At 39.3% G+C, this 121896-nt stretch overlaps 2 protein-coding genes, 1 long non-coding RNA gene and 2 pseudogenes across 3 annotated transcripts; 2 read left to right on the top strand and 3 right to left on the bottom strand.

The window, feature by feature from the left end:
• Window positions 1–35520: 35520 nt before the first annotated feature.
• On the bottom strand, window positions 35521–66063 carry LOC116582143. The gene is made up of 3 exons (XR_004282397.1): window positions 65983–66063; window positions 62368–62462; window positions 35521–36744 (listed from the first exon to the last, which is right to left on the bottom strand). It is a non-coding gene; the product is annotated as an uncharacterized LOC116582143 (long non-coding RNA).
• LOC116582090 (40S ribosomal protein S4-like) lies at window positions 57463–59976 on the top strand. The gene is made up of 2 exons (XM_032329477.1): window positions 57463–57466; window positions 59090–59976. Exon 2 carries the CDS (start codon window positions 59113–59115, stop codon window positions 59902–59904), a length of 792 nt encoding a protein of 263 aa, XP_032185368.1. The 5' UTR covers window positions 57463–57466; window positions 59090–59112; the 3' UTR covers window positions 59905–59976.
• Window positions 66064–69378: 3315 nt separating the features above from the next.
• NR1D2 (nuclear receptor subfamily 1 group D member 2) lies at window positions 69379–99106 on the bottom strand. The gene is made up of 8 exons (XM_032329661.1): window positions 98999–99106; window positions 90048–90314; window positions 89095–89183; window positions 86820–86964; window positions 83762–84381; window positions 81867–82052; window positions 79688–79898; window positions 69379–72750 (listed from the first exon to the last, which is right to left on the bottom strand). Exons 1-8 carry the CDS (start codon window positions 99012–99014, stop codon window positions 72554–72556), a joined length of 1731 nt encoding a protein of 576 aa, XP_032185552.1. The 5' UTR covers window positions 99015–99106; the 3' UTR covers window positions 69379–72553.
• An 8067-nt stretch (window positions 99107–107173) lies between these two features.
• On the bottom strand, window positions 107174–107451 carry LOC116582258 (annotated as a pseudogene).
• Window positions 107452–114162: 6711 nt separating this feature from the next.
• On the top strand, window positions 114163–114343 carry LOC116581087 (annotated as a pseudogene).
• The last annotated feature ends 7553 nt before the right edge of the window (window positions 114344–121896 follow it).

Below are 121896 nucleotides of genomic sequence, written 5' to 3' on the forward strand. Positions count from 1 at the left end.
AGTTTTGACTAAGGCTCTGAACTGTAAGAGACATCAGATGCCAAAGGGAGATGTGTGAGATAGAATGGCCATATACAACATATAAATTTTCCTTTTGGGGGGGGGGGGGGTTGAACTCATGACCCTGAGATCAAGACCTGAGCTAAGATCAAAAGTTGGAAACTTAATCAACTAAGCCCGTAACTACATACAAATTTGCAAAGAAAGTGCTTAAAAATCAGTTTCAAGCTTGGGGATCCTCATTCAAATCAAGAATATAAGACTCGAGAGCATGGAAATTTGAGAATTTGTGGGGATTTACTTGGAATAAACTCAGCTATGAATAACAACAAACATATATCTAAGGGAAGGAATAAGAGGTATTTCCCTTCATCCTAAGCCCAGTGAGAAGGGCTTCAAGGGCATCACTCAGTCTGGCATGTGTTCCTGGCAGGTAAAATTCACAAGGCACAGAGTTTGGCCTCGGTCTGAGAAAATTCAACCGTCCTATGGCTATAGAGTAGAGTTGTAGCTGGGTAGTGACTGAACTTCTTCAGATTAAAAAATAATAATAATACATGAATTCTGGGGACCACAGCAGGAACATGAGCCTAGAGTCATTATAAAAGAGATCTTGACATAGAGGATGGCTTCCAGACCAAAGGAGCCCAACAATAGTAGGCTGGAGAATGTATATTAAGGCAGAAGCCAAGAGGAGATCAGCAGCTGCCAGTTGATAGAGAGGCACCATTCACATCACAGGGTAACAGGACCAGAATGGGATTTGCAAGAGCCCACAAAAATGCCCACAAAAAAATAACCAAATTTAAACATCTGCCTCCCCGCAAAACACAGAAAGCATGTGGTTATCTCATGGCAATGCCTATTAAGTAACAACAGTAACTCCTTTCCAGTCTCCTTGAATTCTGGTAGATTGAGGAAAAGCAGCTAGAGAGATTAGGAGAAGATAACAAAACAGAAGAAGCTGATGAAAACCCCTTCCTACACCCAGGAAAAGAAATGCTTGAGTGAAAACTGACGTGTCCATAAAGAGATACACTAATTTCTGTATCAAATGGTGTTTTGTAACTTAGGGCTTTCTATTATCTAAGAATGCATAGAAGACTTATCAACTTCCCTTACCTCCTGGAAGAAGATGAACCACCCCTTCAAAAGCAGATGAAAGGAACAGTAAGTGATGAAAATAAGCCTCAGGTTTATACTCTACAAATGCTGTCCATTCAACACATCAGTTAACAAACTGGGATGTAAGGGGAAGTAGATGGTTTGGTGGCAAAAAAAGAAAAATGATGGTAAACATGGGTTGGCATCTCAGAAACAAAACTGAGGCCAATAACAAATTTAAGGGTAATCTGCTTAGAAGTACTAGTTGATGCTGCAGAGTCATAGGCACTGGAGAGAGAATGTTGAAAAAGGTCAAGACAAAGTTTTAAATGATAACTGGAAAAATCAGAAAAAGTTTGTAAAAGCCACTGGGGATAATGCAACATGACATCAAGAAGATGTTACAGCAAGCTCCCCTAAGCACAGAAAGTAAACACTTATGGTGCAGCCCATCTGTATGTCTCATACCTTTTTCCAGCAAAGCCAGCAATGGAGGGACCCAGAACTGGGCACTGCGTCCTCAGTGAAATGGCTGACTTGGTATGGTGGTAGGAAAGATAATGGTCTAATAAAGCAGGGAAGATCCAAAGATAAAGAAATGACAATAAGGATGCAAACAAAAGCCAGTAGAACTGAAGGAAGTGAAAAGTAAGCCATGGCTAAGAAAAAAAATGTCAAGTTTTAGATCCTAGGAGTGAATCCATTTCAAGTGATGATGAGATTGGCCTTCAGAGTATAGGGATAGAGGTCATAGATTTGAGGCTTCATGGTAAAAATGGTCATCAAAAAGAATACCCAAATCACCAAAGTTTACGTCAGGAAGTTGGGCAAGGAGAAAGATTATTTTTGGTTCATAAACTGACGCCTGTATTCAGAAAGCAAGGAGAGACAAAACAAAGAGGCAAGCCAATTCACCTTGGTAGGTGGCAGATTTAATAAGCAAGGAAAGTTACATACAATACTTGTCTTGGGCAGCTGTAAGATAAGTAGATCTCCACACCTACTTGCTAGAATCTTAAAAGTTTACACTGAAGCCGTAACTGGTTTTGGTCATGTATACTATTTAGATGGTCTCAATAACACCTTACTCTCTCAAGACTGCATCCTTGAAACAGCTCCCACTGTGGGAATGGTGGGTAGAATGTACGTTCCAAGGATGGGGCGGGGGACAAGGAACCTCTCATAGTCTAGATCACAAATGGTCACATCCTCTTGGTGACCTCCCCAAACAAGCATGAACTTCTTTGATCTAAAGTCAACCAATTTGCCTGATACTTCATTCATTCTGCTTAAGAAGGCATATTTTTTTAAGATTTTTATTTCTTTAAAGTGTTTACATTTCAATCAGAGGCATTAAAAGGATTAAGCTTCCATCATCTGCTAAACTAATGCTTCCTCCACTTCCTGGATGATATTGGATAATATAAGCATTACTGGAAATTTAACCCATTTTTTTAAAAATCATCATTTAAAAATTTACAGATGATCTCAGATAAAATATGAACAAATCAAAACTCTAAGCATCTCTGATCATGGCAAATTAAAACCACTGAAAGCACAACCTGATCCTATACTGGCTTCACATTTCAGATGATCTTTAGTGATCTGTAATCGCTCATCCCAGAGGCTAAAATTGTTTATTGAGCTCTTACTATGTGCCAGGAATTGTGGATATAAACAAGAGTAAACCTTAAGAAGAAAGAGTTTAGCTACTCAGGTCCCACAGGGATTTAAGTCTAGGCTGAGGTTGCCAGGGTTAGCAAATAAAAATACAGGATGCCCAGTTAAATTTGAACTCAGATAAACAAAGAAAAAATTTTTAGTATACGTATGTCCCAAATATTGCATGGAACATTTATACTAAAAAAAGTATTCATTGTTTGTCTGAAATTTAAATTTAACTGGCCATCCTGTATTTTATCTGGCAACCCTAATTCCAGTTTTTCATTTTGTTTTTCCTTTTTTTTTTTTTTGGTCTCTAAGAAAAGGGCTTTAGCAAGAGGACATCTTTAAGGCAAACAGGAAAAGAAATAATTACAAACTATGTTCTGCTTATTCTGCTGACTCTTTTTATTTGTTTCCATTAGAGAACAGAAACTGCTCATCCTAACTAACCCTTAATCTAGTAGCCTTCTTTGTTATATGCTTATATAGCACACTATACTTTTTTAAAATTAATTTTATTTTTTAGAGCAGTTTTAGGTTCACACCAAAATTGAACAGAAGTTAGAAGGATTTCCCATATATCTTCTGCTCCCACATATATTATCTCTTTTACTATCAACATTCTCCACCAAAGTTGTACCTTTGTTATAACTGATCAACCTATATTGACATTATCATTATCACCCAGAGTTTATAGTATACATTATGGTTCATTCTTGGTGTTATAACTACTCTTGATTTAAACAAATGTCTAATGATATATATCTCTCATTATAATATCTTACAAAATAGTTTCACTGCCCTTAAAATCCACCATCTATTTATTCCTCCACTTATCTTTTTGCTGTCACCACAGTTTTGCCTTTTCCAGCATGTCTTATAGGTGGAATGTTACCTATTGGTATGATTCAATCATAGGCTTTTCAGATTGGCTTCTTTCACTTAGTAATATGCATTTAAATTTCCTTCATGTCTTTTCATGGCTTGATAACTCATTTCTTTTTAGCACTGAAGACTATTCCGTTGTCTGAATATGCCATGATTTATCTATTTACCTACTAAAGGACATCTTGGTTGCTTCCAAGTTTTGGCAATTATGTATAAAGCTGCTATAAACATCTGTAGACAGGTTTGCGTGTGGACATAAGTTTTCAGCTCCTTTGCATAAATACCAAAACATGATTGCTGGATCATATGGTAAAAAGTAATTTAGTTTTATAAGAAACCACCAAATTATCTTCCAAAGAGGTTGTACCATTTTTCATTCCCACCAGCAATGAATAGGAATTCCTATTGCACAAAATTCTCGCCAGCATTTGGTGTTGTCAGTGTTCTGGGCTTTGGCCATTCTAATAGATGTGTAGTGGTATCTCACTGTTGTTTCACACTATACTTTGTCATATGAGTACTGCTGTATTAGCTTAGGGTAAAAGTTTATCTGTCATAATAACAATAGAGGGGAAAAAACTGGCAAGGTTATCCTTTATGGATAACTTCCATCTCTAAGTCCAAGGTACTACTCAGATTGTTACCATTCACCTGCCAGTGGGCCAACAGAAGGAGGGGAAGAAAGGTATAGGGTAACAAAATTTCATTTCAAGGATGAGACATGGAAGTGACATCCATCATTTTTATTAACATGAACTGACATCCAGTTCTTGCTTTGCCACTCGTAACTGCAAGGGAGGATGGGAAATGTAGTTTATAGCACCATGCATGCTTCCACTCCAGGAGACTCCGTTACTAAAAAGAAGAGGAGAATAGATGGGGAGGGGACAATTAGAAATCTCTGCCAAAACTTATTCTATGGTAATTAGGTAATTATTTGTCTAATTATTAATTTAATGGCTCTGCCTCACCCATCTAGTCTGTAAGCTTCATGAGGACAAAGATGTCCAGCTAGTTCATCACTCTTATCTCTGGAGTCTAGGACACCATATCAAGTATTCCATAATAGAAGGGACTGAAGAAGAATGGAGAGTTACTCCCCCAAGGTCTCTGCCCTCCAGCCTCCATGTTTCTTCCCCTAACCAAATGCTCTGTGGGGCCCTCCTCACTCATGTCCACTGACTGTCCTCCTCTGAGGATCTGGCTCTGCTCTCCTTTCTTCTCTGCCTGGGCCCATCTATCTCTGAGTTCTGCAGAACAGCATCTGCCCTCAGCCATGTAGCCCCCAGAAATATCTTCTGTGGTTCCATCTGTCCACTTGGCATATCTGTTCATCTGTCCACATGGGTACTTGGCATAGCTCAAACTGAACAGGCCAACGACCGGTCTACACCTTTGCTATAGGGTCCTCCTCCTAAAATGATCACATCTTTATCACATTTGCTCACACAGACTCAGAGGAGTCACAATAACTCCCACCCTCCTCCCAGTACCATACAGGATTCTAATTTTGTCTTGGGCTATCTGAGTAATAAAGTTCAGATTCCCATCTCCAGATAAGGGGCTGAACCCTTGCCAAAGAACACTGCCCTACCTAAGGACAAAGGATCATATCCTCAAATGAATGCTTCTTGTTTTAAAGAGATTGACCATATACCTAAAGTGACACTTCACGTGCTAACATTCCAGAATGGGTAGAACTATCCAGTTGCCTAGAACATCTGCAATGGTTGAGATTTGAAGTAAAGTTTGACTTTAAAACACTGTGCAACTTACCAGAGACACAAGACACTTAAAGACAGACAGTTTAGGTTCACTTCCCATCTCAGACACTTACTAGCTGTGTGATCTAGGGCAAATGACTTACCTCCCTGAACCTAGATTTCCATACCTGTAAAACATGAATAATAATAGTACCTACTTCATAGGGGTTTTGTAAGGATTACAATATATATTTAATGTCTCATATTTTGTAAGTGTGATGGGTTGTTGTTTCTTTGTTAATGGCCTCAAATTCCTTCCGACTACTCCTACCAAGAATTGAAATACGTGTCCTCGTCCACTGAGTTTGGGTGGACTTGTGACTGCTTTGACCAATAGAGTTCGGTGGACAAGATCTCCACGGCTAAGCCAGGAAAAGCCATATATGTGTTGCCTGGTTCTCTTGGGGTGTTTGCTCTGGGAAAGGTTAGCTCCCATGTAAGAAGTCTGACTAGCCTAAGTTCATCATGATGGAGAGGTAGCAGCATCAGCTGAGCTCCCCCTGGACAGCTAACAAACTGCTAACCACATGAGTGAGCCAGCAAGGACATCTAGCCCAGTAAAACCTCCAGATAAAGAACATTTGACTTTAACCTACACAAGAGCCACCAGCTGAGCCCTTTCCAGATTCCTGACCCACAAAACCAAGAGCAAAATAAAAGTTTATACTATGACATATTCGGGTTGTTTGTTATACAACAATCATAACCAGAACAAAGAACAATAGTAAATGGTAGCAGATATTAATATTAGTGCTGCTTCTCAGTACATAAGCCCTAGAACAGGGCCTCTTGTTTCCAACGTGTGAATACCAAGGGGTTTCACAGCTCAGACTCCTTCTGCCTACACTTAGAGTTCCCTCTCTTCAGAGCTTGGTTTCTTTCCATTTTCTGCTAGGTTTCTGTCTAACTTCTAGATCAAGAAAGTCTGGATAAACTTCGGATAAACACTTTAAAATTATTTCCTGGAAACTCACCAAACTGAACATGTGAATCCTCCCCAGTCTGCACAACTGAAAACAAGTTATATAATTTCTGTTTCTCGGGGCGGAAAGGGCTGTGCAAGACAGAGAACACTGGGACTGTTGCCTGTCGTCTGGAATCACATTTTAAATAAATAGACAAAGTGAACTGCACAGAAATGATGAATAATGAAATGGTAGAAATAGAAATTAGAGAGCAGTGGGGACTACAGAAGCTATTTCTGTCTCTCACTGAGAATTCCTAATGGCTTAGGTTAGGTGTTTATTTCTAAGGGAGTAGATTATTTTTAATGTCTTTGAACATCACGCCTCCATGACATCCATTATTTCCAAATGACTGCAATGTACTTCTCAGATGTAAACATCACCAAAGGATTGAGGAACAGCTTGAGGTTTATACTGAATGTGTATGTTTTTCCTTCAGCTATTGAAAATGTTCCATTGGTTATCTCAATTATTTATGAAATTCATTCTCTGATTAGGAAGTGATTTTCTGTAGAGACTGGAATTATTTTAAGTGAATGTTTTACTCCTTTCTGCTTTTTTCACTGGTCAACACTCTCCAGTCCATCCATTTAGGATGGTATCATCTGGGATAGCATTAGAATCTTCCTGAAGATGGAAAATAAGTGGAGATCAAATTTGAACTGTATAGATACTACATTCATGGCTGCATCTTCTCCCCCTACTCCATACTTTCAGGATGTCCTGTGGCATGTTTTAGAAACAAATGCAAATGTGCAACTATTTTTAAAACGTTCAGGATTCTGGAATCATTATGGCAATCATTATTTTTCTAAAATTCATGTAAATATCTAGAAGATTTCAATTATATTGTTGGTGCCAGGGTGTTTTGTTCCCCCAAACTTGCCTGATCATCAAAACCACCAAGGGATTTTGTAAAAATGCAGATTACTGGATTTTGCCTCAGAAAAAAATTGGAGTCAGAGTCTCTTTAAAAAGGGACTCAAGAAATCATGTGTATATAATAATCTTTCTGGTGATTTGATGGGCTGCCAGCTTTGATAGTCTCAGCCCAACTGTATCCACACCCCACTAGAAAGCATCAAGAGAAAGGAACTGTAAGCAAGAAGGTAACACGTGAGCAATAGGAGGAAGCTTCATCCAGAAACTTCCCAGGCCAGAAGAGGACAAAGAAAACTCCCTTCCAGTTTCTCAATTAACAAGTAAACATCTTTTAAGGATCAAGTATGAATAAATGATGAGATGGAAGGAAACTGAAGAATATCACTTATTCTCTATCATCAAGAAACTCAGAACTATTCATTCTTTCATTCATTTATTCAACAAATATTTATTGAGCACCGGCCGTGTGATAGGTAATATTCCAAACACTGGTGATACAGTGCCAAACAGACATAGTTCCTGTCTTCATGAATATGGTATTGAACATTACATTACTTTTTTAGGAAGGTAAGCAAGTAACATATGAACTTGGCTCTGACAATTGCATCAGGCAGTTCACTAGGCAGCAGTAGTAAAACACTTATCAAACCCCAGAATCTCTTTACATTCTGCACCCCAGATACTCCATTTGCCTCACTCTAGTCCCAATCATGAGGTTCGGAGGTATTCTAGATGGGTTCAGTGTATGTGTAAAGGCAAGAAAATGCCAAAGATTATTCAGAAAATGATGAATAATCTAGTGTGGCTTAAGTACAGAATACACAGGTAGGGAGAAGGGTTGGAGATTTTGCTGTGGATGAGATAAGACTTCCTACCTGCTATCAACAAACACTTTAGAAGTTCCATAAATGCCAAATGTTTCTACTCTGTCTGTATAAAAATCATATTCTCCATTTTATTTTTTTGAAAGTTCACTCTGATGGTAGGATAAAAATAAAAAGGGGGGAAAGTCTTGGAGACCAAGAAACAAAGTCGCTATTATAGTAGTGCCAGAAAAAGGTAATAAATATTTGAATTGAAGCAATGGCCTAAGTGGAAAGGAAGTTTTGGTAGTCAGGGCTATAGGGAAGTAGACAAGAGAGGAAAATTCTAGGGCCACCCAAGCTGAAGAGTCTAACTATGCACTTCAGAGGAAGAGTAAATGAAACATAAACAAAAAGAAGAATGTAAACTTGCCTCTTCCATCCTTAGCACTGCCCAAAAGGGCAAGGTATTTGTTTTGTTTTGTTTTTAATTTTTTAAATCCACTACCACAGAACAGCTCTCACATAGGTTTGTGGTCCAAATTCATGACAACTACATGATAAATACACATACACACACACCCTCAAGTATAGAATTTAATTTAAAGATAGGCCTGGGTTAGAAATATGCCAAGGTAAATGGCAGAAGCAAACAAAAATCCTCATTGGAGTAATACCATCATCCGAGGCCTCAGAAAATTTTCATAGATAAAGTTCGAAGGGCAACAAACTGTTCACAGTATAAAAGTACAAAACACAGAGAATCAATGTATGCTGAGTGAGAGCCAGGAAAACAATAGACTATATAGTCAATCCCACAAAGACTTCAGATACTGGAACTGTACAATACAAAATGAAAAATAGCCATGTTCTACGTGTTTAAGGGAAAAGACAACTTTGAAAATATGACCCAGAATGTATCCCAGAGAGGCAAAGAAACAGAAAATAGAATAGAAGTTTGAAGGCATAGAGAATAATGTAAGAGAGTCCAAGTTGTGTCCAAATGGAATTTAGAAGGAAACAATAAAGGAAGAAGGAAGAGGCACTCTTCAAAAAAACCATGGCTGATAATTTCCCACAATTGGTGAAAGATAGCAATCTTCATATCAAGACGATTTCCTTAAGAAATTCTCCCTAAGACCAATTAGGAAACCTTCAGAACACAAAAGAAAAAGAGAAAATCATGAAAAGGGAGAAACAAGATCATCTTTATAGAAATGACAATTACAGCTGAAATCAAAGAAGCAAAAATGAGAGTCAAAAGACTGAGGCAATATCTATAATGTTCATAAAGAAAATAACTGTCATCTTAGATGTGTATATCCAAAGAAACTTCTTTCAAGAACAATGAATAATTAAAGTCAATTTCTTGAAAGAATTAAAGTAAAAAAATTGAACGAATTTTCCACCAATAAACCTCTGATAAAGTAAATTCTAACGGATATACTTCAGAAATAAAGGAAAATAACCAGGATAAAAGGTCTAGATTCAAGAAAGGTAGGGGTCAAAGATATTAGTAAATATATGAGGAAATCTAAGCAAATAGCAACTGTTTAAAACAATAATTAGTGGTTGAAGAGTCCAAGATGGTGGAGGAGTAGGAGACTTTTGTTTCATCTGATGGTGGAGGAGTAGGAGACTTTTGTTTCATCTGGTCCCAGGAATTCACCTGGGACTAGATGAGAGCTATCAAATCATTCTGAACACCTGTGAACACAACCAGAGATCAAAGAAAAGAATAGCTGCAACTCTACAAATAGAAAAGTGACCACTTTCTGCAACGTAGGCAGTGCAGAGAAGTGAATCTGAAGAAATAAAAAGGGAAGATAAACCACGGGGGAGCCTCCATAAGCTGGCTACAGATAAGTAATATAGCAGTGGAGTGCAGAATAGGAACTTTAAGAAGTCTGCTCTGGTGAGGCACCAGCCAACCTGAAAGGTGCTCCGGTTGCTAAGTGGGGGCAGAACTCTAGGTGGGACAGGGTGGTCTCAGGATCCCCGGGGTCACAGGAAGACAGGGGGTGCCTGAGTGTGGCAGAGCTCCCAGGCATCAACCCCAAGGAAGCCAGCTACAAACAGTGTATCCAGGAATGAGCGCTCATCTAGGGACAGCCAGAAACTGTGAACCACAGCACAGTCAGGTAACTGCTCTATGAGCAGGAGCCCAACAAGTGGAAGAACCAGAAGACCCACTCCTCCAGGGTTTTGAGACTCCAAATGGGAGCTCAGTCACAGGCCAGGCCAAGTGAGCGCAGAGTCTGACTGGACACCAGAGAGACAGAGTGATTGACTGTTTTTCCCTGAGGACACACTGAGGAGTTGGGGGGTGAGAGCTTTCAGGTTCCCAGCTGGATATTGGGAGGCCACCATTTTGATTCTCATCCTCTAAAGCTGTGCCTTCAGGGAACAAAAGATACAAAGAGCAAACCAGAGCAGAAGACTTAGCCTAGCCCCCTGGCAAGGGCAGTGCAATTCTGCCTGGAGCAGAGACACTTGAGAATCAATGCAATATGCCCCTCCCCCAGAAGATCAGCAAGAACATCCAGCCAAGACCAAGTTTATCCATCAAAGAGAACTACAAAACTCCAGCACTTAGGAAACACAGCATGTAGAATTCATGGCTTTTTCCCCATGATTCTTTAGTCTTTCAACTTTAAATTTTTTTTAATTTTTTTCTCTTTCCTTTTTCAACCAACTTATTTTATCAACTCTTTTCTTAAATCAGTTTTTTAAAAGATTTTATTTATTTATTTGACAGAGATATAGAGAACACAAATAGGCAGAGCAGCAGGCAAAGGGAGACAATAGCAGGCTCTCAGCTGAGGAGGGAGCCCAATGCTGGGCTTGATCTCAGGACCCTGGAGTCATGACCTGAGCCAAAGGCAGCCGCTTAATCAACTGAACAACCCAGGCACCCTATTTTAAATCATTTTTCATTTTCATTTTTACAGTTACATTCTACCCCCCTTCTTGTATTTAATTTCATTTTTGTATATATATCTATATATATATAGATATATATATATATTTCTTTACAATTTTGGGTCTTCTAAAAGACCAAAATACACCCAAAACTTAGTGTATGGCTGTGTGATCATAGTCTTTTTTTGTTTTTTTCTTTTTTTATTCTTCCTTTTTTTGTGGGGGGGGAGGTTTGCTTTGTTTTGTTAAAGTCTTCTTTAATTTTCATCTTTACACTTATATTATCCTTTCAATGTATTTAATTTTATTTTTGTATTTACAAATTTTTCTTTCTTTACAATTTTGAGATGTATTTTCACAAACTGAGCAAAATACACTCAGGAGATAGTGTATTGCTCTGTTCTGATCACCTGTCTGTTCATATGCCTTCCTATCTGGTTGTTGTTTTTTCCTCTTTTGTTTTTTCTTGTCTTCTAATTTTCATTTTTACAGTCACATTCTATCCTTCCACTGTATTTAATTTTATTTTTGTATATATAGAAGTTTTTGCTTTCTTTACAGTTTTGGGATGCAATTTTCTAAAAAACAGACCAAAATACACACAGAATCCCATGTATTGCTCTGTTTTGTTCACCTGTCTGATTATATTATTTTTTTACTTTTTTAACTTTTTTTCATTTTTAGGTCTCTTTTAATTTAAGTGTCTATTTCTCTAGGTTCATTACTGCCATATTAGTATTTTGTTCTCTCATTCATCTATTCTTCTCTGGACAGAATGACAAGATGGAAAAACTCAAAAAAGAGAACAAGAGGTAGTACAGACTGCCACAAACCTAATCAGTATGGGTATAAGTAAGATGTTGGAACTAGAGTTCAGAATAATGATTATAAAGCACTGGCTGGGCTTGAAAAAAGCATTGAAGACACTAGAGAATCCCCTTCTGGAGAAATAAAAGAACAAAAATCAAACCAATTGAAATCAAAAAGGCTATGAATGAGATGCAATAAAAAATGGAGGCTCTAGAGCACATATGGAACCTTCTTCAGAATAGAATACACACTGGGTCACAAATCAAGTCTCAACTGGTACCAAAAAATTGGGATCGTTCCCTGCATATTTTCAGACCACAGTGCTTTGAAACTATAACTCAACCACAAGAGGAAATTTGGAAAGAACTAAAACACATGGAGGCTAAAGAGCATCCTATTAAAGAATGAATGGATCAACAAGAAAATTGACGAAGAATTTAAAAAATTCATGAAAACAAATGAAAATGAAAACACAACTACTCAAAATCTTTGAGATGTAGCAAAGGTGGTCCTAAGAAGAAAGTATATACCAATACAAGCCTTTCTCAAGAAACCAGAAAGTTCTCAAATATACAACCTAATCTTATACCTAAAGGAACTGGAGAAATAACAGCAAACAAATCCTAAACCAGCAGGAGAAGAGAACTGATAAAGATTAGAGATAAATGAAATAGAAACCAAAAGAATAGTACAACAGATCAATGAAACCAGAAGCCAGTTCTTTGAAAGAATTAATAAGATTGATAAACCCCCAGCAAGACTTATCAAAAAGAAAAGAAAAAGGACCTAAATTAATAAAATCATGAATGAAAGAGGAGAGATCACAACCAACACCAAAAAAATACAACTATAAGAACATATTATGAGCAACTATATGCCAACAAATTAGCCAATCTGGAAGAAATGGATGCATTCCTAGAGACATATCAACTACCAAAACTGAAACAGGAAGAAATAAAAAACCTGAACAGACCCATAACCAGCAAGGAAATTAAAGCAGTCATCAAAAAATCTTCCAAAAAACAAGAGTCTAGGGCTGGATGGCTTCCCATGGTAATTCTACCAAACATTTAAAGAATTAATACCTATTTTTCTGAAGCTCTTTCAAAAAAATAGAAATGGAAGGAAAACTTCCAAACTCATTCTATGAGGCAAGCATTACCTTGATCCCAAAACCAGACAAAGACCCCATCAAAAAGGAGAATTACAGACCAATATCCCTAAAGAACATTTTCACCATAATACTAGCCAATAGGACCCAACAGTACCTTAAAAGGATTATTCACCATGACCAAGTGGGATTTATTCCTGGGCTTCAAAGGTGGTTCAACATCCGCAAATCAATCAATGTGATACACAACATTAATAAAAGAAAGGACAAGAACCATATGATCCTCTCATTCAATACAGAAAAAAAACATTTGACAAAGTACAGCATCCTTTCTTGTTCAAAAATATTCACACTGTAGGGATAGAAGGAACATACCTCAATATCATAAAAGCCATATACAAAAAGCCCACAATGATTATCATTCTCACTGGTGAAAAACTAAGAACTTTTCCCCTAAGGTCAGGAACATGGCAGGAATGTCCACTATCATCACTGTTGTTCAACATAGTACTAGAAGTCCAGCTTCAGCAATCAGACAACAAAAAGAAATAAAATGCATCCAAATTGGCAAAGAAGTAGTCAAACTCTCACTCTTTGCAGATGATATGATTCTCTATGTGGAAAACCCATAAGACTTTACCCCAAAATTGCTAGAACTCCAGCAGGTATTCAGCAATATGGCAGGATATAAAATCAATGCACAGAAATCAGTTGCATTTCTACATACTAAAAATGAGACAGAAGAAAGAGAAATTAAGAAGTTGATCCCATTTATAATGTACCAAAACCAGAAGATCCCTAGGGAAAAAAACCTAACCAAAGAGGAAAGGATCTGTACTCAGAAAACTATAGAATACTTATGAAAGAAACTGAGGAAGACACAAAGAAATGGAAAAAAGTTCCATGCTCATGGATTAGAAGAACAAATATTGTGAAAATGTCTATGCTATGTGGAACAATCTACACATACAATGCAATCCCTATCAAAATTCCATCAACTTTTTTCATAAAGCAAGAACAAATAATCCCAAAATTTGTATGGAATCAGAAAAGATCCTGAAGCCAAAAAAATGTTTAAAAAGAAAATCAGAACTAGTAGCATCACAATTCCATACTTCAAGCTCTATTACAAAGCTGTAATCATCAAATAAGCATGGTACTGGCACAAAAACAGACACACAGATCAATGGAACACAATAGAGAACCCACAAAGGGACCTTCAACTCTATGGTCAACTACTCTTCGACAAAGCAGGAAAGAATATCCGATGGAAAAAACAGTCTCTTCAACAAATGATTTTGGGAAAATTGGACAGCCACATGCAGAAGAATGAAACTGGACTATTTCCTTACACCATACACAAAAATAGACTCAAAATGGATCAAAGACATCAAAATTCTGGAAGGGGATATAGGCATCAACCTCTGTGACCTCGGCCACAGAAACTTCCTGCTATACAATTCTCCAAAAGCAAGGGAAATATACAACCTAACCTTATACCTAAAGGAACTGGAGAAATAACAGCAAACAAATCCTAAACCAACAGGAGAAGAGAACTGACAAAGATTAGAGATAAATGAAATAGAAACCAAAAGAATAGTACAACAGATCAATGAAACTAGAATCCAGTTCTTTGAAAGAATTAATAAGATTGATAAAGGCAAAAATGAACTATTGGGACTTTATCAAGATAAAAAGCTTTTGCACAGCAAAAGAAACAGCAAAAGAAACAAAACCAAAAGATAACTGACAGAATGGCAGAAGATATTGACAAATGACTTATCAGATAAAGGACTAATACCCAAAATCTATAAAGAACTTATCAACTCAACATCCAAAGAACAAATAATCCAATCAAGAAATGGGCAAAAGAGAGGTGCCTGGGGGGCTCAGTGGGTTAAAGCCTCTGCCTCTGAGCTCAGGTCATGATCCCAGTGTCCTGGGATCGAGCCCCACATCGGGCTCTCTGCTCGGGGAGCCTGCTTCCTCCTCTCTCTCTCTCTCTCTCTCTCTCTGCCTGCCTCTCTGCCTACTTGTGATCTCTGTCTGTCAAGTAAGTAAATTAAAAAAAGAAAATCTTAAAAAAAAAATGAAATGGGCAGAAGACATAAACAGACATTTCTCCAAAGACATCCAAATGGCCAAAAGAAACAGGAAAAAATGCTCCACATCATTTGGCATCCTAGAACTACAAATCAAAACCACAATGAGGGACCACCTCACATAAGTCAGAATGGCTAAAATTAACAAGCCAGGAAACGACAGATGTTGGCAAGGATACAGAGAAAGGGGAACCCTCCTACACTGTTGGTGGGAATTTCAGCTGGAGCAGCCACTCTGGAAAACAGTATGGAGGTTCCTCAAAAAGTTGAAAAATAGAGCCATCCTACAAACCAGCAATTGCACTACTGGGTATTTACCCCAAAAATACAACTGTAGTGATCCAAAGGGACACCACCTGCACCCCAATGTTTATAGCAGCAGTGTCCACAATAGCCAATGATGGAAAGAGCCCAGATGTCCATCAATAAAGTAATGGATAAAGAAGATGTAATACACACACACACACACACACACACACACTGGAATATTACAAAGCCATCAAAAAAATGAACTCTTGTCATTTACAATGACATGGATGGAACTACAGTATTATGCCAAGTGAAATAACTCAATCAGAGAAAGATAATTATCATAGGATCACACTATATGTAAAATTTAAGAAACAAAACAGGATCATAGTGGACAAGAGGAAAAAATAAAATAAGACAAAACTAGAGAGGGAGACAAACCATAAGAGACTCTTATTTTTTTAAGATTTTATTTATTTATTTGACAGAGAGAAAGATAGAGAGACAGTGAGAGAGGGAATACAAGCAGGAAGAGCGGGAGAGGGAGAAACAGGCCCTCCCACTGAGCAGGGAGTCTGATGCAGGGCTCAATCCCAGAACCCTGGGACCATGACCCAAGCCAAAGGCAGATGCTTAACAACTGAGCCACCCAGCCACCAGAGACTCTTAATCATAGGAGACAAACTAAGGGTTGCTGGAGGAGTGGAGGTGAGGGGATGGGGTAAATGGATGATGGACATTAAGGAGGGCATGTGATGGTATGAACACTCGGTATTCTATAAGACTGATGAATCACTGACCTTTACCTCTGAAAACAATAATACATTGTATGCTAATTAATTAAATTTAAATTTTAAATAATATAAAAAACAAAAAAGAAAGAAAGGAAGGAAGAAGAAAACAATAATAAGTAATGGGAGGAAAGTCAGGATAGAACTAAAATACAAAAAAACAGTAACATAAAATAAGAGAGGATGGTCAGAAGTATAATAGTCTATGGTCAAAGTACTGTTAGGAAGGAAGCCGAACATATGTATAAACTTTAGACTTTGTTAAACAGACATGTTAAAATATAAATGAGAGCCACCAAAATAACAGATATATAATACAGGACCTCTAAACAGAGGGTAGGTTAGTTTTGATAAGAGCTAGAAACCCTAGAAGATTCCCCAATAAACCTATTTTTTAAAATTTCCTATTAAGAAAATATCAGACAAATTCTTATATTTTAAGGAACAGGTCACTGAAATCTTAGGTAAACTATTGAAGAAAGGAGAAAAAGAGGAAGTTCTCCACAACCCATTTTTCAGAGACATGTATATCCTTGATACAGAAATCTGATAAGGACCAAAAAAAGAAAAAAACTGTTGAAATAGATACTAAAATCGTACATGAAATATTAATAATTTAAATTCAACAGGGTACAAGAAAGATAATTTACAATGACTGAATTGAATATATCCCAGGATGCAAAGTTGGTTTAACATTAGAAAATCAAATTAAGGGGCACCTGGGTGGCTCAGTCATTAAGCATCTGCCTTGGGCTCAGGTCCTGATCCCAGGGTCCTCAGATGGAGCCCCACATGGGCTTCTCCAAGGGAAGCCTGCTTCTCCTTCTCCCACTCCCCCTGCTTGTGTTCCTCTCTTGCTCTTTCTTTGTCAAATAAAGAAATAAAATCTTTTAAAAAAAGAAAATCAAATTAACAGAACTTGCCATGCTACAATATAAAAGAAGAAAAACTACATGCTTGTCTCAATAGAGGCATAAAAAACATACGAAATCATCCAGTGAAATTTGACTTCCATCTACTTCTAAACTGTTCAAATTATAATAGCAAATAGGCATTACCTAAAGTCAGTGTAATAGAAAATGTGTATGGTTTTTATCCCTGGTGGAACAGAAGGAAGACTACAAATAGACACATGCAGGTCAGTGGATAAAGAATGAATTATTCTAGTTCCATCCATGTTGTCGCAAATGGCAAGATTTCATTTCTTTTGATGGCTGCATAGTATTCTAATAAATGTTGCTGGAAATAAATTCAAATAAACAAAGTGAAATCGGGTCACTAACTCACAATGTACATAAAAATCAATTCTAGTTCAATTAAAGAGTTTAGTGATAAAAACAACACTATAAAACGTAAAGAAGACACATGGAAAAATAAGCTTACAACTTCAGATACAGAAAGATATCTTAAATAAGACACAAAATCTGCTAACTGTACTGGATAAATTTTATAAATTTGACTATAAAAATTAAGAATTTCTGTGTTTAGGATTTGCACTGATTTTCTCCAAAACCTCCAGAGCACTAAAGATGTGTGTCGACACATCTCAACACACAACACATGTCTACTGCTTTCCAAAACTGACTCTTCGAGCAGCCTACCAGATTCCATTCCCTAAGTTACCTTGCTCCAATTCCTACCTTCAGGCTCTATTTCCAATGGCTTCTTTCCAATGTTGAGTCATTTCCCCTCTGTTACAAGATAACCTTCCCTTAACCTTGGGACCCTCAGCTACTGATTTGTTTCTCTTCAAAAAGTAATTTAGGATTACAGTCTCCATCCATGTCCACTGCTGAACTCCCTGAAGCCTGGCTTCTGTAAAAATTAATAATAAAATAAACCCTTGCGTACCCAAAACCCAGCTTAAAAAAATAAAATATTAAGGATATTCTGTGTATACCACCCTGATTCAATGACCCTCCCTCCTGCTCCATACCTCCCCTGATTAGGGTCTACCAGTTAGGGCCTACCATTCAGAATTTCTTTGTTTCTCCTATTTTCACCACTTACGTATTCCTAAACAAAGCATCCTTGTTTTTTAGCTTCACAAGTCCACAGATAGAGAAGGAAACAAAATTGCCACTGACCAAGCATCTAATATGTAGGTACTACCATAAGGAAAAAGGGACTGGGAAGGGGTAAGAAAAGGAACTCTGAATTTACCACCTTTACATCTGAAATGTCAGAGAAATCACTTCAGTGTTTGAGAAAAGAAAAACTGGTGAATCTCAAGTTTGGTGAGACAGACGCTCAAAGTTGAGATAAAATTGAGTTTTTTTTAAATGTTGCTTATTTTCACTTTCCTGAGTACATGGCTAAATATTTGTTAACTGCTAAAACTATATCATTAATTTCCTTACATGTCAATAAATATAGATTTGCAATAATTATGTGATTTATTATTTTTTATTATGTTACATAAGTATTTCATTTGTTTTTGAAATAGTGTTCCAAGATTCGTTGCTTATGTTAAGACCCAGTGCTCCCTGCAATACGTATCCTCCTTAATACCCATCACTGGGCCAACCCATCCTCCCACCCTCTCCCCTCTCAAACCCTCGGTTTGTTTCTTGGAGTCCCCAGTCTCTCATGGTTCATCTTCCCCTCTGATTTCCACCCCCTCATCTTTCCCTTCCTTCTCTTAATGTCCTCCATGCTATTCCTTAGGTTCCACAAGTAAGTAAAACCATATGATAACTGACTTTCTCTGCCTGACTTATTTCACTCAGCATAATCTCCTCCAGTCCCATTCATGTTGATGTAAAAGTTGGGGTTTCATCATTTCTGATGCCTGAGTAATATTCCATTATTTATATAGACCACATCTTCTTTATCCATTTGTCTGTGGAAGGGCATCTTGGCTCTTTCCACAGTTTGGCTATTGTGGACATTGCTTCTATGAACATTGGGGTACATATTGTCCTTCTTTTGACTACATCTGTATCTTTGGGGTAAATACCCAGTAGTGTAATTGGCAGGTCATAGAGTAGCTCTATTTTTAATTTTTTGAGGAAACTTAACATTGTTTTCCAAAGTGACTGCACCACCTTGTATTCCCACCAACAGTATAAAAGTGTTTCCCTTTCTCCACATCCTCTCCATCATAATATTATTATGTTGTTTCTTGCCTTGTTAATTTTTGCCATTCTAACCGGTGTAAATGTGGTTTTGATTTGACACAGGTAGAAGCAGTTATCCTGGGACAGTTTACTCTATTTGAAAAGCATTTTTGAGAAGCAGATGAAACTACAGTTTAAAACAAAAGCTGTATTCTACAAATACAGTAAAAATTCACAATTTGCACATCTGAAGCAACTTTTGGGACCCAAGGCTGATTCAATAACCTTGCTGCTATATTGGTTTTATATGGGTTTATCTCCAAAATCACACATTGGAAAACAGCTGTTTCAACAAAAATAAATATATATATTAAAAGAAAAGTGAGATTTTTAAAAAAATAAGTGAGGAAAGCTCCGAAAAGAGTAATAAGGTATGATTTGAATTTCCCTGATGGCTAATGATGATGAACACTTTTTCATGTGTCTGTTAGCCACTTATATGTCTTCTTTGGAGAAGTGTCTGTTCATGTCTTCTGCCCATTTTTTGACTTAATTATTTGGTTTTGGTGCCTTGAGTTTCAGAAGTTCTTTCTAGATCTTGGATATCAGCTCTTTCTCTATAGTGTTATCTGCAAATATATTTTCCCATTCCGTAGGTTGTTTCTTTGTTTTCTTGACTGTTTCCATTGCTATGCAGAAGCTTTTTATCTTGATGAAGTCCCAAAAGTTCATTTTCGCTTTTGTTTCCTTTGCCTTTGGAGATGTGTCTTGAAAGAAGTCAGTGTGGCCGATGTGGAAGAAGTTACTGCCTATGTTCTCCTCTAGGATTTTAATGGATTCCTGTCTCTCATTGAGGTCTTTCATTCATTTTAGTTTATCTTTGTGTATGGTGTAAAAGAATGGTCGAATTTCATTCTTCTGTATATAGCTGTCCAGTTTTCCCAGGACAATTTATTGAAGAGACTGTCTTTTTTCCATTGGATATTTTTTCCTACTTTGTCAAAGATTATTTGACCACAGAGTTGAGGGTCCATATCTTGGCTCTCTACTCTGTTCCATTGGTCTATGTGTCTGTTTTTGTGCCAGTACCATGCTGTCTTGGTGATCACAACTTTGTACTAAAGCATGAAATCAGACCACATGATGCCTCTAGCTTTTTCTTTTTCAACATTTCCTTGGTGATTCAGGGTCTTTTCTGGTTCCATACAAATTTTAGGATTGTTTGTTCCAGCACTTTGAAAAATGCCGGTAGTATTTTGATTGGAATGGCATTGAAAGTACAGATTGCTCTGTGTAGCATCGACATTTTAACAATGTTTATTCTTATGATCCATGAGCATGAGTATGAGCATGAGTATAGATCCTTTATGTCTTTAGTTAGGCTTATGCAATAACATTTAAATGTTGTCCTGTACCCTATTATAATGAGACAAGTATAATATATTGAAGTAATCTTAGCTTGTTAAAAATTTACTTTGTTCCCATTCTTCTATCATTGTAAACATACATATGTACTTACATATATCTTTGTATCTTTTTGCACTTATTTAAATACTTAGGAGAAATTTCTAAAGGTGGAATACTGGACTAAAAGGGATGTACATATTAATACAAAGCTGATCTCCAGAAAGTGTTATCATGAAGTACATTTCTATATGCAGGGTATTAAAGAGTCTATTTCTCCACATCTTCACCAATGCTGTTCTCATTATTTTTTTATTTCAAACCATCATCTCATAACAGACACTCAGTTCAAGATTCTATTCCCCTCATGAATCCTGTTCACTAATCAGAAGTAGAAGAGCTTCTGGGACCTCCACCTGGTCTTTCCCAGCAGCCTCCTCAGGTCATGGTCAGGAAGAGAATCAGAAGCCACAGAGAACAGTGTCCAGGAGGAGTCACTCTTCTAAAAGAGTTCCCCATCTGACCATGACTGCTCTACCTTCTCTCACATAAACGCCTGCAGACAGACTTGTTGCCTCCATAAACAGAGATACACACATTTTCACTCCCAAAAGCAGTATGATTTGATCATAACTGGTAATTCATAGACTCTTAAAATTTGACATTGGATGGGATGTCTGAAATCACCTGAGAGTGGAAGGGACTCACCTAACCTAACTCAACAGTTTTCATTCTAGGCCAAATGTGTACCCAGACTCTGGTACCTACAGAGGTTTTTTTTTTCCCCCTTTTAGAGACATAACATATTGAAAAAAACACTGAAAATTTTTTTAAAATACCACCTCACGCCTGTCAGAATGGCTAAAATTAACACACAGGAAACAACAGACGTTGGTGACAATGCAAAGAAAGGGGGACCCTCTTACACTGTTGGTGGGAATGCAAACTGGTACAGCCACTCTGGAAAATAGTATGGAGTTTCCACAAAAAGGTTTAAATAGAACTATCCTACAACTCAACAGTTGCACTACTTAGGTATTTACCCAAAGGATACAAAAATATAGATTTGAAGGGCCACGTGTACCCCAACATTTATAACAGCATCATCAACAATAGTCAAATTATGAAAAGAGCCTAAATGCCCTTCAACTGATGAATGGATGAACAAGATGTGGCACATATATACAATGGAATATTACTCACCCATCAAAAAATGAAACCTTGCTATTTGCTACAACGTGGATGCAACTAGAGGGTGTTATGCTGTGTGAAGTAAGTCAGTCAAAGAAAGATAAATACCATATGATTTCACTCATATGTGGAATTTTGGAAACAAAACAGAAGAACATTTGGGAAGCAGGGAAAAAAGAGAGTGAAACAAACCATAAGAGATTCTTAATGATAGAAAACTGAGGGTTGATGGAGGTAGAAGGATAGGGGATGGGCTAAATGAGTGGAGGATTTTAAGAAGGGCACCTGTTATGATGAGCACTAGATGCTATATGTAAGTGATTAATCACTAAATTCTACTCCCAAAACCAATATAATGCTATGTATTGGCTAACTAAAATTTAAATAAAAATTTGAAATAAAGGAAAAATTTTTGAAAAAAATAGTACAGAAATAGAAAAATAAAGGCAATCCTAATGACTTCTACCATATATTTAGTGCAAACTCTGCTCCAGGCATCATACAAGGAGCTTGACTTCCATTAATTCTAATCTTTAAAAAAGACTTCAAGCTTAACCAAATAGGTTAAAGACCCATACTCTGAAAACTATAAAACATTGATTAAAAAAAATTAAGATTACACAAAGGAATAGAAAGATATTCCATGCCCATGAATAGGAAGAACAAATATTGCTAAAATGTCTATACTACCCAAAGCAATCTACACATTTAATGCAATCCCTATCAAAATATAAGCAACACTTTTCACAGAACTGGAACAAACAATCTTAAAATTTGTATGGAACCATAACAGACGCCAAATAGCCAAAAACTATCCTGGAAAAAAAAAAAAAAAAAACCAGAAGTATCACAACTGCAGACTTCAAGTTATATTACAGAGCTCTAGTAATTAAAATACTATGGTACTGGCACAAAAATAGACACACAGATCCACAGAACAGAATAGAAAGTCCAGAAATAAACCCACAGTTATATGCTCAATTAATATTCAACAACGGAGTCAAGAACATGCAAGGGGGAAAAACAGTCTTTCCAAGAAACTGTGTTGGAAAAACTAGACAGCTACATACAAAAGAATGTATTCTTTCTTATACCATACACAAAAATAAATTCAAAAAGGATTCAGGGCCTAAATATGAGACCCAAAATTATAAAAATCCTAAAAGAGAGCATAGGGAGAAATTTTTCTGGTATCAGCCATAACAACATCTTTCTAGATATGTCTCCTGAGGTGAGAAAAACAAAAGCAAAAATAAACTATTGAAACTACATCAAAATAAAAAGCTTCTTCACAGAAAAGGAAATAGTCAACGAAACCAAAAGATGAGCAATTGAATGGGAGTAGATATTTGCAAATGACATAGCCAGTAAAGGCTTAGTATCCAAACTATATAAAGAATATATACAACCCAACACCCAAAAACCAAATAATCCAATATAAAAATGGACAGAAGATATTAACAGACTTTTCACAAATGTACAGATGGCCAGTAACACATGAAAAGATGCTCAACATCATTCATATCAGAGAAATGCTAATCAAAACCACAATGAGATATCACCTCATTATCTGTCAGAATAGTTAAAATCAAAAACACAGGAAACAAGTGTTGCCGAGGATATGGAAAACCAGGAACCTTTAGTACTGTTGGTGAGAATGCAAACTGATACAGCCACTGTGGAAAGTCCCTCAATAAATTAAAAATAAATCTACTAGGGGTGCCTGGGTGGTTCAGTGGATTAAAACCTCTGCCTTCAGCTCAGGTCATGATCCCAGGGTCCTGGGATTGAGCGCTGCATCGGGCTCTCTGCTCAGCAGAAAGCCTGCTTCCCCCCCTCCCCCCGCCACTCTGTCTGCCTCTTTGCCTACTTGTGATCTCTGTCTGTCAAATAAATAAATAAAATCTTTTTAAAAATAGATTTACTGTATGATCTAATAACTGCACTACTGGGTATTTACCTAAAGAATACAAAAATTCTAATTCAAAGAAATACATGCACCCCTATGTTTACTGCAGCATTATTTATAATAGCCAAATTATGGAAGCAACCCAAGCATCCATTGATTGATGAATGGGTAAAGAAGATATGCATATATAAACAATGGACTATTACTCAGCCATAGAAAAGAATGAAATCTTTCCATCTGCAACAACATGAATGGAGCTAGGGAGTATTATGCTAAGTAAAATAAGTCAGTCAAAGACAAAATACCATATGATTTCACTCATATGTGGCATTTAAGAAACAAAACACATGAGCAAAGGGAAAGAAAAGAGACAAACCAAAAGCAGATTCTTTACTATAGAGAACAAACAGACAGTTACAAGATGGGAGGTGGGTGGTGGGGATGGGTGAAATAGGTGAAGATTAAGAGTACACTTACCACGATGAGCACTAAATAAGACATGGACTTATTGAATCACCTGAAATGAATATAACATTGTATGTTAACTATACTGGAACTAAATTTACACACACACACACACACACACACACACACACACAATTATTTATTTATTTATTTATTTATTTATTTGTTCTTTATATATATAATTTTTTAAAAATTTTTAAATAAAACAAGGCTCCAAGGTTGCCATTATTATCATCTTATTGTAAAAGAGTAAACCAAAGCTCAAGGAGGTTAAGTAAACCTCTTAGGATCACACAGCTACTAAATATCAGAAACAGCATTTAAAGCCAAGTGTGTTAATTCCAAAGTCCACACATGGGCCACTATACTTTGAGCTCAAAGCAAATCATGAAAAATGTGACTGCAGGCTGGAGATGCTTTGAGTGTTAAGAAATGGGTGGACTCAGTACAGCCTAGGACTTCTGGGGAAATTTTCAAAGGGCCAAGGGAGTCTTCCTCATCTCTAAATGCTGCCTGGTTTATTAAAAGCTCATTAAGTACAATACTCCTAATGTAAAAGCTACTGGAGATTCCAGCATGACAGATTCTGAGGTCAATATTAAGGCAATGGGTCCAAACTAAAGTCTTACACAAAAGAGCATTAATGCTAATTCCTACACAAATAAAAAGGCTTTGCTCTAAGGACAAAGCACTTTGTAAATATTTTCCATCAATTCCCACAGGTACCTTTACCAGTTGTAAAAATGTGCTTCAGACAAAGTTTAAAACAGCAAAAATTAGCTTCTTAAACATCAACTGTCCAAACAATACTTAGTTTAAATTTCCTTCATTCGAAATACATCATTCAATCTACCCATTAACTTCTAGGAAATAAAACTGAATAAAATAATCACTACAAAAACAACATTAGGGGCACCTGGGCGGCTCAAGTGTCTGCCTTTGGTTCAGGTCATGATCCCAGCGTCCTGAGATGGAGCCCCATATCGGGCTCTCTGTGCAGCAGGGACCCTACTTCTCCCTCTCCAGCTCCCCTGTGCTTGTGTTCTCTCTCTCCCTATCTTTCTGTGTCATCAATAAATAAAATCTTTAAAAAAATAAAAATTCCGGGCACCTGGGTGGCTCAGTGGGTTGAGCCGCTGCCTTCGGCTCAGGTCATGATCTCAGGGTCCTGGGATCGAGTCCCGCATCGGGCTCTCTGCTCAGCAGGGAGCCTGCTTCTTCCTCTCTCTCTCTCTCTCTGCCTGCCTCTCTGCCTACTTGTAATCTCTCTCTGTCAAATAAATAAATAAATAAATAAATCTTTAAAAAAATAAAAATTCCAACCAGAAATGAACATATGCAAGATTCAAAATGTGTTTTTTCTATCCCTACATATAAGGAAAATTGAAATCAATTTCCTCTCCTCTCCTTTGTCTTCTTCTTTTATTATCTAATCATCATCTCTCCTAAACTAGTGATGAATAGTCTTCTGAGTATATTTCACCAACTTTTTACAATATCATTCTGGCTTGAAATAACAAGCTAGAAATAGGACAGTCTGTGGCAGCTTAATTCACATGGATAAAATAGTGCAATCATGAAATCCAAATCAGGCATGTCACCTCATATAAATACAGTACCTAGAAAAAAGCAGAAACCAATGAATGACGGCAAGATTAACAGGTACACTCACTACCATGGACAGGTGTCTTATTAATTTGGTTTCTGGCAGACATGCTTTTGAGTCTTGGAAGGTGGGGCAGGGATAGAGGTTGTAGATTATATGTAGGGATTGAAAAGGAGGAGAGAAAACCTATATATCATCCACTCCTAGTAACAGAGAAATGCCCTAGCTAGTGTATAACAGTGTGGAAAAAAAAAAATTGGGAAAATAGAGAAGGAGAATGTCCCCATTTTCCAACACTTGAAGATTACTGCTTTGAATAATGTGGGAAACATAAGGTATTTATGATTTTGATGACACTAGATGATAATAGCACAGTACCTGGCCATAGTAAACAAGTGGAAACCAAGTGCTTTCCATTTATCATCTCACTTGAACTATCCTGCAAAGTGAGTATTAACATGCCATCGTCATATCCCTGTCATCTCCTGAGTGGAGATGCAGCCTGCTAGGTAGCAGGTTAACTTTTTTGTGCCATGGCCCATTTTGGCACTCTTGTGAAGCCTACAAATACCTTCTTAGAATTATGTTTTTTAAATGCATAAAATAAAGGAAATCAATTGTCCTAAATCACACTTCTACCCATGGATTCCACTGAACATGTAAAGAATTCCTTGGTAGAGACTGAGCTGGTTCCACACAGAACAGGTGCTGGAGATGAAAAGGCCATTTACTATATAGTCACCCTGGCCCTGCTGGGCTACGTTGGGGGAAATGGCGTGTGTGAGAGAGAAACAGAGAAAGAGAACTCCACAAGTTGAGTAACTATAGTAGAACCAAGTCTGCATCATTGATGCTCACTTGACATCCAAGGGCCAAAGACCAACACAGATAAAATGCCTACAATTAGTCTTGTCCCTAAGTGGCATTTGTGTTCTCCCACCTGTGGCTGAAGTCCTATGTGGAGGTGACCACACCACAGGCAATGACTAGACTCACAGCAGGCTCTAAGTGAGCAGGAACTAGAAGGGGATTAGATGCAATTCTGAATAGATCAACAGGGAGTAAACTAAAAGGAAGGCACAGGCCAGCAGCCTTCTCCTGTTTCAGCAGCAATACCCAATGGCAGCAACAGCAGCCCAAACTGGCTCATTGAGCAAGCAATACCAAGCAGGACTGACATCCAGAATTGAGAATGTATTCCTAAGGGGCTTAGGGAACTGCAGGGAGACAGCCTTGTGTTGGCCAGTCCCCTAGCAGAAAGCTAACAGCCCCTCAAATGGGATAACTGAGGAGAGCTTAATAAAGGCTCTAGTTATAAAGATGGAGGTAGGTTTAAGGGAAACCAAGAAAAGTTTGGAAGCCTAGATTAGCTGGAGACATTTACCTTCACCACCCCTAAAGAAGCAAGGGAAGAAAGCGGTTACCAGAATCCAGAGAGAAGAGCAGAATAAATACCCTGACCTCACTCCATTCCACCTTGCAAATCTCCCTGATGTTTCCCATTGGCTGAATGTAACTGAAGCCCCAAGTTCCTAAATTCCTTCAGGGTCAGCCCTATAGCACAGAGCAGGGAGGAGGTGAATGAAGAGTCCACCTAGAAAGGCAAATAGGAACTATCCGAGAAACGTTTCACAAGGAGGGGGAAAGGTGTTAAAAGCCATTTGATCTGTGAAATTATTTTTACCTCATGATAAAACATAGATCAACAAAACCAACAGGAGGTATCAGTCACATCCCTTTTTGAGCCTTGGGAGGAAAAATGACTTCGTAAAGACTAATAAAAAAATAATTAGCAAAAATGAGATTCAAACTCAAGTCTTCTTAACAAGAGCCCACACTTTTAGCCACTCTGATACACTGCCTCCAAGAGTTATATTTTAAAACTTGAATTCTCAGACTGCAACAGGACTTGGACATAACCCATTCTCATCTCACTGTTCAAAATATTTTTTTTTCTAAAACTATAACATATGGGCATTTTCATGTAAAACCATCTTCTATGAGAGAATTATAAACTCTTTATATGAGGACAAGCAGTACAGAAAGTGGTCTATGTTTGGAAATAGTCAACCCAAAATAAGAAATAAATTATTGTTTGAAAGAGTAGGTTTGCTTGTCTCAGTCTGGGCAAAGCTTCAGTTTTCAAAAATCCATAAAGATTAAAATGAGGTCTCAGAAGAAGCCAACATTACTGATTGTATGAAAGTTTAGAAATCAAGGCTGATTAGGCAAAATTCCATTCTGCAGACTTTATACTCAGTGAGCAAAAGAGAGGGTTCTTGTCTTTCCTTAGTAACTTTTTTGAAAAGGAATGCATTCAGTAGCTACCTGATACCAAGGAAACGGTCTAGTTCCAAAAGCATAACCACTTCTTCTGTTTTACCAGATTAACAACAGTATATTCTCTTCTCAAGTATTTTCCTGTTCTCCTAATCCAGTAAAGGTTAATTAACATCCAATTCCTTTTCACACTCATAGCCAAGAATCTCCATACATTTCTACATTCATTCTATATGTATATATTTCTAGGCAAGTTCAGGTCTTTTTAGAGTCTGTAATAGGGAGGATTCTAGAAAGATGTTTAGCAGACCACCAGGTCAGACACCACAGCCTGAAAAAGAAGCACCTCAGCTCAACAGAATCAAACAGAAAAAGAGGATAACCTCTTCTCCACCATCTTGGTGTAGACAGATGGAAGCCAAGAACAGCAATCATGCCAGAAATAAGGAAAAGAGAAAAAATGTAAAGCAAAAAAGAAGACCAGGGTCTCCTGGATGGCTCAGCCTCTGCCTTCGGCTCAGATCATGATCTCAGGGTCCTGGGAATTGAGCCCCATATCAGGCTCCCTGCTCAGCGGGAAGCCTCCTTCCTTCTCTCTCTCAGCCTGCCTCTCTGCTTACTTGTGATCACTCTCTCCGTCAAATAAATAAATAAAATCTTACCAAAAAAAAAAAAAAAAAGTAAGACCAGAAATCCAAAGTCACTTGCCACTTATTTTCTTAGACTAAGTTTCAAAGTTAACTTCTTTAAAAAAAAAAAAAAAAAAGGCTCTGTAACATTTAAGAGATCCTGTTGCATCATTGAACATGTCTTCAAAGCCCGTAGAAACAGATCAGGTTCTAATCCAGGCCCTAATACTTAGTCCCAGTTGTGTGTCCAGTTTGGCAAATTTAGTCTCTCTGGAGCCTCAGTTGTCCAACTATATAAAGGAGGAGTCACAATGCCCAAATCGCAGGGCTACTGTGAGAGTTGCATGAGATTTCCTGCCTCTTTTTTAACAAACCTAAAAGCTTTATGAATAAAATCCAATTTTCTCTAAGTTCAACTTTGCCTAAGACAGGCTCTAGAAATACTGAAAATTTACTTGAGGGAGTCTAAGAACACCTATGGGAAAAATTAAGATACCAGCACTAAAATACAGACCCTCCATTGTATTACAAATATTTGCTTCCAGTTGATGATGGAAACAAAATTAGTCTATTTGTTCTACAAGGCTTCCAGAATACATCTCACCAATCATATCACATTTCTCTGTCTAGTTTCCTCTTAGACTGCACATATCTAGAGGCAAGCACTTTATCTTTTACTTCTACAATCCCAACACACAGTGTAAGAGTTGGCACATCCAGTATGCCCAATAAGTATTTACTGAATGGATAGACGGATGGACACATGAATTATTGCCCTCCAGCCTGCCACAGGAATGTTTTGGAAAGCAAAGGAAATATGTATGTGGAAGTACTTTGGATATTAAAAAGGATTTCAAAAGAGTTCAGTGAACTGTTTTGGTTTTCTCAGTCCATAAGAAGAAGATGGTGGCAAGTGTTTTTCAAGGCAGGAAAGAAGATGACTTACACACTAACGTTAAGGGAAAGAGGTAAAACTTGAACTGCAACGCTGCTGCTCATCAATGTGCAACCCTGGCCGTGTTTCTAAGTCATTCACAAAAGTAAAGTTATAAATTTGTCAGTCATGATTTTGTTCAGGAAACCAGAAATCATTTGAGGCATTCTGAACAAGAAGGGATTTAATACTAGAAATTAGAACCTTACAAAACACTGGAGGGACTGAGGGAATAAAGGTAAGGGAAAGCTGCCACTACAATTCAGGAAATTAGGAAGTGCAGAAATTGCAGAAAAGTACTGTCCGTGATCTCAACTGCAAAGGAAAGGAAAGGAAAAGGAAAGAAAAAGAGTTACGTACACAAGCTTCTACTTCAGTGCACTTTATGTATATAAATTCCCCTATACTTTTTAGCAAGTTGTTGCCTCTCAGATCCAAATTTACTATTCTTGTCTGCTCTATGAAAATGAATCTGGGCCTTTAAATATTTTTCCTTAGCCTACTGACTAGATGTTAAGTTTTGTCAGTAGGGGCACTGGAAGAAGTTTGCAGGAAGAAGTTTGCACCCTGGTTTGGTGTATTCTCTTGCCAGATCCAGCACCCAGTTCCTCCTGCAGGAGCAGCTTTTCCAGCATTAAAAATCTAGCTTTTATAGTATAAATGATTTCCTCAACTCCCAGCTCCCATAGTGTAGATTACCTACAGCACCAGCATCCAGCTTCCCCTGGTACCCCCTAGGCAGTTTTGTAGCTGTGCACCTTCTGTGAGACTCCTCTCCATGAACAGATTTCCCTGAAACCCTAGAGGGCATATTTCCTGCAAATTTGACCAGATGGGTCCCATAGCAACCTCTCAATTATTCGGCAACCCATGGCCACACCTTCTCCAACAAGGATCTGGAGCTCAGTGCTGAAAGGGATGAGCTCATCCTCAGGCACCAGACCTCAACCACAGGGGTGGTGACTCATTCGTACATCTGCTGGCCCTATATTATTTAGAGATCGCTCTACTTCTTACCAATTCTTCATTACACAACCCTCTGTTATAGTTAATAATTCTTTATATTAAACTTTCCCTATACAAATTGCTATATGATTTCTTTCCCTTTTTTGAATCAGACCATTTTATCCTTCAATAATGCTTTAGTATATCAGTATGTAAAATAATTCATTATATGCAATGACTCACTTCCCTCTCCATCCTCACCACTCTTATCATTACTATTTAACATAGTACTAGAAGTCTTAGCCTCAGGTCAGACAACAAAAGGGAATAAAAGGCATCCAAATTGGCAAGGAAGTCAAACTTACACAATTTGCAGATGACATGATTCTCTATGGAGAAAACCCAAGAGACTTCAACAAAAAATTTAGAACTCATACATGAATTCAGCAAAGTTACAGGACATAAAATCAATGTGAAGAAATCATTTGCATTTCTATATACCAATAATAAAGCATCAGAACAAGAAATCAAGGAATCCATCCCATTTGCAATTGCACCAAAATCAATAAAATACCTAGAAATAAACCTAACTAAAGAGGTAGAAGATCTGTACTCTGGAAACTATAGAACACTTAAGGAAAAAATTGAAGAGGGCACAAAGAAATGGAAAAGCATTCTATGCTCATGGATTAGAAGAACAAACATTGTTAAAATGTCTATACTACCTAAAGCAATTTTCACATTTAATGTAATGCCTATCACAATACCACCAGCACTTTTCAGAGTTAGAACAAACAATCCTAAAATTTGTATGGAACCACAAAAGACCCCGAATAGCCAAAGCAATCTTGAAAAAGAAAAACAAAACTAGAGGCATCACAATTCTGGATCTCAAGCTATATTACAAAACTGTGATCATCAAGGCAGTATGGTACTGGCACAAAAACAGACACATAGATCAATGGAACAGGATAGAAAACCCAGATTTGGACGTGCAACTGTATGGTCAGCTAATCTTTGACAATGCTGGAAAGAATAGCCAATGGAAAAAAGATGGTCTCTTCAACAAATGGTGTTAGGAAAACTGGATAGCCACACGCAGAAGGAAACTGGACCACTTTCTTATACCATACACAAAAATAAATTCCAAATGGATGAAAGACCCGGGGCACGTGGGCAGCTAAATCAGTTAAGCAGCCAACTCTTGATTTCGGTTCAAGTCATGATCTCAGGGTGGTGTGCAGAATATGCCTAAGATTCTGTCTCTTCCTCTCCCTCTGCCCCTTCCGACCCCAACTCATGCCCTCTCTCTTAAAAAAAAAAAAAGGATGAAAGATCTAAAAGTGAGACAGGAAACCTCCAAAATCCCAGAGGAAAACATAGGCAGAAACCTCTTTGACTTCAGCCACAGCAACTTCTTGCTAGACAAGTTGCCAGAGGAGGCAGGGGAAACAAAAGCAAAAAATGAACGACTGGGACTTAGATATGCAAACATATCTGATAAAGTGTTAGTACCAAAATCTATAAAGAACCTAACAAACACAACACCCAAAAACCAAATAATCCAGTTAAGAAATGGACAGAAGACATGAACAGACACTTTCCCAAAGAAGATATCCAGATGGCTAACAGACACATGAAAAGATGCACAACATCACTCATCATCAGGGAAATCAAAACCACAATATTACCTCACACCTGTAGGAGTGGCTAAAATCAGCCACACAAGAAACAAGTGTTGACAAGGATGTGAAGAAAGAGGAATGAACCCTCTTACACTGTTGGTGGGAACGTAAACTGGTGCAGCCACTCTGGAGAACAGTATAGAGGTTCCTCAAAAAGTTAAAAACAGAACCCTATGATCCATTAATTACACTACTAGTTATGGACCCAAAGGATACAAAAATAAGATTTGAAGGGGCATATGCACCCCAACATTGATAGCAGCATTATCAACAATAGCCAAACTATGGAAAGAGCCCAAGTGATGAGTGGATAAAGAAGATGTTGGAGGGGGGGGTTATGGAATACTACTCAGCCATGAAAAACAATGGAATCCTGGGATGCCTAGGCAGCTCAGTCATTTAAGTACCCAACTCTTGGTTTCATTTCAGGTCATGATCTCAGGGTTGTGACATTGCCCTCCACACTCAGTGCAGAGTCTGCTTGTCCCTCTCCTCCCCCTCTGCCCTCCCCCTACTCATGCTCACTCTCTCACACTCCCTCTCTCCTCTAAAATAAATACAATCTTTTTTAAAAAAGAATGAAATCTTGCCCTTTGCAATGATGTGGATGGAACTAGTGTGTATTACGTTAAGTGAAGTAAGTTAGTCACAGAAAGACTAATGTCATATGATCTTGCTCATGTGGAATTTAAGAAAAAAAAAAACAGGTGAACATATGGGAAAGGGGGAAAATGGAGAGAGGGAAACAAACCATAAGACTCTTAGAGAACAAACTGAGGGTTGATGAAGGGAGGGCTAGATGGGTGATGTATATTGAAGAGGGCCCTTGTTATGAGTACTGGGTATTATATATAAGTGATGAATCACTGAATTCTACTCCAAAAACCAATATTGCATTGTATGTTAACTATTTAAAATTTAGATTAAAATAAAGAAGTACAACCAGTTCATTGAATAGTATGAACCAAACAGAGTGCAAGATAACATGGTTTTCTTTTTTTCCAAATACTCTCTCCATTTGTGTTATATTGTATCATTCTTTCCCATCACAACTTCTCAGGCATATCCTGTAGCTTTCTATCACTTTTAGCTATTAAAATTCCATTTTTAAACTTTGGAATAAATTTTACTGTTACCTCTTCTCCTCTAGGTCAGGCTATATCATGAGTAGAAGAGTACAGTAGTATGGTCTGCTTCTGGAGTACCTTTAATCTCTCTCCCTCCTGTGTGCAGGGATGGGGAGGATGAAGAAAGAGAAAAATATTGCTTATAACTGATGTTCAGTGACTCATAAATCACATGGGGCACATCCTTTAGGAGCCCTGAAAGGGCCTCTACGCTGGAGGGTTCCTGACAGGAGGTCCAGCCCTACTCAACTTCTTTCAGATGCCCCCTTAGCTCTTGCTCCCGATTGTGCTCCCACAGCAGCTTCCTGCTGGAGTCCCACTGTCCAGCAGGCACTCCTTTTGCCCTGGATATCAGCAAGCTGCTTTAAGTCACACCATCATCTCTCTCTAGTTTTCCTTTGCCCTGCCCAGGTAGGCCCAGTGTCCACCACCAAATCCTAATCCACTGCCTTAGCACTCCTCCATCTGAGGAATGGGATGCCCAACTCCCATTCTTGCAGATGCCTCCAATTCCTGAATTTAAATCTCTTCTAGTTGCATCTTCACTTGGCTTAGGGAAAAAGAGAGCAAACATGGGAGAGCCACAGCATTCCCTACCAGGCTGACAACCTACAATTCCAAAAATGAACCCCTTCTACTCTTCCAAGTCATTTAGTCCCTAGAGCCATGTGTTTGGGGATAACATTTCCAAGTCAACTCTTCCTCAGAAGGTCCTGGAGTAGCTATTAGGCCCAACTGTTGGCAGCTCTTCTTTTAAAAAAGAGAGAGGGGGGCACCTGGGTGGCTCAGTGGATTAGGGCCTCTGCCTTTGGCTCAGGTCATGATCCAGGGTCCTGGGATCGAGCCCCACAATGGGATCTCTGCTTGGTGGGGAGCCTTCCTCCTCCTCCTCTCTCTCTCTCTCTCTCTCTGCCTGCCTCTCAGTCTACTTGTGATCTCTGGCCAAATAAATGTCAAATAAAATCTTTTAAAAATCAATAAAAATAAATAAAAATTTAAAAGAGAGATTTTATTTATTTGAGAGAGAGAGATAGCAAGAGAGAGGGGGAGAGGGAGAAGCAGGTTCCACATTGAGTAGGGAGCCTGACATAGGGCTCCATCCCAGGATTCTGGGATCATGACCTGAGCCAAAGGCAGATGCTTAACTGATTGAGCCACCTAGGTGCCCCGGCATTTCTTATACTGTGACTTACCATCACTTTCAACCCCAAATGGATCCTATTGATAATTCTAGACAGGAAGTCCCTGTCAGCCTCCTGATACTCAAGGAAATGCCAATTAAAATACAGCATCACTTTTTTTAAAGGTTTTATTTATTTATTTGTCAGAGAGAGATGGAGAGCGCATAAGAGGTGGAGCGGCAGGCAGAGATAGACGCAGGATCCTGCTGAGCAAGGAGCCCAATATGGGACTCGATCCCAGGACCCTGAGATCATGACCTGAGCCAAAGCCAGATGCTTAGCTGATGCTTAGCGGATCCAGGTGTTCCTAGAATACAGCATGATTAGCACCACAGTAGCAATGCTCTATGGGTACCTAACTCAGGCTTGAGACAGTTTTTACGGAGTAGGTAATATCCAAGTTGAGTCCTACAAGCCGTGTAGGTTTATCTAAACACCAAGTATGGGGAGAAGGTACCCAAAAGAGAGAAGAACTCATATGGAAGTCTGGAGGATAGAGAGGCTTTCCCCCCAGGAATTGCAAGTTTTTCCTGCAACAAGTATTACCAGCATCTACAGTGTACCAAGTATTGTGCTGAGCGATGGAGTAGTATAGTAGAAAGCAAAACACCACAAAAATCCTGACCTTATAATGCTTATTATACTGGTGGAAGGGAGAGGGCAAGATAGGGAGCAGAGATAAATGAAGTTTCAGGGGAAAGGGGGAGAGATACAAAGGGCCTTGAAGCCTAGTCAAGAAATTTTGGCTTATCTGAGAGCATGGGAATACCACTGATTTTAAGCAGAGGAGAAATGTGATAGGTTTGCATTATATCACTCTGTTTCAGAGTATTTTCCTTTGTATTTCCCATAAAAATTCTCACATTCATTTTTCTTTTTTTTTTTAATAAGACTTTATTTATTTATTTATTTATTTGACAGACAGAGACCACAAGTAGGCAGAGAGGCAGGCAAAGAGAGAGGAGGAGGAAGCAGGCTCCCCGCTAAGCAGAGAGCCCGATAGAGGGCTCAATCCCAGGACCCTGGGATCAGGACCCGAGCCGAAAGCAGAGGCCTTAACCCCCTGAGCCACCCGGGCGCCCCAAGGGGGAAGACATTTTTTAAATGTAACACAAATATTCAGATTTGATTACTATTCAAATCATTAAGCATGTAAGAGGCAAAATTTTACATGAAATTTGGTATCACAACTAGGAAAATAATTACGATGTATATGACTACAAACAGGCAATTACATATAAAGCTCTCACAAATCAACATAAAAAAGTTTAATTTCACTCTCAATAAAATAAGGGCAGTGTAAGGGCCTGGTTAGCCAGAGGAACTTAGTTGTAAACCCCGGATATAGGGGCAGGCCAGGCCCGATGGAGACATCCAATCAGTGGGGCACGCATATATTTACTGTGGTGAGTTGAAATCCCATTGGCCACCTGTGTGCGGCCAGGCTCAACCACCTATATAAAGGTTAGTCTGTGAGGCTGGGGAGTAGTAGGAGGAGTAAGAATAGCCGTTGGAATAGCCCTTAGGGTGATCTTCAGGAGAGTCGGAGCGTTGTGGTCATCATGGTCGTTGGGAGTGTCATGGTCATCCTGGTCATCGTAGTCATAGGCAGCAACGCCCCGGCGAACAGCTTCGCCACCAGCAGCCTCGCCGCCAGTGGCCTCACTGGAGCGGCATCATTCTGGGGAGCGGCCCCATCCAGGGAGTGGCCTTGCCGGAGCAACCTCATTCCCGGGAGCGGCCCTGTCTGGGGAGCGGCCTCGTAGGCAGTGGCCTCATCTGGAGCGGCCTCGTCAGGAGCAGCGTCATGGGGAGTAGAGTCTGAGTCATCAGGGCTATCGTCCTCGTTGTCGTCGTCTCTGCGTCATCGGGGTTGTCGTCCTCGTCATCGTTGCCTTTTCGTCGTTGGGGGTGGCCTCGTCCAGAGCAGCCTCATCGGCAAGCGGCCTCGTCCAGAGTGGCCTTGTCAGGGTTGTCGTCACCTTTTCGAGTGGCCTCGTCTGGGGAGCTGCCTCGTTGGCCAGCGGCCTTGTCCTGGGAGCGGCCTTGTCCTGGGAGCAGCCTCGTCCAGAGTGGCCTCATCTGCAGAGCGGCCTCGTCCAGAGCAGCCTCATCCAGAGCGGCCTTCTTGGGAGTGGCCTTGTCGGGGTCATCGTCTTCGTCTCTTCGTAAGAGATGGCCCCTAGGAGTCAGTTTGATTTTCGATGCTTGGCGTAAAATAAAGCTTTGTTTGATTTTCGCTTTGTGTCAGTCTCGTTCCTTTGACCACGGACCCTAACAGGCAGAAGATATAAACAAACATTCTTAGTGAAAGAAATATAAATCAATATTATGAAAGACTTATAAAAGATGTTTCACATTTAAAAGTAAAACCTAAAATTGCATTACAATCTTTTTTTTTTTTTCAGCTTTATCGAGATATAGTTTTCTCAGGTTTTTTGCTTCACTGTTGCTGAAATTTCTTAAGTGGCCACTTGATCTCTCCCAGAACTGTATTTGTTCACAGATAGCTGTCTAATTGTTGATCTTTTGGGGGGACAGAGGCAGGGGTCTTCTACCTCACCATCTTAGGATGTCCTACACTGTCTTTTTTAGTAATCACTTTTACAGACTTATATCACACCCTTTAATGTTTGTCATGAACCAAATGCTCTAGGACTTTTTTTTTCACAAATTAATACCAAACTGGGTTTTCCTCCATTCTATGCTGGTGTGTTTGCTCTTTTGAAGCTAAATTCCAGGTCTTTATTTCAATTACACTCAAATTTCAAAATGATCTTAACAGGTCTGAATTCTGGGCTAAATTGAACAATCATAATTTCCTATCTGTCATGCCAGTTCTCAATTCCAGGTTATTTTGTATTCCGAGTCATTTTTCTTAAAGATGATTATCTCAGGAACAAAGATAGAAAACAGATACATTTAGATCAAAAAGGAAGAAACCACAGCACAATCTGTGGATGGGAGAGGGCTTCTGTGAAGGTGGGAACTGCCCCCAAGAGAGGCCCAAGCTTTGAGATGACCAAAAAGGGTACACAAAGGAAAGGCAATCAACCACATGTCAGGTGACATTAACAGGTAATACCCCAGATGGTTCATCCCACACCACCTATGCCAAGCAGAATGGAGCAGATGGATGGCAGCTTGGGTAAAAGAGGCCATACATTGTCTGGGGTGGCTGGAGAAACCTAGAACACCATCAGATAAGTGAATCCTAGAATCCTACCAACATCACATCTTAACTCTCTCTCCATTAGAGGCAATAAGATATACAACAGGAAATCTCAACTATCCAGGTGAGTACAGAAGCAATAATATTTTAATATTTATAGGAAACTGACAGCAGGAAAAGGAGATATTAAACTCAACAAACAGAACTAACACCCAAAGAGAAAAAGTTAATGGAAAGCCAGGCAGAAACATTAAAAGAATTATTGGGGAAAGAACCAATTAGAGATCTTTGGAAATAATAAAAATAAATAGCAATTATTATCTATAAAATAGATGTAGCTGAGGAGCAATTAATAAGCCAAGAAATTCAGAATGCAGCCCAATTTTTCAAGGGAATTAAAAATATGAAATAAAAGTCAGTGTCATTTATGCTGCATTCTCTTGATAAGAAATGAATCTCAGGTTGGTTAACCAGCCCAGATTCAAGGGGAGGGGACCACACAAAACTGGGAGGGATGACTCATTGGGAGCATCACTGTGACAACCATTCCCCAAGCTTTCCCATAACTCTGTGTCTCTATTATCACCTGTCATGTGATGTTACAATTCAGTTGTGAGCCTCCCCATTAGACTATGAACATCATAAGGGAAGAACCATCTCACTCATCTTTCATAGCCACAGTAGCTGGCTCAAGTCCTAGCACATAGCCGGTGCTTACTAAAGGTTTGTGGAATTAAATTATTCCGTTGCAATCATCCAGAGTACATAGAGTCAGAGTACCTAGTTCTAAAGATAGTTCTGGACCATGTGGGCTGTATCTCTAAAGAAAGTAAATTAAATCAATTACTGTCGATGTAAAGGTAACCAACAGAAGAACTAAAGGAGAACGTGTAATTTCCAAGACATTACAGGGAAGGGGGAAACAGAAAACGTAATCAATTTAACAAAAGCCTTTTACATATCTCACTCAGAAATCTACATATAGACAAAACATGGTAATATAACATGGTTATATTATTTATATCTGCCATCAGACTTGAACTAAAGATATAAAAAGAGAACTTTGCAGTCAACAATTTATGAGCAAACACATGTCATTTTTACAAAAACTATGTATCAGGCCACACCAAAAAAACCTTGAAAATTTTCAAAATGCAAACATCATCTAGATCATATTATAACATAATTTAAAATTCATAAAACAAAAAAATTGATAGTCACTTCCCACCCACTCCTCAACCAAAGAATCTAACATAAAAATGTGAAATCTTAAAAAATGTCTAGGTACACGTGAAAAGATGCACATCACTCATCATCAAGGAATAGAAATCAAAACCACAGTAATATATCACCTCAACCTGTCAGAATGTCTAAAGTTAACAACACAAGAAATAAGAGGTGTTGGCAAGGTTGCAGAGAAAGGGGAACCCTCTTTCATTCTTGGTAGGAATGCAAACTGGTACAGTCACTGGAGAACAGTATGGAGGTTCCTCAAAAAGTTAAAAATAGAGCTATCCTACAATTTACCCAAAGGATACAAAAATACAGATTCAAGGGATACATGCACCCCAATGTATATAGCAGCATTATCAACAATAGCCAAATTATGGAGAGAGTGCAAATGTCCATTGACTAATGAATGGATAAAGAAGATGTGGGGTGTGTGTGTGTGTGTGTGTGTGTGTGTGTGTGTGTGTGTGTATAGAGAGAGAGAGAGTGGAATATTACTCAGCCATCAAAAATGAAATCTTGCCATTTGCAAGGATGTGGATGGAGCTAGTGTATATTATGCTAAGTGAAATACATCAGTCAGAGAAAGATAAATACCATGTGATTTCACTCATGTGATTTTGTGAAACAAAATAATGTGGATTATGTGGATTTTGGAAACAAAACAGATGAAAGTGTGAGAAGGGGGAGAAAAAAGAGAGGAAAGAAGGGGAGGCAAACCATAAGAGACTCTTAATGATAAACAACAATCAGAGGGTTGATGGAGGGAGGTCGGTGGGGAGCAGGCTAGATGGATGATGAGTATGAAAGAGGACACTTGTTATGATGAACACTGTGTGTTGTATGTAAGTGATGAATCACTGAATTCTGCTCCAGAAACCAATATTGCACTGTATGTTAACTACCTAAAATATAAATAAAAAATAAAGTTCAGTAAAAAAATTTTTTAATGTCAGTAAAAGAAGAAATAAATTAGAAATTAGAAACCTAAGTAGAACACTAACCATAAAAAATATAAATTAAAAAATCTAATTGTATCGGGTCCATTTGATTTTATAGGTGTTCTGTCAAGCTTTCAAGGTCATAATTTCCAAGCTACATAAACAATTCCAGATCACAGATAAGGGTGAAAAGATTTTTAATTAGTATTATGAAGTTAGCATAATGCTGATATCAAAACCAGAAAAAGAGGGGCACCTGGGTGGCTCAGTCAGTTAAGAGTACAACTCTTAATCTCAGCCCAGGTCTCAATCTCCAAGTCATGAGTTCAAGCTCTGCACTGGGCTCCATGCTGGGTGTGGAGCCTACTTTAAAAACACACAGAGGGGCACCTAGGTGGCTCAGTGGGTTAAGGCCTCTGCCTTCGGCTCAGGTTGTGATCCCAGTGTCCTGGGATCGAGCCCCACATCTGGCTCTCTGCTCTGAAGCGAGCCTGCTTCCTCCTCTTTCTCTCTGTCTACTTGTGATCTTTGTCTGTCAAATAAAAAAATAAAATCTTTAAAAAATAAAAATAAAAACACACAGAAAAAGAGTACACAGGGAAAAAGCACAGGCCTATCTCATGTATGAATATATAGGCAGAATGTTTACATAAGAGAATATATAAATAATGGAAAATTACTACTGATTCCAAGAAGTCAATGTTACATACTGTTAAATTTTACATACTGAATGACATTAATAGATCAAAAAAGAAAACAAACATAAGCATTTCAAAAGATGATAGAGGGGCACCTGGGTGGCTCAGTTGGTTAAGTAGTCTGCCTTCAGCTCAGGTTGTGATCTCCAGATGATGAGATCTGCTCATCAGGAAGTCTGCTTCTCTCTCTCTCTCTCTCTCTCTCTCTCTCTTTCTCTCTCTTTCTTCTCTCTCTCTCTCCCCCTCTATTTCTACCCCCCCAAAACAAAATTTTTTTAAAGTGGTGAATTTAGTAAAATTCTGTCTCTTGAATGGTGAGAGTTCTTCCCAGTTCTCTTTCCCAGCCAAACTCCCAGAACTCCCATAATAATGGAGAAACCTCCAAAGCACAGGACAGACAGATTCGTCTCAGGAGAAATCGCACAGGCCCAGAGAAAGGACATCCAGTTACTAAAATCTCAGGATCTCCCAGGGAAAAAGCCAGCTCACCACTCAATCACCATATGATGGAGACCAGCAATGAGCGAGCCTGACCCCCACCCAACACACACACAGGTCTGCCAGTTTTCAGCACCTCATTCTTCATTCTTACAGACCCATGTCTCAGTAATACCTGACATTTAAAGGAAGCCTTGAACATAAAACAGAGGGCAAAACAAATAAACAGGAAAAGGAACTGGAAGAAACTGAGCTATGCACAACATTAAAAAAAACAATTTGTAGAAAAACACTTAAAATGAATAGACACAGAGTCATAGGAGACATTGTCACATCCACAAACCAAATACAGGCTGCTATTTTTAAAAAGCAAGAACAAGAAAGAGAAAGAGCCCTTGGAAGCTACAACTGTGATAGTGACAATTGAAATTTAATAGGAAGTTCAGAAAAGTCAACAAAAGAGATACCCCAGATGATAAATAAAAGGAAAGGACATAAAATAATCAAAAAGCAGAGAAGAGAGTAAGAGAATTAGAGGTTCAATCTGTGAGATTCACTATCCAAATACAAGGAGTTCCAGATATAAGGATGGGACTGGAGGGGAGGAAAGTGGGTAATGGGGAAAAGAACTATACAAAATAAAAGAAGAAAACCTTCAGAATTGGAACATGTGACTCTCTGGATAGAAACAGCCATGTATTGGCTAAAACTAACATTCAAGAAACAGCAGATGTTCACAAGGATTTGGGAAAAGGGGAATCCTCTCACACTGCTGGTGGGAATACAAACTGCTGCAGCCACTCTGGAGAACAGTATGGAGGTTCCTCAAAAAGTTAAAAATAGAGCTACCCTATGACCAAGGGATTGCACTACTAGGTATTTATCCAAAGGATACAGATTCGAAGGGGCACATGCACCACAACAGTTATAGCAGCATTATGAACAACAGCCAAACTATACAAAGAGCCCAAAGTGTTCAACTGGTGGATAAAGAAGATGTGGCACACATCCATTCCCCAATGGAATACTACTCAGCCATCAGAAAGAATGAAATCTTGCCATTTTCAATGATATGGTTGGAGCCAGAGTGTATTATGTTAAGTGAAGTCAGTCAGTCAAAGACAAATACCATATGATTTCACTCATATGTGGAATTTAAGAAAGAAAATAGATAAACATATAGGAAGGGAAGGAAAAATAAAATAAGATAAAAACAGAGAGGGAGGCAAACCATAAGAGGCTCTTAAATATAGAGAATAAACTGAGGGTTGCTGGAGGGGTGTGGGTGGCGGATGGGCTAGACGGGCGATGGGCATTAAGGAGGGCACTCATCGTTGAGTACCGAGTGTTACCTGGAATTGATGAATAACTAAATTCTACTTCTGAAACCAATACTACCCCACATGTTAACTAACTTGAATTTAAATAAAATCTCAGAAGAAAAAAAAAGAAAGAAAGAAAACAGCCATTTATAAAATTTAAAAGACCACCACAATAAAATTTAAAAGACACACGCCACAATAGATCATTGTGGAATTTCAGAACACCAGGAATAGCTTCCAGAGAGAAATGGAGGAAAATAATCAAAGCAGAGGAATGCACAGAATCCAGGAAACAGAGAACCCAAAAGAGAAGAGAGGAGGAAAGACTTCTAGGAGGATAAGTAGTCCCAGGAGGACAGCAAGCCCAGGAGCACAGAGTCCAGATTTGGGCAGAAAAGTGGACTCCAGGAAGGAGGTCTTGAGAGGTAAGGGAGTGGGATTAGTAAATTATCTGCTGGAGGGTGTGGAATAGATTCACAATAGGTACAAAGAAAACTAAGCAAAATAAATGGATGCAATTAACAACTCTGAGAGAAGTAAAACTAGAAGGAACTATGATCTTAGTGCAGTACTTGGTTCCAAATAAACAATCTGTACATGTAAACAACATCTATACAGGTGCTGAAATGGGGCAAATGCAACAGAACACACTGGATGAGGTATGTCTGATCCTGGGTTCTTGTCTCCCCCAATTGCTACCATCCTCTAGTTGTCATATTAGTCCAGGTTTTGTAGGAATTCACAAGTAGCTGATTTGTTGACTGTGTAAATATAATGTGTTAGTCTTCTCCATGTTCTTTTGGGGTTTTATTGTTTACAAACTTCTTTTTGTATTGAGAAAAAGAGCCAAAACATCACTGACCAAAGTTCTTGCACCAGGCAAAAGAATCTGGAACATAGCTCAGTGAGCCCTCTTCTTGAAGTGTGAGGGTCTTAAACCATCCTTTCTTCTCTGTTCCCCTTCCCCTGTTTTCTGTATTGGGCCAGATCTAACGTCCTACAAACTTGACTCTCATCCTATTCCCACTTCTCTCTCCCCCCAAAAAAGCTCCCACACATACATATTTAATTTGTAGGTATTGTCCACAACTCTTAAATGATTTGTGCAAAAGTCTTGAAGAAGCTAAGAACACTCCATCCCCGTTTCTCAATCTCTTGTGTCAAGACCATTCTTTGATGAGATTCATACTGATACAGTTGCATTTGGAAGGATCAAACCTACTTTTATCTCTAATCCTAGAGTAAAGAGAAGCAAAAGCAGTGATGGGGGCCTTCCATGTAGAAAGCAGGGTCGGGAGACACCTGCGTGGCCCAGTTGGTTAAGCATCTGCCTTTGGCTCAGGTCATGATCCTGGGGTCCTGGAATTGAGCCCCACATTAAGCTCCCTGCTCAGAAGAAAGCCTGGTTTTCACTCTCCCTCTGCTGCTCTCCCCACCTCCACCCTGTCTTTAGTTCTCTCTCACTCTCTCTCAAATAATAAATAAAACCAAGAAAGAAAGAAAGAAGAAAAGAAAGAAAGGAAGGAAAGGAAATGAAGCAGGTTCAGAAGACCAAGAAAGGGAAGACAAATGTATATCCAAGTCACTCAGGAACTTTTATACAGGTATAAGAAACATGTCAAAGGGGCCACAAGAGGGGTGCCTGGGTGGCTCAGTGGGTTAAGCCGCTGCCTTCGGCTCAGGTCATGATCTCAGGGTCCTGGGATCGAGTCCCGCATCGGGCGCTCTGCTCAGCAGGGAGCCTGCTTCCCTCTCTCTCTCTCTCTCTGCCTGCCTCTCCATCTACTTGTGATTTCGCTCTGTCAAATAAATAAATAAAATCTTTTTAAAAAAAAAAAAAAGGGGGCCACAAGATTGTTTAATAAGAAATGGACAAATGTAGCTCCATGCATGTTTACTAATAGAAACCAAAGCTTCTGGTGAAATCTTGAATTTATGGGGTGGAGGGGTCTGGAAAGGAAGGTAGACAAGTATGGACCTCTCTCTTCTTTCCCTGACCCCTTCCCCTCATTTCTGAACTGAGCCCTCTTGGACTTCTGTGACCCCTCATAGGGGAATGTTTATTTGATGGTTGATTTTGCTATGCTAGGTACTTCCTTTCCCATTTTGCTAACATTTTGTAACACACATACAGACCTTTTTTCCTTCTCTTTACCCTAGAAAAATACAGTGAATAAATAAAAACTTACTGGTACTGAAAAAAAAAATTCCATTCACTATAGCAACAAAAATTATAAAATGCCTAAGAACACACTTGAAAATAAATGTACAGGGGAGCCTGGATGGCTCAGAGGGTTAAGTGTCTGCCTTCAGCTCAGGTCATGATCTCCGGGTCCTGGGACTGAGCACGTGCTAGTGCGTGCACGTGCGCTCACTCTCTCTCATTCTCTCTCTCTCTCAAATGAATAAAATCTTTAAAAAAAAGAAATATATAAAACTTATATGAATAAAATTATAAAAATATTCTCCAGATGATAAAATGTGATTTGAGTAAAGGGAGAGAGAGATAGTCCATGCCCTTGGGTATGAAAGACTCATTATTGTACAACTCATTATTTCCTTCCTACATTAACCCATAAATTCTCAATGCAAACACACCAAATTCCAATATGATTCCTTAGTGAAATTTGACAAACTAATTATAAGTACCCTCTGAATGAGTAAATATTCAAGACTAGTCAAGCAATGCTTTAAAAATAAGAACAATACATAAGACTTAATCCACCAAATATCAAAAGATTTTTAAGGTGTTATTGGTGCAATAACAGACAAAGAGAGATTAAAAAGAATAAGAAATTGTAAAAGAGACTCATTATGGATCAGAATACATTTAGATAAAAATAGTATTTAAAACCAGTAGGGAGAGGCACCCAGTGGTACAGTCTGTTAAGCATCTGATTCTTGGTTTACGCTCAGATTGTGACCTCAGAGTTGTGGGATCCAGCCCCACATGCAGCTCCACACTCAGTGCACAGCCTTCTTGTGACTCTCTCCCTCTTCCTCTGTCCCTTCCCCTGCCCAATAAATAAATAAATAAATAAATCTTAAAAAATATAGTAGGGAAAGAAAGGATTATTTAAGAAATGTTTTGGGGGGGGTGCCTGGGTGGCTCGGCTGGTTAAGTGTCTGCCTTTGGCTCAGGTCATGATTCCTAGGTCCTGGGATCAACATCGGACTGAGCTTCCTGCTCAGTGAGGAGCCTGCTTCTCCCTCTCCCTCTCCCACCAACCTCACTCATGTTCTCACTCGCTCTGCTCTCTTTCAAATAAATACATTAAAAATCTTAGGAAGAAGGAAAGAAAGAAAGAAAGAAAGAAAGAAAGAAAGAAAGAAAGAAAGAAAGGAAGGAAGGAAGGAAGGAAGAAAGAAATGTTTTAGGGACAACTGGACACTCATTTAGAAAATATTTAAGTTGGATCCCTACCTGACAACAAATACTTATTTAAGATCTAGTCATAAGAACAAAAAGAAATATTTTCTGTTGCTGTAGAGCTAACAGGTAAAAAAATATATATTAAATCAAAGAACCATGCAAATGAATAAAAATTATTATTGTTGCAAGGGCTACAAAAAAAAAAGTGCTACTACCTGTTATGAAAACTCAAAAGAGTAGGAATTAGATTAGGAAAGTCAAGATATGCTTCCCTGAAAAGGAACTGACTGAACTTAGTTCTGAGATCTGAAGAAAGAACAAGGATTTGCTCAGCTAAGAGTTGGAAGGCAACATACCCAGGAAAGGACACAGCTGCACAAAGTCTTGTGGAGAATATATAGAACATTCAAAGAAGCGGAGTAGACCTAAAATTTAGAAAAGAGAAGGGAGCACGAGGCCAGATCCTGGCAGGGCTTTGGAGGTCACATTAAAGATTCTGATCCCTATCGTAAGAGCAATGGAATCCCTTGACAGTGACAAAAGGAGATTTTGAAAAGATCACCTCTGGCTGAGAAAAGTAGAAAAATGGGTTGGCCAAGAGGCTATATTGGGTCAGGGGATAAACAGAATGTAGGCAGCAGCAGCAGTCCATACAAAAGATATTAACTAGAGGAGAGCGGTAGCAATGAAAATAAAAGAGGTGGGCTGGTTAAAGATGTATTTAAAAGGTGAGATGTACATGAGCTGATGGTGGATTGGATACTGAAGAAAGGTGTCAAGAATGGGTAGATGGTTATACCACTCACTGAAATAAAGGGCACAGGACCAGTTTGATTGCTAGGGAAATCACAAATTCAGGCTTGGACATGCAGAGTTTGAGGCATCTTGAGATATGTCACAGAAGCTACCAAGCAGGCAGGGTAGAACCTCAGGGAAAACATTCCCATGTCATTCTTTCAAGAGAACATGAAATAGAACAATATTAACTGCTGTAGCAAACCAACCCCACAGACCAACTGACTCACCACAGCTGAAGTTCCTTGCTCACTCACAAAGCAGTCCAAAGCAGGATGTGAGCAGCTCCCCTTCATATGCAATGCAGGGACACCCATTTCACCCCACCTTGTGCCCTGCTCCTCCCCTCAGGCACCCAAAGCCTCTGCATTCAGGCAGAAGGGGAGAGTGGAAAACACACACTTTAACCACCTTAACCAGGCAGTGACACACACCAGGCATTACACCTCACATCGCACTATGGTCCACTGGTGAGAATAGAGCCCCCAACTGAGCAGCTACTTCCCAGCCCAGTGCTGCCAGATAAAATACAGGATGCATAGTTATTTGAATTTTTGGAGGAAAAAAAGAACCATTTTTAATATGTCCAAAATATTGAACCTGAAATTCAAATTTAACTAGGTGTCTTGCTTTTCACAGTTGCTTGCTTGTCTGCTTGTTAAATACAGCAGTCCTATCCCAGGGACAATCCTATCTATGACAGAGGATCACACATTTTGATGAAGAGTTAGTCATTTCTGCCATAGGCTACAAATGACATGAAGGAGATTCCCCCATATTTTGGGCAAGCCATGGGTGGTTTATAGCAACTTGTTCTTGAGTGTGAAAGACCAGGGAAGGGACGCCTGGGTGGTTCAATCACTTAAGCATCTGCCTTCAGATCAGGTCATGATCCCAGGGCACTGGGAGATGGAGCTCCAGGTTGGGATCCCTGCTCAGCAGGGAGCCTGCTTCTCCCTCTCCTTCTGCCTGCCACTACCCCTGCTTGTGCTTGTACTTGCTCTCTCTCTCTCTCTCTGACAAATAAAAAAAATCTTTTAAAAAATTAAATTTAAATTATGTTTTTTAAAAAATAAATAAAAGACAGACCAGGGAAGAGGAGCCTTTGAAACAGGGGATGAATGAGGAACACTCTTAGTAAACCTTAAAGTCAAAAAATACAAATCAATGTAATATACTCATTTAGCCAGTGAGCATTTATTAAGCACTTACTATGTTCTAAGTGCCACGGTAGTGGCTAAAAATAATTTATAATCCATGCCCTAAAAAGCTCACAGCCTTGAAAGAGTTGGGGGTGGGGGACATAAATAAGCAGAAGAAGGTGCAGCACTTAAGTCAAACTGGTAAGAATCCAAAAGGTTTCCCAAGGGAGATGGTGGCTGACCCAAGCCTTAGAAATATGACAAATAGGAATCCACCAAAAGAAGGTGTGCAGATTGTTACATCTACCCATGGAGTAATAAGTGGTATAAGACATACCCTCACACTGTAAACAACTGGAAAACTGGACAAAATACATGAAACGGTTGACATCAACCACAACAAGACTGTAATCTCTGAGAGAAAGTAAATAAACAAGGTGAACCCCCCCCCCCTACAATTGACCTGGTTTTCTGTCTGGAGGCACTTTCTGGACTTTGGCACAGGGAAGAGAACCCAGACAGAACCTGGCAGACTCACTGGAGTTAAGGATATAAATATAGGCCCCTGGGGAGGCTAAAATATTTGGAATTTATATGCAGAAAAAGTTTTCAAGAAATCTGCAGAGGGGTCTCCTCAAATCTTCAACTGAATACTAGTCTGTAAATACTTCGATAAAGCTCCACAAAGCCAAAATCAGGACAACGGCCAGGTAGCTCTCAGTTGAATAACTCCCACAGTCCGTTTAGGGCAAGGAGATTTTTGATCCACCACCACCCCACCCCACCCCCCAGCAAGAGCAGAGAGGTATCACTGAATACAAGGGCATTCAAAGCAACTCCAAAAGTGTCATGCCTTAGTAGCAGAATAAATGGTACTCTAGACCCATCCTAACAAAGCTTAAAAACAAGCATAGAAAGGATCATCTGAGGGCACCTGAGTGGCTCAGTTGGGTAAGCATTCGACTCTTGATTTCAGCTCAGGTCATGATCTCTGGGACGTGCAATCAAGCCCTGTGTTGGGGTCTGTGCTCAGCACACAGTCAGCTTGAGATTCATTCTCTCTCTCTCTCTCTCTCTCTCTCTCTCTCCTCCTCCTTCTGCTCCTCTCCCCTGCTCATGCTCATGCATGCTCCATCTCTCTCTAAATAAATAAATAAAATCTTTTTTTTTAAAAGAGGATAAACTGATCTGCAAGTAAGCTGACTGCCTACCAAAACAAACACTGACATTCTATTTAAACAACAAATCTGAACATCAAAAAAAGTATCATTTATAATGCCAACATCTAAAAAATTACTAGACATGGAAAGAAGCAGGAAAAAATGACCCACATCCAGGAGAAAGAGTAGTCGAAAGAAACAGACCCCAAAATAACAAGGATAATGGAATTATCAAGGGAAGGTATGTGGGTAAGGGATGGAATTCCAAACCAAGAGAGTAGTTAGACTACACAGAGCTTCTGGACAATTCACCTGGAGAATGTCTAGTTCTTTTTGGTTCCACATGAGAACAGATTATTTGTGACAGACCCCCACTATTTTTAGAGGAACTGTGTGACCTGAAGCGAATGTAGAGCTAGGCTCCACCTGGAGAAATCTAGAAGATCCATGTCAGTCTTGTCTACTGTCAAACAGAATTGCTGTCTTTCCTCCCCACTAAGGCATTCTAAATTAAGTTCCCAGGGACAAGCTGGAATCTGAGTGTCTCTATTCTAGTCATAGTTTTCTCACTCAAAGATGAACTTGGATTAAATACCTGCATCTTTAAAGAAAGGAAAGGGAGTTCAGCTTAAAAGAGCACTTACTATGTGCCAGATATTATACTAGGCCCTCCAATATATATTATTTCACTTAATCCTTATATTAGCCTGTGAGACAGATACTTATCTCCTTAGAAATTGAAACACTTAGGTCCAGAAATTAAGAAGTTTGCTTGTGGTCAATTATGTAAAGGCCAGTTTGAACTGAAATCTGTGAAAATTCAATAAATCAAACGTCAATGAATGCTTTGAAGTCCTCTTGTGTAATAAAGTCTTTGTAGTCAAGCACAACCTGAGTCCAAATTCCAGTTCTGCCACTTGCTAGCTGGCTGCCTTCGGAAAGTTCCCCAGCTCTTCAAGAGTCAGGTTCTACGTTATGTTAACTGGGAAGAGCAAATCATACTTTTTGTGATCATAGGGAAGATTAAGTGAGAAGATTAAAAATGAAAAGAACTCAGAATAGAGCCAGGTACATAGTAGGTATTCAACAAACAGCTACACAGTCTATCCTCTCCTGTTAATTAAATATCTGATCTGCGCTTATAGCATGTTGGGGGGATGGGGGACCAAAGTTAAGATGTTAACCAAAGTTAACAAGATCAAATTTAAAAACTTTCAGCAAATGTGTAAGACAGTGGTTCTCAAAATGAGGTCCCTTGACCAGGAGGATCAATATCACCTGGAATTTGTTAGAAATTCCCATTTTCTGACCCCACTCCAGCCCTAATACTAAATCAGAAATTCCAAGTAGGGTTCCTTAAAATACAGACAGTGGGCCCTACTCAGAGTTTCTGATTCAGTATTAGGGCTGGAGTGGCGTTAGAAAATGGGAATTTCTAACAAATTCCAGGTGATATTGATCCTCCTGGTCAAGGGACCTGTCTGTATTTTAAGGAGCCCTCAGGTGATGTGGATGCACACTGAAGTTTCAGAACGACGTGTGTTAGAGTTTTGCCATGGCATTAATTTAACTCAAATATTGCAAAGACTGTGGTTAGATCCTAATAATCTGAAGATCACTGTCCTTTGGTTTTTATGCATTTTTTTTCAGATTACTCTAATGTACTGTGCTGGTTAAACCTTGCTACAGGAAAGAGTAAGCCAAGTGAGGGGCCCCTGGGTGGCTCAGATGGTTGGTCGTCTGCCTTCATCTCAGATCATGTTCTCCAGGTCCTTGAATCAAGCCCCATGTCAGGCTCCCAGCTCAGCAGGGAGTCTGCTTCTCTCTCTCTATGCCTCTCCCACTGCTTGTGCCCTCTGTCTCTCTCTCAAATGAATAAATAAAATCTTTACCAAAAAAAAAAAAGTAAACCAAGTGAAATGATGTTGCATTAAACACCTTACAAGAAGGAATTCAATATAAAAAGATAAATGTCGAGAAGTTCTTAAGAAAAGTCATTTAAATGGCCAAATGGAAGATGGGAAGACTAAATTGGGAGCGTCTTTCCTAATCTTAGGAAGAGGTAAGCGCAGATGACACCTCAGAAATCCAACCAATTTCACAATGAATTATTTTCCTGTTCAATTAAGCTATTCCTCCCCCAATCCCTTTCACAAAAACTGGGTTCCAAACTCACCAATTATGTTTTCACAACTTGAAAATCTGGAAAACAACAAAGCAATATCAATCCAGAAATCACATACTTGTCATTAGGTGCAAAAGTTTATGTGCTTGAAGACCTCAAAACATTGAATGCTACAGAACAAGAACGGGATGTGGGCTGTGGGCTGGGCAGCTGAAACCAATTATGCAGGAAATTTGGCATCTAAAGTAAATGGTACATCTGAATACTTAGAATGACTCTCAATTATATTAAAGTACTTTTAATTTTTTCCAATTGCTACACTACTCCTCCACATCCCTCTCCCAAGGCTCTACTCTTCCATGCTTGCTTGCAGCTGATTTCAATTGTTTTCTATTTTCTTAATCTTCCCTATTATCTCCGCTAGTTTCTTTCCCTTCATCATCATGATTTTTTTTTCTTACAAGGCACTCACGCAGCATCTGATGCTTCTACAAACGACGAGATTTTTCTTCCTATCCTTGAAGCGACAGCTTGTCTTTCCCCTGAAGTGTCTTTGTCGCAATGCTTGATAAACTGTTTATTTTTCCTAACAGCTTTCCTTTTTTGTCTAAAAAACAAACATTGACCAAAAAAGTCCTTGTTTCCCTAAATTGATACTTTTTATGCAATCCCTGGTGCTAGAGCGCCGCCTACTGAGAAAATGGGGATTAGCAGATCACACGGCTTTTGGTTTTGTAGAGGATAAAATAATTTGAGTTGCCATTTTCTCATCCTAGGTACAGATTCTTCAGGAACAAGTGTAATATTCTTAAGAATCCTTCCACTCACTATCCAGCAGAAGTCAATAGACATTACCCCTAACAGAACTTCACCACAGTATAATAAAACTATTTTTTACCACCATCTACCAAAGACTTAACAAAATACCCTGTGTAGAATAGAATTGCCAGCCAGTGAGGTAGGGCCTTTCTCTGAATCAGCTAATGAAAGAACTGGTGACCTCATATGGCAGGCTATTCTGCCCACTACAGAGAGCCCAAATTATTGCATAGGCCTTATACTAAACTGAAGTCAGCTTTCTATAATCCTCATAGCTTTTATCTGCAATTCCCAATTCTTCTGAGACACTACAAAATTTAATCACTTTTCTGCAAGTGAGCCCTTTAATATTGGAAATATGCTACCATATCCCCCTAAACATTCAAAATACCGATCACTCCCCAAAAACTACAACCCAGAAAAATCTGATTTTGTGTGCAACTTGTTATGGACTAATGTTTGTGTCCCTCAAAATTCATATGTTGAAATCATGGCTCCCAAGGTGATATTTCAAGGTGGGGACTTTGGGAGGTAATTGGGTTTAGATGAGGCCAAAAGGAAGGGGTCCTCACAATGGGATTAGTGCCCTTATAAGAAGCAGTAAGAGAGCTTTCTCTTCACTCCTTCCTACCTTTCTCTCAATCTTGCCCACTCCCCAGCAAGAAGGCAGAATCTGCAAGCCAGGAAGAGAGCCCTCACCACAACTCAACCATGCTACACCCTGACCTCAGACTTAACATCCTCTAGACTGTGAGAAATAAACTTCTGTTGGTCAAACAACCCAGTCAATGGCATTTTGTTATGAAGTGATCCCACTCTACACACATACCACGGTTATATCTTGCAATAATCCATAGTATATTCTATACCCTATAGATTTTATATTCAAGGAGTTACATTTTCAAGTGAGCTAACTGGATGTCCCTATTCTACAACTGAGACACTGAAGCAAAATTTTATACACACACACACACACACACACACACACACACAAATGTGTTCACATATACACATATATGCCACAGCAAGTTTTTGCCACAATCAGTTTTGTAAAAAGCTCCTCACCAACTGCTAACCTACCATCTCAGCTGAACTCAGAATTCTAATTTTCAGGGGTTCTCTGTTACTCCAAAACATTCATAGTGCCTGGTTTCTCAGAAACTTACATTTTCAACAGTCACCTGAGAAATTTTCTTGCTAGTTGGCCCATTCGCGAAAAATACAAATCCAGTGTGGTAGATTGAAAAAATGACCACAAATTCTTTTCCTCCTTCTACCTATGCCCTAGCAATGTGAGAGTCTTTTTCTCCACTTCTGGTCTGGCCCTGAGATTTTCTCTAATAGAAATGATATTGTATGAGCTCAAACCCTATGTCTCAAGAGGCTTTGTATGTTCCTGATTTCACTCTTGGAACCCTGAGTTGCCATATGAATGAACCTAAAATAGCATGCTGAAAGATAATACATGGAGAAAGGTCTCAGTCATATGAGCCATCCAAGCTGAATCCACTATAGGCCTAACTCAGAGATAGTGCAGGTTTGGTTCCAGACCACCACAACAAAGCAGATAGTACAATAAAGCAAATCAAACTGATTTTTTTGTGTCCCAGTGCATATAAAAGTTATGTTTACACTGCACTATATTCTATTAAGTCCACAGTAACACTATGTCTAAAACAAAATATTTGTACATTAATTTAAAAATACTTTATTGCTAAAAAAATGGTAACGATCATCTGAGCTCTCAGCAAGTCATAATCTTTCTGCTGATAGAGGGTCATGCCTCAGTGTTGATGGTTGCTGACTGATCAGGGTGACGGTTGCCAAAAGTTAGGGTGGCTGTGGCAATTTCTTAAAACACAACAAAAATGAAATTTGTCACATCAACTGACTCTTCTTTTCACTTGAATACTTAGATGTCATTGTAGGGTTATTAAGTGGCCTAACTTCAACATTGTTGTGTCTCAGGGAATAGGGAGGCCAGAGGAGAGGGAGAAAGATAATATTAATCTATTAGGTTCATCCTTATTATACGGGTGCAGTTCGTGGAACCCCAAAACAATTACAAAATAACACCAAAGATCACTGATCACAGATCACCAACACATAATGCTGAAAAAGTATAAAATATTTCAAGAATTCCCAAAATGGGACATAGAGACACAGGGTGACCAAATCCTGTTAGAAAAATGGCACTAATTGGGGCACCTGGGTGGCTCAGAGGGTTAAAGCCTCTGCCTTCGGCTCTGGTCATGGTCCCAAGGTCCTGGGATTGAGCCCCACATCGGGCTCTCTGCTCAGCAGGGAGCCTGCTTCCCCCTCTTCTCTCTGCCTGCCTCTCTGCCTACTTGTGATCTCCATCTGTCAAAGAAAGAAAGAAAGAAAGATGCACTAAATAGCATTTGCTTGACCCAGATTGGCACAGACCTCCAATCTGTAAAAAATGCAATATTTGCAAAGCACAATAAAATGAGGTGTATCTGTATAAGCCAATCAAACCAGTCAAACCACCAACTGACCAGCTACCTGAGTAAACCCAGCCAAGATCAACCAAGCCTAGCCTAAACTAAACCTTCCCAGCTGAGCCCAGCCTATACTGAAGAATGACCTTCAGAATTACAAGCTAAAAAGCTATGAAGCTATATGAAACTGCAACATCACCTATAGTGCATTGTAGCCATAAATAATTAACTCGCATCTAATCAAGTCTTTAGTTGTAATTTCTAGTTCATAGAACTACACAGGATAAAGGAACAAGCTAACTTCTATTTGACAATGAGGCAAGTATATATAAATAAGCACACATGTATGCACACTCTACTTACAATCAATTTACAATATTTAGTTTTTTAAGTTAGAGAATGCCCTGAAAACTTTGCAAGCACATTTCTCCAGCAGTTCTCCTTACTGTGCCTAAAACCTAAATTAGTCCCAACACTGATTACAGTGTTCTGTAAACAGAAGATATAAGGCTGCATCTCAGAGATCCTAAGGAAAGTTGAGGTCCGGCCGCTTTAGAACCTATGACAAAGATTTATCTATATGCAGTCTCTGAATTGATCACTTCTCAGTTAAATTTTTTTGGGACCATTTTAATAGTCAGTCTCTGAAACCCAGCCACACAATCTCTATGACTCACACAGAGTCAGGGAAAACCATCAGACCGACATTTTTTTTTTTTTTTTTTTTTTAGATTTTATTTGTTTATTTGACAGACAGAGATCACAAGTAGGCAGAGAGAGGAGGAAGCAGGCTCCCCGCTGAGCAGAGAGCCCGACGCGGGGCTCGATCCCAGGCCCCTGGGATCATGACCCAAGCCGAAGGCAGAGGCCCCAACCCACCGAGCCACCCAGGTGCCCCAGACCAACCATTTTTTATCTCAAAATTTTTATTCTCCTTGACAAAAAGAAGGACTATTATCAACTTCAGGTTGATTATTATCAACAGCAAGTAATAAAGAAGTCTAGGTGTTTGAACTACAAATGGATAAATATGATAGGAGTTTGGGTTCATCTGGTGTAAGGAACAGTTTAGAGTTTTGAAATTCTTTTTAACTAATATTACATATTTAAAAAACCAGAATTATATTTTCTTTAACCCACTGAGCCACCCAGGTGCCCCTTCAGAGTCATATTTTCTTAAGGCTTTTCTCCTTCATTTCTAAATCCAAGTGTATTATCGAGGAAACTGGAATCCATGTGCTGTGGAATGTATTTACACTCCATTCATTAGAGTGTATTATACTGTACAACACTGACATTCTCTTTTATAGGAGTTATTTCAAGGTTCATATGATTCTAAGGCTAAAATTTCAGAGGACTTTCTTCTCCCAGGCCCTCAAAGAGTCCCAGAATTTGTAAACCATACTCTTGACTGGAACATCAAGTTCTTTTTTCTTTTTTTCAGATTGTATTTATTTATTTGAGAAAGAGAGCATGCACAGGCAGAGGGAGAAGGAGAAGCAGGCTCCCTGCTGAGGAGGGAGCCTAATGCGGGGCCTAATCCCAGGACCCTGGGATCTTAACCTGAGCCAAAGGCAAATGCTTAACCAACTGAGCCATCCAGGCGCCCCTGACATATCAAGTTCTTAGGACATTTTGTCCAAATTTAGTATTCACAAGATGGAAAGATTTCCAGATTAGTTAGACAAATCATTCCCCTTCTTTCCTTTGTCCTTGATTCTAACTGCTTTGGATAAAGAGAATGAAAGTCTTGTCTATGAAGCAGCAGTTAGCACAATCTTGCAACTGAAGAGAATAGGGTAACACTGGAGAATTCCAAAGTAAGGAAAGAGAAGGCACAGTATGAGTGCAAGTTACTAACAGACTCTTCACAAAGCCCTTTCCGAATACTATCTCCCAGTGCTGCAGCATCCCCAGACAGCAGATGGGGAACTGCTAACAGCACAGCTGGGGGGAAAAATGCTAATGTGAGCTCAGGTGGATATTTTTACCTCCCTGAGCTTCCAGTGACTTCTCTGAAAAACAGCAAAAGGTGTTATGTGAGAATTTCCTCGATACCTCCAGTTTCCTGGTAAGTGCTCTAGTTACTATTATTGCATAACAAAGTAGTTCAAATGTGAAAGTGTAAAACAATCATTTTCTTTTCCTCATAGATTCTGTGAGTCAGGAATTCAGGAAGCGCTTGACTGGACAGTTCTCCCTGGGGGGTTGCAGTCAGATATTGGCCGAGGCTGCAGATATCTGAAGGTTCAACTAAGCTAGACATCCTAGATGGTTCACTCACGTGGCTGGTAACTGATTGGAAGCCATTGCCTGGGAACTCAGCTGGGGCTGCTGACAACACATGGCCTCTGCACCATGGCAATCTCACATAGCAGATCAAAGCTCCAAATGCAAGTCCCAGCAACAAAGGTGGAATCCGCATGGCTTTTTATGACCTAACCTTCGAAGTCACATAGATCACTTTTATCATATCCTGTTGGTCAAAGCACTCCCAAGCCTACCTATATTCAAGAGAAAAAAGCAATAGATTCCCATCTCTGAATGGGAAGTGTGTCAAGAATTTGTAGATGAGATTTTAAAACCACCATAATTACCATGGATACTCACAAAAAGTAAGACTGACACTACTGCTGCCCTGGCCCATGTCTGAAGTCATCTACAACTGCAGATAACATTTCCTGTGATTGTTGACAGTGGCAACTGCAGGGGACCCGGTCTTTGTTTCTCAGCCCAAGAGCTTTTTCTCTGTGTAAGAAGGAGGTAAGCCCTCAGAGGCAACCCTCAACCAATAACAGAGTCAGTGGATAAATACTCAACTTCCTTATCCCTTGGCAGGCCAGTTCTGAGGTAAAGTCAGGTGGTGTCCAACATGACAGAGAGCCACTTGGCCTAAGCAGCCTCCAGCTCATTAATACCCTCTGTACTGGCTTTCCTCCCTTCTCCCTCCAGCACTCCCTCCCTCATCTTTGCTTTCTGGCATCAATTCCAGCACCTGACTTCCTGTCCTCCAGTCTGCTTTTGGAGACCCAAACTAAAACACCCATTACGTGTGTCCTGATTAGAGAAGTCTGGGAACTGTTGCAACCGGTGACCTCCCCAGTTTAAATTCCTGCAATTATTATAAACCATAACAGAAATGCGGTTAACTGGGAAGGTCTGGGATTGCCCTGGGTGCTCAAAGAAGTCCTAGGGTAAAGCCAAAACTGCTCCAGTACCTGGGTGGGTAACTGTTTCATTAATGGATCCCACTTTCCCCATGAAATAAAGTACTTTCTACAGCAAAAAAAGGAGATTCCTCCTTGGTCCCTTAAAAGGAGTCATAAAAGGGCACTTGGGTGGGTCAGTCAGTGAAGTGTTCAACTCTTGATTTTGGTTCAGGTCAGGATCTCAAGGTTGTGAAACTGAGCCCCACACTGGGCTCTGTGCTGGGCATGGAGCCTGCTTAAGATATTCTCTCTCCTTCTTCCTCTGCCTCTCTCCTCTTTCTCTCTTTCTCTCTCTCTCTCTCTCTCTCCCTCTCTCTCTCTCCCCAACCCTGCCAAAAAATAATTAATTTTTTAAAAAAAAATTTTTAAAAGGTAGCCATAAAAAATCAGCATCACACTGAATAATGGCCTACAGCCTGAAAAGAAATTAAGCAAGATTGAAAATAAATACATCTGAGTAAAATCTAAACTTTCAGAGCCAGCAAACTTCTGCCAAGTGGAAGGTTTTTTTTTATTCTTTAACTTCTCAATCATGCCTACTGGAAGTACTACAACCCAAGCTCAAGGTATGCTCTCAAATTAGCTTATCAGATGAATCAGCCTTCCCTTGGCTCTCAAGATCTTTTATAATTAGCTTTGTAACATAATGCACATGGGCAAAGCTCAGAGGAACGAGAAAATTCATTTAGAGAAGTTGCCAGAGTTCCAGTGTTTTCTCAAGCTTAGCCAGTTAATTCTACTTCTGGGCATAACCAAGAATGGGTCCCAGGGTCTGCCAGGCTTTTCTGAATTCCTTTAAGTTGGAAATGTCTGGACAACCAGTCTTCAGTTTCTTTGGAGTGTTCTTTTGATATCCCACCTGAATGAAAGAAGTGCAGTTGCAGAAATGACAGACGTCCATCATTCATCAAACCTTGTACTGAAGTGGGAATTTAACTACATATATGCCAAACCTCCTTAACCCATAATTTGTTACTAACAAAGGTAACAAAACTGCATAGGACACAGCAACGTGGTTGTTTTCTTGAAAGAACTCCAGAGACCAAATTATACAATTTCTAACACTGGGCTATTCAGGGGCCTGGTAAACACAGAAACCACAAGAGGGGAGGGAAGGGAAAGAAGTGGGGGCAGGATGTCTGCTCTAATTCCTCATTCACTCTGCTTTGCTCTGTTTCATAACAATGTCAGCTCTATGGAAGAAAACCAAATGTGGTTTCTGTGTCTTTAAGGCCCAAGCAACTTGGGCAATGGATAGGTTGTCATGGCAACTTGTAATTCTACTGTCTACTAAATTGAAAAGCAACAATAGAAAATCCTTAGCAAATAAAGTAGGATACCTCTTAACGACAATTATCTGTTTATCATAGTCTGGTTTTGAGTTCTTCAAATACAAATACCTAGAATCCTTTGCTATGTTTGATTAAAGAAGGGCTAATTTTTTTCCTTTTTTTTTTCTTTTCAAAAGCTCTCAAGCAGGAAAGAAGAAAACAAACAAACAAGTTTCTGAGGGAGTTTAGATGTCAAGCGTCTTCTATGGCCCCAGAAGAATGCTCCCACTATACACACACACAAAAGGAGGAAGCGGGATTAAGCAACTCAAAAATCTATAGCAACATGAGGTAGAAAAACCTCAGTCAGTGTCTTACATCAGATAGCCTTGAAAAAAGGCCTGAGACCATAAGCTTTGAGACATGTGCTTTGCACATATACATACAAAAAAGTGTTTTAAGCTCTTTTCGTTCCTAGCGCAGCCATGGCTCGTGGTCCCAAGAAACATCTGAAGCATGTAGCAGCTCCAAAGCATTGGATGCTGGATAAACTGACTGGTGTGTTCGCTCCTCGCCCATCTACTGGTCCCCATAAGCTGAGAGAGTGTCTCCCTCTCATCATTTTCTTAAGGAACAGACTTAAGTATGCCCTAACAGGAGATGAAGTAAAGAAGATCTGTATGCAGCGTTTTATTAAGATTGATGGCAAGGTCCGAAATGATATAACATACCCTGCTGGTTTTATGGATGTCATCAGCATTGACAAGACCGGAAAGAATTTCCATCTAATCTATGATACCAAGGGTCGCTTTGCTGTTCATCGGATTACACTCGAGGAGGCCAAGTACAAGTTGTGCAAAGTGAGAAAGATCTTTGTGCGGACAAAAGGAATCCCCCACCCGGTGACTCACGATGCTCGCACCATCCGCTATCCTGATCCCCTCAACAAGGTCAATGACACCATTCAGATTGATTTGGAAACTGGAAAGATTACTGATTTCATCAAGTTTGACACTGGTAATCTGTGTATGGTGACTAGGGGTGCTAACCTGGGAAGAATTGGTGTGATCACCAACACAGAGACACACTCTGGTTCGTTTGATGTGGTTCACCTGAAAGATGCCAATGGCAACAGCTTTGCCACCCGACTCTCCAACATTTTTGTTATTGGCAAAGGCAACAAACCATGGATTTCTCTTCCCCGTGGAAAGGGTATCCACTTCACCATTGCTGAAGAGAGAGACAAGAGACTGGCGGCCAAACAGAGCAGCGGGTAGAATGGTCCCTATGTGACGTGATTGGAATTCTTTATACCTAATTAAAGGTCATACAGCACGAAAAAAAAAAAAGTGTTTTAAGATTATAACCCCAATAAAACATCAAAAACTTCTACCATCCACTGTCTATTTAAATGTATTAAAAAACCACTAGGCATCTTGTAAGACACTGGAGCTAAAAAAAAAAAAAAAAAAACAAGGAAGACCCAGTCTCTGACATCTAATAAGCTCATAGTGGCACATAAGTTTTTTTAAAGATTTTATTTATTTATTTGACAGAGAGAGAGAGATCACAAGTAGGCAGAGAGGCAGGCAGAGGGAGAAGCAGGATCCCGCTGAGCAGAGAGCCCAATGTGGGACTTGATCCCAGAACCCTGAGATCATGACCTGAGCCAAAGGCAGAGGCTTAACCCACTCAGCCACCCAGGCACCCCGGCACATAAATTATATGACTGGTTTTCCCAAGTGTTATGGTTTGAATTGCATCCTCCAAAGAATCTGTATGTTTTAGTCTTAACACACAGTACCTCAGAATGTAACCATATTTGGAGATAGGGTCTATAAAGAGGTCATTAAATTAAAGCAAGGTCATTAGGGTCAGCACTAATTAAATCAGAATACTGTCCTTATAAGAGGAAATTTGGACACAGACATGCACAAAGGGAAGATGATGTGAAGACACAGGAAGAACACAAGCATCTACAACCAAGGAGAGAGAAGCCTTCTCCTGTGGCCATCAAACGAACCCTGCCAATACTTTGATCTCAGACTCCCAGCCTCCAAAAGGGTGAGAAGTAAATTTCTATTGTTTGCCACCCGGCCTGTGGCTCTCTGTTATAACAGCCCTAGCAAATGAGTATGCTGAAGCTATATTCTAGAGTAGTGGTTCTCAATCTTTTGGCTGCATCAGACTCCCCTGGAGGACTTATTAAGACACTGTTGGACCCATGCCCAGAGTTTTCTGATCCAGGAGATCTGGGGAGCAACCACAGAATCTACATTTCTAGTAAGTTCTCAAGTAATGCTAATGCTGCTACTCTAAGCACTTCCTCTTGAGAACTACTGTTCTAAGAGGTACAAATTATATCAAATCGTAACAGATTCAAGTCAAGAGGCCTCTTTCTCCCTCCTTCCTGAATCTAAAATGGAAAGGATTCTTACCAATTCTGACCTGAGCTTCACACCCAGGTACAGTCACAGGTGAGCTTGCCCCATATACTGCAATCATGAAAGCTACATCTTGCAGAGATCCTAAACTTTAAGACACAATAACCCTGTCCACTACTAAAACATAGCCCATGAATGGATTCTGATAAATTAGACCAGCAATTCTCCCTTCATCAAGAAATTAGGCAGGTATATGAGGGAAGGAAGGGTTTTCTTCCATTTAGTCAAAGGCGGAAGATGGGGGAAAGTGGACAAAACTATTTCCCTCTCTTGCCCACACTACAACCCAGGCTACTGGCCCCCTGCCCTGGAGTCACATTTAAGAAGTTCCAAGTCTAAAGCTATGCCCCTCTCCTCAGGCCAAGTATGCCCAGAATCCATACCCCACTCCAGATGATGTTCCAGTACCTGAATTCCCTACCCAAATGACTCTAGGCCTGCTTTCAAGGCCTGAAGAAGGTTCCTTCCTTGACTTCCCACAGCCAGACCACATTGCCAATATGCACAAAACTCGGCCCAAGGGACAGATGATAAAAGAGAGGGCATGAATAGAGCTTGGACCAGGGAGCTGGAGTGTCCATGAACTTGTGTGAAAGGCTCAGCAGCACACTGGTACTTGGGGTGGAAAGAGTCCTAATATGTAGTATTTACCAATTTCCATAGTATGAATATTCCCACTGTAGCCAATTTCAAGATACCAATATGAAGTCAACTGGCTCACAAAAATTCCTGGAAAAAACAAACAAACAAACAAACAACAACAAAAAAAACCAGTCCTTCACACTAGGGGACAAAGGCAGGAGTGGGGAAAAAAAACAAGGGCAAGCTGGTGGTCTTCATTTGTATTTTTTTTTTAAGATTTTATTTATTTATTTGACAGAGATCAAAAGTAGGCAGAGAGGCAGGCCAAGAGAGAGGGGGGGAAGCAGGCTTTCTGCTGAGCAGAGAGCCCGATGTGGGGCTCAATCCCAGGACCCTGGGATCATGACCTGAGCCAAAGGCAGAGGCTTTAACCCACTAAGCCACCCAGGCACCCCTCTTCATTTGTATTCTTGCCCTAACGCTGCCTATATTAAAGGTAAGCCAAGGGAATCATCCCTGTATCAACCAAGATTTGCTCTGGTCATCATTTATAGTGGCCAAAAATGCTGAGCTAACAAAGAAGGACCCTTCCTCCCTAACAGTAGTCCATTCAAGATAACATCGTTGGTTCGTTCCCCAAAAGCCATTCCCAAACCCCTTGTTCTCTCCAGAAGAGTCTGATGCTCTCTACAGAGGTCGAAAAATGGTACATACTTGCTTTCCAAGCTCTCTTGTAGCAAGATACACATTCTGGCCAACAGGAGCTGAGAGGGGGAAGTCTGCTTGGGCCTCCTGAGAAAGGTTTCTCCCTAAAAAACAAGAGGAATGGCCTCTCTTATTCTCTGGACATACTCCTTCTGCTGTGATGCCTGACAGTGGCACCCACCATCTTGTAATCATGAGAGAAAACATTACAAATATGCACAAGATGACAAAGAAGGATCAGAAGCTACTGGGTTGTTTCTTTATTTTAATTAATTATAGTAAAATACATATAACGTGGAAATTTACCACCTTAACAATTTTTAAGTGTACAGTTTTGTAGTGTTTAAATACCATCACACTGTTGTGCAACAAATCTCCAAAACTCTTTCATCTTGCAAAACTGAAACTCTGAAACATTCCCCCCCTCCCCCCACCAACCCTAAGCAACTACCACTCTCTCCACTCTATTTTCTACGAATGTGACTACTCTAGGTACTTCATATAAGTGGAATCACATCGTATTTTTCTTTTTGTGACTGGCATATTTCACTTAGCATAAGGTTTATCTATGTTGTAGCATGTGTCAGAATTTCCTTTCTTTTTAAGTTTGAATAATATGTCACTGTGTATATACCACATGCTGCGTATCCATCAGTGGACACCTGGGTTGCTTCCATCATTTGGCCATTATGAATAATGCTGCTATAATGTGGATATACAAATTTCTCTTCAAGAACCTACTTTCAATTCCTTTGGGTATATATATCTGGAAGTGGAATTGCTGGATCATATGGTGATTCCATTTTTAATTTTCTTTTCTATTTTTAATTGTTTAAAGAAGCACCATACTGTTCTCCACAAAACTGCACCACTTCACATTCCCAACAAGAGTGCACAATTGTTTGAATTTTTCCACACCCTCACCAACACCTGTTATTTTCCTTTGTTTTGTTTTTTGTTTGTTCACTTGATAATGGCCAATCTAATGGATATGAGGTGAGCTCCTGGATTCTTCAATGGCATCTGGAGCTATTGAACCAGGCTGGAATTGCCCTGCCTCCAGAAGTCTTAGGCAGGAAATAAGTAATAAATATCCTTACTGTTGAACTCCCTTTTAGATAGGCTTTAAGCATTTTCTAACTGATGAGCTGTTTTTGTCTATAAGAACTCTAAGCAGAAAGAACTAAATTTAATGCTCTGTTTTTCATGCTTTCCACTATATGCTGTTTCTTGTACTCACAGAACTAACAAATTCTACCCCAAGGTCAAGTCATGATATACTATAACACCAAATAAAATGGAGTATTCATAATTGTTTTATCCATAATAAACAAAAACTGGAAATAACCCAGGTATCCACTGACAGGATAAACAAACTATGGTATATCCATATGAAGGAATACCGTTTAGCAATAAAAATAATAAAATTATGATGGATAAATCTCAAAAACACTATGCTGAGTGAAGAAGTCTTATACAAGAGAGTATATATGGCAATGATACCATTTATATAAGTTATAGAACAGGTTAATCTAATCTATAGTGGAAAAAAATCAGAACAATAGCTATGACCTCTGAGGGGTGGGGATTGCCTAGAAAGGGGCATGAGAAAACTTTCTACGATCATGGTAATGGTCTATATCTCAACTGGTTTTTGCGTTACACAGTGAGAATGCATTTGTGAAAATAAAGTGGCAGATATACCCTAAAGACTTGTACATTTCATTATCTATAAATTGTATATCAAAAGAACAGAGTATAAATTAGTATTTAACTCTTGTAAATTATATGCAAGACAAAAAATTTAAGGGGCAGTTTATTGAGGACTGCAATTTACTTTAAAATACACTTTTTAAAAATGCCAAGATAAGGACTGATAGATGGAAGGACAGATAGCTGTGTAATTCACAATTATAATAAAATGTTAATGGTGGAGGGGTCAGGATGTTCAAAATGAAATTCTTTTGATTTTGCTAGCTAAGAGCGCTGGAAAGTAACAATAGGTACATGTTTTGGTTTCATATGGTAAAAGTTTTCCTGACTACCTTGAGGGTTGGAATAAAATTAAAAAGACTTAGGAAAAAGACAAGAGAATCATCAACTACAAAAAAATTTTACACTTTTTCACTTCAACTACAAAATTTTATATTTTTGTAACGATCAAAAACTGGGAAGTGCTGCCATGCAGGAAAGGGCTCAGCTTGAACAGTGAGTGCTGCCACAGGTCTTAGGGCTTCCTAATGTTCCTTCCTTGTGCTTTCTGCAACCAACTTCAGTTGCCCCTTCCATTAGGCATTGGGAACCTTGGGGGACATGAAATTCCTAGAGTGACCCCTCTTCCCCCAGCACACTTCCTGTCCCTGACCTTAACAGCTGACTTTGAGCTAAAGGTATTGTGAACACTTAGCAGTGAGGCAGGCACGAGGGAGCAGGGAGTCACACCACAAGGAGAGGGGACAGATGGCCAGCAGGGTGCAATGTCACACCAGGGTAAGGCAAGTGTGATCAATCAACCTTTAGCTGCAGGAACCACATTTCTTTGTCTCCCCTCACCGCACCTCCAACAAAACAAATTTTTCACCCTTTTTTTTTTCTTTTTTAAAAGCCACTCTCTTGGGGTACCAGGTGGTGGGTATTATAGAGGGCACGGATTGCATGGAGCACGGGGTGTGGTGCAAAAATAATGAATACTGTTATGCTGGAAATAAAAATAAATAAATAAATAAATAAATAAATTAATAAATAAAAGCCACTCTCTAGTTCTTTTTTTGTGTTTGTTTAGTTGGGGGGGGGGGGTGTTTGTTTGTTTGTTTTACATACTATCATATCACAAATGTTAGCCCTGGAAGAGATGAGAGGGAGGGCTTACAGTTAAATTCCTTCATTTTACAGAAGGGAGCTGAACCCAATGATAAAGGGATCTTCTCAAGATCACTGAAGAGCAGAATCACAACTAGAAAGGTATCCTCAATCCTCCATAAATGGTGAGAACATCCAAAACTCAGACATGAAACTTCTTCCTACCCTTCCAAGGGTATTTTTATTATTTTTCCTAGGAAGGAACACTGAGCCCATTATCCCTGCCCCTTGTGACGGATGTACACCTTGAACAATAATAGCATCCAGTGGAATACTAATGACCTTCCTCATACATAGCCGTGTCCTCCTGGCTGCAGGGGGATACATTCCAAGACCCCCAGTGGATGCCTGGTTCCCGGAAGTACCGAAGCCTAGATACATGATTTCTTTTTTTTTTTTTTTTAAGATTTTATTTATTTATTTGACAGAGAGAAATCACAAGTAGATGGAGAGGCAGGCAGAGAGAGAGAGAGAGAGAGAGAGGGAAGCAGGCTCCCTGCTGAGCAGAGAGCCCAATGCGGGACTCGATCCCAGGACCCTGAGATCATGACCTGAGCCGAAGGCAGCGGCTTAACCCACTGAGCCACCCAGGTGCCCCGATACATGATTTCTTTTCCTATACATACAAACCTATGATGAAGCTTAACTTCTAAATTAGGCGCAGTACGAGATTAACAATAATAAAAAAAGAATGACGTAACAATATACTGTGATAGAAGTTATGTAAATGGCCGCTCTCAAAACACCTTAAGGCGCTGTTCTCACCCTTCTCCGTGTGAGGACGGCAGAAAGAAAATGCCTACGTGGGATGACGTAAGGCGAACGTCGCCACGCTATGACGCAGCGTGGGGCTCTTGCTTCCGGGCGCAATCAAGGCTGAGGGTAGGTCATTGGAACTCCAAAAAGCTCATCTGCGGGACAGGGGAACTACTGTATTCTTGTCTGAGGGCTTGGGAATGGGAGGCGGACCGGGTCATCTTTTGTCACTTGGTTAGCTTCTCCTGGAGACGTTACTGGAAATCAGAAGTATCCGAAGGTTGCGGTCATCACAGTCAACTGTCAGAGCAGTTCCCCGCTGAAAAGGCCTAAATCGGGAACTGCCAGCTCACTTCAGCCCCGACGTGCCTGTGAGAGGCCAAGCCACACAGGCCAGCCCGGGGAGAGCCTCCTCAGGGGCCCTGCGCTCACTCCTCCCACCCCCCACCCCCCACCCCCAGACTCTCCTTTCTCTTCCTCTTTATGTCATTTCCTAAGGAAAGACAATTACCTCATGTCTGTAGAGGACATTGCTGCAGAGTTTTTAAATACTTCTCATTTAGTCTTGTAATCACTCGAAGTAGCTTACACTTCTTACAGATAAGAGAAAAAGTTATGTGGGGGTTGGAGGATAACATTAAACTCATATTATGTACTGAATCCTGACTAAAGAGCTTCCTCTTACCCGTCACCAAACAATTCCACATGTATGAACTCTACATACGTATAAATCAGAGTACATCTTTAATTTGTATTATTAACAATTTCTCCATCACTTCCTTAAAGCTAGACGACCAGCAAAATAAATCAAGCCTGAATCATAGCATTTGCAGCTTTGCATAGTATAAATAATCCTACTGCCGCCAATTTTGAGCTACCAATGGGCCATCACTTAGGGAGTTCAGAAGAGATGTGCAGGAACACCATGACAAAGTATTGCTACCATACCCATAAAAATAAAGGTACTGAGCCTCAAAAGCATAAATAAGAGTAAAATGTAATTAGGAAGTGAGGAGTTTTAAGTATTATCTTCTCAAATACAATTCAAATGTAAGCTTATGTAATTTAACTTTTAATAATGGCTGTTTTAATAACCAGCTCCATAAATTTCCGGAAGTGTAACAGTGAGACTTCAAGAGACCTTACAAGCTGCTCCAGCACACCACAGCTAGAACAGCATTTACTGGCAATTACTACTTAAGATGCTGTGAATGGTGGTCATTTGCTTCATGTGCACACAACTTCCACAACACTGTCTGGATTAGTGCCCTGGATTTTCAAGGAAACTCATTTGCATTTGGATAAAAAGAGAAATTCTTGAGCCATACATGTATGTTCAATAAATATGTAATGAGTAACTAAAGCATCAGTTTATTCCTCCAAAGCCCTTTAGATAAAACAGCTTAGAAAGAGAGCAGCCTATGGCACGCCTGGGTGGCTCGGTGGGTTAAGCCTCTGCTTTCGGCTCAGGTCATGATCTCAGGGTCCTGGGATCAAACCACGCATTGGGCTCTCTGCTCAGCAGGGAGCCTGCTTCCCCCCTCTCTCTCTCTGCCTGCCTCTCTGCCTACCTGTGATCTTTCTGTCAAATAAATAAATAAAATCTTAAAGAAAAGAAAAAGAGCAGCCTAACTGTAGGGAGCAAGATGATCAAGAGAGAATGAAAGTGTAGGTGCTTTCCACTTTGGAAATTACCCTACTTGCATTTTACTGCAGAACCTGAACAGGAAATGAAATGGCTGTTATGGGGGGGGGGGGGGAATAGATGAAAATTTACAAGCAAAGCAACAAAGTATTGGGGAGGGGGGCGGGTGGAGGGAACTGCTGGGGTTACGGATAGGGAGAATTCAGAGAAAAATGAACCTATAGAACAGAAAAAACACAGAACTTACCTTAGAGACTTCTCAGAAGATCATTCTCAATTCTGTGGTTACCAGTAGGAAAACAGAGGGGGAAAAAAACATTTGAAAACATCACTTTCATCCCAGGTATTTGAGTCTTCTTTAAAACACTGGTCTCACCCTCTTTAGTAATTTTTATTGCAATGTAGGAGAAATGCTAATTTCGAGACCATGTTTCCGTTCTTGCGACTGTGCCCCCATAGAAAGCATTCTGGAGAGGTTGAGTTCCTCCAAGATTGTCCTTATAATTCGTCCACCAATTTTGGCATTGTGAAGAGCAACTCTAACGTGGCTACTAGAATACAGGCCATAGTTGGTGCTAAACCTTTAGATAGACCAAGAATTAAGAAAAGCAAATGTGACAGATTTTAAGAGGCCCAAATGAGTGTAAAACTAAAACCAGATCCATGAATTGACTGTATTTATTCACATGCAGCACTTCCAAAATTCAAAAGGAATTTAATCTACTTTTTCATTAACTATTTATTCAGAGCTTAATGTTTATTATACCGTGCAAAAAAGGGACAAAATACAAATTTATAGAGTAATCCACAGAATATGATCAGTATCCTGACCAACAACCAAAGTGGGTTACATGTTTTTCTCCTGAAATCACACCTTCCAAGGAGTCCCAACAAGTGCTCAACACAGAAAAAAAGGAGAAGGGGGCGCTACGTGGCAGAAGAAGTTTGAGAAAGACTATGTCCTACTGAAAACTTCCTTAAAGAATTCACAATACACACTTGCTCATTAGAGAATGGGACTCACATAAAGACATCTCAGTAACCTTGTTAACCCAGCATTTCCAAGTTATTTGATCAAGGAGCCCATTTCTCCTACCCAACATCGATTATCATCCACAGAAAAGTAGCGGGTATGGGACGCCTGGGTGGCTCAGTCAGTTAAGCAGCTGCCTTCCGCTCAGGTCATGATTCCAGGGTCCTAGAATCAAGTCCCACATCAGGCTCCTTGCTCAACAGGGAGCCTGCTTCTCTCTGCCTCTGCCTGCTTGTGCCCTCTCCCTCTCTCTGATAAATAAATAAATTCTTTAAAAAAAAAAAAAAGTAATGGGTATCACTGATCTAGGTTACAACTGTAGTGAGTGTAGATTGAAGTAATGGCTTCAACTTTGCTGGCACGGCTACAGCCCCTAGAAAAGGGGAAAGGAGGTGGTGGTCTTGCTGAGGCATCTTATGCCATTTATAGCCAAGGCTCAGTCTTGGCTAGATCAAGCACCCCGTTCTTCTCTCACCATCCCCCTCTAAGACAGATTACAAGATACAGCGAGTCTCTGAATCTCTGATTCAGCTGTCATTCCAGAAAACAGCAAAGACCATTGCTGGACTCTCTAAACAAACTAAAATCAAAAGAGTCCTTCATATATACATTCCACCACGCTGAATCAGAGATTTAGGTTAAGATGTACTGCTATGCTCAGGGGAAAGTAGGAAGTTAAATTAGAGTCTTACAAAAACATCGAGATAAAAAGATACCAAAACCACACTTGGTTAGAAATAATATTTATTATCCCCTCCCCCCATGTACACATTACTTTTCAGAAACATGAAGATATTGTCCATGTCCTCATCAATAAGTTTGTAGAAAATAAACTTAATTCATATCTTGACAATATATTTCTATCACTTTTTTAAAACAATAGCCATTTTATTTTTCCACATTAGTTCAAGAATAGCTTCAAGTTTTATGTTTTGAATCAAATCAAGACAATCTTTGTTTATAGGCAATTTCCTGACAGATCCCATCCCCCCCAACCCCTAAAAAAAAATCTATATCCTAAGTGATAAACTCTTCTTGTACATTCAGCAAACTTTATATTGGAAAAGAAAAAGAATAATTGAGATAGGTACTTACTCTCGTGCACAGTAATAAATCTAGCTGAGCTTCTACACCTTGCTTTGCAATGATGTTTACATAAAATAAATCATTTCTTATCAAGTTACAATGGTAATTTCTTGAAATGTAGATACAAAAGCTATACACTTAATCCACTGAAATTGCCTTCTAATTTTTTTTAATCTGTAATTAATCCACTGCCTTAAGGAAAAGCTTCAACTCAAGAAGATGCTTCCCCTTTCCCTCAGCTGTATCTGTCTAAAGCTTGAATCCTCTCTTAGATCATGTAGAGATACATTAAAAGCACAGGAAAAAAATGTTTTAGCTTGCTGACATAATGCCCTTAAGTTTGCTGACATAATGCCCATATTTTAACTTAAAATGTAAAATCAGAGTTAAAGCATCACTTAATTCATACAGTACATTATCAATTAATCAACAGTGTCCCACTGACCCAGAAGTTTCCCAAACTGGTTGTCTTCTCCACATTTAGTAAGTTTATACCCAATGACTCAATCAAAGAATGTGCTTATAATAGGCTGCTGGTTTAATTTTAGTAGTTTTAATATTGGGCTATTTTCAAATATAGAGATGCTACAAGTGGCATATGAACTATTAATTTTGTTTCTCATTACCTACAGGAAGAATTGTTCAAATAAAATTTTACAAGACAAAATGCAACCCTACATATCTATATATAGATGTATACATGTATATATTGAACCTAACTAAAGTTGTATAAGCAATACTAACATAGTTCTGGTTACACACTAAGACAGTAACTGTTTTAAAGATAACATATTATAAAGAGGCTTAGGCAAAAGGCAAAAATTAAGAACAAACATGATCTTTGAGGTTTTCAGGATTACTTCAAAAAGCCATTTCTATCCCCCATAGAAGAAAACTATGCATTTATCTTAGGAAAAAAAATTATAAAAAGTTAATGCTATCATGTAAAGAATTCACAAAAACTATACTGTATATCCCATAAAAGTCTTACCTATGTAAGGTAAATCACAATTATGGTTTATAATGTATTACAGACATCACCATCACCTTTCCTCTTTAATAATGAGAGGATTTAACTTCTTTTTTTCACTTACTTAACAAGTGCCACAGAAATTCAAGTCCCAGTAGCAACAAGTTAAACAAGATTACAAAATAAGGCATTCTGCTCATGTATCATTAAAGTAACAGGCTGAGTATAGTAAAGCAGGCTCTTTCCATTCTTACAGTTTTATATAATCCAAAAATTATACAGAAGGCAATCTTTGCAAAAAAAATTCCAATTAATTGCTGTTTTTCCAGGGAAACAGAAAAACATACATAAAATCCTCAACTTTGGTTATTTCTCCCGGTGCCATAAATAGAGGCTGATTTTCTCTATTTAATAAAGCCCAATATTAGATATGTGGAGGAAATGTCTCTGTACCACTTCTAAGCCTGTAGGTCACACACACTAAATGATTTTTCAAATTATAGAGTAAATCTAATTGGACAAAATCCCTGTAGTGTTATCTAGGAAAAAAAAAGTGGACTCAAAACACACTTGCACACAAACGCATACACACACATGCACACATATGCACATGGGGCCAACACATTAAACAGTTTTCTTAAAACATTGATTGGTTCTCCAAAAAGAATCAAAATATTTATCATTAGGCTGCAGCATGTGTATAAGGGGCAGCAATGTAACCTTTCTCAGTACAAGGTAAGAAATCTAGTACCCTGAACCAAAGATTTAAACAAAGATGAACTCAAAATACATATTTTTTGAAATTTGGACTCAACTGCCTGTTGTACTTTTACATTTAGTGCTGCTTAAATAAAAATAGAGCCTAAGTTCAATAACATACTGTCTAAACATTTAAAGCAATGGTTATATCAATAGGTAAAATGCACCTAATTTGAGTCTTTGACACCACTTGTTTTAAGTTTATTGTATGATAAAAGTTCTTCACAGTTTAAAATATTGTGAAGAAATGTATTTATGTATAACTATATTCACACAGATATTATGTACACATACTATGTATTTGATGTACCCATAAACTTTGAATATATGTGTGCCAGGAGGATACCCCACACATATGCAGGAACCCTGAATAATAGATTGGTGTGGACTGTGAAATGAATTCTCAGAAATAAGGAAAGAATATTATTATGAATAATTATAATAACAAAAAGTTTATCTTATTTACATAGTGCCTATCTCCCAAGAGGTAAATATGCTTTACAGACATTTTTTAGTATCTGTGAGGTGGGGCATTAAGAACACTATCAATTTTCATTTTCCACAACCAACTAACCTGCCCAGGATCGTACAGTTTAATAAGTGGCAGAACAAAATACAGACATCAAGATCTTCTAATTTGCAATGTCTCCAATTACCAGATCAAATGGTCTTGTGGTGAAATCAAGTCTTCATCATACAACAGCATTTCTACCACGAAGGATTAATTTTTAAGTCTTCACGTACTTGTGATTGTGCGTTATATTTATACCACAGGGAGATCAAAATGATTTTTGGTTTTGGCAGATGAAAAAGTCTAACATTCAGTGTGACTATAATTCAGTGTAACTTCTCCAGTTTAAGTGCGACACAGCTGATTGGTCTATAGGGGAAATGCATTAAATGTCTAACCATGGCTGAAGAAACCTCAATCCAAACAGCTACTGCATAATTACAGAGATAGCCTACAATCTTGTATTGTCTTAAAGGTCTTTTCTATCTCCACATATGGTACACACATATAAATAAGCATTTTAGCACAAAATGTACAGTTAGCGTGAATCAGTTCGTGTTTAAATAAACAAAGGCCTTAGGGGTGAACTTTAAAGGCCAAAAGCTCCTCAGAGTGCATGTTGTTTAAAGATCGAAGATCTGGCAACTTTAGAAGAAGTTTTGTAAAAATAGAGGCCTCGTTTGGATGGTTTTTCATTATTAAGGTCCTTAGTGCGCGGATGAGAGTTTCCTGCAAAGCCTCCACAGAGTTGACGTTTTCTATTCCAGATCGATCTAACAGAGAGTAAGGAACAGACAGATAGGAATAAGAGGACGTTATAAACATTAAATATAAACACCAATTAAGAGAAAACATTAAATAGAAATAAAATTCTTTTTCATCAATCTCATTAATGAGTCTACAACAAGGTTTTATATATTGGAATAAAGGCAAAAGACAGTTGTCAACATTTAAATCCCAATGGCAAATTTCTGTACCTATTTATTATATTATAAAAAGACACATTACACAGTATACTTGATAAATCAAGATTTGGTATTTAGTATTTTGTTCACAAAACTAGAGGTTCTAATTTTTAAAATTAGATGCCATCTACTAATTTCAACTCTCCTGTCAAAATAAAATAGTGTAGTTTACAAATATATTTTTTTCTTCATACAGAATATATCTACAGTTGTATGTTACCATGTATGGCAGGCAACCTCTAAAATGGCCCCCTCACCCTGGTATCCACACCCTTGTGTATCCCTTTCCCCTTCAGTATGCTAGACTTACTGACTCACTACTGATGAATAAAATACTACCAAAAAAAAAAAAAAAAAAAAAAGGCTTCCATCTTCAGCAAACTCATACTCACCTCTTCTGAGTAAAGCCAAATGCCAAGTGCCATGTTGTGAGCTGCCTATGAAGTAGCCCTTATGCTAAGGAACTGACGGTGGTCTCTGACCAGCATCCAGCAAAGAACTGAGGTACTCAGCCCAACATCTTGCAAGGAAAGGACTCCTACCACAACCATATGAATAATCCTCGAAGCAGATCCTTCCCTAGTTGAGCCTTCATAGCCAACCACAGCCCTACTCACAGTTTGACTATAATCTCCCAAGAAACCTCAAGCCAGAAGCACCCATCTAAGCCATACCCATATTCCTAATCCTCAGAAACTGTGAGATAATAAATGTATATCTTTTCAAGCCACTAAGTTTTAAGGTAATTTGTTACGCAGTAAACAGGTAACATACACTGTGTACCTTTATTACCTAGTTACATTAACCTGCATTCACTTCCATTTAGCATACTGTGTTTATTAAGCTCATCATACAAAATGTTAATAAACTAATGATTTAGTATAATCCAACGATAAAGCAAAGTATCTTAAAATTAGCAAAATCTATACTGTTTACCCATGGACTTTTTTTTTTAGTCATCATCAACGACTATTTCTTCCCTTTACAATAGGAGGCAGTAGAGCCTAAGAAATACTCAATGGCTCCCAGTATAGGGAATTTTAATTAATAAGAAAGATACTGCCAAGGAAGCAAAAATCTCTGGCCATTCACAACCTTTTTAATTCATTGTTCACAAGGGTATTTACGCTCTGCATTGTAGCTGGTAGCTAAAAAGGCCACTTGCAATGCAAAGACTAAAATTTCATAGTCAAGGGGGAAGTCTGATTAACTCTAAATGCAGAAAAAAATGATGAAAACAGGTTTATCTTACATTTAATAAAGTGTGGATTATTACTGAACTATGTGCTAATTATTATGGAAAAAGAAACAATTTGAATGCTGACTACTGGATTGGGAGAGTCATATGTTTTCAGATAAAACTGTTATATGGAGAAAAGATCTCTTAACATACAACTTTGATCATACAATCATAATGGCCATATAAAACTACGTAAAGCCTTCAATGATGCTTCCAAGTGTCTCTCCTGCCTTTAATATTCAAGTAACTGTTTTCTTCAATATCCTTGCAACTTAGTAATTCCCTCACCAAGCACTTACTGAATGTATATGGCTACTGGATAGGTGCTTAGGGAATTAGCAGTCAACGTAACAAACCAAAATTCCTTCCCTGAGAGACCTCTTAGAGCAGAAAAAAATACCTAGTTTGCATCACATCAGTAATTTACAATACCAACAACTGGGAAAAGAATGACTGTGAGCCCTACAAACAAAATAATCTAGACAGGCAGAGAAGGATACTTGAGTTAGAACTAATATTATGAGTCTTTCAGTGAATACTCTGTTGGAAAGACTTATGCTTCCTCCTAACAACTCAGAACTTCAGGAAAATGGATTCCTACACCTAAAAATGTGAACTGCATTAAATCTTTCTAAAACTGCATTTCTAAAACCATGATTTCATGATTTCAAGGCCAAATAACCTACCTAAAAATCTAGCTGGATCATAAACAATAATCCTCTAGAAATTAAAACAATACAATGCACAGACTGAAATAAAAATTGATTTTCTAAATGATGTACTAAATGCTACACTACCTACCTCATAGTTTACAGTATAGTTTAATTCACGATATACCTGTCCTCTACTTCCTTAAACTCAGAGAGGTTCTTCATCGCTCAACACCAAATCTCACCAAAATCTTCTGTGTATAATCACTTCCTACAAGATGAAAGTCAAATTCCTTCCACAAAAACCTCTATGAGGACAACTAAAATCCACATTCAGATTGTTCTCACACCTATATGCCCATCCCTCATCTTCAACTGCAAGTGACTGCTGCCATTTCATACAATCTCAAGAACAATCTACCTTCCAGGTATAATTCCCTTTTTCTCCATGGCATCAAGAGTCTTCTAAGAGGATAGGCAAATATCGTGTTTTAGATTTCTCTCTCTCTTAGCAGCTAGAATTATTCTGTTAACAAGCAGTATAACAGAAAGGCTTTGAAGCTAGGCCAACAGTAGTCCAAATGCATGCTCAGCCAATTTTTTAAAATGCATGACCTTGGACAATTTAGCCCTTCTGTTCCTCAAACTTCTTGCCTATATTTGAAAATAACATATCCTAGCTCACATCAGAGGTCTGCTGTAAGGATAAAATTATATAATTAGGTCTAGAAACTAGCACTTTATCTGACAACAACCAAAACAAAACCCAGATGGCAACTGTAGATTCCAAGAAAAACAAAAAGCTATTTTAAATATAAAGCAAATTCTAAGCAATTAATAGAGAATATAAATGATCCATTTGTTATTTGATACTTGGAACATTCCCCCCTTGGGAGGCACAGGTTTAGGGCAAGATTTATATTGCCTCCAGAAGCCTTGATGGCTCAGTCAGTTAGGTGTTTGACTTCAGCATTGTAAGGCTCCTGCCTCCTCACTCAGCAGGAAGTCTGCTTGTCCCTCTCACTCTCCCTCTGCCACTCCCCATGTTCATGCTGTCTCTCTCTCAAATAAATAAAATCTTAAAATCTGTATTGCCTCATCTACCAATTCAACCCCGCTGTGTGAACACTATAGGTACTATTTACATAATCCTAATACTCTAAATGTAGATTTTTTACTTTTCAATATTTATTCAATATTAGAAAATATCATATTTTCAATATTTACTTTTCAATATTTAGAAAATATTCAATATTTAATATTCAATATTTCAATATTTCAAATATTTTTACTTTTCAATATTTTTTTACTTTTCAATATTTTTTACTTTTCAATATTTACTTTTCAATATTTAAAAAATGTAGTATTTTTTTACTTTTCAATATTTACTTTTCAATATTTACTATTCAATATTTCAATATTCAATATTTTTTACTTTTCAATATGTTTTACTTTTCAATATTTTTTACTTTTGAATATTTAGAAAATGTCGATTTTTTTACTTTTCAATATTTTCAATATCTTTTTCCATCAAATAAAGCATGGAAACTAATCACACCTATAGAACAGAATATAAATATTTTCATTCTTGATAATGTAAAATAAAAAAAAAAAAAGGTATAGCAAAAGAAGCCAGGATATGGAAGGACGATGATACTGTCTTCCTAAGGAAAAGATTCTTTCTCTATTCTATCTGAGAGATTATGTAAAAGTGAATGGTCAAAAAATGTGAGCATATTCTAATTTTATATAAAACAAAGTAACTGTAAAAATAAAACTTATAAAGAGAAGACACTTTTGTCAGTTGCATCTACTCAATAAAAAAAAGCTATAAGCATAATATTTAGAATTGAGTGGGCAACTCCCAGAACAATTAAGAAAGATAGATAGAATTCTAGTTCTCTGGAGAGTAGGCTGGGAGAAGGAAGGAGAGACTTATCTTCTGTAGTTTCTGAATTTTATTTTCTTGTATAGATACTGCTTTAAAAATAATAATAGTCTTTTCTTCGTGGTAAAGATTTAAGTTAGACATCAACACTATCATATGTTTAAGTGAAAGCAAATTATTTTAAAATGCAAGAAATTGTGTCTGTGTATGTGTTGCTTGTGTACCTTCATTTAGATAGAACAAAAATAAGAATGCACTACATTCTTTTTTTATAAGTCTTTTCCACTCGGTATGTCACATATTTTTTTATGTACCATAATAATCAAGCAAATGGTACATGGATGGACAGGTGAACAGACAGAGAAAGACTCCCTAATGTTGACAGTGATCTTTTTTGGTAGCAATATTATCATCTTTATGTTCATCTTAGTATTTTCTACTTTTGCAAAGAACCCATATTATTGTTATGACCAGTAAACAAAACAAGGCTTTTTCAAAAGGAGATTAAAACAAAATAAAAATTATGTTCACTTGGTAGAAAATGTAAGTAAATGGCATATTTCCTGGTAGAGAGCTCCCGTTATCCCGTTATCCCCTGCCACTGTTTCTTCCTTTCCACCTCCTGCTTCACCTCCTCTACTACACCTATCTCAGGAAAGTTCACTCCACTGCCTCCTACCTGAAGTTATTTCAACAGCCTCTCAACCTGACCCTCCAGCTCCAATGACTCACTTTTCTAATCTACCCAAGATAAACATGCAGAACTAATGTCAAACCATGACTCTGTCCATGCCTCATCATTCTCCTACACTGACTTTCCACTGCCCCATTTTTTTAGTTAAAACTTCTCTGCTTAGTTCTCCTTGTGGTCATTCCATAATCCAGTGTCCCTTTAACTCCCAAGCCTTCCATCCCTTTCCTCCTTGATGTACAAATAGGGCTTTGGCCACCTGCCCCTGCCTTACCTCATGTTCTCCAAAGCCGCTTCATCACTGTTTTGATGGGAAAATCTACTAACCCATCCTTCAAATTCAAGTTGTACTTCCATCTTCCCCACAAAGCTTTCTCAGGTAACTTCATCTTCCTTCCTAGACCCCTACTTTCTCAGTCAGAACCACACAGCTTAATACCATAAAGCTTTTTGTGTTAGTTCTCTCTCTCAAATAACACAAAGATGCTTGGAGAGTAAGCGTGTGTCTTTTTTTTTTTAAGATTTTATTTATTTATTTGACAGAGAGAGATCACAGGTAGGTAGAGAGGCTGGCAGAGAGAGAGAGAGGGAAGCAGAGAGCCCGATGTGGGACTCGGTCCCAGGACTCCGAGATCATGACCCGAGCCGAAGGCAGTGGCTTAACCCACCGAGCCACCCAGGCGCCCCGTAAGCGTGTGTCTTAATGCTTGTTCTGTCTCCCCTGTCCACATACTGATCAGATAAAGAAATTACGAAGTATGGATTACCTTTAGTTTCACAATACATTAATCAGATGTCAACTCAAACCATTAATAATTACTTATCAAGAGACTGCAGGATGGTAGGTGAAGTGCAAGAAGCATTAACTACAAGGTTACTTGTAAGAAAATAAGTTATCTCTTATTAACCTGTTACTGTAATACTATTCCATATCATAAGTACATTTTTAGCCACCTAGGTAGAGCTGATCAGAATAGGTAGCTAAATTATGCTTCCAAATGACATAACTCTTTATTTACACTCTTATTTACATATAGAGCTATTTACCTAACTCTTATTTACACCACTAATGTACAGGCCCTTTAAGATATACCAAGAACCTAATCTCATTAAGAGTTACTGATTAAGGGCGCCTGGGTGGCTCAGTGGGTTAAGCCGCTGCCTTCGGCTCGGGTCATGATCTCAGGGTCCTGGGATCGAGTCCCGCATCGGGCTCTCTGCTCAGCAGGGAGCCTGCTTCCTCCTCTCTCTCTGCCTGCCTCTCTGCCTACTTGTGTTCTCTGTCAAATAAATAAATAAAAAATCTTTAAAAAAAAAAAAAAAAGAGTTACTGATTAACAGTTTACCACATAAGCAGGGGCTATAACTTACACTTTATAACCCCCACAGCACCTGGTACAATGGCTTTTACACAGTAAGAAGCAAATACAAAACTTGAAGTAAGTCATATCAAAATACTGTACAATTCTCAATGTTTTAAAATAAAGTTAGTGAAACCTAAAAATGGCTGGTACTTACTTATATATCCCCAGGAAAGTCAGTGTTTCAATTTCCCATTTGCTATTATCTTAATAGCTATTATCTAAATTGAAATACTTTGCTCAGAAATAATATAATATAAATGCAAGGTGGCAGGGAAACTGGAAAACATCATCAGTGACTCATATAAATAAACTTAAGTGTGAGGACTCAAAAATCTTGGTCACTCATTCAAACAGAAACTAAGTACCTATTCTGTGCCAGACCCCAGGTTGGCTCACATGGTACAATCCTTTCCTTCCACAAGGAAACTGAGACCCAAAAGAATAGAATTATTTATGCAAATCACACAGAAAATTCAGTGGCAAAGCTAGGTAAAAGCCTACTCGTAATTCACCAAGTTTTGGAACAGACCTCACTAATGTACCTTGATAATTTTAACATTCTCAAGTAATACACACTTTAATTAAAACTTAAATTCGTATCAGAACCACCTATGTTCCCAAAGTTAAATCCACAAAAGCAACAATTTAGAGTTGTAAAAATTACAGGCAAAAGTTAAAGACTAAGACTTGTGGTCAATTTGAGGCCTATATCTAAACATCATTTTATTATCATACAGCACTTTTGAATTTTTTGCAATCTGATTTCTCAAAAACAACAGATTATTCATACAGTTTAGCATCTGCCTCAGGCTCTCTTGCCTTATAGACAGCTTGCTGGAACATAGTTCCATCTTCTTTCCACTTGGTTACTTATATTCTGGATGTAGCACAATTTTGCACCAGCCTGCTTACCTGCAGATACCAGGACAACAGCTGTAAACAAACTCATCTCTTCATCACTAAGTTGGAGGGCATTTAGCTTCTCACTAAATTCAAACATAGAGTTTAGCAGATCCCCTGCTCCCATTGAGTGTAAATCATCAACACTGTATTTCTTCCCACTTAAAAAGGTGACCGTACGCTCCTTTGCATCAAACAATGATGCAAACCGTACCATTAAAACCTGGAAAAAGAAAAATGTATTTGAAGGAGTTCAGTACTAATACTAAGAAATAATTCAGTATTCAAGCCAGTTAAGAAACATCCTACATATAAAAGAAAGTTGTAAAAGAAAAAATGAGTTTATTTTTACCCAGAACCATTTCCTTAAGGCAAATTCTCTACCAAAGCAATAAATATCTGTGGAGTGAACATCAGAAAAATTCCAGCCACTAGTGGCAAAAATACTTGAGTCCTGTGATATTCTGAAACTCTATTAATAAAGATTCTGAAATGCAAATATAAAATTAAAGCAGGCATTAATGCCAAGAAATATGAAACTAGGCCTTGGCCAAAGGCATTAAAGAAACTCTTTAAGCTACCAAGTATATCACATGGTCTCTAAATCCTAGGTAAAAAGAGCAGTATTTCAATGCAACAACACTTAGAGACATCAAAACACCAAATAAAGCCAAGACAAATGCACGGATAAACCTAAATTAGACTATTTTAAGAAACCATAACCCAAAGAGACAATACACAAAGAAAACTATTACAGCAGAAGTGTTCCAGACACCGAGTTGTAATTCAAATCCAAACCAAATCAGCAACTACTTATCTATGGCACTCCCTCCTCTATAGTAAATGGTAACACCTATGTCACATATTTCTTTCATAATGAAAGGAATACTGAACAAATAACTCCCCTTTGCAATTTTCCCAAAGACTTGTTTTACTCTAGACAATCCAAAATAGTGTATTCTATGGCACTAACTAGAACACAGCAATCCCAAGTCATATCACAAGGTGGAAAGAACACAAGTCCTGGAGTCTGGGATTTGTGTTATGGTGCTGTGTTAGAAATGTATTGGTAATTTCAGAAAAATCTCTCCACCTCTGTGGGCCACAATTACTTAACCTCAAAAAATGAATGAACTGAACTCTGAACTTGATCACTGACACCCCTTTAAGATTCAGGTTTAAATCTTAACTCTAATGTTTTCCTTTACATTGAAAATCCTAACCTAACAGTTTTACTTCTAAATTATACCACAGCTATTTTGTTTATGAACATGGCTCCTTTTCCATTCTGGGCCAGGTCTCCTAAAAACAGAACATAAGGCCAAAGTTTACACGGAATGTGCACTACCATACATGAAAACAGGTTTGATGAAAAAGGAAATGAGATGACAGGGATGACAGCAATTATCAGCAAATACCAGAGGATGCATTAATGAGCAGACCGCCACTCAGTATCATTCACAACTGAGAGCTCAGTCTGTGGGACCAGCAGGGGAAAATGAAAATATATTCCCCAGATCCCGTCCCCCATGGATCAAAGAAGTGGACCACCAGACACCAACTTTCCACCCACCACCCTGCATTTCAGAATAATATTTAAGTGAGCTCTGAGCAAGTCCTGAGGCTCCTCACACTTCAGCAGCACTTAGAAGCCATAGGTGGGAGGCACCTAACATAGCACTTGTCCCACTCAAGTTGGCAAAAGCAGCTGTCCCCTAAGTCCAGGCAGAATACATCACAGCAAGGGAAGCCAGAGAAGAAAAGGTAGCAAGGATTCTGGATGAGATGAGGCCAAGAAAGTCCACGGTAACACAGAAGACACATCTCACATAACCCTGAAACATTCTACAATTTCCTAAAAGAGAAAACCACATTCTATTTACCCTTTGTACTCTGTACTAGAACACCAATATAGGATTTCAGTGGGTGTCAAACGCTCTGCAGACCCTGCCTGAAGCCCATCCCTGGAAGTAAATACTACAACCTGGAGGAAATCTATACGCTGAGGATACAGAGTTGTATTTCAAGCCTTAAGAAACTCTGGATTTGTCACATCTCTTGCCAAGATTCTGATATGGTTATTCTTTTGCTGGTAATTTTAGCCTCCGGACTATAAGCACTCATTTAGAAAAGAATGAAAATAAAATACTACACACACTGTGCATCGATATTCTAGATAAATAAAACCTACCTCAAAAGTCCCAGCCTTCAAAAGGTTGACCTGGTCATGCTGAGAGAGATCTCTGAATCCAGGAATACGCTTTGCAAATTCCACCACTTCTTTCACTGCTGGAGTGAAGCTCATTGAAAATTCTTCCCAGATTTCATGCCCAGATTTATGAGGATCCACATATGGAGACTTACTCATTGGACAAACCTAGCATGCACAAAACAGAAAAACTATTAAATTATGAGAGATGGTAAAGAAACTTCGAGAGTAGCATCTCAAATCATTGGAAACCCCAATGTGAAAATAACTCTCACACACAGGTAAAATCTACTAATAATAATACTTTCTCTTCTTCTACTTGCCTCGTGTTAGAAAGCCTCATGGCAACCTACTCTGACAGCAATTCGTGCATCACAAAAGAGGCGGCCTAACCTATTTCAAAAACCTGGGTTTAAGAGTTTATTTTTTAGTACTGCTGCCACCTTATGCTGGTTTTATGATTTTCAAACAAACTCATACATACTTTATTAGCAGTCCTATTCATTAGTCACGGCAGATATTATAATTACTATTTCTTAGAGGAAATGAGATTCTAAGAAGTTTAGTTAATTTCTCTAAATATAGCTAGAGTCACAGGCCTAGAACCCAATATTTAGTTAATATTTCAAAACTCACTTTTTTCTAAAAGGCACAATTACAGTATTATAATTTCAAGGAAGGAAAGATAGTGAGATGCCTCACTTTTCTAAAAAGGTCATTGACCATTTATTTCATAAACAGTGCTGTGACCACTGGCTTCCACTTGTTCAATTAGAGAATAATGATGGGAGATACAAGGGGCACCTTCTGTATAAGGATTGGTGGGGAAAAAGTAGGAAGCCAAACAAGGTATAAGAACACTAGAAAGATGATGAACATTCACTGTATACTCTGTTAGTAAAATCAGCCTTTAAATTTTCACTAAATCCATAGGAGATGCAGGAATGGGATGATTCTATAACCATGGAGAATATCACAAAATGAGAACCTAAATGCTTGTAAATTTTTCCCTCCTTAAGGTAGCCATTAAGTCTAATATGATATAAGATCACCTTTCTGACCCATGCAATCGAATACTTGCAAGTGACAAGAAAAATCTAACAAAAAGAATTGGAGTAGTCTCAGCTATTTTGAAAATGAAAAAAAGAAGACTTTAATTACCTGGCTGTAGAAAATACCAAGCACTATCAAAGGACCTCATGGTTTATACTGGAAATGATGTGGTACTGCTGTTTTTTGATGAAAATTTGGCTGAATATAAACACTGTACTTTCATGTAGATTGTTGTAGTTGATTAAAAAAAAAAACTTGAATAATATGAATAACATTAACTCATCTCATAAGACAAAGTCTGAGAAAATCCTTAGAAACTAGTGTATTAAATTATTTCTAAAATTCTCAAACAGTAAAATACCTAACCATGTTCTACATTCAAGGACCTTTTTGTATTATAATGGTTAAAGAACCCTCTCCATAGAAATTAAAGGATTACTAACTGTGGCAAGCTAAATGATCAGCCCTTTGAGAAAATCCCAAAGCTAGTAAGACAGTGATTAATCAGAATGCTTAAATTTTGAAAGGGATTTCTAAGAATTAAAGAATCAATTCTACATGATCCATATTTTATTTAAAATCTTAATCCCAATCATAGTATCAATCAAATCACATGCTGTACCTAGTTCTGTGTGAAATTGGGTCAATCAACAAATGATGTTATCAGTATTTGACCTAAAATATCACACAATACTGATTCTGTAAGTCTCATGTTTTCTGATACCACCCCTGCCCCTGAAGTGTGTATACTCCCCACAAATAAAATAAAACCTTCAAAAGCTTTCCTTGATGCAAGTTGAGTAAAAAAATTGATTTCACTATACCAGATGCATTCTCCCTCCAGTGTTGCACAGGTAACTATTCTTGTTCTCATTCTGAGAAAATCCATCTATCGAAACTCTATCACATACTCGTTGAGTATAAGCATTGGAGAAGTTCATACAATGTCCATTTGCAATACAAATGGCATGCCCATTTGGGTAATGCATTATGTTCCTCCCTTTGTACTGTCCATTGAGGTGCTGCTGGCTCTCACTACATGGAAAATGGCTGCTAAGCCCACTGCCACAATGGTCATGATTTAAATTATACTGCTCCATGCCCTTGGGAATCCGTTCTCTCTGAGGCTGCATGGTCTCTGCTGAGTTTTCTCGCTGCTCCTGATTATACATAAAAGTATCCTTGTGCGCCCTGGTCACCATGCCAATCACTTCATCCTTTGCAAAATCAGAAGAGGGAGAAGAGCTTTTGATGTTTTCTTGTTCCAGCTGGGGCTTGGGTCGCAGCTGTTCCTGGGCTGGTAAGGCTGTCTGTTCATGATGTTCCAAAGTGTCATTCTGCAAATGACCACTGAACTGGCTGTTCATCATAGTCTTCATTGCACTCTGCATTTCAATTAGCATCCTCTGTTTTTCACGCTTAGGAATACGACCAAACCGAACAGCTATTAAAGAAAAAAATATTTAACGTCTATATTCCAAATAAGACCTGTTCATACAAACGACTAACACCAAATTACCTGTTAGCTATGGCCTCTAGTGATACAAATAAAAAACATCTGCATGTTTCTGGCCCAAATTATTCTAAATTTGCTGGTTATATTTTTAATGTTACCAGAGGAAGTGGAAAGGAAAAAAATTTTTCATTTTTCTTCCAAAAAAGAACTAAGAGAAGATCTATGTCTTGGGTTTTTAGGAGCAAAACTTTAAAAATTTGAAATTAACTAATAAAAATCACAGTTTGAAGCAGATCGGCATTACTACACAGCACCTATTAACAAGGCTGAAGGCTGTGTTCTTAAGAAGGCAAATGGGATTCAGCTACCCCCAGCCATTAATGTTAATGGAACCTAGTAGGTACAAGTAGTCCCTGAACATCTAACCTTTGTCAATTCATTTTTATAACCCTATTCTCAAACCCAACTATTAAATATCTGCTCTTGGGGTACCTGAGTGGCACAGTCATTAAGCATCTGCCTTCAGCTCAAGTCGTGATCCCAGAGTTCTGGGATCCCCACATCAGGTTTCCCATATCAGGCTCCCTGCTCAGCGGGAGGCCTGCTTCTCCTCCCACTCCCCCTGCTTGGGTTCGCTCGCTCGCTCTCTCTCTCTCCCGCCGGCCCAAATAAATAAATAATCTTTAAAAAAAAAAAGATTTGCTCTCTTCTTTTCCAGCTTTTTTAAAAGAGAAACTGTTTTTAAAAATTTTTTTAATTAAAAAAAAACATAGGGCGCCTGGGTGGCTCAGTGGGTTAAGCCGCTGCCTTCGGCTCAGGTCATGATCTCAGGGTCCTGGGATCGAGTCCCGCATCGGGCTCTCTGCTCAGCAGGGAGCCTGCTTCCCTCTCTCTCTCTCTCTCTGCCTGCCTCTCCATTTACTTGCGATTTCTCTCTGTCAAATAAATAAATAAAATCTTTAAAAAATAAATAAATAAATAAATAAATAAATTAAATAAAAAAAAACATAGCCAATAGAAATGCAGTTTTTGGAAAATTTGCTGGATTTTAAATAAAATCAATGGAACAAAAATTAAATCATTCATCTTCCCTTTTTTTGGGGTCACGTTTTAGAATGTGTTCTGTCTCCAACATTCTCATCCCTGAGGGACAGAAAAGAAAAGCTTTCTAATCTAATATTCATATGGAGATAATAAATACCCACCCAGCAAGAACTCCTTACTAATCTAATTGTAGCCTGTGACATTATTGCTATCATGGACAATTTTATCATGTTTCACTCTACCTCTACTCCCTCCTTCATAAATGATTGCCATTTCTGTTCTTTTGGGGAAATCACAATATCACCAACTTTGGATCAGTATTTCCAGTAATATTAAAAAAAAAATGTTCAGGCAAATGAAATCCAAAACATCAACTGCTGAAATCCATTACTCAAGAAGCTCTATTACAAACAGTATTTGTGTAATATATTTAGAGTAACTTAAGGGACTGATTAAGTGATGCTTCCCTAGATAAATATCAGGTTCATTCTTAACAATTCTTAATTAATCCTACTAAACTAATCCCTCTGAAAACCTCATACTCTTCTGAATGTTACTTAGAACTGAATGAGACCATCCAAAAGTGATTTTCGTAAGCATAATAGAAGAGTCAAATGTTCCAGTGATGTCATCCACAGAAAACACTAATAGTCCCACAAATTAACTTTTATTTTTTATGGGAATGGATCATGCCAGAATTTAGCAATCACCTCCACCCCAGACCCTACTGTTCCTTTCAGTTTTGTATCTTCTTTCAGTGTATTCAGAACCTATGCCCTAAAAGCACATTACTGTCTCAGTGCTAACAAAGTCACAGAGGTAATTCACATAGGAGAAATGGATTCCTCAGAAATGCTAAGAAATCAAGGAGAAAGAGCCAAGGATTCCTATATTTAAAAAAAAAAAAAAAAAAAGAGGGGTGCCTGGGTGGTTCAGTTAAGCCTCCAACTCTTGATTTCAGCTCAGGTCGTGATCTGCGGGTCATGGGATCAAGCTCTATGTTGGGCTCCACACTGGGCATGGAGCCTGCTTGAGATTCTCTTTCTCTCTCTCTCTCTCTCTCTCAAAAAAAAAAAAAGAGAGAGAGAGAGAAAAAATGAATTCTGTTTTTAGGAAATAAAGTACTTATTATTATTAAAGGGGGGGAGGTTACAAGAAGTCCCAAAGAGAGCCAAAAGCTGTTTTTCCAGGGTGATAACACTAAAATTTAACTTTAAAGAATTTAGCATCTTACAAGGCATCAAAATGTGTTTTCTAAAATACATTTCACTCTAAGCACAAGAAGGCCACTGGTAAGTTGCCTATAGGTCTGGTTTATGCTAAGGAATAAAAGCCTAGTTCCATATGTTTTAAGAAGAGTACTCGTTAAAGTGGGAACATACCATCTCTCGACATTCCAACAGACAGACACTTTTTGAAGCGACACTGCTGACATCTGTTTCTATTCATTCTCATTATAGAACAGTTTTCATTCTTCAGGCACTTCTTGTACTGAATGTTTTGCTGAATGCTTCTCCGAAAGAAACCCTAAGAACAAAGGAAGATGTACTCAGCCATTTAAAAACATCCAGATGAAATCCTTGTAAGCACTCCCCCCACAACTATCGAGTATTTTACTAGCTACCTAGAAGTAATTCTGGCTTAGAATACAGGGATACATAACACTGACAAACAGAATTTAACTGGATTCTTACTGTTATTAGTAAGCACCTATGCCTACTAGCCAACCAAAACTCTCCTTCCCCTTCTTCCCTTTGGAGAATCTTGGAGCTTGCCAAGCACCTCTTCACCACATTTTACCCTATTACTGGCCTCTGCCTGAAGCCACATTTTCCAGTCCAAACTTTAATCACACACAAATTCTAAAACTCTTGAAATATGAATGATTTTTAAAGAGCTGACAGAGAAATGTATTCCATAGCTGTAATTCCCTCACTAGAACCAGGACTCCATCAGAAGAGCTCGGTCTTTCCCGGATCATTACCTGCTAATACCAGCAAGGTCTACTTGCATGTGCCAGATGTTCCTGGCTACTTGTAAGCAACAGGTACATGTGACACCACACACCCACAGAGCTGCTAGTGATCCCAGCCTGATGGCTACAAATAACTGCCTTTACTACACTAACAATTTAAGAATATGTTCTGGGGGCACCTGGGTAGCTCAGTGGGTTAAGCCTCTGCCTTTGGCTCAGGTCATGATCTCAGGGTCCTGGGATCAAGCCCCACATCAGGCTCTCTCCTCAGCAGGGAGCCTGAGCTTCTCACTCTCTCTCTGACTGCCTCTCTGCCTACTTGTGGTCTCTCTCTCTCTCTCTCTCTCTCTGTGTCAAATAAGTAAATAAAATCCTTAAAAAAAAAAAAAAAAGTATGTTCTGTGATGGGTCTTCAAAGAGCTCCAGCTCCATGGTCTCAGGAAGAACACAGAAATCAAGAACACAGCTACCAAACTTTCAAGTTGCAGTTTCCTTTAATATCATAACTAACCACACATTTCAAGAATCTGTATAATTTTGAAATACATTTTAAAATTTTATTATTGCAACGTTATATGTGGACACTAAAATATCTGAACTAGACTCCTCTATAAGAGGCTATAGAACAATTAGGTGTATATATCAAGGACACACAATTAGAATCCTTTGCTTGTGCTTTTGTTTCTTTAGCAATACAGTGAAAATGACGCCTGCTCTACAGTTACTTCACATTTTTATTTAAAAAAAAAGAAAAGAAAAGAAAGACTAAACAGTATATAGAGAATTTTTTAAACAGTGGAAAAGTACTAGTTCTGTATTGAATACTGACTAGTCTTGTGAAGTGACCCAACCATTAAGAGCTACAAAATTCACAATTTATTCAGGGCTACCCTAGAAAATATTTCTTCTTCCATCACGTATATTCTTCATCTTGCTCACCCATCTTATCTTGCCAAACCGGATTCCTACAACTGGCTTTCAGTCAGAAAACAGCAAGAGCAAATGTCTTGACGATATTAATTTCTGATGCTCAGGAGAAACAGTTGTGTCAGATTTTTAAAAAAGAGACAGAGATTCCCTGGATGTAAGTAGGAGGTATAGACTATCTCACTTGGAATTAGCTGACCCCTCACCTAAGAAACAGTCAACAAACCTTAAAAATAAAATGAGGTTTCTCAAGTGTTCAATTTATATTCAAGATTCTTTTACTTATTTGGCATTACTTCTGAAGATCTACATTTTTACAAGTATGTGGGAATTATTCACAGCTCCTAATACCTGATATATCAGAATGTCAACATATCCGAGGAGACCTATTCAAAGTTTGGTTTAAACTAAGCCAACAAGGCAGCAGTGCCTTGTCTGTTTTGCTCCCTGCTATTTCCCCACTACCTGGAATAGTGCCTAATGCATTAATGAATAAGCATCTGTGCACTTGGTTTCATACCATAATTAAGTTTGAGCAAGATAGCAAATTGATATTGATCAAAATCTTAAAAGAAAAAAAAATACTTTAACTGTATTAAAAATACATTTTTCAAAACAAGTTACCTTTATATACTACATAAAATATTTAAAACTTTAAGAGTAGCTGTTAACTTCTCTCATCCTCCCAGGTCATCAATTATGGAAACTGGCCAAGGCTAACTCCAATTTCTTTAATCCCAGAACCAGTAGCTTACCTTACAGCCTTCACAAGCATGAACTCCATAGTGGAATCCTGACGCCACATCCCCACAGACTTTACACAGTAGAACCATGCCACTAAATTCTAAGACACAAACAGACATAAAAGTATAAAGCTGGAAGAAAAACTTCAACTGTTTGTTTTCTTTCCAACTAATTCCAATTTATTTTATTCAACTTGTAAGTACTTTCAAAAGATATCAATCTACTTTAACAATGCAAAGAAAAATCTTTACACCAAATTAACAAATCCAAAGAAATCTTAATTTTCTTTTAAACACAGTTTATGGGACTGCCAAATACATCTCTGAGAGCCTGATGATTTTAAACATACACTGAAATTCTATGACTCTAGAGTTACTTTACACCATATATATGCAACCAGAATTAAAAACAGTTCTCCTCAGACAGAAGAGTCAATTGACAGAGGTGTGAACACGTCTCCACAGGCTGCTGCTATACAATACACAATTCAATTCACCTAACTGGCACCATTCCTCCCCTGTATCAGCCCATCTTACCTCCACATTCACTTAGGGGTCCAAATTCCACCACTCATTTAGTTAACCCAATGCTGCTTTGTTTTCTAATCCCCAATGTTCCTAGCTCCAACTTCATGAAAGCAAACCCCTTCCCATAACAAGTACTCTGTTCTAGAAACCAGATTCAGTACGCAGAGTTCAGAAGAAAGGCAACTGTGAAAATGAGGTAGCAGGGGATACCCTAGAGGAAACACGGTCAGGCACAGGGCAGGTCACATTTCTTGCTCTGTGGCAAGAACCAATCTGACAACCCCCAGACTGTAACTTTTAAAATCATCGCTGTTTCTTACCTAACTACTAAACTATGATTACCCAAAATGGGGTGAAATGACACCCAAATGAAAAACTGATAAAATAAACCCCACCTGCATTAATGGCACCAACCTTTGAAAATTAAAGTAACTTACTCGTCACTCCACTATGACTCTTTGTCATCCCAGGTGCACTCGATTTGCTTGTTTTCATAGAACAATCTATTCGATCATTCTTCAGGATGCCTTCAATATTGGAGAGATCACCATTTTTGGGATTACCATTGTTATCAGAATTTGAGCTATTTGGAGAAGATGGAACAGAGGAGGAGGAGGACTGGAAACTGTTCTCAGAACCCTCACTGTGACAAGAGGCAGGGCTAGAGGCTGAGCTTGAAGAACTGATATAGGCGATCACACCTCCTAGAAAAAGGGAGAATTCACATAATTAGATACATGCCAATATATGTTTTCTATTTTTCCAAATCTTAACTGTAAGGTCACTAACTTTAGAAACAGGTTGCTGACTAATTATCCACTTACCCTAAAAGAAGAAAATAACTTACTTCCTTATTTCCTATTTTTCCTGCTTCCACAAGGCTCGAAACACAGATCATTTCCATGGATTCAAAAAATAAGAAGGTTCTCACTGGCTTAATTATTCTGAGCATACAAAGATCCAAACCTAAAGCTTTTCCTTCCCTGGGTTTTTTTGGGGGTTTTTTGTTTGTTTGTTTGTTTTTACCTAAAAGGAATGAGAAACTTTCCTGACTGACTACAGAGCTTAGACTAAGCAAACTGTTTTTGCCATGAAGAAGTCTGCTTCTGGTCCTCTCTCTGCCTCCTTCATTACAGTGACACAATCCTAGAAACACCAGCACTTGGCTAAAACATAGGTTAACCAGGAACAGATGTAACATTTGGAACTCCAGATAATTTATGTCAAAATGGGGAATCTTTCATAGCAGCTGCTCCCCGAATCTTTCCTGAAAGATCCCTGAAAACTTCTGTGACTACCCACTAATCACCAGTTCTACGATCCCCCTTCTCCACCCACTTCCGCCACTGGCCTTGCAGACACACTTACCCGTAAACAGCTCTTAAAGAATCCAGACTCACCACCTGTTTTCTGACTTGCTATTTACAGTAAATTGTTAAAAGAGGCTGAAAGAATGCATGCTCTAAGAGAATAACATTAAGGCTGACACTAGTTCTTTCTCCATAGAGCTACTCTTAAAACACTACTCAGGACCTCACCAATATAACCTCCACAACCCTAGTGAAAACTGGTCTTGGCCTCTTTAAGAGACTATAAACCTCCCAGGTTAAGAAATAGTATTTAAAAGAATATAATTTCAAACATCTTCCCTCGAAGACATAAAATGCTGCAAGAGTTATCCCATAGCCAAATATATTATTTTTCCAAATCCAGGCCAAACAACTAACTCTCAACTTTTCTGCCAAGATCTACTGTGGTTTCTTTTCCTCTTTCTTCTATCATCAACAAACATTTACAGGCTTTTTCAATGTGATACAAAGGTAAAATTATCTCTCTCACTGTCCTGAGTTCTTGTTTAAATCTACAATTTACCTGTTTCCATCTCTTTCTCACTAGACAATAAGCACCTAAGTGCACAGTGTCTCCTAATTTTCTATACATGCTTTACAAGTAATAAGCCTGCCATAAATATTTTTAAGACCTACTTCCCTGCCTTTGTGAAGCCCACATTTAATTACACAGACACATCCCAAATATCATAAAACATTGCTAGGAAGTCACAAAACAGGGCATTTCTGAAAACAATCTGGGTAACTATACAGAGTAGTAAGTGAAGAGTTCCCCACATTCCCTAAGTGATAACTGCAATTTAAGCATTCACTCTGAAATAAACTTCTCTGCTATTGAGAAATGATTCCCCAATCTTTTTTTAGATAAAAGCCACACTTCCCACACTTTATAAGTCAACACACACGCACACGCACGCACGTACACACACACACACACAGCAAAATGCTAAGGCCAAAACAATTCCAAAGAACAGAAAGACACTTACACTTACACAGAAGAAAAAAAATGGGCAGAGGAATTTTAGGTCACTTTTAGTCTGTTGTGTTGAAATAAGGTACCAGACACGCATTTAAGTACCAACTATAGATATGAAGGATGGGAAATTCCTGAGAAGTAAAATGAAACCATAACTCTCAGGGATTTTTGGTCACAACCTAAAATCGAAGTTAAAACAGCACTACCATGTCAAGAAAAATACAACAGTATTCATCATACACAAATATGCATAAATGCAACTAAATGTACCTGAATTCTGAAGACAAAAAATACAATGTGGAGAATTCCATCCACTTTTCCATTCATTAAGCATACACCTGTTATTAGCATTGAAGTTGGAGGTGTGACTCTGTCTTTCTAGACTAACCCACTTCCCAAATGTTCTCTTGGCATGTGCTTATCATCTTCCCAAAGCAAAGCCAGAGCTTCATGATTAATATTAGACCTGTGTGCTCCCCACCTATAAACCAGTCATTCTCAAAGTGTGGTCCCTAGATCAAGAGCTTCAGCATCACCTGCAAATCTGTTAAAAATCTAAATTCTCAAGCCCCACTCCAGATCTACTGAATCAGAAACTTTTATCAACCTCTTGGTGAAACTGATACACAATAAAGTAGTTACAGGGGCGCCTGGATGGCTCAGTGGGTTAAGCCGCTGCCTTCGGCTCAGGTCATGATCTCAGGGTCCTGGGATCGAATCCCGCATCGGGCTCTCTGCTCAGCAGGGAGCCTGCTTCCCTCTCTCTCTCTCTGACTGCCTCTCCATCTACTTGTGATTTCTCTCTGTCAAATAAATAAATAAAATCTTTAAAAAAAAAATAAATAAATAAAAAATAAAGTAGTTACACAGTAAAACCGGGACTGTCACAAGCCAATGTCTTTATCTGTGTTCAATGGAAGAAAATGCGACCAAGGGTAATTTTTTTAAGATTTTAATTATCTATTTGAGAGAGACAGAAACAGAGAGAGCATTGGGGGGGGGGGGGGGGGGGGAGGTGACCAGAGGGAGAAGAAGAAGCAGGCTCCCTCTGAGAAGGGAGCCAGATGCTGGGCTTGATCACAGGACTCTGGGATCATGACCTGAGCCGAGGGTAGATAGATGCTCAACCGATGGAGCCACCCAGGCACCCCAGTGACCAAGGGTAATTTTGATAATAGGAATGTCATCTACTGCTGATTTTGAAAGCTCCTAAAACTCCAAACACAAGGAGGAAAAACTTCCTAAGTCTGAGTTTATTCTCATCATCCAGAGAAATTATGTAAAATATGTATCATAAGAACCACCTGGTACTTTTTGAAAGTACATGTTTTCAAGGCTCTGCCCAGACTAGAGAAGGCCCCTTAGGAATGATCATTTTTAATTTTTAACAAGTTCCCCAGGCAATTCTTTGCACACTGAAGTTTAAGAATAGCTACAATCACTGAATTAAAGCACAAACTGGTTCATAATTTTAAGTTGATGTTTTCATTGACATAACTGCCTGAATACCCTTAATATACTGTGAATCCAGAGATAAACAATTTAATTTGAAAGGCCAGCAAGTGTCATGTTACCAGGTAAAACCACTGTGCCATCTGTTTTCATAAAATTTTAGAGATCTGAAGTTCACATTAGAAATTCCAGGTGTTGGGGCGCCTGGGTGGCTCAGTGGGTTAAGCCGCTGCCTTCGGCTCAGGTCATGATCCCAGGGTCCTGGGATCAAGCCCCGCATCGGGCTCTCTGCTCGGCCGCGAGCCTGCTTCCTCCTCTCTCTCTGCCTGCTTGTGATCTCTCTCTGTCGAATAAATAAATAAAATCTTTAAAAAAAAAAAAAAAAGAAAGAAAGAAATTCCAGGTGTTAGCAAACTGCTACTTTTTTCACATGTCTACACACTCAGAATAGAATGCAAAGGAAAGTATTATCCTTTGTCTTCAATAAACTCCAAAAGGAACATCTCACAGCTATTTATCTTACCTAAAGTACTACCACGTTAGGTGGTAAATTCACTTCCTTACATCTCAAAATAGTAAAAGATGAGAAGTGATGGTTTTCCTTAAAGTATGGTTTTCTTAGGGCCAGCGTTTGAGAGAGCCATTTGTGTTTACAAGGTCTTCTGACTACCTCACCTTAGAAATAAACTTGCAGAAATCAGAGCTATCCCAATGGCTTAATAACTGTTTTAAAACACAACTGGCCAATGGAAGGTATTGTTATTAACTACCCAAAAGCACCTTCCTTTCAAAACCTCCAAAATCAAACCAAAGAAAAATTACTGAGCTACTATCAATCCAGTTAATATCCAATTCCTACCTTTACAGAGCTTAACAAACCTTTTCGGCAAGCATTTGTGCCAAGAACCATGGTATCAAAGATGACCCACCTAGAAGCAGCTACATTCTCCTAGCAAGACCTTCAACACTGATTTAGTTGTCTTAGCAGCCACTCTTGCTACCAAACACCAATCTACTGACCTGATGGTTAGTGACCCAAACGGTTACATTTTAATTTCCTAGAAAGTTAAGAAGTACATCTAATAGTTCCTCAACCCACTGAAGAAAGGGAAGTGAAAACTAGAAGTCCTCAAGTACCTACTGAATACCAAGAACAAAGTGACACAACTCCATATCACATTTTGACCTCACAAGCATTTACTTCCATTATCCCTTTTTTCACAGGAGGAACTCAGAGCTCAGAGAGGTTTAAGTGGCAGGTCCAGGGTTGAAGGCCAAGGCCAGAGTATAGACTGTTATCTCTTACTGTGAAGACCTGGGCAAGCAAGTCACTTTCAATCTCTCTAAAACTGAGTCACCTTCTATAAAACAGGACTATCTGCCAGAGTTATCATAAGATTGAAATGAAGTAGTGTTCATAAAAGGGGATTATTAAAGTGTTTTTTACATACATGGTTTTCAATGATAAAGCAAGAAAGGTGAAATTCCTGAACCAGCAAGTCCCAACACTTCCAGAAACAGGCAGAATGTACTTCTTAGATGTCTCAAGCTAAAATTAGCTGAAGCAGTCTTCTCTATTTTTAGTTGGAAAAAAAAAACCCCTGGAGCTGGGCCAGGTTCCCAGGCGAGGGCTTACCCAGTGGTCAACTTCAGACAAGCCAGAAGTCAATATCTAATTTTATACTGCTGGGAAGCACTTACTGTTCACCATATATTGGGTTTTCTTACCCCAACTCTAGACTTGCCCATCACCAAAACCTTCTCACTCCCACTGCCCACCATCCTGGAAAGTATGCTTGATTTCAACTCATGACTGTGCCTTGTGACTTAGAATGAAACAGATTTACCATCAAGAAGCTTTAGTCTTCTCATTTTAAAAGTAGGTTACTAATAATTTCTACTCATAGCATAGTAGATAGATGTAACCTTCCAACTGTGTCCTGAATGTCAGGGCTCTAGAGAACATGATCCTTTCCCTAAAAAGCCTTATAGACCAAATGAGGAAACAGCTGTGTTAACCATTCACTCCCCTGCATTGTGAGCACTGTTTCATACAAATTACTGTGAACTGCTGAGGATGACACAAGAGCACTCTGGAGGGCAAAAATCAAAAGGGGCAAACACAGCCAAGATGACGGTAAATGGGGTCTTGAAGAACATACAAATTATTTAGTGATATACCACATAAGAGACTTAAGAAAACAAATAAAAAATGGGATGACAAAATAAACCGGTCTTATTTTGTAAAAAAGTGTTTTCGTAAATTAACAGGGGAAGTAGGAGATCGGGAACACACAAGTGTAATCTAACATCTGGGGGAGAAAGTTTGACTAGCAACAAGACTAAAAGAGAGGAATGACAAGATTAGGAGGCTTTACTGACACCCACCCTTTTCCATCAACTATACCACTATACCAGCTATACCCTACACCACTGCAAATCAAGTGGATGCACATAGTTATTTCCTTTACCCCCAATTAGACAAGACCACCCAGATGTGCACATGCTATCAGATGTTATGTGGGCTTAGACCTAATACAGCATAGTAGCTTATGATCCCCAAGTGGACTTTGTGGATTCAAAATCGGGCTCCAACACTTGCCTGAATAAGTTACTTAACCTCAATCTACTTAGCTCTTCATCTTCAAATGGTAACAGTACCCACCTTCACAGAATTAAGCTGTGGTATCAAAGTAGTGACACATGTGAAGGGCCCGGCACATAGTAAGTACTCAGCCAATATGGGTGATTATTATTTTACCATCATACTTAAGAGTTCAATTAGAAGAGTTCAAACAAAATTAATCCCCTTTATCCTTTCTTCTTTCCTTTAATTTTGAGTGTGTAATATGGACCCAGTGGTTTCCCTGGAGGTTATTTCCATACCATCTTCTGAGTATCTTAACTCCCTTCACTAGTCAAGCAACTTGCTACTTCACTTCTAAGTCCTCCCATGATCTTGCTGTTTCTCTCTTCTCTCTACAACTGACTTCTTTATAGTTACTGCTCTCTGACATTTTTTTTTTCAAGTTAGAAATACAGGTTTGTAAAAACAAGAATGAACTATTTGGGAATGTTTTTCCGATTTTTAAAAATGTGAATTACAGCTATGGTTATGAAGTTTGTGCCGTGAGTTATCACTTACTTTAAAGAACCTGGTATATTCACCCAAAATCTGTGACAGAAACGTATACAGTCGATTTCTACCACTTCACTATTTCACATCTGCATTAGTCATGGATAAGTAAAGACACAATATGTCATGACAGAGGAAATGGTCATTGGCTGAATGTGCTGTACTGATACAATGGTATCAACCAAAGGGATGGGTCAGAGGTGTGCCACACAGACTGAATATGGCCCCACCCTAAGGGCCAATTTGAAGGAAATTACAGGTAATGCTTACCAACACTCCCTCTAACAGATATATGGCAGAAACTATCAAATGTACTGGATAACAGCTTAGAACAAGTTGAAAATGGAGCCAAAAGGAACAAGACAAAATTTAAGAAAACTGCTAATTCCTACACTTTACAGCAAACAATTATCTGCACAATGGATGAAACCTAGCTTCAAAATAGTTCACATAAAAAGTCCTAGTTGATTGCAAGGTTACTATGAGTCAGCAAAGCCAATAAGCCACAAAAGCACAGCCTGCCAGAGAATTCATTTGCAGCAGAATCCATAACTTGGAACTTGGTAACTGTCCAACCAGTTCCACAGGAGCTTGTTCACCTCTGGGGGCTACAGCCCAAAGGGCAACATGGATGATGATCAAAACAACACTGCAAAGACCAAGTAATAAGAACTGAAAATGGAAGAACTGGGGTGATGTGTTCAACAGTTATCCAAAGGAAGTTTTATTATCTATAGCTCCAAAAGGCAAGATTAAAATCAGTGATACTGTTCCAGGAAGGTTCAAACCAGACGAAAACTTTCTTGTACCTGAGCTAGCCCACCTTACAAGGCTACAAATCTGGAAGAATTCATTCATCCTGAAAGCTGGGTTAAAGAGGCTGAACCTAATAAACTCTAAATCCTTATCAAGCAAAAGTTTAATTCCCTGACAGATTACCCAATTTTTTAAAAAACACCCTCAAAGGCTAAACAGATACAGAGGCAATTAAAACACAAAAAGCTGTCTTTATTTCTACTATTGGTGAAAAACTCACACTTGTTTTCAAGGTATGGTTTTTTAAAAGTGTGTATACATATAAAAATATTTACTTAAAACTTAGAAAATATAAACTGGCTTTTTTTAACTCAAATTCAATTAGCCAATATACAGCACATCATTAGTTTAAGATGTAGTGTTCAATAATTTATCACTTGCGTGTAACATCCAGAGCTCATCACAAACTGGCTTCCTCTTTAACTTCACTGGCCTCAGGTGTAAAGACCATCAATGAGGGCAGACAAAAGGCGAGAAGGGAGTACAGTATTGTTCTGTGACGCTGTAACAGGAAATGTAACTAGAAAAATATTGATAAAGCCGAATTCTGTTGATCAGGTTCAAGAAAGGTCGGCAACCAATGGGTTTTTTTAAATCAACTTAAATAAACAATGACCAGTCCGTCCTAAAGTTCCGGGGTCACTTAGGATCACCTGAGTCATCTCGACATTACGTGAGATGAATGATTAGCTATCTGTATGACCTATAGGCTCCCAGCCCAAGGAGATTTTAGAGCCTTTTTTATGACTGAAGGTGTGTAAGGTAGGTCACGACCTAGAGCAACCATTTTTCCAGGAAATACTGAAGCAGCATCATAACAAAGGCGGGTGCCGTCCTAGCTACCAGACATTGCTAGCAATCTAAGCACCTCAGAACTCCGAGGGGTCTCGCTTTGGGGAAGCACCGAGTCTTCTCCCCAAAGAAACCTCTCTCCGCCTGTGGCGCGTTCTGGCCCCACACTTCTTGCTCAGTATCCCCAAAATCTGCCGCCAGTGCAGTCTGCCTAGCCCAGTTTCCTGACGCTGGGGTGGCAGCGGGTGCACTGCGGCGCCCGCGCCCGCCGCGGGACCGCCCGGGCGCGGGATTCACCGCACGCGCACGCGCGGCCTCCTCCGCAGTGTGCAACCCCGCGGGGGAGGAGGGAATCGCGGCCACGTCACAGCCCGGAGGGTTCCAAAGGGGCGGGGCCTCCCGGAAGGCTGCGGCGCTCCCCGCCGGCGCGCGCGCGCACCCGCCCCCACGTGTCCCTGCGGCCCCGGGGAATGTGGGTCACCGAGCCGAGCGGCCTCACGTGTCCCCGCCCGCCACCACCGCCTCAGCGCCCATTATGTAATGCCGCGTCACGAGCCCGCCCAGCCAACCGGCGCCCGCGCGCCGCCGAACGTAAACACAGCGCGCACGTGGCTCGCGCGGCCCGGCCATGTGAGGGGGGGGCCGGGCCGGCGCCACCGGGCCGCGCTGCGGCGTTGCAGGGAGCCGGGAGGGCGGCCGTGGAGCGGCCCGGGGGTAGACGCGGGGACCGAGCCGGAGTCGATACGCACCGCACGGCAGCCCACCCCACCAGCCCTAGGGTTAGCCCCGCCGCCGCCCGCCGAACTGCCCCAGCGGGGTCCGAGCGCCCCTCCGCCGTGCCCCCACCCTCCGCAGTCCGGCTCTTACCCGCATTCACCTCCATGGTGCCCTCCGGGAGGGAACCGAGGCTGCCCGCTTCCCGCAGAGGTGGCAGCGCCGCCTCCGCCTCAGCACCGCGCCGCCCCGGGCTGGAGGCAGCGGTGGTCGCGGGGCCCGCTCATGGGCAGGGCGGGCGGGGCGCCCGGGACCCGGGCCCCGCGGCCAGAGAGCCGGCTGCACCGAAAGAGGGCGGCGGCAGCCGGCGAGCGGCGCTCCTCGCGGAGTCCCTGACAACAAAAGCGGCGGCGCGGCGGCTTCCTGCAGCCAGCGCACCGCGGCGGCGAGGGCGGCTGACGGGGAGGGCAGCTGCGACCATGTGACCCGCGCACACACCCCCTCCCTCCGCCCGCCCCTCCGCGGGCCGCTGCGGCGACTCCGCCCCCTCACCGCCGCCACCTCTCCCTTTCCCTCGGCTTCTGCGTTCTCGCCTTCGTTCCTTTGGCCCCCTTCCCCATTCCCTCCTACCCAGATCTCTTTTCCTCTTTCCCCTGCTCCCTCCCCTCCAGGCCGACCTCCGGTCTCGGGCTGGGAGTCCCCTCCATGTCCCCCTCCTCATTCCCCCCCTCCCGAGACACCTCAGGTCACCTCAGTGGTTACCAAGGACCGCCCAGAGGCGCCAAACAGACCGACCTTTCGAGACCCCGGACTGGGCCAACCCCACCTCCCCACAGGTCGCGCGCTCCCCCCACGTCCTTCCCCGCCCCCAACAGACCGTTAAACGCTGGACACTTTGCGGGTAGAACCCATTTCGCTTCAGTCTACACCCTTTGGGTTATTTCATCCAATCCCATAGCTTAAATAGACCTGTGTTCGGAGCCTTGCCAGATTTGAATTTCAAACCGAGGCTTCTCTGAGCTCTAGATTCCCACTCTTGACATCCCGTTTGATTATGCCCCCTTGATGTCCCTTAAAGATCTTAAAGGTGTAGTCAGGGGTGTACATGTGTTAACACTCAGTGAATGCACACGTAAGATTTGTGCGCTTCACCTTGTGTATAAATTTTACATCAAAAGAAAAAAGCTGGAAATAAATGACATGTATGCTGAAGTATGCAGAGGGAAGCCCATTGATGTCTGCAAACGTATTACACAAAAGTAAAATGAGCTGATGGCATGGATAAATGGATAGAAGTATATTAAAATGGTAGTTGTAGATGTTGTAAATGGGTATTCATAAAATTATTTTCCAGTTTGCTCTTCGAATATGTTCAGTATAAAATGCTGGAGGATATGTAATGTGTAAAACATTTTTACATGTGCCACACTCCTTCTTCTGTGCCCGCAATCCATTACATACACACACGTTTGTTCCTTCTCCATCTCAGTCTTTATGGCAAATCTGCAAGTTCTTGAAACCAGCAAATTGGATTTCTTCTGTCCTTGTGTGTGTGTGTGTGTGTGTGTGTGTCTCACACTGCCTTCTATATCCTATTTAATAAATCAACAAATTTGAGCTATTCTACCTTCATATATCTTCAATTTCTATGCTTCTCTCCATCAACATTACTATTACTCTAAACCAAACAATCATCATCTCTTGCCCCAGCTACTGTAATAGCTTCCTAACTGGGGAGAGGGACTGTTCCTCACATCCACCTACAGTCATTTCTCCCTCTCAGTGTCATTTTTTAAATTTAAAGGAGATCGGGTTACTCTACTCAAAACCCTCCAAATAGTTTCCGATTGCACTTTAAGGAAACTCCAAAGCCTTAGCCTGACCTACAAAGCCCACACAGACTGTAGGCCCTGATTCTCTTTCTAAGGCTTGCCTGCCACCACCTAAACACTGTTCTCTAACCACAGTGCTCTCTTTTCTTCCCTACCTCAGGGCTTTATCACTCTATGTGATGCTGATGCAAGAGTTCCCCAGGCTATACTTTGTAGCTTACTTTTTCATTTTATTTATCAACCACCATCTGTTTCTGAGGCCAGTATGAGCAGTCTAGAAGAAAGAAAAGAAATCATAAAAGAGGATACCTCTCTGAAAAGGCTATATACTGTTATGATTCCAACTATATAACATTCTGGAAAAGGCAAAGCTATGAAGAAAGTAAAAATATCATTGATTGTCAGAGGTTGGGGAGGCAGAGGGATGAAAAGGCAGAGCACAGACGATTTTTTAGGGCAGTGAAACTGTTCTGTACGATACTATGATGGTGGATTCATGTCCAATGTACAAACAAGAGTAAATGCTGATATAAACTAAAGACTTTGGATAATTATGATGTCAATATAGGTTCATCAGTGGTAACAAATGTACCCCTGTTGTTTGGGCTATTTCTAGTGGGGGAGGCTGTGTGTGCTCATGGGGACAGAATGTATACAGGAACTCTCTGTACTTTGTTTGATTTTGCTGTAGATATAAAATTGCTCTCAAAAGGGAAGCCTATTTTAAGAGAGAAAGAGGATACCACCATTTAAATTTGAAAAAGAGAAGAGTGGAGTTGAAAATAAGCCATTGCAAAGGAATGTCCCTTAAGCATCTTAAATTTAAATAAATGAAAAAAAATCTGTGTCCATGAGCCTTGTGTTTTCAAAAGGCCACCTCTGACCTGAGAGACATTGTGGATAATTATCAGAGGCTATAAAACTAGAATCCAGGTCAGTGACCAGCCACACCACTAGCCACTGGAAACATTAGGTTTATCAGGGCAAGGAGGATGCAGAGTAGCATCCGAGTTGGACAGTCCCCCAGGGTACTGTCGCTGCAGTGGAAATTGCCTTTTGCTGCTGTCATTCCAGGAAACTTAAGAATTAACTCTGTAGAGTCCATGGCTCAGTCTGTAGGATTCTCAGACTATTCATGGTGGATTTCTACCTACTCCACCTTCCTCATTCCTCTGACCAAAATAATAACTCTGCTGAATGAAGACTGTGTCTTCAAAAATCATCCATTAAAAAAATGCAAATTAAGGGGCACCTGGCTGTCTCAGTTGGTGGAGCATTTGACTCTTGATCTCGGGGTTGTAGGCCCGAGCCCCATGTTGGGTGGAGAGATTGCTTACAAAATCTTTTTCAAAAAGGCAAATGAGTTCCTGTGAAAGCTTCCTCATTAGTTCTTATATTCCACTAATATTCCACCAGGGCCCTGGGAAACTGAACACAGGATAGACCGATCTGGATGTGGATAAAGAAGAGAAGAGCCTAAATATTAGAGTCCTCTCGTCCCAAGATCCAGTAAAATAGATCAACTGAGGTATTGCAGTATGAGGGCCTTGATGAAAGAGAAGTATTGGGAAAGAAGATGGATTTTTTTTTTAAGTTAAAGCCAGTTAAAAATGTCCAAAGTCATTCCTCATTTTAAAATGTTCCAATGAATACTGCTAGTTCCCAACACCATAACAACATTCTACTTTGTCTTCTCTATGTCCTGGTCCAGGAGTTTTCAAACTCTATATTCTTATAATGATTAAAGACATCAAAAGGCTTTTTTGGGGATGTATTCATCCAGAGTTACCTATTATAAATGAAAACAGAAATGTTTAATACACAAGAATACACACACACACACATATATGTACATATATATATATATATACAGAAAAAATATCAATAAGATCAGTGATGTGTTTATGTGCACATAAACACACATCCTACACACACTATAATATGATAATATCTCACAAGATGTAATAAAGTGAAATATAGTCCTAGCAAAAGAGTCAACTTTGTTTAACAGAAATATTTTTACACTGTCCCAGTTTTTAAATTTAAATTTGAATTATTTAAAATTAGATAAAATTTTGGGATGCCTGGGTAGCTCAGTTGATTAAGCTCTGCCTTCAGCTCAGGTCATGATCCCAGGGTCCTGCATCCAGCTCCTTGCTCAGTGGGGAGCCTGCTTCTCTCTCTGCCTCTGCCTATAACTCTGCCTGCTTATGCGCTCTCTCTCACTCTCTCTCTCTGACAAAATCTTTTTTAAAAAATAGATAATTTTTTTTAAATTAGATAAAATTGAGGCACCTGGTAGCTCAGTCAGTTGAGTAGTCAACTTGTGATTTCAGCTCAGGTCATGATTTTTTTTTTTTTTAAATTTTTAAATTTAATTTTTAAAGATTTTTTTTTAAGATTTTTATTTATTTATTTGAGAGAGAGACAGTGAGAGAAAGCATGAGCGAGGAGAAGGTCAGAGAGAGAAGCAGACTCCCCATGGAGCTGGGAGCCCAATGTGGGACTCGATCCCGGGACTCCAGGATCATGACCTGAGCCGAAGGCAGTCGTCCAACCAACTGAGCCACCCAGGCATCCCAAGATTTTTTTTTTTTAATGTGGCAGACAGAGATCACAAGTAGGTGGGAGTGGGGGGTGGCAGTGGGGAGGGTAGGGCAAGGAGCAGGCTCCCTGATGAGCAGAAAGCCCCATGTGGGGCTCCATCCCAGGACCCTGAGATCATGACCTGGGCCCAAGGAAGAGGCTTAACCCACTGAGCCACCCAGGCATCCCAACTCAGGTTATGATTGCAGAGTCATGGGATTAAATCCTGAGTTGGGCTCCACACTCAGCATGGAGTCTGCTTGTCCCTTTCCCTTTGCTCCTCCCTGCCACTCATGCTCTCTCATTCTCAAATAAAATCTTTTTTTAAAAATAGATAAAATATAAATTTAACCCCTTGGTTACACTAGCCATGTCTCAAGTGTCAAAAGTCACATGTACCATACTAGTCATTACAGATTTATAGAGCCTTTCTTCCTCTTTCTGGGTCAGTATGACAAATTATCCACGTTGTATAAGTTTTCAAGTTTATTGAAACAAAATTCTTCATATTCTCTTGTTATCTCTTTAATCTCCATCAATTCTAACTTCTCATTCTTAATTTTGTTTGCACTGTTTTTTTTCTTTGCTCGGTCCTCAAAGATTTAATTTTCAACTTCACGAATTTCTGCTCTTTATCTTGATCTCCCTTCTTCCATTCACCTTTTCTTTCTAAGATTTTATTTATTTATTTTACACAGAGAGAGAAAGATCACAAGTAGGCAGAGAGGCAGGCAGAGAGTGTGGGAAGCAGGCTCCCTGCTGAGCAGAGAGACTGATGTGGGGCTCAATCCCAGGACCCTGGGATCATGAGCTGAGCAGAAGGTACATAAGCCTAACCCTCTGAGCCACCCAGATGCCCTTCCGTTCACTTTTAATCTGATTTTTTTAACTTCATAATTTGGACATCTATCTCATCAATGTTGCTTCAGTTGACCGGAGTCAGTTTCTCTGATAACGAAAGAAACCTCATTGGTAAAATTACTTTAATCATTGTCACCTATTACAGAGATTATTTCGCTTACTACTGCAGTGTAATAAATTACCCCAAAATGTAGTGATTTAAAATAGCAGCAATCATGGGGTGCCTGGCAGGCTCAGTGAGTGAAGCATCTGACTCTTGATCTCGGGGGTTGTGAGTTTGAGCTGCACATTGGGTGTAGAGATTATTAAAAATAAAATCTGTAAAAAATAAAATAAAAGTAAAATAGCAGCAATCATGTTATCCTCTCTGCTGACTTCTATGAGTCAGAAATTTGGGGAGCCCCTGGTTGGACATTTATGGCTCAGAGTCTCAACACTGACAATCAGACAGTAGGCAGAGCCAGAACAGCAGGGGGCTGGAGCAGCTAAGGGCTGGACCAACCTTTCTCTCTCCAGTAACTGCAGAGCTTCTCTACACTGTCTCTATATATGGGCTACTCTGGAGTCCCTCACAGCTTGTTGGCCTCAGGGCAGTCAGGCCACCTACAACATAGTAGGCCAGGGCTCCTGTGCAAGCATTCCAGGGAATTAGGCAGAAGTTGTCTCACTTTTTCCTGACCAAGCTTCGGAAGTCAGGCAACATCAATTTCACTGCATTATTGGTTTGTAGCAAGGGAGTTAAAAGCATACCCAGACTGGAAGATAGGGCACATAGATCTCAATCTCTTCTGAAGAGGAACATCAAGGTCATATTTTGGATAGCATGTGAGATGGAATATATTGTTGCAGCTACCATTGTTAAAATAGGGTACAATTTTAAAGAATAACACACGTACACAGTCCATCTTGATCTGAATACCACATTGCAGCATCAAAAACTTAAGATATACTTCTCTGGGTAAGCATTTTCATCCCCTCTACCTGGCCACATTTTCTAAGCGTTGATGTAAGGGGAAAGATTGCGCCAGAGAAAGGAATGAGAGAACAAGTGGGTAGGGAAAGGCCCCCACTGGAACAGGATTGTTCCAGTCCATTGTTTCATTCTCTGTGCAGCTGAATGTCAATAGAATAACATTCCAAATACAGACCCAGTCTCTTGTCTATTCTAAGTCCTTTATTGTCCACCATCAATAGTATTTTATAGCTTTGAAATGGGACTACTCCCTCAGGGGAGAATCTAATAGGAGAAAGGGTTATGTCTACATGTAATGAATGCAACCTATACAACTTGACATGGAAAGCCTGGTTGAATTTAAGTCCTCCACTGATTTAATAACATACTAAACAGAAATTTGGAGGAAAAATAAGAATGGAAATAAGGGAAAAAAAGTTGCATGGCTGTTCAACGAACTAAATTGCTATAAGAAATGTTTGAGTATTGAATATTAATTATCTTCAATACTCTTTATAACAGTTTGAAAAAGAAACCCAAAGCATCAAATACAAAGAGCTAGCCCTAACAATAGGGCATGCTATCCCACTAAAGGAACAACACATCTTGCTGACTTTCTCACTCATCTTCCCATCTGATCTTCCTACTTCTGAAAACTTGTCTAACTGAGAATCCCTCCCAGCAGTGGAATCTGTCCTAATGTGACCCCCATTAACTGAACAGTCTCCTAAGTTCTCTATCTCAATTTATCAGCAACATTCAGAGGGCACTGAGAGACTTGGGTGTCTCCCTTTCATCTAGACCAGTGGTTCTCAAAGTGTATGGTCACTGATCACCGCAGCAACACCACCTAGGAACTTGTTTGAATGTAATTTCTTGAGCTCCACCCAGGTCTAATGAATCAGAAACTCTGCAGGTGACGCCAGCAATTTCTGTTTTAACAAACCATCCAGGTGATGCTGATGCACTCAAGTTTGAAAACACTGCTTATGGAGCCAGTAGCATCCATCAACAAAGAATTGATCAGTCCTGTATTTCAGAGCTGTAGGGCCATGGGACTAAGTGTATAAGGCCAGTGGCTGTCTCTTTTCAGATTCTTTGCACCATGCTCCCAAGTGAGCAGGATTTGTGCCCTGTAATTTGTATATAATATGACAGGATGTAATACAGCTGGGTAGGATTCTATATGCAAAACCCACACTGCATGCACTTTTGATTTCAGTTCTTCCTACAGACCTGGATGACTTTCTGTCCACAGACTCTAGGAGTAAACTGCTAGTCTCATGAATTGGTATGCTTACTACTAGCAAGTCCTTACTAATTACGTACAGATTTATTTATCTATATTCTAGAAAGTAAATTTATTCCTAAGGCTTAGACACTTCTTTCTGACTGTGCAGGAAAAACAAAATGTCTTAATAGTGGTAACAATAGGATTGTTATTTAAACCATAGTCAATATACAGGACCATCTCCTACCTTCTAAATCCATATAAAAACTCATTCCTCCTCCTCATGATGCAGTTCTATAAAAGAAAATTAGAAAAAGTATACCTTACCATTTGCATCATAACCAAGAGACTGCATACTGATTTTTCATATATCTGGATTCTGTTTTTTTAAAGAAATATGTTGGGATATCCAAAGACTTTACAATTTGTGACTAACATATTCAGCTTTGGTCTAGTAATGATCTTTTTAATTTTTTTTAATAAAAACAATCACAGAGCGTTTATTGTCCTCTGGTAATAACATAAAGGTAACCAAAACAATATGAACAGGGGCACCTGGGTGGCTCAGTGGATTAAGCCTCTGCCTTTGGCTTAGGTCATTGTCTCGGTGTTCTGGAGTATAACCCCGCATCGTGCTCTCTGCTCAATGGGGAGCTTGCTTCCCCCTCTCTCTATGCCTGCCACTCTGCCAACTTATGATCTCTCTCTCTCTCTCTCTGTGTCAAGTAAATAAATAATCTTTATAAAAAATGCAAACAAATATTTTGGAACTACACTCCCAACAAAGGATATCTAAAAAAAAACAAAAAAACAAAAAAAAAAACCTACATGGCCTTCTCAAGAATTTCTCACTTTATTGATCATTTCTAGCTAGAGACACTTTGGAGAAGGGTAATATTAACTCCTTTTAGTATGATCTGACCCAGTTGTTTTCTTGACTTTGTTTCAGAATGAATCTCTTCAACATCATCTAACATGAGGTTCATGTACTCATCAAGACCAATGATACAGCCCTCTATCCACATGTTCACTTGCTCATAAAGCCACACCTGAATTCGAGATCTATTCTGCAAGTCTCTGAAGATAAGATTGATGGGCTAAATGATCACCTTCTGCACTTTTGGCCCTGGCCACGGTACACCATGATGGAAGCCAACTTTGTAAAGATCTTTTTTTTTTTAATTTTTTTTTTTAATTTATTTGACAGAGAGAAATCACAAGTAGACGGAGAGGCAGGCAGAGAGAGAGAGAGGGAAGCAGGCTCCCTGCTGAGCAGAGAACCCCATGCGGGACTCGATCCCAGGACCCTGAGAGCATGACCTGAGCCAAAGGCAGCGGCTTAACCCACTGAGCCACCCAGGCGCCCCTGTAAAGATCTTTTAGGTATGGATCTTCTCTCGGTCTTGGAAGAGAGGCCAAATGTAATTTTAGATTAAGCCAGGAGGCACATTGGTTTTTTTACTACCTCACTATTCAAAGTGTAGTCCTAGACGAGAAGCATTAGGATTACCTGGGAGCCAGAATCTCAAATCCCACCCTAGAGTTACTGAAGCAGAATCTGCCTGCTATCAAAAGTTCCAGGTGACCTATCTGCACAAAAAAGTTCAAGAAGCCCAGCAATGCTATACCCAGGAGACAGAGGCTTTGCAGCAGGAGTGTTCTCTGCAAGGAAGTGGTAGGCAGTCTTCTCAAGATGTCCCCCAGTGACCCTCGCCTCCTGTTATTCACTCCCTTGTGTAATCCCCTCCCCTTGAGTGTGAACTGGACCTATGAATTGCTTCTAAAAATAGACTATGGCAGGGACCCCTGGGTGGCTCAGTCAGTTAAGCCTCTACCTTCAACTCACATCATGACCCCAGGGTCCTGGAATCAAGTCCCTCATGGGGCTCCCTGCTCAGCAGGGAGCCTGCTTCTCCCTCTCCCACTCCCCCTGCCTGTGTTCTTTCTCTCTGGCAAATAAATAAATAAAACCGCGTTTGAGATGATGTTATAAAAGACTGAGACATATCTTGCTCACACTCTCTCCCTGGCTCTTCTTGCCTGCTTACCCTGATCAAGCAAGCTGCAGGGCTGTGACCTGCCCTGGAGAGATTCATGGGATAAAGAAGTGAGGGTGGCCTTTGGCCAGCAGCCAGCAAGGAACAGTATCCTGCCAACAAGCACGTGAATGAACCTGGAAGTAGATCTCTCCCCAGCTGAACCTTCAGACAACTTCAGCCACACCTAACACCTTGATTGTGAGATATTAAAGCAGAGAACCCAGCTAAACTGCATGCAGATTTCTCGCCCACAGAACTGTGAGATAACAAATGTTGTTTTAAGCCTTTAGGTTTTAGGGTAATTTGTTACTCAGCAATGGATGACTAATAATGAGCAGGAACCAGTAGATCAGAGATATTAAAAATTCAGATTTAATCCAGACTCCCCAGAAGTCACAGAGACCTAACAGACCGTTAGATAAACAAACACCTAGAGGCAGAGTGAACACCTAAAGAAGATTATCACTGAATCCAAGATGAGTAGTGAGACTGAAAACTGGGATTGATTTCAAGTTCACATACGTGAAGAAGCAGCAGGGCCCATCCAGCACTCTACAATGAAGCTTTAAAGTAAATGGGGCTCCCCAGAGCTTCCCAAGATACACACACAAACACATGTGCACGCACACACAGAATATCTAATCAGCTTTTAATTTTTTTTAAAGATTTTGTTTATTTGTTAGAAAGAGAGAGAGCGCAAGCAGTGGGAGCGGCAGACAAAAGAAGAAGGCTCCACACTGAGCGAGGAGCCTGATGTGGGACTCAGTCCCAGGACTCTGGGATTGTGACCTGAGACAAAGGCAGACACTTAACAGCTGAGCCACCCAGGCATCCCTCTAATCAGCTTTTAATGCTTCATACAAATATAAACAGATAGCAATGGATCACTAAACTTTTAAGGGAAGATTCTAGCATGATGGTAAGAAAACAGAAACTATGAAATAATACACAAAGCAATTGTCTTTATTATTGGAGAGATAAGAGAAGACAGAGCATCCATGAGATGATGACAGTGGGATTCTACAAAAAAGCAACACAAAATATGTAAGAGTTCTTGAAAATTAAAGGCAACTTACAAAATAGAAGAAGTATTAGAAAAGTTAGAAATTGGCGGCCTGGGTGGCTTAGTCGTTGAGCGTCTGCCTTCCGCTTGGGTCATAATCCCAGGTTCCTGGGCTCCAGGCCTGCATCAGGCTCCCTGCTTGGCAGGAAGCCTGGTTCTCCCTCTCCCACTCCCCCTGCTTGTGTTCCCTCTCTCACTGTAACTCTCTGTCAAATAAATAAAATATTTTTTTTAAAAAGTTAGAAATTGAGGAAATCACCATCAAGCAGAACATAAAGACAAAAGATGGACATTAGAAATTATTATTTACTTATTTTAAAATATTTTTAGTTCTATTTATTTAAGTAATCTCTACATCCCATGAGGAGCCTGAACTCATGACTCTGAAATCAAGAGATGCAGGTCCACTGACTGAGTCAGCCAGGTGTCCCTGAAGTGATTATTTTTTAAACTTAAAGATTAATCCAAGAGCAGGAGTTCCAGAATGAAAAGTATCAAGGAAATAATTGAAAATAGTTCCCTGGAATGAAATGAAAGGGTTTCCAAATTAGAATACACACGTATTATCCTGTGCAACTACTGAGGAGAAAAAAAAAAAAAAACTTCAAGGCATGTCAAGATGAAATGTCAAAACATCAGGGATAAAGAGAAGATCATAAAAATATCCAGAAAGAAAGATCAGATCACATACAAAACAATAGAAATCTAAATGTCATCAGACTTCTTAACAGTATCACTGAATGCCTCAGGAATGCCTTCCAAATTTTGAGATAAAAATACTTTATCTCAAAACTCAATCAAACCATTAGTCAAATTCAAAGGTAGGATAAAGATATTTTCAGACAAGTAAGTGTTCAAAAAACTCCCCTTCTATATACCTTTTCTTAGAAGGTCACTAAGGCGATATAACATAGACTGGGAGAATAGAGGGAAGAGAAATGTGCATGTTTATGTGTGTGTGAGTGCAGAAGCATGTGGGTGGGCTAACACACCTACACATATGAGAGGTACTGGAAAAAGGGATGTGTGTGACAAGGAAGTGTTACTTAAATTCTCATCTTCCATAATAGCAAGTCAATACTAATACCTAAAACTTAAGAATAAAAAAATAGCATTTTTAAGGATCCCATGAAGGATGGGGCAGGAAACCACTGTTACTCATCATAAGACTTATGGTACCATTTGACTTCTTAAATTGTGTGAATTTATCAGTTTGATGAAAATAAAGATTACTTTGAAAACAAAAACTGGGGGCACCTAGGTGGCTCAGTCTGTTGAGCATCTGCCTTCATCTCAGGTCATGCTCTCAGGTCCTGGGATCAAGCCCCATACCCAGCTCCACACTCAGCTGGGAGTCTGCTTCTCCCTCTGCCTCTGCCCCTCCCCACCATTCATGCTGTCTCTCTCATTCTCTCTCAAATGAATAAATAAAATCTAAAAAAATAAAAGCAAAAACCAGGGTGCCTTGTAGCTCAGTCAGCTAAGCAACTGACTCTCAATTTCAGCTCAGGTCATGATCTCCCAGTCCTGAGATTTGGGATCCACACTGGGCAAGCATCTGCTTGAGTTTCTCTCTCTCCCTCTCCCTCTGTCTTTCCCTTCCCCCTCCACCCCTGCTTCAAGGAGAGTACACACTCATGCACACATGTGTGCTCTCTCGCTCTCTCTCTAAAAAAAAAAAAAAAAAAAAAAGTGAAAACTGTCCAACCCCCCTTAAATACCACAATCTAAAAAATAATAGAAAATGTCTACAGCTGCAATACAGCTGCTTTTAGGTGTCTGACCTGCTTTCTCACTGGTCCCATGTCTGGTCAGGATATTACTAATAAAACTGTCTTTTTCTCTCTTCCAAATTAAAAGAAAGAAGAATATTTTGAACCTATAATTGCATTTCTAGGACTCTCTGCTAAGAAAATAATCCTAAATATACAAAAATCTTTATGTGAAACAATATCTAGCCCTGTTTATATACTATTACAAAATTGGCAAAATTAACCCAACCAAAAGGAAATTCCCCTTGGCCTTTAAAAAAGAATATTTATGAAAATGAGGCCAGAATGTGAAAATGTTGATTATCTAACATTAAGTTAAAAAATCAGTATGAAAAACTGCATATGAAGTAATACTAACAATTAAAAATTAATGATTTTTTAATTTTAATTTGCATTAAGAAAAGATTGGAAGAATACACCAAATTGTTAAAAAATGGTTTTGTTTTGATGATGATAGTATAGATGATATTTTTTCCTTTTATTTTGTGTATTATGAAAAAATTTTAAAATTTTTGTATAATATTATAATGAAAATACTTGAAAATATGAATTAAAATTAATATTTATGTTAAAAATGTCTTTGGAGTTTACCATTTTGATGCTGCTAACTTGACCTTAATGTTTTTATCCAGTGAATTTTTTTAATGGCAATCATTTCAAACTTACAGATTGTTGCCTCTTTGACAAGTTTATGGATACAAACATTTAACCACAATTACCCCAATACTGATAAATTTTCAGCAAGAAAGTATTAACTAGAGAAATCCATCACGCCAACATGACTTGAATAATTTATTATTAAACAAATCAATAAATGATCAGTTTTTTATATTATGAAGTTAAACTATTTCAAATAGTTTCCATTTTGATTTTGGTTTGGAATTATTTCATAAACATCAAACTTTTTCCTAAAATTCTTATAAAAAAAAGAGCTGATTCATTGATCAATTTTTCTTCTTTCTTCTTTTATTTTTCCTTCCTTTTTGGTCAATCAGAGCTTCAACCATTAAGCTTTCTTTTCTTTTATTTATTTATTTATTTATTTGAGAGAGAGGAAGAGAGCACAAGCAGAGGGAGCTGCAGAGGGAGAGGGAGAAGCAGACTCCCTGCTCATCACCATGGGATCACAGGACCCTGAGATCATGACGTGAGCCAAAGGCAGAAGCTTAACTGACCAAGCCATTCAGGCTCCCCACATTAAGCTTTCTTTCAAGAACTTATTTCTTCCAAGTCCATTTGCCTTATCAAATTTTGCAGATTTTCAATTTGCCAAGATTTAATTCTGTTATTTTTGAGTCAACAACAAATCTTACCATGTTCAATTTTAGCCATTTTAAGTTTTATTTTTACTATAATATTCATTATGAATTTGATTTTTTAAAGCCTGTTGTTTTTTGTTTTAAAAAAAAATCTAACTCACCTAGCTCAGGAAAATATATGATAAATTCTCCTCAGATATTTCAGGATTTGTACAAGGTTCACAACTGGGCTACTCCACTGTTGAACAAATGTCCCAATCATTTTTCCCATTTTGAACTGAGTCTCCAAGCTGCTGATCAAGAAAAAGATAAAGGCCTAGTCAAAATATCTTACTTCATAAATAACTAGAAATGATAGCATAATATTTATCATTAGCACTTTTAGATGCCCACTTTATATCAGGCACTATAGTAAGTCCTCAGGATGAAAAGATGTTAGTCTCTACTCAGACAACTCTAGGGCTTCTAATGAAGGAGAAGAACTATTACAGTCTTCATAATATGTTCATTAAATTGGGTATACTTTTAAAAAAAATTTTTAGATTTATTTATTTGTTTTAGAGAGAAAGAGAGGATGGAGAGGGGAAGAGAGAGAATCTCCAGCAGACTCCCCACTGAGTATGGGAGCCCCATGTGGGGCTTGATCTCACAACTTCCAAACCATGACCTGAGCTGAAATCAAGAGTCTGATGTGCAACCAACTGAACTACCCAGATGCCCCTAAATTGGATATACTTAATGCATTGGTTAAATTGGATGTATTTAATCGTTTGCCACAGTTGATATTTAAGACTTTGCCAGTAAGCACATAACTACAACGCTGCATCATCTCTAACTACTTCCCTGGTCCACCTGGTTTTTCTCTGTCCTGACATCAAGGCTCTAACCTAGCCCCCACCCACAATATTCCATTCTGAGTGATTCTTTTTAATCTAAAACTATGTTGCCTCCCTGCATAAAGCCCTCCAATACTGTTCATTTCATATAGAATAAAACCAAGGTTCCCATGACTTAGAAGATCTAACCCGACCCAGCCCCTGCCTCTGTCTCCAGCCTCATCTCCCACTACCCTCTCCCTGACTATCCTTGCATTCCTGCTTCATTGTCCTCCTATCTTTTCCTCTATCCTCCCAGCTCAGAGCCTTTACATTTGCTTCCTTCTTGCTTGGGATGATTTTCCCTCAGATCATCACATGGAGCCACATTTTATCCACACTTTATCTCTATTTCCTTCTGGAGACTTCCCTGATCCCCATTTAATGTCTTTTGCTCCTTGTTCCGCAGTTCTTGTCACTATCTGAAATTGTTTTATTCATTTACTTTATTGTCGCCTCTACTAAAATATGGGATACATGGAAGCAGGGACCCTGTCCATCATGGTCACTGGTGAATTCCATTTGCCTGACACGTGGCTATTCCAAAATAAATATTTGTGAATTGAATGAATAAATGATGTGTAGGAAGAGCTGAAATAGAGGAATGAGACACATGTCATGGAAGAGTCCGAAATGTCATCATTGAAGAGATGGATTTTGTTTAGATAATGAGTAGAAATTCATACGGTAGAGGGCAGGCAGTTAAGAAGGGGGCCTCGTGGAAGGATGGAGAAGAAATGAAGCTACGAAAGATCCCAGAAGATAAGTCTGTGTGGAGATGACCAAAGCAGAAAGAAAGAGCAGGTGTACTGAGGAAGGAGATCAATATGGTTGAAACCTGAGTTGTAGCTTTGCGCAGTGGTAGTATCGTAGCCAATGAGGTTTATCCGAGGCGCGATTATTGCTAATTGAAACCTGAGTTGTTTCATTCCTGTCTGACAAAGACACTGCTCAGCAGAATAATGGCCCCCCAAATATGTCCGTATTCTGTAACGTGATTCCCCAGAATCTGTGATTATCTTATGCTAAATTATGAGGGAGTATTAAGGTGCAGATGGAATAAGGTCGGCTGACCCTAAACTAAAGAGATTAGCCTGGGGGGCCCAATGTAATCACGGACATGCTCTTTAAATGGAAAAGAGCAGGACAGAAAGTCAGTGTCCATGTGATGCAGGCTGAGAAAGACCACACAGGCCATTGCTGACTTTGAAGATGGAAGGGCAGCCACAAACAAGGAATTTGGGCAACCTCTAGAAGCTGGGAAAGGATTTTTCCCTAGAGCCTTCGGAAAAGAATACAACTCTACAGATGCCTGGATGTTAGCCCAGAGAACTCCATTGTGGACTTCTGGCCTCCAGACCTATAAATTAATACATTTGGGTTGCAATTTGATGCTAAATTTGTGGTACCTTCTTATAGAAGCAATAGAGAACAAATACAGACACCACAAAGTCACTCAGGTAGAATGAGGAAAGGAAAAACAAAGCTCCCAGCTAGTTTTGAGTGTACGGACTGGTAAAAGTTTTGGTAAGCAGTAGAAAGGCTGCATTCTACTCTTGGAATGCTGACTACACACAGTTCATCTTTGCCCAAAATGTGAAAACCTGAAGAACTGAGAAATCTTTAACAGGGAAAGAATGGGTAAACGAGATGGGAAAGGAGCCCTCTGTGTGATCCCCACTATTTCCCTCGTCATCCTTTCAAGATTAAGAGATAATTGATTACATGGATCTCTTAAACACTCTTAGAAATTCTATAAAAATCTATTAGGTACCAAGTCTTCTGATGTTCTCTGGATTTTTTTTTTTTTTTTTTTTTTAACTAGAGAGGAAATGGATGCATTCATTTAAAAGAGGGGGGAAAATCTCTGAAGAATGTTTTATTTTCTCAGGAAGTTGGGCAAGCTGTGAGTAATCACCCTTGTGGTTAGCATTCATTCTTACAGAGTCGATCCTTGCAGGTCAACCAAATCCCTTTCTTTTGCTTTATAAATTGAGCTGAAATAGTTGTTGCTGACCTGAGAGTGCTGGCTGCCTGCCGGAAAGTGCTGCCCCGCAGGCCCTGTGTAATGAGACAATCCACAGGGCTGATCTCAGCATAAATAAAAGTTCAAGCTGGGACTTAAATTTTTAACACATTTGCAGTATGAAAGCAAAATAGCCAGAGGAACCGCAATGGAATGACATCATTCAAATCACTGAATAAGCGTTTAATCATTCAAAGAACCAATATCATAAAAGACTTGTCATTATGACAGCATGGCCCATAGCTGCCTAGGATGGATATATCCTTCTTACTTTATACCCAGGACAAAACATAAGGATACCATTACATTTGGTGTTTAGTTTTGCTTTATTGGAGTGCTTTGTTTGGGGGCGAAGAAAGGTGAGAAGATGTTTGGTTTTCCTTTGTGGAAAAAGTTTTTTGCATGTAAAAGATGGAAGGAAGGAAGGAAGGAAGGAGCAAATGATAAACACACACACGCACACACACAAACCCTCCCCATTTCTTTTGGATTAATATCAAAGTCAGGTCATTACCTCGCCACTCTTTGATGAGCTAGATTTAGAAATGTCTCATAGCATTGTTAATATTTGTAATATGAATACATAAACTTCAAAAGGCAAAAAATTGTAGTCTCATAAAATATTTATTAGGTTGCTGGTGTGTACACCTTACTAACCCTTTGGAAGCATTGTTTAACAAAAGTGAAAAAGTATTACATGGTGTGAAACTAAACATATTCTATTTTAGAGTTTTTATTATTTGTGGTTATACACTCATGACTGTGCCACACTATTAGATTTTCCTTCTTAAAATTAATGACCTGTCCTAGAAAAAATGAAGGAATAAGTAAGCCAGGGCAAAACATCTTAAACCAGACATTAGCAGGTTGAGCAATAATTTTGTACTTCATCTTAAGCATATTTTTAAAAATACATAAGCATGCAAATTTTAAAATGACTTTACTGGATTGCAAAAACATTTGTTCATTAACACTCTTTGTTAACCGCCACAACAGTTCTAACACCTTATGAATACATTCCCCTTAAATCTAGCAGAAAAGATCAGAAGAGGGTGCCTGAGTGGCTTTTTACTTTAAAATTAAAAAGTATTTTTTAAAAAGGAGTACTTAAAAAAATGGGCGAAATGAAGTACTAAAGAACAGGAGTTTTTCGGGTGAGGCTGAGTTTTGAAGGGCCACAAACTATTATAATATCTGTATTTTTGCTCCTTAAAAAATGATTTTCACTTCCGGGGTTGGGGGGAATTGCCCCTCTGAGACTTCATCATGTAAAGAATGCAAAACCAAAAAAAGTAAGGGCTGGAGTGTCCAGAGAGGGGTAGACGGGAAGAAAGAAGCAGTGGGGAAAGGAGGATACAAAACCTCATTGAATGTGGGCAATTGTCCCTCTGACCCCATATATTATATAAGCCAATATGTGCGTACAACAGATTTTCCCCAAGAGTGGCGCTATTGACATTTTGGTCTAGATAATCCTGTTGTAGAGGGCTGTCCTGTGTGTTATAGGGTTTTATCCCTGGCTTTTACCCACTAGATGCCAATACCAAACCTCCCAGTCCCCAGTTGTGACAACCAAAACAGTCTCCAGACATTGACGAATGTCCCCTTGCGGGTGGGAAGAGAGCAAAATTGCCCCACTGAGAACCACTAGTGATTTACAAACTGACAGCAGAAAGGAGAACTAGAGCTCTGGGGGTTTGGAGTAGGAGAGAGAGTAACTGCTGTGGGGGAGGTTAAATGACAAACGGAGACAGCAGAACAGTACTGTATTAGTTTCTTATTGTTGCTGTAACAAATTACCACAAACTTAGTGCTTTAACACAATGCATATTTATTATCTTACAGATCTGTAAGTCAGAAGTCCAACAAAGGTCTCACTGGACTAAAATCTAAATATTAGCAGGGCTACATTCCTCTCTGGAGGCTCTTGGGTAGAATCTGTTTTCTTGCCTTTCCTGAAAGCTCTAGGAGGCTGTCCACATTCTTTAGATTGTCTCCCTCTTCCCTCTTCAAATTTTGAATTTGTTAAGTCAAATCCTTCTTATGTGCCCATCTCTCTGACCCTCACGCTCTTCTGCTTCCCTGTCATATTTAAAGGACTCTTGTGGGACACCTGGGTGGCTCAGTTGGTTAAGCGGCTGCCTTCGGCTCAGGTCATGATCCCAGCGTCCTGGGATTGAGTCCCGCATCGGGCTCCTTGCTCAGCAGGGAGCCTGCTTCTCCCTCTGCCTCTGCCTGCCATTCCGTCTGCCTGTGCTCGCTCTCTCCCTCTCTCTCTCTGACAAATAAATAAAATCTTTAAAAAAAAAAAAAAAAAGGACTCTTGTGATTACACTGAGCCCACCAGATAATCTCCCCATTTCAAGGTTGGCTGCTTAGCAACCTTAATTCCACCTGGAACCTTAGTTCCCCTTTGCTTTGTAACTTACTATATAAATATCACAGGATTTAGGTATAAATATCACAGGGTTCGGGACATGGACACCTTCAGAGGGGCCATTGTTCTGCCTACCACAAACACATATGGGACAATCCCATTAATTTTCATATTACTGACTTTTGCCATAGGAACAAAACAAAACAAAACCCTGCTTTGGAGGAAGAAGCAAGAATGGAACACACTATTAGTTCCTTCCGTTTCCAATGAGAGGCACCTGCAATCTTCTTCATTTCTTTCTAGAACATTGGAGGTTATTTTGTGGAAGGTAATAATATATAGTCCTTAGGTGAGCTTGTTTTGTTTAAGATGTACGCTTCAGCTCATGAAATTGCAAGGGAAGACAGGAGCTTCCAGATACCATTTGGTATAGCAGTTGATACAAATGACTGGAATTTCACTGTGTGATTTCTTTGTTTATTAAACCCCTGTTTATTTAGTCCTATTTTATAGGCACTTTCACAATAGCTATTATTAAAACCTGCCTCCTGTGACTAACTCACAACATCCCTTGAAAAGTCTTCTATATCCATTATAACGTCTGATGTTTCCATTTAGTTGTGAGTTTTCAGGTCCATAAATGCACCACATTATAAGGAGATCAAGGGCTCTAAGCCATGTTCCTTTACAACCATTTGTAGTCTATTGGCTTTGGGGTAATATGGCTTGTCGAGGTTCTCACCAACTCTCAACTCAAAATTAACCTCTCCATTTACAGCAACTTTAAGAAACAGGGATAGACTCCACTGACTAATCCACTGACTAATAACTAGTATTGCAGCGCCAGATAAACATGGGATCAGAAACTCTATCTCTGCCCAGTTCCCAAAAGGAGGAAATATGAGACAGTCTTTGGTGCAAGGAAGCAACAGCCAATGCATTTCTGAACCCACTAGATAGTTGAGGGTGAGAAGACAGATCTGGGTCTCATACCCCTTCACTACTTTTTGGAAGCCCTCTTCCCTCCCTCACTCTCTCCCTCTCTTTCCTTTCCCTTTTTCTTTTTGCCTTTCCTCCCCTTCCACTGATATTTATTGAACACCACAATAGACAAAACAGACAAGAAAACTAACTGCACTAGACTTAGGACTTCTGGCGGTGAAGGTGGTCAGATAAAGAGTAAATAAATAAGTGAAACATGGGGACTGGCAGATGGTGCTGTTATGGGAATAAAATAAATGGAGAAAGGAAGAAGAGGGAATGCCAAGGGCAAGGATGGGGGAATTTTAAATTTTAAATAAAGGGTCTAGGAAGGTCCCACTGAGAAGGTGACATTTGAGCAAAGACTCAATGGAGGTGAGGGAGCGAGTCATGTCTTTGGAGGAAGATCATTCCAGGCAGAGAGAATAGCCACTGCAAAGAGCCTAAAGCTGGAGCACGGGTAATTGTATTCCAAGACAGCAAGGAGGTCAATGTCGCTGCAAAGGCAGGAAGAAGGAAAAACAGTGGGAAATGAACTCAGGGAGGTAACTATGCCCCTCAGTTCCTGGTAAGAGTGAGACTCAAAGGCAGTGAATGTGTTCCTCTGTCTTAGGGGACCATTTTGAAAATCATGGGGTGTTATTGATTGTCACAATGATGGCAGGGGTGCTACCTGTATTTCATGACTACCTGCATTTCAAGACTGCCAGAAATCCTGCAACTGTGTGGGACAGTCCGACTCAGTGGGGAATTGTCCTGTGTTTAACACAACTTCCAAATGTATTGTCACAGTGAAAGGAGGAAAGAATATTTTATTATATGAGCCTAGAACTACATTTCACATATAAACACAAACTACTTTTGGTATGATTTTAATATATACCATATTCTCTAGGAGTGTGACTACTTTGCAAATGAAGGTAAGGTTGTTTATCTAGTTTGGAACTTTGCTAAGATTTTTTAAACCGTTCAGAAATCAGATCATTGGTGTGCTGGGTGGCTCAGTCAATAAGCGTCTGCCTTCGGCTCAGGTCATTATCCCTAGACCTGGAATGGAGCCCCGCATCAGGCTCCCTGCTCAGCAGGAAGCCTGCTTCTCTCTCTCCCACTCCGCCTGCTTGTGTTCCCTTTCTCACTGTGTCTCTTTAACTTATAAATAAATAAACAAACAAACAAACAAATAAATAAATAAATAAATTTTAAAATCTTAAAAAAAAAGAAATCATATCATCGATGGCAACACCATTTATGGTATTCGAGTTGCTGATAACATACACACCTGTATCAGGCTGTATTTACAGTTATTCTGCAGACAAGTATAAACACTATTTATCACTTCATTAGATCATCTGTACTAGTTATATGCAGAAATTTACATATTTAAATACATATTGTTTTGTTATAGATTACTTTTATATTTCCTTTATATTACAGTTTGGGCATTATATTGATTTTTCTGAAATTATATTTGTAGATTAGTTGTTATATATACATTTATTATGAAAGTAAAGAGGGCATTATAAATTTTTATTATAAAAAGAGGGTGTTGGGAGCGCCTGGGTGGCTCAGTTGGTTAGGTGTCAGACTCTTGATTTTGGCTCAGGTCATGACCTCAGAGTCATGAGATTGAGCCCTGTGCTCAATTGCACTGGGCTCCACACCAGGTGTGGAGCCTATCTGAGATTCTCTCTCTCAATCTTCCCCTCCCTACTCGCACACATGTGTTTGCTTTCTCTCTCTCAAAAAAAAAAAAAAAAAAAAAAATTAAAAAAGAGGGTGTTGACCCCAAAAACAAATAATCTAATTAAAAATGGGCAGAGGGGGTGCCTGGGTGGTTCAGTCATTAAGCATCTGCCTTTGGCTTAGGTCAAGATCTCAAGGCCCTGGGATGGAGCTCCGCATTGGGCTCCCTGCTCAGTGGGAAGCCTGCTTCTCCCTCTCCCACTCCCCCTGCTTGTGTTCCCTCTCTCACTGTGTCTCTCTTGTCAAATAAATAAATGAAATCTTTTTTTAAAAAATGGGCGGAGAACATGAATAGACATTTTTCCAAAGAAGACATACAGATAGCAAACAGACACATGAGAAGATGCTCAACAAAACTTATCATCAAGGAAATGCAAATCAAAGCTACAAGGAGATGTCACCTCAACACCTGTCAGGATGGCTGATATGAACAACACAAGAAACAGGTGTTGGCAAGGATGTGGAGAAAGGGGAACGCTCTTACATTGTTGGTGGGAATGCAAACTGGTGTGGCCACTCTGGGAAACAATATGGAGGCTCCTCAAAAAGTTAAAAATAGAACTACCCTATGATCTAGCAATTGCACTACTTGGTATTTACCCAAAGAATACAAAAATGTTAATTCAAAGGGAAACATGCACTCCTGTGTTTACAGCAACATTAGTTACAATAGCCAAATTATGGAAACAATCCAAGTGTCCATTGACTGATTAATAGAGAAAGATGATGTGTTTTATGTATATAGAGATATACAGAGAGATATATGTATATATCCATCTATATATATATAATGGAATATATTACTCAGCCATAAAAAAGAATGAAATTTGCAATGACATGGATGGAGCTAGAGAGTATTATGCTGAGTTAAATAAGTCATCAGAGGGGTGCCTGGGTCGCTCAGTGGGTTAAAGCCCCTGCCTTCAGCTCAGGTCATGATCCCAGGGTCCTGGGATCAAAACCCGCATCCAGCTCTCTGCTCAGCGGGGAACCTGCTTCCTCCTCTCTCTCTGCCTGCCTCTCTGCCTACTTGTGATCTGTCTGTCAAATAAATAAAATCTTTAAAAAAAAAAGTCATCAGAGAAAAACAAATAACATGATTTCACTCATATGTGGAATTTAAGAAACAAAACAAATGAGCAAAGGTGAAAAAAAGAAAGAGAGAGAGAGGCAAACCAAGAAACAAACTTAACTATGGAGAACAAACCGATGGTTCCGGGGGCGGGAGGGGTGGGTGAAATAGGTGGTGGGGATTAAGGAGTGCAGTTGTGATGAGCACTGGGTGTTGTATGGAGGTGATGAATCACTACAGTGTACACCTGAAACTAATATTACACTGTATGTTAATTAACTGGATTTTAAATTTTAAAAAGAAAGGATTGGGTCCTTTGAACCTCAAGATAGGGTGGAAACTGCTAGTGTAGGAGTCTTGTAGGCCTTTTGTCCTTTTTTTT

Source organism: Mustela erminea, chromosome 1, assembly GCF_009829155.1.
Source record: "Mustela erminea isolate mMusErm1 chromosome 1, mMusErm1.Pri, whole genome shotgun sequence".
NCBI classification, from domain to species: Eukaryota; Metazoa; Chordata; class Mammalia; order Carnivora; family Mustelidae; genus Mustela; species Mustela erminea.

Bases quoted from the DNA above. Each gene is read 5' to 3' on its own strand.
- LOC116582090 (XM_032329477.1), top strand. From the start codon at position 59,113: ATGGCTCGTGGTCCCAAGAAACATCTGAAGCATGTAGCAGCTCCAAAG.
- NR1D2 (XM_032329661.1), bottom strand. The intron at 86,965-89,094 runs GTAAGCTACTGG...CTTTGTTCTTAG, and splicing joins ATGCTTGTGAAGGCTGTAAG to GGTTTCTTTCGGAGAAGCAT. The intron at 82,053-83,761 runs GTATAGTGAAAT...TGTGCATGCTAG, and splicing joins CTGGAGGGAGAATGCATCTG to GTTTGTCCAATGAGTAAGTC.